We start from the raw sequence: 140,817 nt of genomic DNA on the forward strand, positions 1-140,817 counted from the left end.
GGCACCACAGCAATGAGCTGCAGCCAGAGCAGGGCTGGGGAGAGAGGCCACACATGAAACGGAGCCTGTGGGAAGCAGAACAGAGCTGCTCTTCCACCCCCGGTGCTCTCGAGGTTGAGTGAGGTGAGGCCACGGGGAAAATGATGAGATCATTTCATCTCTCATCTGAAGGAATGATTGCCAGCCCTGGAATTCCTGCCTCATCCCACCACAAGGTCGCTCCCCAAGCCAGGCCTTCCAGCTCCAGCTACCCATCCTGAGGGGGGAAATGTCTCTGAAATCCACTCAGACCTGATATATTCCTCTGGTAGTGAGACATGAGAGGAAATGCAAAGGAGAAACCATTATAAGTGAATTTATATATTTGGGAAAGATGCTGATTGTTGCTCAGTTCAGGATTTGAATTCTGAATATTATGTGAGCCCTGGATGAAGACACAGCAGTTTGTGCCCAAATCTCACTTCTCCTCTCCCCCTTTTGAGGCCACCTGGGGCACTTCACTCACCCAGAGCCCCACTGCCCTGTGAGCAGTGACAACACAGGCTTGAGCCCTTCCTGAAGGAAATGAGGTGTGGAAGAGCAGCTCTGCCTTCCTCTGGGAAGTTCCTGTCACACAGGGCTCCAGTGACTCTGCTTTGGCTACATTTAGCTCTTGCAGGTGGGAAGGAGAGGTCCCAGGAGCCCTAAAGGAGCAGCCTCCCAGGCTGCAAACACCTTCCAGGGACTGACCCCATTCCCTGGGGACCCTCCTGTGTCCAGCACAGCACCTGGGCTCCATCCCCTGGGCAGGAGGTGCCACCCCTGGGGACAGCTGTGACATCTTGAGTGGGCCAACACAAGGCAAAGCACACCTGGAGCAGAGGAAGCCTTAAAATTAGATTCTTGGGGGAAAAAAAACAAAACAAAAAAAAAAAAAGGCAAAAAACCCCACAGCATGTTCCGTCTCCAGCTGAAATGCTTTGGAAATGTGAGAGTTTCTCTAAGCCTGAGAGATGACAAAGAGCCCCAGGGAGAGGGGCTCAGTGGGAAGGAGAGAGCCCCATGGAACAGCAGGGCTTTTCCACAGCCCAGGGGTTCAGGGTGATGCCCCTGATCCCATCCCAGCACACTGTGCCCTTCCTTTCCGTGGTACCGTCCTCCTGTTGCTGCAGCCATTGAACACAGGCTGGAAATAGCTCGGTGTGGTGATTTCCTAACCGAGTTAAGGGGGCTGTGCTGGCTGTGCTGCTCAAGGGTGGCTGCTGATTAGATAAGAGCCTTGCCCCTCGCAAAACGAACACCACATTAAGGGGTTTTTCTAGGTCAGGCCGGGCTGCTCAGCACAGCTCTGGCAGAGCCCAGAGCCCGTGGCCCCAGCCCAAGCCAGACACTCATTACAGCTAATGAAGGGCTGTGCTCTCCTTCCCCCGGGGAGCCAGAGTGGAAAACAGCAGCATCTTCAAGCTGGAATAAGTGTCCTCTGCCAGAGTCCAGGGTGGACACCTCAGGGGGCTCGGACTTGCCAGGTCCTGCAGGACAGGCGGTGAGTGAAGGGTCCCTGAGCTCTCAGGGGCTCTGAATTCCCCACAGGATCAATCCGAGGTCATGGAGCTCAGTGCAGAACACAGCTCTGGAGTGTGATGGGCCCTCAGGCCAAACCCCAGTGCTGCAGATCTGCTCTGTGCCAGCCCCACACCAACCCCAGCCAAACCTTATTCCAGGAGCAGCAAACTCTGGGTCAGGTTGTTCCTCCCTGAACATCTCAGATGCATCTCCAAGGTTGCTGAGAGCCAGACCCACATCAGGAGGACCCACAGCTCTAGGTGCAGGGCTTGGTGCCCAGATCCCCTGGCATGCACACAGGAGGCTGATGGAGTTGGTGGATCATGGAATCACAGAATCATGGAATGGGTTGGGTGGGAAGGGACCTTAAAGCCCACCCAGTGCCACCCCTGCCATGGCAGGGACACCTCCCACTGTCCCAGGCTGCTCCAAGCCCCAATGTCCAGCCTGGCCTTGGGCACTGCCAGGGATCCAGGGGCAGCCCCAGCTGCTCTGGGCACCCTGTGCCAGGACCTCTCCATCCTCAAAGCCAGGAATTCCTTCCCAATATCCCATCCAGCCCTGGGCTCAGTCACAGCACCAGCAGCCCAGGCTAGACACAAAGACCCAGGCTGAGGTGCCACCGACCCCCAAGAGTTTCAGCCCTCCAGAGTCAGCCCAGAAGGACAATGGGGTGGCAGCAAGCCCTGGGGTTCCTCAGTCCCTCATGTCCTCCAGCTTAGACTGACAAAGAGTTGGAGGCAGACTGTCATTTCTGGTGTCACAGAACTCAGAACAAAGGGATTCTTGTTCCCTTGGTTCCCTAAACCTGCACCATGTCCCAAAGGAGCGGCCAAGGGAACAGCAGGGCTGGGGAGCCACGAGGAAGGACTACCACAGTCACATCCCTGGATTCACTCCTCCACCAAAGCACTTCCAGCCTGGAGGAGATGTCCCACAGGAGAGCAGCTCCATGTCACACCCCCAACACCTGCACTGCTCCAGGGCTGAATCCAGAGCCTGGTTCTGCCTGGCTGAAAGCACAGAGAGAGCTGCAGTACATTTCAGCTCTCCCTGGAGCTTCTCCTCTCCAGGTGAGCACCCCCAGCTCTCCCAGCCTGGCTCCAGCCCTTGGAGCAGCTCCATGGCCTCCTCTGGACTGGCTCCAGCAGCTCCAGGTCCCTCCTGTGCAGGGCCCCAGGGCTGGGGCAGCTCTGCAGGTGGGGTCTCACCTGAGTGGGGCAGAGGGGCAGAATCCCCCCCCAGCCACTGCCCACGCTGGGGTTCAGCCCAGGGCAGGGGGGTTTCAGGGCTGGGGCAGAGCTGCCCCCCTCACACTCAAACACCGCCCAGGAACGGAACATGAAATAAACCCCTTTTAACAAGAACTGAAAGTTTTAAAGAGTGAAATCGTGTTTTCCCTGTCAGCCTAGAGCCGGAATTGGCAGCACACGAGCACCTGCCAGGGCTGGGCTGGAGTCATTAGCAGGATCAGAGCCCTGGCAGAGCAGCAGGAGCCTGGACTCGCTGACCTAATTTGCGTCCCTTCCAGCTCTGAGAGGCCTGTGATGTATTTTTAATGAAGCACACACAATAAACTGCTAACATAATATTAGAGGCTCACTTCAAAGCTCCACCAGGCAGGGAAATCAAGGTGAAAGTTTCTGGATTCATCATTATTATGTGTCACTCATCTTCACTATGACAACCCCTGGGCACACCAGATGCTTCTTTTCCAGCCTTTGGAACATGGTTTGGAGCCCTCTCCTCCTCATTTTTTTTTTTCCAAGCAAATAAAAAATAACCTGGAAAGTAGAAATCTTGCCTAGATTCCCCTTATACACACATGCATTGTTCCAGCACCATAAAAGGTTTTGCAGGCAGCAAAATTTAGCAGCTCTGGAGAAAGCTAAGGCCGCTTTAGATCCAGTTTTTGGCCACCTGGGTGGCTTTTTGTTCTGCTCATCCCTTCTGAGCTGGAGTCTCTGAGGTTTGGGATGTCAGGGAGCAGCAAGAGCACAGCTGCTCCCTCAGGGAAGGCCAGGATTGGAATGCCATGACGGGAAAAGGCCCCTCCAGGCACAGCTTTTCCCACAGGACCTGGGTGAGGGAGCAGGACCAAGGGATGGTGGCCAGGTCCAGCCAGGAGCCCACACAGCTCCAAGGGGAAGCTGTGAAATGAGTCCATGGAGAAGGCAGGAGGGACACGGCAATGGCCAGCGCAGACCAGCACAGCCCAGTGTGGCCTGGAGGCAGCAGGCTGGACAAAACTGGAGCTCCAGGGCCCAGGGTTTGGGGGAAAAACACCAAACCAGGCTGGCCAGGACCAGGAGCAGCCAGAGTTAGAGCAGGGCTCTAACGGTGGGAGCTGCACCACCAACACAACGGGGCTGCTGAGGGTCACCTTGCTCCAACCCTCAACTCTCAGGCCACTTTTCCTCCCAAATATTTTCTCCCACAAAGCCAGGCCCAGGGTGGGGTTGCTGGGGTCTCTGTGCAGGGCCAGGGGGTGGACTGATGATCCTTGTGGGCCCCTTCCAACTCAGGATATTCCGTGATTCTACAAAACCTCCATTCCTTCTGGGATGGCTCTGCTTCCCCCAAGGAAATCATCTCTTAGGTTGTTTAAAGCTCACAAATCTGCTGGAAATAGAGAATATAATCCAAGGGAGGGAACAAATCAAAAACTGAAGGGTCCTCTGACGTTACCTAAATGTTCCTGATCCCTCCAGCTGACAAGAGCTGGCCAAGAGCAATGTCCAAAGCACGTCTCAGGTCCCACCAAACCCACAGTTTAGAACTTACCCACATGGAGCCTGGAGAAAGCTGGCATTGAACACCTCTGGTAAGCTGGAATTGTTGGAAAATTCCTAAAAGTGACACACAAATTAAAACATACAGAGAAAAGTTAAACATCCTGGGTTTTTTCCACTCCCACCCCTAATTCACAGAGGTCAGGTGTGTGTGGGAATTCATTCCCAGACTTCAAGTTGCTTCTCCTTCATCCCCACATCCCAGCAAGGTCAGCCTGGCAGCAAGGCAGGAAAAGAGCAAAGAAAAGGCATTTAGTGAAATACAGGATGTAACAGCCTGGCTCAGAAACCTCGTTAGAATTCCAGCTTTTACTGCCCAAAGCAAACGGGAACATTTAGTCCTGGAGTCTTGAAGCGAACCTGGAATTGGTGGGAGCGCCTGGCGGGGGTGAGGAGCTGCTGCTGCTCAGCCTCCCCCCACAGCTCCCGGGGCCCTCCCTGGCCAGCAGAGCCCCCAGGAGCCGCTGGGGATGGGGAGAGGGTGAAGGTGCCCGCGATGGAGCGATGGTGACCGGCTCCTGCCTTGGGGTCAGGACATGGGGATGCCACAGGGATTTGGAACGCCCTCGTAACCACCAACGCGGGCTCGGAGTAAAGATCAGGCAGGAGAACTTCCCCAGGCCGCTGCTCCAGAGGGTGTTCATACAACCGCTGGCTCTTCTTAACATTTCTGCAAGCAGCTCATAAATATTCCATGGGAGCTGCCGCTGTTGTTGTGGTTTGAATGGAAACACCGGGGAGAAAAGAGCAGCTCTGCCCTCATTTAGCAGCGTGCAGCTCAATCCGAGCCCTCAGACAGCCACTCCAGGGCCGCAGGGGGAGCGGCCGAGCCTCCTGGCCTTGTCCTGCTGCGGGAGAAGCCTGGATGTGTCTGGAGAGCCAGCCCTGCGAGGGGATTGAGGGATGCACCGTGTGCCGGTGACCCTGCAGCACCTCCCTGGCCGTGCCCCAGTGCTCAGAGGCAAACGGAGCTCCTCGGGATGGTGTCGGAGGCTCTGGGGGCACTGCCCGTGGGGGCTGCTCTGCAAGGAAGGTGCTGGGCCCCCTCTGGCAGCAGGAGAGCCCAGCACAGCCCCTGCCCAGGGCAGCAGGAGGGTCCCCAGCCTGTCAGGACACCTGGGGAAAGGTGCTGCTCTGCTCCTGCTGCCCACGCCAGGAACTCCTGCTCCTTCTCCAGAGGTGCTGGGTCAACCTGCACTGGAGGGGCTGGTGCAGAAAGCAGAGCAGGATGTCCCAGCTCGGCAGGGAGCTGCAGGAATTCCAGTTTAAACCTCAGCAACCACCACCAGCCAAGAGGTGCAGCCTCACTGCTTCAAAAACATGAGCTGCCCGCTCCAGTGGAAAAGTCCAGCACTCCGTCCCCACACCAGACTTTGCAGTTGTTCCCTTCCTCGTTGAAATTCCAGGGATAACATTTCAGACCAGCCGCAGAACAACAAATGCAAGTGGGACCCAGCCCTGACCAGACCAGCAGAGAGGAGCTGAGCAGTCAGCAAAGCACTGCCCACAGCCCCAACCCAAAACAAACCACTGCAGGAGGACCCTGACCCCAGTACATCAGTGCAGATGGACACTGACCCCAGTACATCAGTGCAGGTGGACACTGACCCCAGTACATCAGTGCAGGTGGACACTGACCCCAGTACATCAGTGCAGGTGGACACTGACCCCAGTACATCAGTGCAGGTGGACACTGACCCCAGTACATCAGTGCAGATGGACACTGACCCCAGTACATCAGTGCAGGTGGACACTGACCCCAGTACATCAGTGCAGATGGACACTGGCAGCAGAGGGGCCCTGCAGGAGGACCCTGACCCCAGTAAATCAGTGCAGATGGAGCCGCCCACCAGCGAGAGGCTGCGAAGGAGCCCAGCCCGTGAGTCATGCGAGCAGCGCCCGTGTCGCTGCCATGTGGAGTGCAGCAGGCTATCAAAAGCGATGATTTCATCCCCAAAAACGGCCCTGTTTTTGTGCTTGATGACAGCTGGGCCTTTTTGGTACCTGCTGACCTAGAACAAGTCTCCACCGGCACGGAAGGTGGGTCACTCTGAGATTTGAAGCGCCTCATCCTTCAGTGAGTGGGCAGAGTGCACGGTTATTTTCATTGTGCCTCTTTTTGCCAAGCCTCTGTTATCCCTATTTATAGATATCCTGGGATGCAATTCCAATAAGTCTCACCTGCCTCAGCAGTTCCCCCTGTGGTGTCCTACTTATGGCACAAATCAAGGGGGCTCTAATTAGAGTTTCTGGCCCAAGCCAGACTCAAATGTTTGACTTTGGATTTATAAGAAAGACTTTCACAGATTCCTTACCCTCACCATGGTCGTAGGCAGAGTTCCTGCTGTCTCCAGAGCTTCCCACCAGCAGTCATGCACCCAAGATGTGGTCCAACATCATCCCTAAAAAAAATCCTGTCTCTCCTGCCTGTTCTCTGCTCTCCTGCCCGCCCCCAGGTCTCAATGACTCCGGGTTTTTTTATCCTTTCCTGATTTTGAGAGGGAGGCAGAACAGCAGTAACTCTACTCCCTGACTGCCTAATGATGGGGAACTAATCCAGAAACACAGCTTGGAATTAAAAACCCTTCCAGCCTTTATTATTTCTATGCATCATGTTTGTTTGGAGCAAAAGTCAGCAGCTCGGATCATCTGCTCCGTGTCAGAGCAGAGATGGGGAAGCATGGCTTGCTCACAGGGTCATGGGGAATCTCTTTAGGAGCAGAGATCTCATCCCTCTGGAGTCACAGCCAGCTGGGACTTTGCCCCAGGATCATCTTTTGGGGAAAGAGGGAGCAGAGATGCCTGCCTGCAGCCCAGGTGTCTCCACAGACAGGTGAGGACAGGAGCTCCCTGACACTGCTCTCAGTGCTGCTCTCCTCATTCTTGTGGGATTTGGGGCTTTTCCTTTGGTTCCCCAAATCAAAGGAGGAGTGGGGAGACTCCAGCCTCAGATGAGCAAAAAATCCTGAGAAAAGGGTCTCCAGACCCCGAATGCAGCTAAGCAGGACTCAGGTGAGCTTCCTTAAGGAGCTGATTTCAGCTCAGGAAGCTGAGCAGGGGGAGAGCCCCAGTGCTGCTGTCGGGGGGAACAGCTCGGGAATGGGAGCTCCCTGTCCCAGGGGAAGGGCAGGAGAGGCAAAGGCAGCTCCTCCTGCATCCAGTGAAAGAGAAGTGGGGAAACAAACACATTTGAGGCAACTGTGGATTCCTCAAGTCTGAAGCCAAGAGACACCACCAGAGCAGGACAGAGGGGAGCAGGACAGGAGCCAGGGAAGGGCTGGAGCTGGGCCAGGGCAGGCTCAGGCTGCAGAGCAGGGCAAGGTTCTTCCCCCAGAGGTGCTGGCACTGCCCAGGCTCCCCAGGGAATGGACACGGCCCCGAGGATGCCAGAGCTCCAGGAGCGTTTGGACAGCGCTGCCAGGGATGCCCAGGGTGGGATTGTTGGGGGGTCTGGGCAGGGCCAGAGGGGACTCCATGATCCTTGTCCTATCCAGTTCAGCATATTCCATGATTCTGTCATTCTGCATGGAGCAAAATGCCTGGAACACTCCTGGGGACACAGCCTGCTGTGGGCAGAGGATGTGCCCCAGTTGCCTGCCCATGATCCCTCTGGCTGCTCCTGTCCTGCTCCCAGTCTCCCCCAGTCTCTCCCAGTCACTGCTGGCTGTTCCCAGCAGAGCTGACTCGGCAGCTGCAGCCATGAGCTCCAGCCCTACGGGGCACTGTCACTGCCCAGACTCAGATTGTTCAAAATTGTTCATTGTTCCAAAGGCTTGGAGGGGCTCTGGGCAGGAACAGGGAGGAATCCTCAAGGGAACAGAGAACACTTGAACTGCCTGAGCCACAGGTGCCAGAGCAGCTCAGTCCTTCTTGATCCATGGCCAGGACATCTGCTGAACCAGGCCATCACAGGGAGCATCTTCCACATTGCATTTCCCTTCTCTTGACTCCAGCTTTGATGGGAAGGATCTCGCTGATGGAAATTACATTAGAGCCACAAGATTCTTCCATGGAGTTTCCTTTCACAAAGAAAAAAAAAAAAAATCTTTCAAAACCAGTTGGATGAAATTTCTGTTCCACAAAATCTGCCCACATCAGGTGTTGTAGCTTGGCAGCAGAGATGGGGCCCCCTGGAGTGGGGGTCACCACACCTGTGTGTCAGGGACCCCATTCAGGTGGGACAAATCCCCACCTGCACAGGCCTTTGGAGCCCTCTTCCCCATCCACAGGCAGAGGAACAGCCCCATGCCTGAGCAGGAGGATGGGAAGGGGGAGGGAGGGGCAGAGGATAAACACCTTTCCATGTGACCTCGACAAGGAGGGGCACAATCATCTCATTGACAGCTTGGGTCGTCCTTCCAGATGGACCTGAAAACTTAGAAGTAGTATTTTGGTTCTGTTCCTGCATGGAACTACCAGCCAGCAATCCATGGAGACAAATTCTGGAGAATTAGGGATGAACACGGTGTGTTCCCACCACTGCTGGAGGCCTGTGGTGTTTCTGCCTCTTCAGCCCTGCCAGGGCTCTGTGTGGGGACAGTGCCAGGGGACAGTGGGTGCTGAGTGCTGCACTCTCTGCTGGTGATGGGGAGCCCATTCTCCCTCGTCCCTCCTGGCTCCTTGCTGCTGACTTTGTCTCTTTGATTTCACTGCTGGCATCAGTGACAGGAGCAGAAAACTGAGTGTGACTTGCATGGTGAGAAAGGAAGGGAGAGGAAGGATCCTGAGATGGAGAACAGCCAGTAAGGTCCTGAGCCCTGCTTGGTGAATCCCACTCAACTCAGTGACATCCGAGTGTAAAACAAGTCTGGGAATATCCGGAAGAGTTGTGCCAACCCCAGCAAAGCACAAAGCAGGAGTCAAACTCCCTTCATGTGAACTCCTTTGCTACCTCACCAACACCAGAGCTCAGCCTTTGGAAGACCAAGCTTCTATGAGAATTCCTACTGCCCACTGCATCCCCTTCTCCAATATTTGTCATTCCAATGGCCTTCTAATGGCTGTAAACACAGGAATTGGCATCTGGACAGCAGGAAATCTAGGAAATTAGCACGAGGGACTCTTCTGGGCTTGTGGCCAATGTATAGTCCTAGGAACCACTGAAAGCACAGCAGAGCCGAGCTCTAGAAAGCGGGAATGGTGTCACTGGGCTGGCAGAGTGCAGCTCCTGCTCCATTCAGGGTAAGTGACAGGAATTCCTCATCTGCTTTGCATTGTGCACAGGGAGCCAAACTCCCTGAGATCCTTCTTTAGGCAGGGCAAGCCCAGCTCCCAGCTCTGCCCTTCAGTTGCTGGGGGAAATGCCACAATGGTCTCTTCTTTCTCAATTTTTTCCTTTCCAGGCTCATCCTGCATTTTTGCCACCTGCTCTGGCTTCCTCATGCCCATGGAGCAGGAATTTGGACTACAAGAGTCACTAATTGCTGTACAAGGGAGTCACACTGAGCCTGTGACCCAAACAGGAGGTTCCATGGGAGCCTGTCGCAGCATCCAGCAAATCCTCCAGCTTTTCCATGGGCTTTGGGGTGGTGCTGACCCCGTGACCAAGCTGCTCTCTGCTCTTGAGCTTCAGAGTCCAGTGTAGGTTTGAATCCTTCAAGAGGCTCGATGACGTTTTTTGGGATGAGATAGAGAATGCAGGACCTTGGGAAATCCTTCAGTGCTGACATGATGGGACAAATCAGAGCAGGAATGTCAGGAAGTGGCTGGTGAGGTCCCAGTCAGTGCCCTGTGAGTGTGGACAAGTGCCCACCAAACTGGGCACACACAGCAGGGCTGGCAGGGCTGGCCAGCTCACCCCAGCACTGTCCCAGCACAGGCACTGATTTCCTGCTCTGTCCTTCTGGCAGGACAATGAATTTGCACCCAAACACACCTGGAGCCTCTGCAGAGGCTGGATCATGGAGCTGGGCTGGCAGGAATGGGATGTGCTGGGGTCCCAGGGCTGTTCTGCCCAGCTGGGAGAGACAGGCCTGTCCCCACCTCGGTGACATGAGGGAGGTGTTCACTCCCAGGGGTCTGTGCCACACCAGGGATGGATTTGGAGACAGATCACAAATGCAGCCCTTTGGGCACTGCCTGTCACCCACCCAGGTGGGAGCTAGCTGTGACAGAGCTGAGATCCAGCAGCACCCCAGAGTGAGGCACAGACCCTGCACCACAGCAGCCCAGGGTGGGACATCGGCCATCCAAGCATCCTCCTGCTCCTCTGCTCCTCGTGAGCCATCAGGTCTAGAACAAGGCTGGAAGGAAGCCATGTCCCTGCTGATGCCCTTCGGTCCTGTCTGGGAGTGCCTTCCTCCTCCTGGGAAGCTCAGCGCCAGTCCCAGTGCTGGGAAGCCCAAGGGCTGGTGCAGCCTGGAGCCCCCCAGCCTGACTTCCACACATAATCCTGGAATGCACATTCCCATGGGACTGGGCCACTCCCCTTCTCTGACCCCCATCCCCTGCCAGCTGTGTGTGACAGGCTGCTCCTGCCTTCAGAGACCTCCAAACCCCAACAGGAGAGAGTGGAACAGCAGAATCTCTGTGGAAAAGCAACAGAGGAAAAGCAATGAGAGGAAAAGCAGCCTCCTGAGAAGCTCCGTGCCCAACCCTTCCTAGCCTGGCCCAGGGGGTGGCTGTAGTGCCAGGAGGGCACAGCCAGCTCCACTTTATGTCCCACTGGGTCCCATGGGGTGGCACACACCCTAATGGTTTATTTTCTCAGCATCCCAAGGTCCCCCTGGAGATGAAGCCACTAGCATGGTGACTCCAGGGATGGGCACCTGAGCTGTGTTTCTGGGGAGGTCCCCCCTGTTTCCTAAATCCCAGTGCTGCTCCACTCAGGACCTACCACAGGGCCGAGCTCATCTGTGCAGAGCAGGAGAAACATGGCCCTGCCCAAATCTTGGGATTGTTCCTGACATTCCTCTACCCCAGCTCCGAGGGGCTGGGCCAGCGTTTCCTGCTCTTCTGATCATCCTGGAATCTGAATGATGCCAGGAGAAGGTGGGATACTTTGAAGGGAAGCAGGAGCATGAGCAGAGCATGTTTCACACAACCAAACCCTTTGCTGGCACCAGTTAAAGGTTGTATAACCATCCAAAAATGCCTTATTTATCACTGTGGTGTTAAATGCTCAGATCACACTCCACATCCTTTTAAATCTTCATCTTTTTAGCTGCTCCGAGTCCTTCACCCCTCGCAGATGACAACCACTTAGGAAAAAGAAATCTTTATTTTATAGGTTTTTTTTTTGTATACTTGTACACAAGTAAAATAAAATGCATATCTATATATACTGCAATCTTGTGAAGGGGAAGGCAGCATTCTTTAACAAATGCTGCCTGTAAACGTGGTGTGAAGGATGGAATGGAGATGGAAAAACTGCAAGAGTCATCAACATAGGATTAAAACAGCATCAAATCCATTACCTCTGCAAATGGAAACCTGCAACATTGTTCAGTGTGATGGCAAGTTACAAACAGATTTTAGACATTCTTTTCAGAGCATTTCTTACACTTCTTTTTTTTTTTTTCTTTTTTCCTGTAAATAAACCATGTTTCTTTACCATCTGCTGTAGCAAAAAGCTGCTTTGTGGGCAAGTGCAGTTCTGAAGACCAAAGGTATAATTCACAGGTTTCAGGACAAATAAATTATGTACATCTCAGTATTTGTCTTTTTTTGTTTTGTTTTGTGTTTGTTTGTTTTAATAAAGGCATCCAGTTAAGTTTTGTGTAACAAAGCTTTCTCAGGGCGGATGGGAGTCCTGCTTTTGTTTGCAACATTTATGGAGGTCAGCAAAAGTCGAGTATTAAAGTGTCATCAACCCAGGAAAAGAGTTAATTTTAGCAGAATAACAGTAAGCTCCACACCAAGGGGGGGATCAAAAGGCTTAGGCTGAGCTGTAACGTGGAGCTGTTCCCCTGCTGGGTGAGGCGGCACTGGGCCTTTGATCTGTTCTTTTTAGAGCAGCCCTGCCTCTTTTTGGTTGGGACTGTGGAAGGTTCAATGGGCTCTAGAAATTCGGGTCTCAACTTGGTCAAAGGAGGGTCTACAATGCTGGGGAAGGTCCCAAAGGGGGAATCGTTTATCTGCTTGTTGCTGCCATTTTTGGAAGGGTCCGTCTCCATGTACTTGGGCCTGGACATGTTCTCCTTCTCCTTGAGGTGGTTGTTGGACGAGCGGCTGCTGTGGGAGGAGGGCCCTGACTTGCCCTTAGCCTCATAAATAAAAGACTTGTCCATCTCGGGCTGGCAGCACTTGGAGGAGCCGTCGTGGGAGCCCAGCGGGGGCAGCCCCGTCGGGAGCTTCGCCAGCCTGGTTTTAGTGCTGAAAACGCTGGTGCGGATCTGGTTGAAGGAGTCCACGCAGCTGTCCAGGTCGGAGCTCTGCAGCCGCTTCAGGTCCCGCCCTGCCAGGCGAGGGGGCAGGTGGCACTCCAGCTCCGAGGAGGAGCCCTTGAACTGCTTAAACCAATTCCAGAGCGAGCGGGCCTGGCAGTCGCAGATCCACTGGTTGCCGTTGAGGCGCAGGTACTGCAGGGACACCAGGGGGGCCATGGTGTCCCCCGTCAGCACGGTCAGGTTGTTGTTGAACAGGTACAAGGTCATCACCTTGCCCAGGTCGTGGAACGCGCGCCGGTGCACCAGGCTCACCCTGTTCTGGTGCAGCAGCAGCCGGTCGAGGTTGATCAGCCCGCGGAAGACGTTCTCTGACAAGCTCTTGATTTTGTTCCCGTGCAAAAACAGGTACGTGAGGTTTGCCAGGTCGATGAAAGTGTCGTCCAGCAGGATCTGGAGGTTATTATCCTGAAGGTAGAGGTACTGCAAGGAGAACAGCCCTCGGAAAAGCCCCGTGGAGAGCTCCAGGAGCCCGCAGCGATCCAGGTGTAGGGTGTGGAGGTGCACGAGCCCCCGGAAGGTGATGGGGTTGATGGATTTCAGGTTCGTGTTGTCGCTGAGGTCCAGCTCCTCCAGTTTGGTGAGCCCGTAGAAGGCCCCGGGCTCGATGAGGCTGATGTTGTTGGAGTGGATCCACAGGATGGTCATGTTGCGGCAGGAGGTGAAGCTGGTGGCCCTCACCAGCGTTATCCGGTTGTTGTGCAGGAAGATGCGCTGGCTCTGGATGGGGATCTCCGTGGGGATGGCTGTCAGCCCCTGCTGCTGGCAGCTGATGGTGATCTTGGGTTCACTGTAGCATACGCAGGCCCCGGGGCAGGACTCCACTTCTGACGGGATGTTCAAGCAAAGCACCAAAATCAGCAGTCTGCTTCCTGAGGAATGACAGAAATAGGGTGGGAATTAGGCAGGGTCATGGAGAGCGCTTCTCTTTGCAGAGGAGCCTGAAATTCCCCCTCCGAGTCCAGCACCACCAACCACAAACAGATGCCAGGGCAGGCAGCGATTAAAATGTAGGATTGCAAATGGGACTCTGCCACTCAACTCAAGAGCTTAGGTCAGTGTACACTTGCAGAGATGGAGTCCCAGCACCTCGTCTGCCCTGCACCCTCAGGAGATGAAAGAGAGGGATCAGCGCTTTGGATTTGCACATCCAACATCAGCCCTGTTCCCAATATCTTACCTGTGAGCAAAGGGAACGAATTCTGTGGCATTTCCCTCTGCCATGGGCATGCCTGGCACAGCTCAGCCAATGGAAAAGGACCCGGGATGTACCAGGAAACTCCAAATCCCATCCCAGCAGTGCCACCAGCTCCTCACTTTGCAGGGTCACGGAACAACTCTTCCAAACAAGCAAGTGTCCCCACACTGCTCTCAAAACATACCTGTGACTTTCCACAAATAATTTTGGACTGATTTCATCTTCCTTGGAGAAATAACTGTGAGACATTCCCAGAATAACTTTCAGGTCAGACCTGCCTGGAGAAGTCTCAGGGCCAAGAGGATCCTTTCCTTCTCCTGCTCAAAATTTTAAGCCACATATTCCTTTTTCCTCTCTCCCCATATTTTTTTCCTAAGGAAGAAGAGGAAACAGCAGGATTTTCCATCGTGCTGTTGTAGGAGAAAGCCCCGTGCAAGGCTTCATTCATTCCCCACCAGTGTGCAAGGCAGGAACAGATTCCACACGGGCCAAGCATGCTGGCCAGCTCCATGGGGCTGGAAAGCCCCAGAGAGGAACATTTTTTTCCTGGTGATGCCCATCCACTTCCCCAGGAGCTTGGCTACTCTGGAATCCCAAGGAAGCATTTTGGTTCACCCAATACCCTGGCTGGGGAGCTGGGAATGAGCCGGGAGGGAGGGAGGGAGGGAGGGGATGGACACCTTCTCCAAAGGGTCCCTGAAGGTCCTGCTGAGAGACCTGAGGAGAGCCAGGCTGTTCCCTGCTCCCCTTGGGAAGGGAGGCAGTACCAGCAGTGCTTTCCCAGCAATTAGCAGCCAGTAATTAGTCTGATTCCTCCAAACAGGAGATAAAATGAATGGGCAGCAGCCTGAGCAGCGGGAGGCTCCATTTGGGAATGCCACATGTGAGCAGGGACACTGTGACTTCTTCCCAGCTGGTCACAGCACCTCTGGCCAAAGGGCACATCCTCCCCATCACTGGGAATCTCCAGCCCAGGGAAAGAGCGGCTTTGCCTCTCTCGTGGGAGGGTTTTGCTGCTGTTGTGGGAGGGTTTTTCCTTTGAAAACCTCAAAACATCGTTCCAGAATGTTGGTGCCTCATTACAAAGTAAGGTGGAAAAGCAGAGTTCAAAAAGCCAGACAGGAAAGCCCAGCAGTGCAGAATGGGATGAACTGGGGAGACTGGAGCCACATCCAGTCTCACAAATTCCCAAGGGGGAATCTGAAGGCAGTGGCTGCATCTCCCTTAGAGCCTGGCAGATGCTGTTGTGGCAAATAAAACCACATCAAACACCAATAATAACAAATTAAATCGCATGGAAACCTCACCAAATATTTACTGAAGGAATAACAATTGGAAAAGCCGAGGTGGGAAAGTCTCTTTCCTGCAAGAACGGGTGGGGATCCCAGGTTTGGGTGTCAGTCTGGTCAGAACGATTCACCATATGTGGTTAATAAATCTGAGGCCAATACAGGCAGGACACTCCCATATATCAAATTCCACAAGGGATAAAAACCCCAGCTCAGCATGCAGAGATAATTGGAGCCTGATGCTATCAGCTGCTGAGCAACCCTGCAAGGCAGAGTTTGAGTGCAGTGTTGTGACACATTTTGGCTGCCTTGTCATGTTTTGACACGTCACGTCCCATTGCATGAAGCACAGTAAAATGAGACAACTGAAACCGCCTGCTGCAGCCATGGCACAGCAAGAGCAGCCTCCTGGGAAATTAAAACAGTGCTGGCGACTCTCTGGCCATCCCTCTGCAGTGATAATGAAACCCCATGGGCAGAGAAATGGGACTTTCTGGAGCCTCTCTCGGCAGCTCCGTGATTCGGGTGGCACCGGAGCAGTGGGAGTCACCTCCTCATGCAACACCTCCCACTCCAGCAAACAGCTCGGACTGGGACACTGGGGCAGGATCCCGCTGTCCCCAGGCTGCTTCTCCCTGCCACGGCCTGGGGAAAATCCAGCCACAGCCCAGGTGCATCCCACAGCCTCAGGAATAAATGGGAAACAGCAGAAGGAATGCAAAAACCCCTTCCCCAGTGAGAGGAATCACATCATCTCTGTCCCAGCTCCAGCCAAGGGCACAATAAATCCATGTAAATCCACGTATACACGAGGAGAGAGGAGAGGACGGGAAGCAGCTGCAGAGGATGAGCCGTGAGCCCTGCCCTGTGCCGCCCATCCCGGCAGCTGAGCAGGCACAGGTGATCCCCAGGATCTCTCTTGCTGTGGGAAGCTCCCGGGCCAGGCTCCTGTCCCAGCTCCTGTGGAGTTCTGTGGCTCCAGGGGGAAGGGGCACATCCTGCTCCGCTCCAAGGCTCGAGGCTCGGCTCTCCCGTCCCGCTCCGATGCCCCCGAGGCTGCCAGCAGCGGTGAGTCAGTGGCACCGAGAGCGCTGCCAGCCAGCAGCACCGGGAAATTAATTACAGCAGGGCCAGGCTGTGCGCTTTAATTAGGGACCTGGTGTTCATGAGCTGCTCGGATTAGCTCCTTCCACCGAGACAGCTCCTGTCAATCATCCCCCAAAGCCTTTTTCCAGTGACTTTGCCGCCGTGCAGCTCAGCCGTGTCCTGCCTGATCCATGCCACAGCCCAGCCGCTGCCAGTCCCCAGGCAGGGCAGGGCCAGGGGAAGGGCAGGAGTGGATGAAGCCGTGGGAAGCTAAGGTGACCCTTTAGGCCCCAGCCAGGCTGGATGTGCCGTGACAGAGACCCCAGGGACCCTGCATGACTTCCCCTGCTCCTCCAAAATCCTTCTCCAGTGTCTGGTGTCCAAGCAGCACCTGTGCCTGGTCTCAGTGTGTCCCAGACCCCAGCGGCCACCGAGTGCATTGAGCCACCCAGACCTTGCACTGACATATTTTAATTGTTCTCCTGCAGCACTGGGTTCAGCTCTGGTCATGGGCTCCTTCCTTTTCCAGGAAAAACACCCCCTGCCCGTAGGCCAGGACAGGAGACATTCAAGGGCAGGTTGGACAGGGCTTGGGGCAACCTTGGGTGGTGTCAGGAGGTGGAATGAGATGAACTTAAAGGTCCTTCCCAACTCAAAGCATTCCAGGATTCTGTGATTCACGGCTGCCAGGGACGAGGGAGGTCAGAAGGTTCCCTGTCTGCCCATTCCCAGAACACGCCATGCTCAGCTCCCAGTGGGGAGCAGCATCTTCCCTTCACCTTCCAGATAAATCCATCCTGACTTCTGTGTCTGCACTGAGCTCCCACCAACACTGGATGCTGGATCCTCCATCTCCAGCTGGACTCCTCCACCTCAGGACCCATCCCAGTGCCCATTCCTGAGGAAAAGGCTCTTGGAACGACACCTGTCCCCTCCTCTCTTAGCGGAGAAACCATCCTTCCCTCTTTCAGAACATGATTAAAACTTAACTCGAGAGTTCCTGTCAAAAGCAAAACATGAAAGAAATTCCAGAACCTGGAACCTTCAGTCCCTCCAAGACTTTGGCTTTGAGTTTAGCATTTGTTCCTCCACAGCTTTCTTAAAAGCCAGGAAGCTCCTTCAGTGAATCTGCAGCGCGTCCCTTTTGCCATCCCCGAGTGTTCTGACTCACGGAACTGGAAGCAATTAAAGTGGGTCCATTATCTGCCTCTCCGCCGCTCCCCCGGGCCATCGCCTTGTCAGACGTGGCAATTAGAAGGAAAAGGCTCCGGGGACCTCCAGCAGATGCTTTGCAAACTTTTTTTTTCAGGAGGCCAAAGCGAGCTGCAGTGTGGTGCCGTTTGCAGAGCCTCTCCCCGCTGCTCTGCTCCCGTCTCCATTGATTTGGAGATATTCTAATGTGGCTTTCCTGCAGAGGAGGGTCAATAATCATCTGAATTCTCTCCTGCTCGGACATAAAGGGAGCACTTTACAATACAAAGCCTTTTGCTGATGCACACAGCGTTTTGCCTCTGTTTATAGTAGGGACACACTGGAGCTGCCGAATTCCCCGCTCGGAGTGGGCATCCTTTGAAATTCCACGGGCATCCTTTGAAATTCCTCTCTTGGCTGCTCCTGGTGCCTCCTGCTTTGTCCTGTGGCCAAAGGTGGGGCTGTGCCTGTGCCACGGGAAGAGGGCAGCGCTTTGATGCGTTTCAAGCGGAGGTGAATGGAGAGGTCAGTGAGGAAGGGCGATGGACTCGGTGTAGGCTGGAGGTTCCCTCACTTCTGCAGCGGAGAGGAAGGATGGAGCATGATGGTGCAACTGGAGCAGCTCCAGCTGGGAGGAGAGGATGGGGTGAAGCTTTGCCACCGTGAAACACCTGGGGCAGGCAGCAGAGTCACAGCTGCGGGGTCCCTGCCACCCTCAGGCAGCTGCAGAACAACATTTTGGGGCCAAAGCAGGTCCTGAGGCACCTCTGCATCTTGGGGGGGATTTTGGGTGTCAGACACTCCTCTTAGGTGGGACAATCAGCGAGGTCACTGGGGTGGGCAAGCTCTGGGGCTCTGAATCACTCCATGTCCAGGGGCTGGAGCTCAAGCCCCAGCTCACACCAGAACACCAGTGATGAATCCCAGTGGCCTAAAGATAGAGAGCTAATTCCCTTTGGGACATCCTTGGAGGCCTGAGGCAGCAGGAATGGTGCAAGCAGGTTTGGCACAGCTCCGTGTGAGACCTGTGCCAGCCCTACCTGGAGCTGCTGGGATGTGAGCAGCAGTAGGGGCAGCACCTCAACCCCAGCCCTGACTTGTCCCTGATCCCACATCCTCTGAGACTGCATCCAGACCCATTAACCTTGGGACTGAGGTGCTTTTCCTTGCCTTTGGCAGCACAGCCCCTCTGGAACATCCAGGCTGTGCCCTAAATGGGGTTTGAGCAGGAAAAATCCCAGCTATGGTCAGGGCTGAAAGGTCATTTCTGTAATGCATCCCGGCAGGGAGGCAGGCAGTGGATGTGCCATCTCCTCACTTCTGGTGTTCATCTTTTCCTCTTAAATCACACTCTCTTAATGTGATTTTTGGACTTAATATTGTGGGGATATTTTGAAGTGAAGAAGGTAAAAACGAGTTACATCTTGTGCAATTCTTCCACTCCATCCTCCCGAACCTCCAGGGAGTTTGAACACTGATTCTTCAGCATCGCCGGGGGCTGAGCTCCACAGCTCATTCCAGGAGCTCAGGGCAGAACAAACCTCCCCTGGGACAGCTCCATCCTTCCATTGGATGTGCCAAAACAGCTCCCACATGTGGGGCTCCCCATCCCTGCCAGTGGCTCTTCCTCACTCCCAAAATTTTGGCAGCAGCCTGGATTTAGCCTAAAAACATTTGGTCAGGGTTATGCTTTTGGTGCTTTGCCAGCATCTCCCTCAGAGCAGCAGGGAGAGGAAGGAGAAGGGGAGAGTGAACAGTTTGCATTTCAGCCCATTTGAATGAGAACTCAACAAGGAGCAGAGAAATTAAAGTTTCTTCTGTAGCCAGAGGGTTTTTATCCTGCTGAATTCCCAAGGCTTGCTGCAAGGTACAGAGGTGTGAGAGCTGCTCAGAGAAAAGGTCACCAGAACCCTTCTGAGGGGAAATATCATGGGAGTCATCAGGTCCCAGGTTAACAATAACAATTATCAATTATTACAGCCCAGGAGTGCCCTGGGAGGCCAGGGAATGGGAAAAGTCCTGATTCCAATAAAAGAAGGTGAGAAGATCTGCAGGGAGCCAGGCCATGGACATTTGGGCTGGCCTGAGGTGGGATCCAGGAGTAGACAGGGGTGGGAATGCAGCTATAAATAGTGGGAGCCTTTCCCTGGCACCTTCTCCAACCAAGCCCTGGGCAAACAGCAGCCTGAGGCAGAGCTTCCATGGAATAAAACCTTCCTTCCCCTCTTGGGGATTCCAAGTCCTAGGAGCCTGTAGGAATGCTGCTCCAGATGTTTTTGCTGTACTCCACAGCTTTTCCTCTTCACTGCTGGGGTGGGAGGGCAGAACTTGGGGTGCAGGGGCAGCTTGGACCATGGCAGAGGTGCAGATGGAATTGGGCAGAGGTTTAGGTGGAATTTTGCAGAAGTTCAGATGGAAAATTGCAAAGGATTAGATGGAGTTTTGTAGAGGTTCAGAGGGACCATGGCAGAGGTTTAGATGGAATTTTCCAGGTGTTCAGATGGAATTCTGCAGAGGTTCAGGTGGAGTTTTGCAGAGGTTCGGATGGACATCTGAGGAGATTTAGATGGACTTTGCAGAGGTTTGGATGGACTATTGCAGAGATTCAGATGGAATTTTGCACAGATTTAGATGGACAGCTGCAGAGGTTTTAACAAACTTATGCAGGGGTTCAGAAGGACTTTTACAGAAGTTCCACAGATTCTCTAGAAATTCCATTTTAGTACCTCCCTTCCCTCACAGGGAACAATAAATAAGGACTTGGCCAACCCCACACAGTTTAAAGATGGTATTTAAAATTATTTTCATGAAATCAGGAATAATCTTTGAGGTTCTTAAGCACTGAAAACATGACCTAGTTATCCCTGTTTCCTATGGATATGCACTGGAAAATCCTATGGATACACCAGTCCATTCTGCAGTGAGTGCTCCTGCCAGTGCTGTGCTCTGCCCCTCACCTGGTGGGGCTCTCCCTGCCAGGTCAATCAGCACAAGGAGAATTTTCAGCTGTTCTCATGTAATACAGAACAAATCTGCATGGTTGCCACCTGACCTCTTTCCATTTGTGGCACATCTGTAAGAGGAAAGCTCCTGACCTTTTAAACAGAGAAGATTATGAGCTTAAAGTAAAACATGGAGAATTCCTGTGGAAAAGACTCTTAGGTGGGTTTATTCCAGTCCTGGGATTGACACAGTCCAACCCTGGTCCTTTCTGTGCAGACAGTGCAGGTCTCAGATGCTGCTGGCCCATCCAAACTCCCTGTGTTCCCCTTTCCCTGCTCAGAACTGGTTTCCCCCCTGATGCAGGAGCTCCTCAGGGTGTGATCATGTCTGGAGCTGGAATAACCACGGATATGTCCAGCTCTCCTGAACACACAGCACAAAGCCTTGTCCTGGTGTCCTCTCCAGCAGTGTGACACCACAGAGCCCCAGCACGGCAGCAGCAGGCTCTGGACTCCATGGAGCACATGGGATTTGTGGGGATTTGGCTCAGAGCAGGTGAGTTTGACTTGATCTTTTGCTAGGGACCAGATTCCACAGCGACAGCGGGACGAGAGGGCAAAATCTCCTGGAGATGCACAGAGCAGGGGCTGGCTGTGCCAAAGGCAGGGACCCAAGGCTGTGGGAGCTGGATGAGAGGCAGAAAAGGCCCAGTGCCCAAAGGGAAGGTGAAAGCACGTGGCCTGGAATGTGCATGTGGAGAACTTGAGGCACTCCTGGGAAAAATGGGCACGAAAAGGGGAAGAGGACAGGCAGGAAGGCTGCAGGACAGGAGGAGATCCCTGAAAGCCTGCAGGCACTTGCTGAGCTCTACAAATCCCACTGAATTAATCTGGGAGAGCAGCTCTGAGTAGCTGCTGTGATCCTGATCCACCTCTCAGGGCTGCACTGGGCACCTGCCAGGCTAGGCCTGGCCACACCGAGCACAGGGAGCTGAGGAGGAGGAGGAGGAGGAAGGGCTCCTTCCTGGGATAACCAGATGGCTTGGAATGAATTCATCTTTAAGGCATCTTCCCACCCAAACCATTCCAGGGTTATATGAAATGTCACAGCTGCACTTTCTCCAAGTGACAGCCAACAACAGCCATGGTATTGTCACAGCTGTCACAGGATTATGGGATGGTTTGGGTGAGGAGGACCTTAAATCCCACCCAGTGCCACCCCTGCCATGGCAGGGACACCTCCCACTGTCCCAGGAGCTCCAGCCCCAGTGTCCAACCTGGCCTTGGGCACTGCCAGGGATCCAGGGGCAGCCCCAGCTGCTCTGGGCACCCTGTGCCAGGGCCTGCCCACCCTGCCAGGGAAGGATTTTTTCCCCAAATCTGTCCCTGTCCCACTGCCTTTTGCCAAGAGTCCCATGGCCAAAACCCACACCCAGCCCAGTAAAGCCAAGCCCAGCAGATCCCAAAGAATGAGACCAGAAAAGCTGTTCCTTGTTTCAGCACTGCACTGAGGGCATCCTGAGTGGTCCCAATCCTCACTCCCATCCTCTCCAGATGGGATGCATCCAGAGCACTGCACAAGCAGGATCATGTGTGATCCTGCCACCATTCCATCCCCACGCTGGGAAGAATGAAGTGACAAAATATTCACTGTGAATCACAAGCAGCTCCTCCAGAAGTTGGGATTATCTGTGCCATATCTGTGAAAAATCAGGGATAAACAGGTGTTCAAAGGAAGGAAATGCGGGTTCCTGTGATGATTTAGGTCTCCCATGGGCCACAAAGTACCTCAAGAATGCTTCAAAACCTTCTCAGGAAGAAGGAGAGATTCCTGCAGCTCCAAACCTGGCATTGGTGGCTGCTCTGTGTGTGAATGACTCAGGGAGAGGAGAGGTGAAGCTCCAGATGGAATTCACACCTGCTCCTCCCCAGCCATCTGGGACTGCACCCCCTGCCAGCTGCAAATCCCACCCCCACCGCTTCTGGAAAAGCCCCCTTGCCCAAGGCAGCATTTTCCTTTGTTTTCCTCTAAAATAACATTATCTCAGATTTTGCTCGCAGCTCAGCATCTGCATCATGTGGAGTGCAGGGATGAAGTTTAGGAGAGAGCCTGGAAGGGACAGCTGTTCCAAACATCCCCCATGGCCTCAGTTTGGCTGTGTGTGTGGATGCAGAGTGAGCAAACGGCCCCAGGCAGGACAGGAAGGGGGAGAACATTCCAACTCCAACCTTAGCCACAGCCCCATTGCCGAGAACAGCTGGAAATGACCACAGCAGAGAGCAGACACGGGAGTGGAGATCAGATTTCTCTGCCCTGCTCATACCTTGTTCCCCTTGCCAAGCCTGGAGGACCAGAGCCTTGCGGTGATCTGTGAGGTCTCCACCTGAACGTGGCCTTCAGCAGGCTCAGGACATTCCTCATCCCTCTGGGACACACGGCCCCTCCAGCCTCCAGGGCCATGCTCACCCTCTCCCTCCTTCCCCTTCTCCCTCAGCATCTCTCCCAGCTCCTGGCACACACCCCTGGCTCATCCTTTCATTCCCAGAAGAAGCTGGGACTGGTTTTTGGTGAGTGTGAGTGTGTCTCAGGTGAGTGCAGCTCACTCAGCCACTCTCCCGAGGTGAGGAGCACGACACCCACAGCTCTACAGACAAACACATTCCTCTGAAACGTGCAGCTCTGTGAAGCCAAGCTGAACAAGGACACAACAGGCTGCTCATGATACAGCTTCCTGCTTTCCTGGAAATTGGGAAGTGAGCAATGGGGAAAGGATCCTGCAGCCCAGCAGGGTCTGAGCCCCTGGTGCTGGGCTGAGCTGCCCTCACCTCACAGCCACCCTGAGATCCCACAGAATTCCACCAGGAATTCACACCACATTTCCATGCCCAAAGTCCTCAGTTCAAGGTCTCACTGCAGGCAGAGAAATGAGAACCCCCTCCTTCTTTTCATTCCAGGTGGATAAAAGCTCCTGTTCTGCCTGCAGCCTGCCCTCTTCCCTGTGTCCATCCATTTCCCCACTACAGGCCCATAGTGTCCATAACCATCTGTTCCCCAACGTGGCCTTCAATCAGTTTTAGACCTGGAGCTCCCATTCCCTGCTCCCAGATGGATGGCCGGGCACCTGGCTGGATTTAGATCCTTGTTTCCCTGCTGCCAGCCTCCCAGGCACTTGTACTTGCTCTGCATTAAAGCCCAGCCTTCAGCTTTATTTGTCAGGGCAAAATCCCAGTCAGCTGCCAACTTCACAGCCAGTCATTTATAGATGTTTTCCAGATCATTCATGGAAATAGGGAAATCCAGCAGGGTGGAAGCTGAACCCTGCAAAGCTCCTGTGCAAGCAGCTTGTTCTGCACTGATCCTCCACCAACAATCGCATTTTGAGGGCTTTAAGCTGCCTGGTTCTTAATCCATTTAATAACTGCCCATTGATTCCATAGGCAGGATATTCTCCACCACGGAAATCAAGTGCCTGACATAAATCTGAATTTATTATGATAATTCAGATCCATGAGCAGAGGCTGGGAGAACTTGTGCACATCTCATCCACCAGGACATTGGTCCAAGCCCAGGGCTTGCTGACATCAAGGTGAAGCCATCAATAAATAATTGTGACATCAATATCTTTAAAAAGGATATCAGAATTAAAAAAGAAAAAAACCAAACAACTGGGTTTAGAAAAAAAACCTGGGAAATATAGCAGTGGAAATTATTGGTATTTCATGGAATTGTGGAAAGGCTGGAAAAGCCCTTTAAGATTTCCAAGTCCAAGTGTCAACCCAGTGCCATTGAACCACATCTCCAAGTGCCACAGGCACATGTTTCTGGAGTATTCCAGGGATGGTGATTCCCTGACAGCACATTTCAGTGCTTTTCCAGGTATTTTTCTCTGTATTTCTATCTCTTTATCCTTTATCCTAGCCAGATCCTTAGCTCTGTTAGTATCTCCTCTTTCTCCACAGCACAGATCCCGAGCTGAGCAGCCTCTCCTCACTTCTGGGGCTTTCACACTTGCTGCTTCCAACTTTCCCTGGCCTTCCCTGGCCTCTGGGAATTCTCTGGTTTTCAGGTTTACAAGGAATTAGAACCAGGATCTGGTCAGCTAGTTCTGCTCCCACACACACTCCTTAGAAAGGGGCTGGAGCATCCATCCATGGGTTATTGTCCATAAACCATCCTGGTGGGTGGGCTCTCCTCCCAGCAGGGCATCCCTCTCCACAGACAAGCTGTTCAAGCAGGATCATTGCAGAGGAAAGAAAAGATTTCCTTAAATAGGAACAGTGTTTTCTCCTTTCCATGGGAGCTGTTTGTCACCGGGCCTGGGCGTTCCTGTCACCCCACCACGCCCTGGTGGCATGGCCAGCTGTCCTTCCTCCTCCACACCAAGCACACAGGGTCAGGCTGTCCCCGAGTGCAGTCCCTGGGGCTCATTTCCTAATTGAAAGAACCAAACCACCAATTTGATTGAAGACAATCACCACAGCCAGGCTCTGCGAATGTCCAGGGGGAATTGTCACCCTGCAGGTCCCTCCCTCCAGCAGAGCCCTTCCAGAGCAGCAGGGCTCACTTCCCATAAGTGCCTGTTAATATTTCATGGCACTAAGTGAATTTCTTTCCGTTTCATTTGCCATCTTTGTTTAATTCACCTCCTTCAGCATGGAATGGAGACCAAGGACCAGCTGCTGATGTGGGGGAAATATGAATCACCTTGTCAAAGGAATGAACTCAAGTGAAAAAAAGGAAGAAATTGGTCAAATGATGAATAGCAATTACAGCAGAATCACAGAAATGCCACTGGAAAGCTCAAACCTGCAGGAACAATAGCATCAGGCACCCAAATGACACCTCATGGGTAATATATTCATTTCCAAGCAGAATATCCCATCTCTTTCAGCCTGGAAAAGCCTCATCCCAGCATATTCACAGGGTTTTCTGGGGGGGATTTCTCATATAATGCAAGTCAAGGAAAAAGAAGAGTAAACCTTGTGGTGAAGAGAGAAAAAACCATTTCCTTGTGTTCTCCTGCTCTTTTTTTTCTTAGAAAAGTGAAAGCCAACTCTCTTTTCCCTGGGGAGATCATTTATGCAGCTTCTGACAAGAGCAAGGACAAGGAGCAAAAACCCTGCTGGTACCAGCGGGAACTCTCCAGACATCACTTCCCAGAATGTTCTTGGTGCCAGCCTTGGTTCCCAAACCTGCTCAGTATTCCCACCTCCCAACCCCAAAACTCCACAAAAACTGCCCAGCAAATCCCCTCCCAGCCTCATGTGGGGCATCAGGCCAGGACATCTCACAGGAAAACCAGGAATGCTTTGGAGTGAAGCTGGCAATTCCAAATGTGTGGTGCCTCTGTCTCTGCTGTCCCTTCCTTGAGGTCTTTTTCAGAGCAAACTCAGCCAATCTCCCCTCAGTTCCAGAGTCCAAATCCTACATCACTACTCATGGAAATGTTTCCTCCCTGCATGTGATGCTGCTGGTTCTGCTTCACCACCTGTGGCCTCTCCCTTCCTATTTTCCTCCTTAGCTGTTATTTGGGGTGACACCCCCCTCACACAGCCCTGCTCCTGGAAAACAGCCCAAGCCCTCGTCCCATGTGCACAGCCTGGTCAGACCCACACGGGGCAGCACCAGCTCTGGAGGAAGGCACCAGCAAATCAGGGTGACAAAGGAACCAGGGACGAATTCTGCTCTGTTTTGTGCATGTCCTGGGCTGATCCCGAAGAGTGGGGGACCAAGGGAGGGATTCTGTCCCTCTGCCCCACTCAGGTGAGACCCCCACCTGCAGAGCTGCCCCAGCCCTGGGGCCCTGCACAGGAGGGACCTGGAGCTGCTGGAGCCAGTCCAGAGGAGACCACGGAGCTGTTCCAAGGGCTGGAGCCAGGCTGGGAGAGCTGGGGGTGCTCACCTGGAGAGGAGAAGCTCCAGGGACACCTCAGAGCCCCTTCCAGGGCCTAAAGGGGCTCCAGGAGAGCTGGAGAGGGACTGGGGACAAGGGATGGAGGATCAGGACACAGGGAATGGCTCCCACTGCCAGAGGGCAGGGCTGGATGGGATATTGGGCAGGAATTGTTCCCTGGCAGGGTGGGCAGGCCCTGGCACAGGGTGCCCAGAGCAGCTGGGGCTGCCCCTGGATCCCTGGGGCACTGTTCTGTGGTTCCATGAGGGAAGCAGCAGCAGGGACCTGTCCTTGGGACAAGGGAGACTCTTGCAGTGGCAAATGTCCCCAGGAGCTGCCAGCTCCTGAACTGCAGCTGCCACTGCACCTCTCAAACTCATCCCAGTTCCCTGGGAATTTTAGGTGTGACATTCAGATGAGATTTCAGGCACTTTTCTGGCACGTGAATTCTGTTGCCACCCAGCAGCACAAGGGTGCACATTTCCATCCCCAGGTGCTGATGGAAGGGTTTTGTTTGGCCAGCTGGGCATTGGGAGGCTTCCAGAGGTGTCCAGGGGCGTGTCACCATTCCTTAACCATTCCTAAGGCACCCAGGAGCACAATGGAGGGAGATCTGTTCATTTCAGCCTTCCAAAGCCTGGCTTGAGGCAGAGCCCTGCACCTCACCCCACAGGCAGGACCACACCACGCTGCAGCATCAAACAGCTCATTCCTGACAGCTCCTGCTGGACCAGGGAATGACTTCTCACAGCATTCCATGGAGGAATCCCTGCTCCTGCCTGGCAGATCCCGACTCAGTGTTCAGTGGCTGATGTATGGAGAGGAGGGCATGTGCTGTGACAGGCCACTGGGACCACCATCACAGCCAGACTCATTAGAACTCTCATTAATGGTCTAATGAGAAGGGCAGCAAATAGCAGGTTAATTAAATCTGCCCCTCCTGAGCTGGGGAAGGTTGCAGCTTTAGTAGGGATGGATAAATGACAGGGAGGGCTGTGGCAAGAGCTGGCAGATTGTTCTAGGCTGGTAAACTGCTCCTTGTGGGGAAAATGAGCCTCCTTCCACCTCATCAGGATGGGGAAAGGCTGGAGATAAAAGAGTTGTGTGTGAGGAGCTGCCAGGAGCTGAGAGGTGATGCCTGATAATGAGAGAGGGAAGGAGGGGGACTTGGAGGGAATTTTTGCTCTGAGCTTGTATTGCCAAATGTTACTCCTTGCCTGGGGCTCCTGGAGTCGATCAGAAAGAATCCAATTGTTATTGATCCCTGTTCCAACAGCTCTTAGGGACTGATGTTCTTCCTCAACAAAAACACCAAGAAGCTCAGAGAAATGGGGACAGAAAGAGCTTTATCCACAGGTGAACTTGGAGCAGCACAGGTGGAAATGTCTTAATTGTGTGTCCAAAGAGCTGGAGGAACCTGGAGATACAGGAGGACACCGTGTGAGACAGTGAATTAACTAAGCTGAAGGAGGAGGAGCTCCAGGACTTCCAGGGTTTATCAACAAGGAGATATGCAAAGAGAGCAGAGAAAAATGTGTGACCTCTCCAGTTCAAATTTACCTCCTAACGGAGCTGTGCCATGGCAGGGAGCCCCATGTGGGATGGTTCCATAAGGACACAGCAAAGGCACACCAGGAAAAGCCCTGGCAGTTTGCAAAAAGCTGGGAAAACAGAAAAACCCAGGAAATTATGAGCAAAATAATCCCATTTTAAAGTCTGTGTCACATTGGGACACAGCAACTGGAAGTGTCCAAGGACAGGTAGGACTGGGCTTGGAGCACCCTGGGACAGTGGAAGATGTCCTTGCCATGATCTTTAGTCCCTTCCCACCCAGACCATTCTGGGATTCTGTGATTTGGCTGTCAAATCATCCCTCAGACCAGCACAGCACCAGAGGTCAGCATTATTTGGCTTCCTTTTTTGTCCCTATCCAAGGAAAAGGAAGGAAAGGATATTTGGTGCTCCCCAAAAAGGAATATTTCAGGAGAAAATGCTTGGAGAAAAGGGGACAATAAAATGTCGCGTTTCCATGGCAGAAATGTGGGCAGAGTGTGTCTGTCCCAAGTTCTGCTCTCCCCAGAGTCAGAACTTCCCTGGAATCCTTCAACTTAAACCAGCTGCACTCCAAGTGCTCTCTGAAACCACAGCAGTGAAAGACTAAATGACTTAAACCCTTTTCTAAAGGCAGGGACTTCAAACAAGAGGGAGAAGATATTCAAGGCAAATGTGGAAGTCTGAGTACTTAAAACAGCTCCTGAAGAGCAGAGACGAGGCAACAAAGCAAGCTCTGGGAAAAAAAAGAAAAAAAAAGAAAAAGAAAAGGTGTTAAGGCTTGAGAGCAGCATTAATGCACAAAATCAAAGCAATTTCTCTAAGCTGTCAAAATAATCCCTGGATGTTGGGAGGAGCAGCCCCACAATTGGAGAAGGAAGGGATCCCTCCTGCCTGGGGGGTGGGAATTCAACCACTCCTGACAATCACAATAGGAGCAAAGCCCATGGCTGAGTGGCATTTACAGGAGACTGAGAAGAAAATCTAAATGAGAAAGAGAGAATTGAAAAGCCCTGGCAAGCAGGGACACAAAAGGTTTCTGTTGAGATGCTTGTAAGCCTTGGTGCATCTGAGACGGGCAGAAATTAATAAATCAGTGGTGTAGGGCTCTGATTAAAAAACTAAACCCACATATAAAGAAGAGGTTGTCAGCTTCCAAGCACACATTTTAATCCACGTTGTGTCACCACTGATCAGATCTCACCCAGCACGAGCAACTCAGCACCAGAGTGAAATTAAAGAGAAAAAACATGAAATCAGCATTTCTGACTTATGAGCTTTTTATAAACTCCCTAAACTGAGAGGAGAAACCCTCCAGGGTAAGAGAAACAGACCAAAGTCCCTCAGTTCAACTGAGATCTGGGTTGGGGTGGAGCTCCTGGAGCTGAGGAAGGGCCTGGAGCATCTCTGGGAGAGGCTGAGGGAGCTGGGGCTGCTCAGCCTGGAGAGGAGCCCCAGCTGAGAGGGGACCTCAGCTCTGGGTGTCCCTGAGTGTCCCTGAGTGTCCCTGTGTGTCCCTGAGTGTCCCTGTGTGTCCCTGGCTGTCCCTGTGTGTCCCTGTGTGTCCCTGGCTGTCCCTGTGTGTCCCTGTGTGTCCCTGTGTGTCCCTGTGTGTCCCTGGCTGTCCCTGTGTGTCCCTGGCTGTCCCTGAGTGTCCCTGGCTGTCCCTGTGTGTCCCTGAGTGTCCCTGTGTGTCCCTGTGTGTCCCTGTGTGTCCCTGGCTGTCCCTGGGTGTCCCTGTGTGTCCCTGTATGTCCCTGTGTGTCCCTGGGTGTCCCTGTGTGTCCCTGTGTGTCCCAGTGTGTCCCTGGGTGTCCCTGGCTGTCCCTGGCTGTCCCTGTGTGTCCCTGTGTGTCCCTGAGTGTCCCTGGCTGTCCCTGAGTGTCCCTGTGTGTCCCTGTGTGTCCCTGTGTGTCCCTGTGTGTCCCTGGCTGTCCCTGAGTGTCCCTGAGTGTCCCTGAGTGTCCCTGGGTGTCCCTGGGTGTCCCTGGGTGTCCCTGGCTGTCCCTGGGTGCAGGAGGGGCAGAGCAGGCCCAGGCTCTGCTCCAGGCCCAGCAATGGCAGCAGAGCCACGGGCAGGGGCTGAGCCCAGGCCCTGCCCTGCACAGGAGGCAGAACTTGTGCCCTGGGCAGTGGGCAGCCCTGAGCAGAGCCCAGAGAGGCTGTGGGGTCTCCTCCCTGGGGATATTGCAGAGCTGTGTGCACACAATGCTGTGCCCCGTGCTCTGGGATGGCCCAGCTGGAGCAGGGAGGTGGCACCAGTGACCCTCTGAGCTCCCTGCCGGGCTGGCCCACCCTCAGATCCTGTAACTGTGATTTTGGAGATTCAGAGAATGTGTGGCACTTTAAAGAACGTTTGAATGGGCTCTGATGGAGCAGAGGATCCCACTCAGCTTTCCAGAGAGTGGGATATCAGCTGAAGGAGCACATCCCCATCTCTGTCTCTTCTGCATTTTCCTGCACACCTGAGGTGTGGAGCTGGAGCCCAGGATAAGTTTTCCATCCCTCACCCTGTCCCTGGCACTGTCTGGAATGACAGCAGGGGCAGGGAAAGGGCCACAGCTCTGCCCGAGATCATTACCAACATTTGCATGAAGGCCCAGCCTTTAAGAGGAATGGTCCGGGCTGACCTTCAGCTGCAATCCCTGCTCCGATATCCCCGGGGGAAGCACAAACAATGTGACATTTCAGAGCACGGCCTCTGCGGCCACTCGGACATTACACAGAGAGAAAACAACTTCAGACTGCGAGGAAAGTTTACATCAGCTGCAGAAACCTCGGCTGGCAGGAAACACCCAGGGCTGGTGCCAGCCCAGTCACAGTCCCTGAGCTGGTGTGGCAGCCTGGACTGGCCAAGCACAGCACAAACAAACCCAGATGCTGATGGGCTCCGTCCCTAAGCAAAAATGAAGCTGTAAATTGAGAAATTCTTGCTTATGAAGAGATCTAAACATTTCAGACCCTGTTAACAGCAGCACAGCATGGAACAGATCCCAGGAAAATGGGAAAGTGAATTAAAAGGGTGGAAAGCAAAGCCCTTGGGTGTGACTCATGATCTTTTAACAACCAAGCCCCTCTTGGACAATCAGCTGCAGCTCTGTCCCAGCAGCACAGGATGAAACTCTGCACACACACTCTCACACACTCTCAAAACTGGGAGAGAAGAACCATCCCTCAGGTGCCCTCCAAGGCACAAAAATCCTGGGAGCAGAGCTGTCAGATCCCATGTGCAGGTTAAAAATCACCAGTTTCTTGCAAAGGCAGATTCACAGTGGTAATTTTGATGCAGGAGCATTACAGCACGAGGAGAGACTCCTCCACACCCTGGTGTCCTATGAAAGTCTGTGTCTACTTGCACTTCCCAGGCAAATTCCCAAGCTTCAAGCTGTGCCTGGGCATCCCTGAGCATCTCCGTGCTTGGTGGGAGGCTCCAGGTGTTATAAATTTGTATTGTGATATTGGCTTTCGCAGATGAATATTATATATTAAATACTTTTTAGCTATGTATGTACTTTTTTCTTGCTAACAAGTCTTAAGCTTAAAAGAATTTCCTAGGTACAAGGCAAGGAAACCCCAGAGGGCAAGGACAGTGGGGCCCAAGCTGTTATCAGGAGAACATTAGAGGCCAAACTGTTATCAGCAGAAGATATGAAACCCAGCTGCCCTCAGGGGAAGGATGACGGGCCCCGGACTGTTATCTGCCCTGACCATTTGCAAAAAGAAAGGAAACCAAACTCCAGAAAAATGCTGACCAGCAAGAATAATGATGACCAGCAAAAAATATATGCTGACCAGCAGAAAATAAAACTGTGAAGAGCATGATCCAAGAAGGCAGAACCAGGGAGGGGACATGCTTGAATATGCATTAACCCCTCACAGCAAGGATGGGATAAAAGGGGTATCCCTGAGATACCAGGTGTGTTCCTGGCAAGGCGCCAGGGCACCCGGCCGTTTTAACCCTTTGCTTTATTTCTTTTGTCTCCTAATTGTCTTTTTAATTATATTAAATTCTTTTTATAATTTATTAAGTGAATCTCGTTTTTAAGACAGGGAAAGGGGGACACTCAGGCGTGGAACTCTCCAGCTCACAGCCACATCCAGGTGGATTTGAGAGGAGTGAATGGGCTGGGTCAGGAACCTTGTCAAGAAGGACTGGAAACTGAAACAGTTCTGCCATGACAAATACAACTAGAGCTTGCACAAAATGAGGCAGGAGATGAACCCGAGAGCAGGACAGAGAACAGACGGAGAAGGTTTATTTCAGGCCCTGCTCTGAGGGCTGTTCCTGTATCTGACATGACACAGCTGGGAATTAAAAACCAGAAGTGCTCTGCTGAGAAGGGCAGGGGGAAAGGGTTCCTTCCCCCACTGTGTGCTCCTGCCATCCTCTGCTCGCTCCCTCAGGATCCCTGCACTGATGGATGCATCTGGGATGGGCAGGACCAGCTGCAGAGCACCACTTCCCTCCCCTCTCCCTTCCCAATTGTCCATCGCTTGGGGTGGCCGCTGGCAGCAGCCTGGACCACGGATTCCAGCCTCTGCCTTGGCTGCCCCACCTCTGAGCCTGGTGCCAAAGCACAGGGAGGTGTCACAAATTATTTGGAGTTCATTCTTTGCTGACCCCTGGTCCACCTGGGGCACTGCTCTCAGCCCTGGGTCCAACAGCAGAAGGATTCAGAGCTGCTGGAGCCAGTCCAGAGGAGCCCAGGGAAATGCTCCCAGGATCAGGATCAGGATCAGGATCAGGATCAGGATCAGGATCAGGGATCAGAGAGCGATGGCAGCTGGGATCTGGAGACACCTGAGCTTGAGGACAGGGGAGGGGTGGAGTTCTGCCCCTCTGCCCCACTCAGGTGAGACCCCACCTGCAGAGCTGCCCCAGCCCCGGGCCCTGCACAGGAGGGACCTGGAGCTGCTGGAGCCAGTCCAGAGGAGGCCATGGAGCTGTTCCAAGGGCTGGAGCCAGGCTGGGAGAGCTGGGGGTGCTCACCTGGAGAGGAGAAGGCTCCAGAGACACCTCAGAGCCCCTTCCAGGGCCTAGGAGTTGGGGTTGATTGGGTGACCATGACTGGGTTTGGGCACCCAAGAGGGCACACCCAGTGTGGAAAAATAATACTTGAGTAAAAAGTGTCAAGCTCTGGGGAGACAGAGGTCACCGAGGGTTTGCCATCCCAAGACATTGTTTTCCTGACAGCTGGCACTCATCTCTGCTCTCCCACTGCTCCTGCAGCCTCTCCCTGTGCTGAACTCCAGCTCCTGCTCCCCTTTCCGCACCCTAAAAATGCTCAGCCTGTCGGAAACCCACACATGGCTGCAGGTACAATATCCCAGGGGAGGGATGACATTTATCACTCCCCTGATATTACAGACAAGAGGGAACTCTGAAATGCTTTTAAAGCAGGAGAATTCAGAGCAGGAGCTCCAAACATTACCTGTGGTTTCCTTGACAGAGGCTGACCCACGGGATGACTTCCCCCAGGGAGATTACAGAGCTGTCACTCACTGCCAGCGCTGAGAGGGAAATGATGGGCTCAGGCTGCTGGGGAGTGTCCTTCTTCAGGAGCCCCCCTGAGCTCAGCCCAAAGGCAGGGGATGTGAGGCACTCCCACGCTGCAGCTCTCACCACATTTCAGGGCTTGCTGCTGATCTCAGGGTACAAAGCAAATTTTTCGAGGTGCGAGCTTCTGGATTAGGGGGCTCCTCACAACTTGCTTTATAATGTTACTTTATTTTTCTGGTAAAGAAAATGAAAACATGAACTCTACCTGAACCTCAGAGAGATGGAGGGCTATGAAATACCCCAAAATGTGTTCTCTGGGAATCTCCTTTCTCTACTGCTGAGGTTTGCAGATATTTGCAAAAGGTGGATGAGGGAAGGCTCAGGGACAAGCTCTCAAATCACATCACCCTTGGAGAGAGCAACACCCCTTCCTCAGGAACAGGGCACCATTTTCTATGATTTTCTGATTTCAGGCAGGTTTCAAGCAGGGCAGTGTGGAAAGAGCAGGAGAAGGGCTCAAAACCAGAGCCTGAGCACTGAAGAGGATGGTGTGGAAGGACAGGGGATGGTGTGGGAGGAGAGGGGATGGTGTGGAAGGAGAGGGGATGGTGTGGGAGGAGAGGGGATGGTGTGGAAGGACAGGACATGGTGTGGAAGGACAGGGGATGGTGTGGAAGGACAGGGGATGGTGTGGAAGGACAGGGGATGGTGTGGAAGGACAGGGGATGGTGTGGAAGGACAGGACATGGTGTGGAAGGACAGGACATGGTGTGGAAGGACAGGGGATGGTGTGGAAGGACAGGGGATGGTGTGGAAGGACAGGGGATGGTGTGGAAGGACAGGGGATGGTGTGGAAGGACAGGACATGGTGTGGAAGGACAGGACATGGTGTGGAAGGACAGGGGATGGTGTGGAAGGACAGGGGATGGTGTGGAAGGACAGGGGATGGTGTGGAAGGACAGGGGATGGTGTGGAAGGAGAGGGGATGGTGTGGAAGGACAGGGGATGGTGTGGAAGGACAGGGGATGGTGTGGAAGGACAGGGGATGGTGTGGAAGGACAGGGGATGGTGTGGAAGGACAGGGGATGGTGTGGAAGGACAGGGGATGGTGTGGAAGGACAGGGGATGGTGTGGGAGGAGAGGGGATGGTGTGGAAGGACAGGACATGGTGTGGAAGGACAGGGGATGGTGTGGAAGGACAGGGGATGGTGTGGAAGGACAGGACATGGTGTGGAAGGACAGGGGATAGTTTGAAAAGCCAGCAGGGAAGGAGGAGAGTGCTGACAATCCTCCAGCACAGGCTGAGCTCAAGGCTTGGCCGCGGGCTCTGATTTACAGGGCTGTGCCTTCTGGAGTGCAGATGACCAATAAGTGCTTGTCGCTTTTAAGAAAGCCCTTGTGCCTTGCAATAACTCAGCGCTGATTGCCCGCATTTCCTTAAAAGAGCTCATTTAGGGTTGATTTAAGCACTCCTGGGGAGGGCAGGCAGGCGGGGGGAGGTGATTTACAGAGCTGGTGTAGCCGCAGAGGCAGCTCAGGCGTTCCTGCCTGAAATGTGGGACTGGCTGGAGAATGGGAGAGCCAGGGACTCCCCAGAAAGGGTCCTGGAGCTGATCCACAGGAAGGATAAATTTTTTTCACCCATTTCAAGGGCCAGCTGTGGTTCAAGCACGGATTTGCTGTGCCCTACAGATGCCAGAGGACGGGTGGTGTTTGTAGCTGCATTTCACGACTCAGATTTGGGGCAGGGCATCAGTTTGGGCTCCAGACTCTGGGGAACTGCTGTTCAGGAGGCAGCACCACACCCCGGGCTCCACTGAGTGCAAAGGGACTTTCAAATGACCAAATAAACGTCACGGGACAAGGAGATTGGATGTACACGTCCCCAGCTGATCCCTTTTTTTTATTTTCTTTTTGCAGTGACACCCGTGCAAGGGCTTCCAGTGAGGGGAGGAGGCTTTGACCCCCTGCTTCACAAAGCCTCCTCCCTCATCTCCTGGCTCTGCAGGGAGCTGCTCCACTCAGCACAGCAGAGGCTGGGAACGTGGGCAGGCAAAGCCCCGATGGGTTCCCCCATTCCTGAGCACTGCAGGACATTCCTGCCAAGACAGAGGTGTCTGAGAATGACAGGAAAATGATTCCCAGGACTGTCCAGCCCTTCCTTCTCAGCCACGGCCTCTACATTCCAGGATCTGCCTGGCAGGAACCTGCCATGCTCCCGGCAAGAGCAGAAAAGGAGGAATAATCCAAACTTTTAATGACACATCTCCTAGTTTGTAAGTGTGCTGCCTCTTAAAAACACTGCCTAATATTTCTGTGCTTCCCTGTCTGGAGGGGCTGGAAAACATTGAGAAGAGCAATAGTGAGGAGAAAAGGATCCCTTTAGAAATGTGCAGAATGGGGAGGTTCCTGCTGTCCTATGCTCCCCTCTCTACTCCTGCCCTCCCAAGCTGGGAGCAAGGCCGGAGAGCGTCGGATCTGTCCCCTGTGTGTCCCTGTGAGCTGTGGCACAGGCTCATGGCAGAGCTGTCCCCCATGTGTCCCTGTGAGCTGTGGCACAGGCTCACGGCAGAGCTGCCCCCCATGTGTCCCTGTGAGCTGTGGCACAGGCTCACGGCAGGGCTGTCCCCTGTGTGTGTGTCCCTGTGAGCTGTGGCACAGGCTCACGGCAGAGCTGTCCCCTGTGTGTGTGTCCCTGTGAGCTGTGGCACAGGCTCACGGCAGAGCTGTCCCCTGTGTGTGTGTCCCTGTGAGCTGTGGCACAGGCTCACGGCAGAGCTGTCCCCTGTGTGTGTGTCCCTGTGAGCTGTGGCACAGGCTCACGGCAGAGCTGTCCCCTGTGTGTGTGTCCCTGTGAGCTGTGGCACAGGCTCACGGCAGAGCTGTCCCCTGTGTGTGTGTCCCTGTGAGCTGTGGCACAGGCTCACGGCAGGGCTGTCCCCTGTGTGTGTGTCCCAGTGAGCTGTGGCACAGGCTCACAGCCTCTCCTGCTCATTGCTGCCCACCCTGGAGCTCTGGGGGCTGGAGCTGCCGGAGCAGGGCCTGGTTTCCATAGCAAACCTTTGCCGAGGGACAGGCTCAGCCCCTTCAGCAGAGCGGAGAAGAAAAGCCTTTATTCCCCCACAAGCATGAAGGGCACCGGGAGCTCCAGTGGCTCGTGTGCTTTAGAGTCCATGAGCTTCCTCACAGCAGGGAGGGCCTGTGAGCCAGGGCCTGCTGGCAGCTTTTCTCTCCAGCTCAAGGCGGGCCTTGAAGCCTTTGTGGCTCCGAGCTGAGGTTTGCTCCCGGTTTATGGATTTGTTGTTCTCCTGAAGGAGCCCAGGCTGTGCCCAAGGGAGGATGGGCTGCTCCTGCCCACCAAGCACAGAGAGAAGCCTGCCCAGAGCAGAAGGCTCTGGAGGCACCAGCACCTCCTGGCAGCTGTGGGAGCACTCAGGGCAGGTGGAGGTGGCCGAAAGCGCCGAGTCCTGTGGGAGGCAGGGAAATACAAGGTGCAGAGCCGTGGGATGAAGGCCCTGGAAAACCCCAGGGAGAGGTTGGACGTGTCCAGGGCCACTAAAGGGAAGAGCCCCTGGATGAGGGCTGGTGGGACACTCCTGTTCTGGCTCTGCTCTGTCCCACCCCGCTCCCTAGGACCACACTGTGCTCCCCTGGCACTGCAGGGCCACTGCCACCCCACAGCACCTCTGCTGCCTGTGGCAGCACAAGGACACAGCCCTGGCACAGCTGGCTTGGCTCTGGCTGGGTGGAAAACGGGAGAGGACACTTCCCACATCCACCTCCTAGAGCACCACCCAGCTGATGTGGGGCTGCTGAGCTGTGGCTCTGTGTGTGACTCCAAAGGGCTCAGCTGTCTCATCTCTCCACACTGCCATCAGGATCAGAAACTGCTTCCAGAGCCACAGCCCTGCTCCCAGCAGCTCCAGTTTTCCACAAGGATTGGGCTGCAGAGGGCTGGGAGGAGACCCTTGTTCAGCTGACAGAGGAGAGGGAGAGAGATCCAAGGCCACAAAGGGTTACAGAACCCTTAATGGGAATTATTTCTCTCTCCCCTGTGGCTGGGGATCCCCAGCTCACTTGGCCCAGGCTGTGCCAGGCAGGCCCTGCCATGTCCCCTGCGAGGCTTTGGGGACTGGGAAGGGCTGGAGGGTGGTGGGGACATCTCTGCCTGCACAGGGGCTGGTTCCACACTCCCAGGGGCACACAGGAATCCATCCTCTCCTGAACTGGTCCTTGGCAGTCCCCCAGGAGCACAGGGATCACCCAGCCAGCCCTGCCCCAGGCAGATGTGACAGTCCTGTCCCCTGGGCAGGACCTGAGGGCTATGTCCGTGTCTTCCTGTGGGGTTCCTGAGCAGAGCAGGCACAGCAGCCTCCACTCCTCCTCCAGAGGCAGATCTGCATTTGCAGTGGACATTAAATCCACAGCAATGATAAAAAAGAAAAACTGTGCTGCAGCCATAAAGCTCCTTCCCTCAAGCAGAGCCCTGGGAGTGCCTGGGGTGGCAGGGACACTCTCCAGGCCAGGAGAGACAGGAGGGGACAAGGGTGACCTCGGAGAGGTCCCACCTTTCTTACAGCTACCCAAGGGCAGGACAAGCATCCAGTTCTTCCCCTGCTGGATTCCTGTGCAGGAATGCACCAGAACACTGGGAATGTGCTGGCAGGAATTCCCTCGGCCCCAGCTACCCGGGGGCTTTTCCCCGGCTCTGGAATTGCTGGGCACGGCTGGGGCCGGGCGCTCTGCAGGCAGAGGGAACACTCCATTTCCCAGCTGGATGATGGACACAGGCTCTCCCTGCTCCCTGCCCCATCAATTTCCCTTCCTGTGGGAGGTGGGAACAGCCCATCCTGCAGCCCAGCCCTGGTGCAGAAGGAGAATTCCAAAGTCGTTTCCAAATGGTTGGTTAAAGAAAGGCAGTGAAGGAGGGAAGATGCTCTTTTATGTATTAATTACACATTAACTAATTTGCTCTAGAGCTACACCGGGAGCATATGAAGAATTACTGCATTAATTAGGGAGTAAATGACCCTGAACTCATCCCTGACAGGCTCCCAGCCCTGGCAGCTTTTTGTTACCAGCCTGGAAAAGCCCCAGATTTCACTGCAGAGCAGAACAAGGAGCGAGCACACACTCAGCACTTCAGCATTCCCCTGCCAGAGCACAGGGAACTTGTCTGTCCCCCTGGGATCAGCCAGAGCCCTTCCCAGCATCTCACACCTTTGATTTTGGGACCAAGAGATTTTTCCTCCAGCTGAAGATCTCCAGCAGCACCACATCAGAGCAATGACCAGGGGCAGATTTCACTCCTGCACGGCTCATCCCCTGCCAGAGCCCTAGCAGCCTGTGCGTTCTTAATTGACAGAATTAGGAAGCTTATTTGAAGAATACTTGAGTCCTCAGAGTCTAATTTCCTGCTGTATAAATAATACATCAGCAACAGCAGGCTCCGGGAAAACCAAATAAATAAATAAATAAATAAAAATAAAGAACCAAAGGAGCCCAGATGAGTATTCCAGCTTCCATCACACTGTGAGAAATCCTTTACAGAGGCTTTTCACAATAGCCCCCAACTGCATTGTACCATTTCTCGCCTTGTCTGCTGGAACCAAGGGGATGGGAACTGAAAATTATTCTTGGGGGCCTCTCTCTGCAGGCGTGATCACACCTTGTGATGAGCACAGCCAGTGCTGGGCTGGCCAAAATAAACATTCCGGCCTCCCAGGGCCCAGCCTGCCGCTCCACATCCAGGGAAACCTCCACCAGCATTCCCAGGAGACCCCTCAGCCCTGCTGCCATGGCACAAGGGCTCATGACAAAAAAGCCACCGTGGATTTTCCAGCCAGTGCCAGCTCCCAGTGCTCCCAGTTCAGCCAGAGAATCCCAGACTGCTTTCAGTGGGAAGGGACCTTAAAGCTCATCTCATTTCACCTCCCTGCCCTGGGCAAGGACACCTGCCACTATCCCAGGCTGCTCCAAGCCCTGTCCAACCCGGCCTTAGACACCTTCAGGGATGGGCCATTCCCACCCAAGGCAGCCCCAGGGATGGAACAGCCCCAGGAGCTCCTGGAACAAGAGCTTGTGCTATTGAATCCATATTCCTGGGCAAGGAGGGATGAGAACTGCACAGGCACCTGGAATTTGGGCACACTGCAACTTTTTAGGGCTGAGTTTGAAGCTGCCGACTGCCTCAGCAGGCCCAGCTCCAGCCCCAGGGTGACAGGACAGTCTGGGTTACTGGGTTGGAAAGGGCCACTCTGGTGTCCCTGGAGCACTCCATGTGCCATCATCATCCCCTGCTCCCATGATCCATCCCAGGACCTGCACCCCTGCCCAGCAAAGCTGCACTCAGCAGCTGCCACCCAGATTTACCTGGAATTACTCAGCCCTGGGTCTGAGATCTGATTTCATTCTTGCTTCAGCTCCACACTGCTCTGCAGACACCACTGAGAGATCCAGGGAACCAGAAAAATCATGGAATCATGGAATTGTTGGGTTGGAAGGGACCTTAAAGCTCATCCCATCCCAGCCCTGCCGTGGCAGGGACACCTTCCACTGTCCCAGGCTGCTCCAAGCCCAAATGTCCTTGGGCACTGCCAGGGATCCAGGGACAGCCCCAGCTGCTCTGGGCACCCTGTGCCAGGGCCTGCCCACCCTGCCAGGGAACAATTCCTTTTTAACATCTGATCTGAATCTCTCCTATTTAAATTCAAAACCATTTCTCCCCTTTCCTGTCCCTGCAAAAGCAGCTCCATGTCCCATAGCCCGAGAAGTACAACAGCCCAGTGAAAGGCAGAAGGAAATGAGCAGGGGAGCTCCAGGAGTTCATGGGAAGTGTTTCTGCAGCACAAATATTTGTATTCCTCTGCTGTGGGATTTACAAGCACACACTTGACTCCAGCAGGGAGAGCCTGCAAACACAGGCAAGGTTTCTGTGTACTCACCACTTGCTCCTGCCTTTCTCCCTCCCTCTGGCTTCTCCCTCATGTTATCTCCATTTTTTCCTGTGCCTGACCCAGGGAATTGTGGTTTCTGGGAAGAAAAAGTTGTCACTGGGTGCCCTCACCAGAGGCAAAGCAGCCCCTGAGACTGGGAGCACACGGGTTCCTGAGTGACCACTCAGACTGTCCCTTTCCTTCCTGGATTCATGGAATCACAGGGTCATTAAGGTTGGAGAAGCCCTCTAAGACCACTGAGTCCAACTGTCAGCTCAACTGCCAAGGCCACCACTGCCCCAGTGCCACATCCCCAGGGCTGTTCAATCCCTCCAGGGATGGGGATCCACCCCTGCCCTGGGCAGCTGTGCCAGGGCTGGACAGCTCTTTCTATGAATGTTCTCTGATATCCAGCCTGAGCCTCCCCTGGTCCAGCCTGAGGCCGTTCCCTCTGCTCCTGTCCCTGTTCCCTGGGAGCAGAGCCCGACCCTCCCCGGCTGTCCCCTCCTGGCAGGGAGTTGTGCAGAGCCAGAAGGGCCCCCTGAGCCTCCTTTTCTCCAGGCTGAGCCCCTTTCCCAGCTCCCTCAGCCGCTCCTGGGGCTCCAGCCCCTTCCCCAGCTCCGTTCCCTGCCCTGGACACGCTGCAGCCCCTCCAGGGCTCTCTTGTCAGGAGGGTCCCAGAGCTGCCCCAGCACTGGAGGTGCCCCAGCAGGGCCAGCACAGGGATGTGGAGGGACATTCCCAGCCCTCAGGTCCCGTTCAGGGACTGGGTGGGACACAGGGATAGTGCCAGACACCCTGAACTGGCGATTCCCCAGCCTGAAGCAGTGTGGGGACAGCCCTGGGCTGCCCTGCTGCAGACACCTCCATCTCCACAGGAATCTCCCTCACAGGATCCCTCCTGCTCGGGAAGACCTCCAGGATCATCGAGTCCAGCCTTGGACCAAACACCTTCAGCTCCCTCTCCTTCAGCAGCCCCACAGCTTCCAGGAGTTCCCGTTGTTGCCACCCGGCAGAGTGGAGGGGCAGGGCTGTGGGACACGGAGCTGCTCCTGTCCCCAGCTCTGCCTCATCTCCACCTGGGAGCGCTGAAATGTGGAGCAAAGGCACAGACAAAGGGCCCTGTTAGAGCCAGCACTGCCCATAAATAATTCATGGGAGAGAAGTGGGGAGTCTCCAGGGAGGCCAGCGCAGGGATCTGTGAATCTGGATGAGTTTGCAGTGCTTTAATTATGCAAATTGACAAATGTCTCTACACTGAGAAATTCTGCTAGCCCTGCAAAAGAGCAAGAGCTGGAAAATAGCAAGAATTTCCCAAGGCCGGGTGCCCAGCCAGCTGCCAGTCACAGCTGGCAGGGGGAGCATCTCGCAGGCCCCTGTGGAGCTGGCTCTGCTCCTTGGAAGGGTGGCCAGGAGCATCCCCCATGCAGGACCAGGGGGCAGAGCCCCGGCAGCTCCAGCTGCTCTGCACGGCCACGGCCTCAGACCCTCTCTGGCTCCAGCACCTTTGTTCCCCACCAGCCCAGGGAGAAGGGATGAACACCCAGATCAGGGTTGCTGTGGGATCACAGGTTATGGAGTCATAGAGTCACAGAATGATGGAATCTCCTGAGCTGGAATGGACCCACAGAATCATCCAGTCCCATTCCTGACCCTGCCCAGACCCCCCAACATCCCACCCTGGGCACCCCTGGAGCTCTGGCAGCCTCGGGGCCGTGCCCATTCCCTGGGGAGCCTGGGCAGTGCCAGCACCTCTGGGGGAAGAACCTTGCCCTGCTCTGCAGCCTGAGCCTGCCCTGGCCCAGCCCCAGCCCTTCCCTGGCTGCTGGCCCTGTCCCCTCAGGAGGAGCTGCAGCCCCTGGTGAGGTCTGAGCTCAGCCTCCTCTGCTCCAGCTGAACATTCCAAGTGCCCCTGGAGTGCCCCAGGCTGGCCCTGAGCCCCACACCAGTGGAGCCCAGCACCCAAAGGATGGAGAACCTGCAGGTGATGCTTTCCTTCCCAGGCACATCCAGGCATGATCCACTACGGCTCGGAGAAGCAAAGCCTTTGCCTGTGGAATACTTTTGGAAAGCTGAGCCTGCCTTGGCACCTCGATGTGCCAGGCAGAAATAGGGCAGGGGAAGCTGAATCCAGGGCACCAGGGGCTGGCATGGCCCCAGCAGCAGCAGGCAGCCCACGAGGGACCTGTGGGAATCTGCTCATTTGGGTGTCCCCAGGGACCCAGACAGTTCCTCCTCCCTCCTGTGCCCAACACCATCTGCCACCAGAGTGGATTCATTAGTTGCCTTAATTAGGTGCCTCATCCAGCCCCGTTAGGATCAAACCAAGGATTGGGCAGAGAGCAGGAGATGGGCACAGGGAATCCTGGCATATCGTGGGCTCTGGGTCATGAGGAGGAGGACAGACCCAAGGGCAGGGACACTGCTGTCCCCTCCCCATGCTCAGGGACACAGCATCCCTCTTTCCTCTCTGCAAAAACCCTTCCCCAGATCGTCCTGATACCCCCACTCCATTACCAGATGATGGTTTCATTTCTGAAAACTGACTTTTCCTCCATTTGGAGGGAAAATATTTGATTTTCTCTCAAAATATGCAGTCCTCTGTTACCCAAAGCCAGACACTTTCACTGAAAAATTAACACTGCCTCTGAATTATTTTGGGGCTTGTCTCTTTGGAAGAAAGTGGGAAAAGGAAGGAAGGGAAGTGTATCATTGAAAAAAAATGGGGAAATGTCAATGCAAACAATATTTCATGCAAAAATGCCCGCTTTGATTGAAAATCCATTTTCTTGCAAAATAAATTTTTCATGAAAACCCTGTCAGTGCCAGCTCCAAAAAGGGACAACCTGGAGTGGAGACAAGTCACCTTGTTCCTCTACTGCTGATTTATGCCAGGCTGGGAGCAGGAGCTGGTGGCAGCTGCCTTGGCCTGTCACATGCTGAAAAAGTGGTTGAACCTCCCAATGCCAAGGCTCTGGATTTTGTTCAGGTTCTTCCCAGCGCCTTGGCATTGCATTGCTGGCTGCACTGAGCCCTCCTGGAGCAGCTCATCCTCTTCCCTCACTCTTTGGGGTGCTGTTGGTGGGGCAGGACGAGGGCATTGGGATGAAAGGTCTGTTCAGGGTGATCTGCTCTGGACTGGTGGGACACAGCCCTGCTGCCCCTCACGGTGCTCACTGTCCCTCAGAGGGCTCTGAGAGACATGGAAAAGGCGGCATCCCAAAATTATTGTGCTGCACATGGCTGCAGAGCGACTCCTCTGAGCTTGGTCCCGCTCCCATCTCTGTGGGGATGGAAAAAGCTGCTCCTGCCGTGCCCTCAGGGCTGCAGCAGCAGCGTGTGACACATCCCAGCTCTGGAAATGCTCACTCCCAGCAGGATGGGGCACTTCAGGGCACTGGGGATGCTCTGGGATCTGCTCTGTGATGGGGACAGGGTGCTGGCAGCTGGAATAAGCTGGAATCTCCATTTCCCAGACACTCTACCCTGAGGGGTTCTCCAGCAGTGAAGATCCATCGCTCCCTGCAGGCTGGACCCCCAGCAGCAGTCACCAGCTCACGGGATGGAGTTTGGGAGGAGTTTGGGAGGAGTTTTGGAGGAGTTTTGGAGGAGCAGGATCTGCTGACTGCACTGCCTCTCCCACAGGAGCTCCAGCCAGGCAGAGCCAGGAGGGAGCACAAACATCCTGTCCAGCCGTGGTCACTGGGGCTGCTGTCCCACAGAGAACAGGGAATGAGGATCCTGGGGCACTGCTGGGGCACCCGAGTGCTGGTGACAGTTCTGGGCCTCTCAGTTCAAGAGCCCTGGAGGGGCTGCAGCATGTCCAGGGCAGGGAACGGAGCTGGGGAAGGGGCTGGAGCCCCAGGAGCGGCTGAGGGAGCTGGGAAAGGGGCTCAGCCTGGAGAAAAGGAGGCTCAGGGGGCCCTTCTGGCTCTGCACAACTCCCTGCCAGGAGGGGACAGCCGGGGAGGGTCGGGCTCTGCTCCCAGGGAACAGGGACAGGAGCAGAGGGAACGGCCTCAGGCTGGGCCAGGGGAGCCTCAGGGTGGATTTTGGGAAAGTTTCTTCATGGAAGGGGCAGTTGGGCAGTGAAAGGAGCTGCCCAGGGAGCTTTGCAGTGCCCATCCCTGGAGGTGCCCAAGGAATGCCTGGACGTGGCACTCAGTGCTCTGGGCTGGGAACAAGGTGGGGATTGGGCACAGGTTGGACTCAGTGGTCTGGGAGGGATTTTTCAGCCTCAGTGATGCTGGGATTGTCACCAAGAACTTCATGAGAAAAGTGCTCTGGCCACAGCCTCTCCCTGGTGACCTGGGCTGCCATGCCCTGGTTATTCCCTGCACCCCCAGATGTACCACGGGAGCTGGACATTGGTTATCCCCTGACCCAGCAAAGGTTCGGATATCACAGCGTGCCACCAGCCCTGGGACAGACTGCAGGAGCCTTGACTGGATCAGGGCAATTCCTGGATGAATTTTTGGGACTGTCTTCAGGTCTCTGCACTGCCATTCATCCTCCACAGCCATCAGCTCTGGGAATGCCCCAGCTCCAGCCACCCTTCCTGCTGCCCTAGGGCAGGGAGCTGGGAGCTCCCCTGTGCCAGCAAGACACAGCCCGGTGTCCCCAAGAGCACGAAGGGATCAGAGCTTCTCCCCAGGGTCTGTCCAGCCCCAGACTTGCCACAAGAGTGGAGAGACTCAGCATGGTCCTACTGCAGAGCCAGCAGGGCCTCTGCAGGACAGGGCTGCTGCTTTCCCTGAGAGAGGCTCCTGACCCACTGGATCAGCTCCACGGAACCACAGATCCATGGAATGGTTTGGGTGGGAAGGGACCTTAGAGCCCACCCAGTGCCACCCCTGCCATGGCAGGGACACCTCCCACTGTCCCAGGCTGCTCCAAGCCCCAATGTCCAGCCTGGCCTTGGGCACTGCCAGGGATCCAGGGGCAGCCCCAGCTGCTCTGGGCACCCTGTGCCAGGGCCTGCCCACCCTGCCAGGGAACAATTCCTGCCCAATATCCCATCCAAATCTCCTCCATCCCAGTTCCAGCCATTCCCTGTGTCCCCTCACTCCGTGCCCCTGTCAGAAGTCAGTGGTCACATTTCCTAGGGCTGCTGAAGCTGCAGTGGCAGCTCTGGCTCCTGTGTGTGTTCCCTGCTCCTGCTCCCCAGGGAGAGCACACAGGGAGCTGTGCCAGCCCCTGGGTGAGCACAGCCTCGCTCTGCAGCCCTGCCTGGGCAGCTCAGGGGCACAGACAGGAGGAGGCCCTGTTATTTTCTGCCTCAGCACTGGAGACAGACAGCAGCGCCTGAAAACAGCATCCTCTCATCAATCATTTATTGGATTTATGCAGCTTCACTTAGGAACCTGATTTATATTTCCTCTCAATTTACTGTGTTTGAATTGTTTGCAAATAGGCACGTGAATCATCGACTGGAGAGGGAAAAAAAAGCTATTTTCAAGCTTCATTTAGGCCTTTCCAAGCATTAATTTTTAGTTGCAAAGGCTATTTTTTGCTAAATTGGTTTTTAGATCTTGTCTTCCTTGTGCTGGCTTATAAATTTAGTGCTGCTGGAGCAAAAATGAGCAGAATTGGGTATTTTTCAGCCTTCTGAGGCAGGTGCAAGGGCCCAGCCTTGTGCTGGGTTGAGCTGTGGGACAAGAGGAGAGAATTTGTCAGAAGAAGCCACCTCATCCCCAGCACAATTCAGCACCAAAGCTTCAGGGCAAGCCCTGTGCACACTCCCTTGTGTTTCCTTGGTATCAGGGTTGGATCTTTCCTTCAAGAAGACTACAAATCCTTCAGCTGCACTCCAAGGATGCCTTTGCTCCTGGAGCATCACCTCAGAATGCAGCAGGAGAAAAGCCTCCAGCTCAGCTGTTTTAAAGGTGAACTCGTTCCACAGCCACAGCCTCCAGCAGCTTTAGTGGGTGGCTGGTGGCTGATGTTTTATTTAAACACAAAGCCATGAGATTCCAGCTCAGTTAAACAAATCCTTTGCTGGGAAAATATGCACATATTTTTGACACAAATCTGTCCGTGGCTCCATTAATTCTCCACCAAAGTGCTTTACCTGCTGGAGCAGATGATAATTCAGCAATGTAAACAGAGCCTTTTAATTTCATTTTGGGATCATGAAGGGAAACAAACTGATTAACAAAAGCAGGGTAAACAATGGTTCTGCCTCCCCCTGTTAGGATTAATATTCGCCTGGAGTTGATGCTGCTCTCCCAGGAGCCGTGCGATGCCGTGCCCTGCTCAGGGCCCAGCACACCCAAGGACAAGGGACAGGGCCAGCAGGGCTGTCTGGACACAGGGACAGTGCCTTCTCCACACTGGGATCCACCAGCACAGAGGAGTGCATCCCCTTGGCCTCTGTCCCTGCTGCCAGGGCTGCCCCACCACCCACTGGGCCAGGTCATGGAATCATCACAGAATCCCAGACTGGTTTTGGTGGGAAGGACCTCAGAGCCCACCCAGTGCCACCCCTGCCATGGCAGGGACACCTCCCACTGTCCCAGGCTGCTCCAAGCCCCAGTGTCCAGCCTGGCCTTGGGCACTGCCAGGGATCCAGGGGCAGCCCCAGCTGCTCTGGGCACCCTGTGCCAGGGCCTGCCCACCCTGCCAGGGAACAATTCCTGCCCAATATCCCATCCAGCCCTGCTCCTTGTCAGAGTGAATCCCTCCCCCCTTGTCCTGGCACTCCAGGCCCTTTACATCGTCTCTCTCCATCTCCCTTGTCATCTCCTGCAGGCACTGGACTTCCCTGCACTCCCAGTGCAAACACTGCCAGGGAGGGACTCTCAGGTGGGACATGGAAGTCCAGGGTGGGATTTTGGGGTGTGCAGGGCCAGGGGCAGGGCTGGATGATCCTGGTGGGGCCCTTCCAGCTCAGGAGATTCCATGTTTATGTGATTTATTCGGCAGGGGAGCCTTCAGGTAGCCCAGAAGGGTTTTGTTGAGGAGCAAGGGGAAGGGATAAGTCTCTGCCCACAGAGGTTTTGATCCTGACAGCAGCGTGGGGTGGCAGCCCCAGCCCCAGCCCTGGCTCATCCAGGAGAGCTGCAGGGAGTGCCCCAGCTCCTCTCCAGGTGTCAGGAATGCCACTGGGGTCAGTGTAAGCACGGGGGAGGGACAAAGTGTTATCCCAGCTAGAGCCCAGAGCTCTTGTTCCTGACACCTCATCCCACGCTGCAAACCCAGCATCCAGGGAAGAGCTGGGAACCCCAGGGATGGGCTGGGGACAGGGGACATCACAGCTGCTCCTTCTCCACAACAGCTGAGCAGGATAAAACAGTGCAAGATGTGGCTCCTGGCTGGACAACAGCTCCATTCCATCCAGCTGGGATCTGATCCATGCTGAGATGCAGGCAGGGAGGCAGATGGAGAAGGGAAGGGGCTGCAGGACAAGGACAGAGCTGTTCAAGCCACAGGCTGAATTAAATCTTGCTCTTGTTCGTGCTGCGGCTGCCAGAGGAGGGAAACCCAGAAGGCAGCAAAGTTTTGGTGCTTCAAACAAAGGTTTTTCTTGCTTGATTTTGGTGCTGCTGTTTTAGTCTTTGCTTAGGAGAATGCCAGGCGAGGCAGGACGGAGCAGGGGAGCATGTCCTAACACACCTGTGACCCCAGAGCTGTGGCAGAGCTGGGCTGGAGAGCAGACACTGACACCAGGAGTGCCGTGCCCATGAGGAAGGGATCCCTTGGGAAGCCCCAAAGGAAATGTTTGTGGGTGTGCACAAGGAGAAGAGGAAGAGAAGCCAGCTGGACTCATAAGAGGTGCTCACAGGGACCAGGGAGGTGAAGGGAAGGCAGAGCACTCACACCTGGCTTTGCTGGGCCTGGGCTAAAGGAGGGGATGTCCAGACTAAGCTCTCACTGAGACAGCTTACACAGATATCCTGAACCTTTGCATGCAAATAATAGATTCCCCCTGGCTGAGGCAGAGTGGTTACCTCATCCTGGGCACTCCAAGCTGCTGGAGATGTCAAGTCAGAAACTGGGAGACACTAGCAGGACATCCCAATGCTCCAGGGGCTGGAGTCCCTCTGCTCTGGAGCCAGGCTGGGAGAGCTGGGGGTGCTCACCTGGAGAGGAGAAGGCTCCAGGGACACCTCAGAGCCCCTTCCAGGGCCTAAAGGGGCTCCAGGAGAGCTGGAGAGGGACTGGGGACAAGGGATGGAGGGACAGGACACAGGGAATGGCTCCCACTGCCAGAGGGCAGGGCTGGATGGGATATTGGGCAGGAATTGTTCCCTGGCAGGGTGGGCAGGCCCTGGCACAGGGTGCCCAGAGCAGCTGGGGCTGCCCCTGGATCCCTGGCAGTGCCCAAGGCCAGGCTGGACAGGGCTGGGAGCAGCCTGGGACAGTGGGAGGTGTCCCTGCCATGGCAGGGTGGGCTTTAAGGTCTTTCCCACCCAAAACATTCCATGATTCCACTGTCTTTCTGCTCAAACTGTGGCAAGTCCAGGTCAGGGGGACACCTCCCACTCTGCTGGAGGACTTGAGGACAGGAATGGAAGGGAATTCACAGGGAGTGGTGGAGTACAGAGCTCCTAGGCACCACCAGAGCATTCCAGGAAACCATGGAAAATTAGGGCTCCAGGAAGGTAATTCAGGAATTGTGTAGGAGCAAAGTACCCACCTGTGTGCTCGTTTGTTACAACTTAATTTGCATTCCAAGGTTGTCATAAATATTAAATAAACAATGATTTCAGAAATGCTCTTATTGCAAGTTATTTGTGAAGGGGTGAAAAGGTTTGTGTGGAAAGGGAAGGAGGAGAAAAATGAGCTCAAATGAGTGGGGACACCAGGGCCTGGTGTAGTGTAAGAGCTGCAAAGTGCTGCAAAACCTTCCTCCCACTGCAGTGCAACTGCCTCCTGCAAGAACAGGCAAACGGGCAGAAAATCAGCACTTGAGGGTCTCATTTCCTTATCCAAGAGATTCCTTCTCAAATCCACTGGAGAGCATTTTCTCAGCAGGCCCTCAGCTGCTCCAGGGGCAGGATGCCAATGTAAGGAAGCTCCAGTTGTAGTAGAATAAAAAGCTCCTGAGATGGTGTCTGGGGTTGGTGTGGATGTGATTCCAGAGGCACCAGGACATCTCTGGATCCTGCACATGAGCTCTGTGGTTCTCCCTGCCAAGGGCACATGTGAGAAGTCACAGAACATGGAATCATGGAATGGTTTGGGTGGGAAGGGACATTAAATCCCATCCAGTGCCACCCCTGCCATGGCAGGGACACCTCCCACTGTCCCAGGCTGCTCCAAGCCCCAATGTCCAGCCTGGCCTTGGGCACTGCCAGGGATCCAGGGGCAGCCCCAGCTGCTCTGGGCACCCTGTGCCAGGGCCTGCCCACCCTGCCAGGGAACAATTCCTGCCCAATATCCCATCCAGCCCTGCCCTCTGGCAGTGGGAGCCATTCCCTGTGTCCTGTCCCTCCATCCCTTGTCCCCAGTCCCTCTCCAGCTCTCCTGGAGCCCCTTTAAGCACTGAACAATCTCAGAGTTAAGGCTGGAAAAGACCTCCAAGGCTGTGGAGCTCAGCACAGATCTCATTAACCAGACACTGCCCAGGCCACCACTGCACACTGTCCTTCCACCCCCACACCCACACATGCAGGGATGGTGACTGCACCCCTCCCCTGCTTCATTCCCCCAACACATTCTGTGCTGTGGAACATCCCTCTGGCCAGCGTGGGGCAGCTCTCCTGGCCACATTCCATCCCAGCTCACTGCCAGAGCCTGGCATCCTGAGAACTCCTGGCTTTGGAGTGAGCACAGCTTGGCACCAAGCACGACCTCTGTGTGTTCTCAATGTTATCCTCACACCAAACCCCAAACACTGCCCTGCACCAGCTCCAGGAAGGACGGGATCCTATCCCAGGCCAAAGCAGGACAGCAGGACAGCAGGACAGCAGGACAGCAGGACAGTGGTGACAGCAGGACAGCAGGACAGCAGGACAGCAGTGACAGCATCTTGCTGAAGGTGCTGAGTGGCCCAGCCAGAGGGACTCTGACCCCAGCACACACAGAGAGGGGATGAAAAGCTGGGACAGATTTGCCATCACCCTGCATTTGTGGACTGGTGAGATCAGGTGTCCTGAGCACAGAAATGTCCTCAGGAGGTGACAGCCAGGCCCTGGCTCAGAGTGAACTTGGGGAAGGGGAGCTCTCATCCCACTCCCAGCAAAACTTTCAGACAAGAGAGCAGAGCACAGAGAACTGGCAAAGTCAGAAATGTTATTTGGGAGCTTCCATTTCAATAATTCTGAGTGTTTCAGAACACCTGCAATGATTTAGGATATTTATGTTAGCCATGTGATCCATGTGACTGTCACAGAGCAGCTGGGGCTGCCCCTGGATCCCTGGCAGTGCCCAAGGCCAGGCTGGATGGGGCTGGAGCAGCCTGGGACAGTGGGAGGTGTCGCTGCCCACGGCAGGGGTGAACTGGAAGAGATTTAAGGTCCCTTCCCACCCAAACCATCCCACAATTCTGTGATACTCATTTCACCAATCAGCTGCAGGGTCTGCGTGTCTCTGGAGACCAAGCAGGGAGCACCAACGTGCTGTGGATTTTCACACTCACACACAATAAACCAATCAGAAATCCACCATCTGTGGGTGCTTTTTGGTAATTTTAGAAAACCATTAAAGAAAAAAAAAAAAGACAGACGAGAGCCAGGACGAAATCTGCAGCTTCTAAAAGTTAAATCCCTGTTTCTGCAGCACCCAAGCAGCTCAGAATCTGGGTCTTGGCTGCTCCTGTGAAGCCTTTTAAAATTCTTTTTTTGTACAAACACTGGAATATCGAAGCAGTACAAAGATCATGGGGCTTTCATCCTGCTCTGGCACAGCAGAGGCTCCACGTGGGTCCGAGCAGGTGAGGCAGGGCAGAGCGTGACAGCCCTGCCCTGGCACAGGCAAAGGGAACAGGCAGAGCTTTGGGGAGTTCCAGGTTTGGGATTATTCACATGCACCACCCACTCCACGGCCACAGCAGATCCCACAAAGCCACTCTGCCTTTCCTCTCTTCAAACTCACTCTGTCCTTTGGCTCCCACAGCATCCTGGGACAAAGCCCTCCACAAGTGATGTGTGGTGAGGTTCCAGCCTCACCTGTTCCCTGAGAGCCACCAGGGTTAGAAATGGGACCAATTCCTCAGTGCCTCCCTGCCCTGCCCTGGACACCTCTGGCAAAAAGGTCTCCAAAAGTGTAAAACCTCTCTGTGGGTCCTTCCCCACCCCAGCCCTCTGATCACCCTGGCTGCCCTTCTCAGCAGCTTTTCCTTTACTCCAGCATCTTTTCCGAGACAGGACAATGAGAAATCCATAGATTATTCAAACCATGGACGTAGCATAAGGCTTATTATATCCATATTTAAAACCCTTCTCTCTTAGTGGCATAAAATCTTTGCACATTCAAAACAAATTGATTCCTTGTTAGCATTAAAAAGTGATCTTGGCTTGCAAGGCACAACGTGGCTGTAAAATTCCTGTGCACATGGGCTGACATTTCCAAAGGGAGCAGGATAAAATTAGCCTCGTGCTCCAGCCAAAGGGAACAGGGAAGGGTTTGCTGAAGAATTTCAATGCTTGAGGTGCCCAAGTCCCAGTAAGTTCAGCTTGGAAACTCTGATTGGATATAAAATCATGGAATGGTTTGGGTGGGAAGGGACATTAAATCCCATCCAGTGCCACCCCTGCCATGGCAGGGACACCTCCCACTGTCCCAGGCTGCTCCAAGCCCCAGTGTCCAGCCTGGCCTTGGGCACTGCCAGGGATCCAGGGGCAGCCCCAGCTGCTCTGGGCACCCTGTGCCAGGGAACAATTCCTGCCCAATATCCCATCCAGCCCTGCCCTCTGGCAGTGGGAGCCATTCCCTGTGTCCTGTCCCTCCATCCCTTGTCCCCAGTCCCTCTCCAGCTCTCCTGGAGCTCCTTTGGGCACTGGAAGGGGCTCTGAGGTGTCCCTGGAGCCTTCTCTTATCCAGGCTGAGTAATCCCAATATCTCAGCATTTCCTCATAGGAAAAGTGCTTCAGCCCTCTAATCATCTCTGTGATGATTGATGATGATCAATCTTTGTGACCTGTAAGGTCAAATCACAGCCCCTGGATCTCTCCCAGTGCATCAGAACTGGACACTGAGGCCCAGCAAATGTGTCTGCATCGTTCCTACAGCCAGGCTTTCCCTTTCACTTCATGTCTTTCTGTATGGATGAGCTTTTTTAAGCCTAACCTTAAGAAATCAACTTCAGAAGAAGAACAAGTCTCCATAGGAAAGCTGGGAAGCTGCTACAAAACTAATTAAAGGAAGAAGCACAAAACAACCACTTCAGCAGTACCAGCCTCTAAGAGGAGCAGAAAATGAGGGAAAGAAAATGCAGCCTTGCAACATGAAAAGAAATAAAACTAATTTAAATTTTAAAAACTTTTATATATTTATTTATTTTATTTTTTCCCCCCAGATGCTTTGTGCTTACCCTGGTTTCTCTGCACACAACAGCCCTGGGCCACAGCTCAGCCGCTGTGACACACCCAGAGGATTCTGTGCAAAGCTGGATTTTGCAGCTGATGTGGATCACTGGATCCCTCAGCAAGGTGTGTGCCTTCAGGGAGAGCGTTCCTCCTCTGGGCATGCACTCATGGAATCTGCTTGGAAAAGCCCCCTAAGAGCACCAGCTCCAAGCATTCTGAGCCCTGCAGGGATGGGGCCGGGGCACTGTCCTGCAGCTCCGCTGTGCCAGGGCGAGCAGGGGACGCAGTGACAGCAGCCTGTCCCTGCAGCAGCATTCCTGCCTGCAGTCACTGCACAGCCTAGCAGAGAATTGCTTCTCTGACCTCCTCAAAAGCAGACACAACTAAACTCCCTGGGTTTAATTCTCTTGCACAACTGGTTCAGGAGGGAAATGCCAACTCTGTCTTCTGACCCAGCTGCCCCAGACCCACCCCCACCTTGTCCCAGCAGCCACCTCCTGCTCCTCAAAGACAGATTTTAGCTCCAGCTGCTGAAACCAAGCCCTTCCTGACCAAAGGAGCTCTCTGCAATCCGGTGTCTCAGTGCTTGAGCCACTCTAAAGTCCTGCAGCTCCTAGATGGAATCTGAGCTGGGGCAGCTGTGGCCACAGTGAGATGGGACCCAGAGCTCTGGGCAAGAGAGATCCTGGCCCACACAGCCCCTGCCTCTGCACTGTGAGCTGTGAGCTGCTCCTGTAGTGTGGAATCAGAATCACAGAATCATGGGATTCCAGCCCATTTGGGTTGGAAAAGAGCTCCAGGGTCACTGAGTCCAATCTGGGGCTGATCCCACCTTGTCCCCAGCCCAGAGCACTGAGTGCCACATCCAGGACACCTCCAGGGATGGGGACTCCAAACCTCCCTGGGCAGCCCCTGCCAAGGCCTGACCCTCCTTTCCATTGGGAATTTCCTCCTGATGTCCACCCTGAGGCTCCCCTGGCCCAGCCTGAGGCCGTTCCCTCTGCTCCTGTCCCTGTTCCCTGGGAGCAGAGCCCGACCCTCCCCGGCTGTCCCCTCCTGGCAGGGAGTTGTGGAGTTCCCAGCAGGGATCCCAGGGACCTCCTCCAGCTCCCAGTGCCACATTCCTGGGGTCACTGGGCTCCCCTGACTTCATCCAGGGAAACTCAGAGACCCAAACCAGCAGCAGAACCCAGTATGACCCAGTGAAACCCAGTACACCCAGTATGACCCAGCAGAACCCTGCACAACCCCGTATAACCCAGTAAAACCCAGCACAGCCCTGCATAACCCAGAACAATCCCATATGACCCAGTATGGCCCAGCACGACCCAGTATGACCCAGTACAAGCCACCAGCACTTCCCAGAGCAGTGCCCGCGGCAGAGCCACGTGTGCAGGTCCTGCAGCACCGTTCACCCTGCAGAGGGTGGCCCAGGTGTCCCAGCCCCTCAGGGGACAGCAGCAGCTGGGGGTGCCAGGGCAGTCCCTGGGGTCCCACTGCAGCTCTGCTCTCTGCCAAACACAGCCTGGCTGGGCTCAGAAGTGTTCCCAGGCACTTCCAGCGTGAGCCTCACACTCAGGAACTGCAGGGAGATGGGAAAGGTCGAGCATTAAGAGCCCTTGATGTGATTCTTTGCTGAAGCACTCTGGAAGCTGGGAACTCAGCCTGCTGTTTACAGAGGGGGCTTTCCTGGGACAGGGCCTGGAGCTGACAGTGGAAGAGGATGGAGTCATTACCCCCCCTCCACTTTGTGTAGGAGAGCTCCCCCTGCCCAAACCCCATGGAAACACCTGAAATGGATATTGCAGAACCTGTGTGGGAGGGCATTCCTGTGGGAAATGTGGCCAAGCATGGGAAAGGAGGGAAGCAAGCAGTGCCTGCTTGGAGGTTTGTGCAGACGTGAGTGTCACTGGCTGTGTCCCCTAGAGCCCCTGGATGAGGGAGATGTGATGTGACCATCTCCATCATCAGGAGATGTGGAGTCCCTGAAGCTGAGGGAGCTCTCCTTGCTGCTGGGGACAGATCATCCACGGAGAGAAACAGGGAACAGGGAAAGTGGAGCTCAGAGTCACCAAGGACACAGACATCAAACAGCTCAGCATGGCTGGACACAGGACCAGGCACCCTTGGGTGGACCACAGGTCTGTGGCTGTTGTCCCTCCTGGGATGGAGGTTTTGTAGGATTTGAGGCCATTCTGACTAAAATCAGACTGTCCTGTCCTGCTGCCAGAGCTGTGTGTCCTTTCAGACACGAGCAAAGCCCCCAGCTCTGCACCCTCCCTGCAGACAGAGATCCACAGCCCAGCCCAGCTGCTGGGGCACAGGGACAGCAGGAGGAGAGCTCAGGGATTCAGGGCTGTCCTGGAAGCCCCAGGGAAAGCCTTCCAATGTGTAAAGTGTGTCCCAGGCAGTGCTGGCAGCCTCAGGAAAGTGTCCTGGGCCAAAGAAGAGGGGCTGGCTCCTATTGCCAAGGGATCACCGCCCCAGCAAGCCTGGGCTGCACAAGCAGTTCCCTGCTTTGGCCATGGTCCCCACCTCTCTGGGGTGGGCAAAGGCCCTGGAATGTCTTCTCTCTCCAGCTGAGCTGGCATTTCTGGCTTCTCCAGGGGAATGACATTTCCCTCTCTTCACCTGGGAAGCCTCAGGATGCAGCTCCCTCCAGCTGCCACAAACAGGCCAGGATCCAGCTGCTGGCTTGGGGTGCAGGGGTGGGGATGGAGCTCAGCCCTGCCTCTGCTGCCCTGCACTGGATGCTCCTGAATGAGCCTTGAGCCACGATTCAGCTTCACAGAGAGGGGAATTAAGTGAAATAAAACTTCATTTTCTGTGTCCAAACACAGCAGATCCAGCTCTTCCTGCTCCACACACCCATCAATCTGGCATGGTATGTCCAAAACCAGCAACTCCTCAGAAGAAGTGCAGCTTCCAGCCAATGTCAGCTCAAGCCACAGTGTTGGGAATGAACTCCAAGATTAATCCCACCTGGGTGGCCTTCTGCAAGTCCAGAAGGGAAATGGCCCACACTGCACCAAAAGGAAGACAGGATTAGAATATTGCTCCAGTGGAAACCTGTCCCAAAGGAGTTCAGAGAAAGGCACAAGACTGAGACCGGTTGTGAAGAAGAGCCTAAAATGATGTCAAGAGCCAGGACAAGTGGTGTGAAGTAAAGACACCTGATCTGTCTGTCCCCTGAAGAAAAGATAAAAGGTGACCTGATAACAGCCCTTGAGCACTTCTAGGGCAGGAAACCAGTGGACACTCAAAGGCTCTTTAATCCAGCAGAAGATGGCAAAGCAAGGCCCAGGTTCCAGCCAGGGAATTCAGTTCAGGGAAAGTCACAGTGATCAGCTACTGCAACAAAGGCTGGGGGGAGCAGCAGCTGCTCCATCAGCTGGTGCCTTTCAAGCCATTGTCCAAATTCCAGCTGCATTCCTGCACCCAATCCCTGCAGCTGAGCCCCATCCCTGGCCCTGCTCCTGAGCCATATCGATGGCAACCAGGCAGCCCTGCCCTCCCAGACAGCGTTTGCTGATGCACAGCCCTGGCACAGAGGCAGGGGAGGCTCTGCTCCTGCCTTTGTAAGAGTTTTCCCATTCTCCCATAGCACAGAATCACAGGATGCTTTGGGTGGGAAGGGACCTTACAGCCCATCCAGTGCCACCCCTGCCATGGCAGGGACACCTCCCACTGTCCCAGGTGCTCCAAGCCCCAATGTCCAGCCTGGCCTTGGGCACTGCCAGGGATCCAGGGGCAGCCCCAGCTGCTCTGGGCACCCTGTGCCAGGGCCTGCCCACCCTGCCAGGGAACAATTCCTTCCCCATACCTGATCCAACCCTGCCCTCTGACAGTTCAAATCCATTGTCCCTGGTCCTGTTGCTCCACAGGGACACTCCACTGCCGACCCCCTGCTCCATCCCTCTTCCAGCAGAGCCCCTCAGGAGTGAGGAGAGGCTGCAGCAGTCAGGCCCAGGCTGCAGCCAGTACCTGCAGCTCCCCCATCTGAGGTCCCTGCTTTGGGTCTTCAGGGGATGTCACAGCCCTATTTCTATTCCAGCCAGTGCCTGGCACCCCAAAACTGCCCCCTTCAAGATGGGACTCCCAACATTCACAATCCCTCTTATTCCTAAACACAATGGTGGGACAGGCAGCAAAACCCAGCCCTGCTCACAGCTCCTGGAGTGATGGCACATGGGCCCTGCTCAGCCTCCACGCCTTCTCCACTCACAGCTTTCCAGGATTTTGCTGAATTCCAGAGCAGCCAGTTCGAGAGTGACCCGGGGGTGTCAAATGAGCCCTGCACCCCCTGCAAGCACGCAGAGCACCAGGGGCCATGGCCATTTGTCACCTCCTGTTGTGCTGGGTTCTGCAGCCTCTCCCGGGGCTCCATCCCCATGGATGGTGCTGATGTGACACTTTCACCTCCAGATGTGACACTGTCACCTCCAGATGTGACACTTTCACCTCCAGATGTGACACTGTCAGCTCCAGATGTGACACTGTCAGCTCCCTGCCACCTGCGGGGCCACGGCCAGGTGCTAATGAAGGTGTTAATGAGAGCCCCCTGGGCAGGCTCTGCTCCCTGTGCCAGAGCCTCCAAACTCATCCCGAGACAAAGGCAGCCTGAGAATCCGCTCCAGATGTTTTGGAAATCTCCACCTTGCCCGGTCTCTTCGTTTTGCAATTCCAGTCGCAAGGCTGGAGCCAGAGGAGGGGTTTTTGGCAGGGCCTTTACAAGGGGACACACCGAGGGATCACATCTCTTGTGGCAGAGCTCCCCAAACACACACCTCAACACAATTTGCTTCATTTTCTTGATTTCCTGAACATCAATTCCAAAATGGATCCCGTGGCTGTGTTTTTATTGGTGCAAAGCCTGCTTGGGAAGCGCAGAGAGAGAGATGCTCCCACGTTTGCAACACAGCCGAGATCACATTTCCATGGGAAAACTTCAGAGTTATTTTTGTTCTTCCTTGGGAAATCTGGAGCAGGGAGAAGAGGGGCTAACACTGGAATCTCCCAAAGAATACAAATGCTGGGTTTTGGGTGTCTTTCCTGAACAGTAACCCCATTTTCTTAGCAGGATTAATTCCTGATAATCCTGGAGTCGAGTTTGCCCTGGGCTCAGCTCTTTGCTCAGCCCTTGTTCCCGAGTTTGGCAGGGTCAGAGAGGTGGTGCCATGAGGTGTCCCTGCAGTAGGACGGGTCCCTGGGAGCCAGAGCTCTTTTTCTCCTCTCATCCCACGTGTGCCAGAGCTGCTGCCCAGGGAAGGGCCCGTTCCTGCAGGGAGGAGCTCACACCTGGGCTCCAGCCCCACTCAGCTGCAGACTTTGTGCTTCTCTCCCACTGAATGCCTGGGAGGAGGCTCCAGTCCCAGGACCAAAGGAGCAGTGCCCAGCAGTGCCAATGACAGCCCCATTTGTATCCCCAGGGCAGCTCCCTATTGCAAGGACACGGCTCTGCCCTCCCACCCCTGGAATCACTCAGGGAATTTGGGTCGGGGCTTCAGCAGTGGCTTCCCCAGAGGAGCTCAAAGCTCTGCTGCAGGAAATGTCCCCTGAGACCTTGTGCCACCAGCCACATTTGCCATGGAGCAGCTCCTGCTCCACAGCTCCTGGGACACAGCTGCCTCGGGCCCAGCACACCCCAGCTCTCCCCCCATTCCTGCCCCCCAGGGTAGGAGCTGGCACCAGCATCACCTTTCCTGCCCCAGCCCAGGGGGATGTCTCCATCAGGAGAAGTTCATCACCTTCACCTGAGCACAGCCAAGTGACAGGGCAGGTAAAAACACACCTGGGGCTGAGGAACCACCCTGGCTCCTGCTGGGCGAGCAGGGAAAGGCCAGCCTGCGGTTCTCTCCATGGCCAGGGCTCTGCAGGATTCAGGGCACCAAGGTCCAGGACTGGCCGTGGCCAGCTCAGATTCCCAGTGTGGGGGGCTCCAGGACACAACCAGAGAGATCTCTGTGCCTGGAGAGGGAAGGTGAATTCACAGCTCAGCAGAACACAGCAGCATCCAACTGACTGGAGCACATCTTCTGTTTGTCAAAATAAAATGTAGATGCTTAATAATTAATCAGCTCATATGCAAAATAGGTATCATAGCAGAAGGGGGGAGGGGAGAACGCATTGTTCCTTTAGAATAAATATTTAACATGATACAGAACAGCATGAATTTTTAAAGACAAGTTTTTGTAACTGCTGAGGCTCTGTTAAAGAAACAGAATATCTTCAAGTAGCAGTGCCAACTTCTCGAGTGGGCACAGCCATTTCCACAGAGGGACTGCAGAAAAGGAGGAGGAGGATGAGGAGGAGGAGGAAGGACAGGAGAGCCTGGGACCCAGGAATAGCAGATTTTCAATCCCCCTCCTCCTACAGCCACAACAAAGCAGCTCTGAAAGTGCATCTCCAGCTGGAGGGGGCGGCTGGATGGGAAAGGGCTCAGCCTGCCCTGATGGGTCTGTGAAGAAATCCAAGGAATTCCTGCTGATTTCAGGCTTTTCAGGATTTCAGTGAGAGCAAAGGCTCCGGGAGCAGAGATGCTCCAGCCATTTCTGCTTTCTGGGATGTGGGGAAGGTTTGTGCTCTACCCTGTGTGCAGCACAGTCCCTGGGACCCTGTCTACACCCACCCTTGCTCTCACCTTTCCCTCTCCCCACCCCTTCCAGTGCCTCTGCACCATCAGCTGCTCCAGGCCCTGCCTGCAGCATTGGGAATGAGTCAGAAAGGGATTTATCCCGCAGGGAATGCAGCCTGCTCGAGCCCAGCTCAGTCCCCACAGCTCTCCAGCACTCCCAGTACCAAACCCAGCAGAGCCTTGGCCAGCCCTGGGCTGCTCCAGGCTCACCCAGCAGCTCCCACTGGGATTCTGCTGAGGTATCCAGCAGCTGCTGGGATCCCCAGCCCCCAGAGGAATTCCAAGTATCCCTGCCTGCTGGATGCCCCCAGGGCCCTGTTCCACAGGTGGTTCCAGCCACCCCCAGCTCTGCTCTCCTGCCTGGGCACCTCCCCAGCCAGGGCAGCCCCTGGGCCACCCCTCTGGGCTGGGGGACAATGGGGCACAGCACCACGGGGCAGGGGGAGGACAGAGATCACCCATCCATCCCCACCCTCCCGAGGGCTCCGAGCTGCTCAGAGTGAAGGAAGTGAAAGAAGAACCAGCCTGCCCCTCCAGCCCCCTGCCTGTCCCAGCAGCCGAGGGACACGGGGCATCTCCACAGGCTGGAGCACCGGGAGGTGACACTGCCTGAAGGGACACCTGGGGGCAGGTCCCAGGGGCAGAGGGAGCCCAGGAACTGCACCAGCAGGGAAGGCACGAGCAGGGAGGGACAGGAAGGACAAACTGCCCCCGGTGGGGGCAGGAGCACGGAGAGGGGCTGGGCATGGACACGGCCCTGCAGGAAGGGCACGGAGTTGGGTGTGTTGAGCTTTGGGAAATCTCCCCTTCTTTGGGAAGTCTCCCATTCGCTGCCAGAAGCCCAAGGGCTTTGGATCCCACTCCCAGCTTCCTCCCAGCACATGTTTGGCACTCTGGGCAGTGTGGGGTAGTGGCAGGATTGTCCCTTCCCTGCTGCTGAGGTGGGGTTAAAGCAGTGCCACTGGTGAGTGCTCCCACAGCCATCCCTGCTCCCAGAGACTCCAGGATGTCCCCCCCAGGAGACAGGCCACAGGAAAGCTATTACACTGTGCTTGATATATACCTCCCATAAATCCAGGGCCCATAAATTAGGGCAACCTTCTGCTTTTAGAGCTGTCTGAGTCTGCAAAGACATCCCAAAGTCAGGCACATCCTCGCTGGAGACATGGGAACTCTGTGCTCACTTCCCTTGGGAGCACAGCCCTGGGACAAGGGACAAACACACCCCAACCCAGGGGGCAGAGGAGCTGTGCTGGTGGCTCAGGGCCTGGGGAAACCCCCCATTTCTGTCCCCAGAGAGGACCAGGGCTGGTGTCTGAGCTATTCCTGGTGTCCCCAGGGCCTGTCACCCCTTGGGATGCAGCTCCTCTGTCCCTGCGCCCCTGGCTTGGTCTCACTGAGTGCACAGGACAAGCTCTGAGTCCTCACTGACCTCTCAGAGGTCAAGGAAAGAGCCATGAAAAGGATGCAGCACTTCCCTGCTCCCCTCTGGGAGCCCCTCACCCTACAATGACTGTGGCAGGAGCAGAGGCAGCGCTGGGCCAGCACAGCCCCTCTCCTCCCCCACCAGAGCTGAGAGGTCACCGTGGCCTTGTGCCATGTCCAAGCTCAGGATCCAGCCCCAGGCTGACCCTCACTGCACCAAGGGTGTCTGGGCTGCCTCTGCCCTGTCCCATCCTGCCCTCCACCCCACATCCCAAACACCATCCCAGGCTGTGCTGGGAGCTCCAGGGATGAGAGCAGCGCAAATGGAAACAGACCCAAACTGGGATTTACCCTCCTGGATCCAGCTCCAGGCTGATGGCAGGAATAACAACCCTGACTACAGCCCCAGGGGAACAGGACCCACAAGTCCCCCACTGCCCTGAGGCAGCTGAAACCCCTCATGGAGTTACAGCCATTCAACTTCCACCTCATTCCTTCCCACTCTTCTCTTGCTTCTCCTTGGGAATTTGTCCTGCACAAGCAATTAGTCCTAGAATAATGGATTTTGGGTTGGAAGGGACCTTAAAGGTTCCAACCACCCTGCCAGGGACAGGGACACCTTCTACTATCCCAGGCTGCAGGAGCAGGGAGGTGACAGCCAGGAGAGTGAGGACATACCGTGATCCAGCTTTCAGCCCTGATAAAATTGTGCTTTCCCAGTGCCAGGATCACAAAGTGGCTCTGAGCACAGGAGAGCACAGCCAGGGCACGAGGGAGCAGATCCCCACCACCATGGGCTGCCAGAAGCTCACAGGGTCCAAGGCAGTCCTGCCCAGATCCCTGTGGGATCGACCCCTTCACATTCCCAGGCTGTGAGGAAGTGGCACCAGGGGTGCAGGGGACAGTCCCCAGACCTGGAGCACCCCAGTGTGAACCACAGCATGGCCCAGCCTGGCCCTGGAGCTGGCACCCAGCCTGGCAGCATTTCCCACACACCAACATTCAAAGCTGGAATTAATTAGGATCGGCTTCCCAACAGAAAACACCCCCAAACCCAGCCTGCTCCTCTGCTCCAGGATGAGGAATCCAATAAAGTCATCCAGGTGACTTCGGGCGGGGCACCATTATTCTGCCCCAATTTGAGCTGTCAGCCCCTTGTAAAACATGACATATGGCCCTGAAAATTCATCTTGGGCACCAAACTGGATTTATTCTGCTGTAAAAAAGAAAGAGACAGTGAACAGGGCCCAGGGTCCTCCACACCACTGCAAACACACCCGCACTGATCTCAGCAAACAATTTATTTGATTCCCCACCGCCGCCATCCGTCTCTGCTCCATCCATTGCCTGACCAGACTGGCAGCAGAAGATGAGTTTTAAAGGTCACCACTTAATGATGTTAAGGAGCCATCCTCCCTCCCAGATAAAATACAGATCAATCTGTAATATTTCTGACAGGACTCTGCTCATGGAGAAGATACAGGAGGGATTCTGTTCTCCTTTATGTTTCCTATGAACTCAAAGCCTTTGCTGACACCAGGCTGGGGTCAGGCCCAGCTGGAAGTGGCACATTCTGGGTGCAGGGAGCAGGCAGGAAGGGGTTGGAGCTGGGATTGCTCTGCAGCATAAAGTGCTGTTAAATCTTTGCATAATTTAATGTATAAACCTTTGGCTCTTGCCTGTCCTGTCACCTGTGGGGAATCAGACCAGTTGGAGCAGCTCTGGACCCACTCTTCCCCTCGATTTCCATGCTTTGGGTGCCCAGAAGGAGCTCACACCCAGCTCAGAGGTGCTGCTGCTGCAGCTGCTCTGTGCTCAGCAGCCCTGGAGCACCACATCCCACATGGCTTTGGGATGTCTGGGATGCTGAGCAGGCTCAGGGACAGGGGCACCTCCCTCTGAGTGTGGCATCCCAGTGACTTCCCGTCACCGTCACCGAGACAGGGCTGGGCTCCAAAATGTCCCCAGTGAGGCTCCCTGGGGACCACTTTGGCCAGACCTTCCTAAACCTTTGCTGAGCCATTTCTGGCTGCTCCCAAAGCACAGCAGCCACCAAGGGTTTGTGTGACAGCTCTGGCTCCCTGTGCCAATCCCTGCTCTGGGGAGACCCAGCAGCATCCCAGCCCCATCCCAAGGGATGCCCAGGGCAGCCCTGGCACCTCGGCTCTCCTGGCTCTGAGCAGGCTCCTGAGCCCTCTCTCTGGAGAGCCTCGCACACCCTGTCCAGCCAGGCTCCCAGGCAGACGTTCCCCACTCCTCAGCAGCCTGATAAAAAGGGAAATACTCTGAATCCACAGCCCTCAAACTGAAGCAAACGTCTCCATTCGGTATTGCACTGAAGAGGATTTAATTTGCTTTTGGCTGTGCAGCCTCTGCCTGAGGATGGGGTTTATAATTTATTCAGCAGCCAGAGCATTTCCGAGTCTGTCAGAAGTTCCTTGCAAAGAAAGCCACGGGGAGGGTGGGGGGTGGTGTGCAGCGGAATTTTATTTATATTTTAATTTTTTTTAAACAAAGCAAGCAGGGTCAGCTCTGAATTTCTAAAGCGTCTGTGAGGTGTGCAGACTTTTAAAGCTCCCCTGAGAGAGCACTCACATCTTTTCTTCCATCCTGGCTTGTTCTGCTCTGCAAAGTCAATCCCTGAAACTTTGTTTTGCAAACAAACCAACACAAACCTGCCTGCCTTACTCACCGAGCAGCCAGGCTCCAGCCCACCGCGGTTCCTTTAGCAAAAACAAAGAGCAAATTAACACCCCAGACCTCTCTTTACTCTCAAACAATTCCACAGGAAAACAATTTAGCTTTTACTAATCGAGGCCAGGAGTTTAAAGCAGCCTGGGCTGTGCACAGCAAACAAAAGCGGGATGGTTTTTGTGTCTTTTCCCTCGGGCTGGGTTTCAGAGCAGCTCCCAGAGGCTGATGCTGCTCCAGCTGAGGCTGCAGGCTGCTGTACCTTGGAGAGGGCTGGGAAGATGCTGAGCCCCAGAGACCACTGGGGATGCCCCAGGGAGGGTGGGATGTGTGCACAGCCTCCTGAACCCTCTGCCCTCCGTGCCCTTGGCTCCCAGAACTTCCAGAGCCGCCCCGGTGATGCAGCCCAACCTCCAAGCTCCACCTTCCTCCTGCCCCTGCAGAGGCAAAAACGAGAGAGAGCATTTTGAGGATGCCTTAATTCAGGGATACCCCAAAAGGGATTTCCCAGGAGTACCTGGCAGGGCCATGGAATCCTCAGTGCAGCCTGGGACCTGTTTGGGATGCAGCTGAGCTCAGTTTAAACCCTCAGTCACTGTCAGGGGCTCCTTGTTTAACCCATGGGCAGTGACTGGGGCAGGGGGGATCCTGTCCCTCTGCCCCACTCAGGTGAGACCCCACCTGCAGAGCTGCCCCAGCCCTGGGCCCTGCACAGGAGGGACCTGGAGCTGCTGGAGCCAGTCCAGAGGAGGCCATGGAGCTGCTCCAAGGGCTGGAGCCAGGCTGGGAGAGCTGGGGGTGCTCACCTGGAGAGGAGAAGCTCCAGGGACACCTCAGAGCCCCTTCCAGGGCCTAAAGGGGCTCCAGGAGAGCTGGAGAGGGACTGGGGACAAGGGATGGAGGGACAGGACACAGGGAATGGCTCCCACTGCCAGAGGGCAGGGAGAGATAGTGAAAGGAATGAGATGTCTTTAAAACAAATTGTGGGCCTGCTGGTAGATAAAGCCAGATACTGAGAGGTGAAAGAAGCAATGGGGGGAACTACAAATTCCATAAGAATTCCACTAATTGACTCAGACTGTTGCTCACCCAAGGCCGTGCTGAATCCCTGGATTTAGGGAAAAAGAAGAGAGACACAAAGAAAAAGAAGGAGGGGGATGCACATTAAAAGGGGATCTGTATTAGGCAGTTTGGGAAGTCTGTATCTTACAGGTACCTCAGCTAATGGGGAAAGAGAGAGGGAAATTGGGATAAAAAGGAGGCTGCATCCTCTAGCAATGTGAGAGACCCCAGGGGAAATGCCCCATGGCCTCCTGTCCCTTTATTTGAATAAAGTTACAGGGCTCCTCTGTCTCCTTTTTGGACATGAACCTCTGGCATCATGGATTAACTTTCCTGACAATGGGATATTGGGCAGGAATTGTTCCCTGGCAGGGTGGGCAGGCCCTGGCACAGGGTGCCCAGAGCAGCTGGGGCTGCCCCTGGATCCCTGGCAGTGCCCAAGGCCAGGCTGGACATTGGGGCTTGGAGCAGCCTGGGACAGTGGGAGGTGAACCTGCCATGGCTGGGGTGGCACTGGATGGGCTGTAAGGTCCACCCCAATCCAAATGAGTCCATGATTTTGTGATTTTATGATTTTACAAGCAGATGGAATTCCTGCCCAGTGTCCTACAGACCCAATCCCTATGGAAAGGGTGAGGGGTGTGGAGCAGCCCGAGGCTGCAGCACAGCAACACCTCCAGGGCAGTGACAAAGGGCTCTGTGATTTGGGAACGAGCAGGAGCTGCAATTCCTGTCTGTTTTACCTCTGAACAACCTCCAGGGACACAGTCCTGACTTGAGCCCCCCAGTCTGCTGGAAGAAAGGCTCCAGCTGACCTGAGAGCCCGGCACTGGCTGCAGCTGTGCACAGAGCTGGCCAGGGACTGCCCCAGCCCCTGCTCCCCCAGGGCAGTCCCGGGGCTCTGTGGGGACAGCTGCAGCCAGGAGTGCGATTTGAAAAGGGAAAAAGACTCCCAGGTAACTCCATGACCCAAAACCTGCAAACCCACAAATCCATGGGGTGTCCCCCTGCCGGCCTCAGAGCTGCCAGGCCCTCAGCAGCATTCCTGCAGCTGGGGAACTCGGAATGTTTCCACAAGGGCAATCTGTAACTCAGGCAGGAAAGGGTCCTGTGCAGGTGAGACAGGGACAGACCCCACTGCCACACCGGGGGAGGGAGAGGGGGAGCACAAAACAAGCAATCATGGAATCACAGGGGCTGAAAAGCCATTAGACCATCACTCCCCTGTGTCCCCAAGTGCCACATCCACAGGGATGGGGATGGGGACTCCACCCCTGTCCTGGGCAGCTGTGCCAGGGCTTGATTTCCTCTTCTTCAGGTGTTCCCTCAGATCCCACTGCCCGCATCTCAGACCCCAAATAATGAGGAGTAAGCAGCAGTTCTGGTTGCTGAAGTTCCTGGGTCCCAGCACAGGCATTGAGCATCCTCCCCCTCCTGAGGGACCCCTCTGCACCCCCTGGCTGGGAAAGCAGCTCAGGGGCCAGCATGAGGGCCAGGGCAGGGCTGGCACTCCCAAATCAAGAAAGGGGATTGCACACTGCAGCCTGTCCTGGGAGCACACAGCACTCGGGGCTGGCACGGGGGAGCTGCCTGGGAATGGGAAGAAGGGAAAAGTCAGGGTTGGGCTGGTTGGGAATGGGGACAGTGACATGAGGCTGCAGCCCCTGTCCCCAGGAAGGGCTGTCCCTGCTGATGGTGCTCCCATTCCCAAGCTGCTCCATCCTGCAGCCCTGCTCCATTCTCCTCAGAAAAGCAGGATGCCGAGCACAGGATGTGAGGAGGGAAAAGTGCTCACGCCATGGCCCAGGGAGCAGAACAGGAGATCCAGGCAGACATGGAAGAGCTGCATTTCCCAGCAATATCCCAACTCTGGAGCAGTGTGAATAGAAAAGAAATAAAGGCCTTAAATATGACAGATTAATGGGCTAGAGCTGAAATATGAGATTAGAAATTTCAGAATATGCCTGCATATTCCAGGTGCTCTTTAAATTTGTACAATCCAGTTACTCTATTATGTGCAATTTAATTGCCTAAGAAATCCATATCACTCCGTGCTCTCAGCAGCCGGAGCAGGGGCTCCTTATTTCTGCAATCTTTATTCAGGTTGGTTTTAAAGATTGAAATGTGAGCTCTCCTGGGTGCATGGAGTTTACTAAATCAAGTGCCAGCCTTAGGCAGGAGCACAAAAGGACGTGTCCAGCAGCAGAGGGAGGCAGGGTCTGCATGGCCAGGCTGCCCATCAGCCCCTGGGGTTAACAAAATCCATGGAATCACCCAATCATGGAATGGTTTAAGTTGGAGAGACCTTGCAGCTCATCCAGTGCCACACCAGCCATGGCAGGGACACCTCCCACTGTCCCAGGCTGCTCCAAGCCCCAATGTCCAGCCTGGCCTTGGGCACTGCCAGGGATCCAGGGACAGCCCCAGCTGCTCTGGGCACCCTGTGCCAGGGCCTGCCCACCCTGCCAGGGAACAATTCCTGCCCAATATCCCATCCAGCCCTGCCCTCTGGCACTGGGAAGCCATTCCCTGTGTCCTGTCCCTCCATCCCTTGTCCCCAGTCCCTCTCCAGCTCTCCTGGAGCCCCTTTAGGCCCTGGAAGGGGCTCTGAGGTGTCCCTGGAGCCTTCTCCTCTCCAGGTGAGCACCCCCAGCTCTCCCAGCCTGGCTCCAGCCCTCAGAGCATCTCATGGCCCAAACCCTGAACCCAAAATGAGAGGGTTTGGCACAGCTTGGGCAGCAGAGCAGGGCTGGCACAGCAGCAGGACCCTGGACACAGGAGGGTGCAGGGGCTTCTGCTGCCAGGCTTTGGGGGATGCTGAGCAGACACTGGGGGGGCAGAGCCAGACCCCACAGACCCCAGGGCAGGGCCAGAACCACCCACCCCCTTCACCTCTGTCCCTGTGAGCAGAGGGCTCAGAGCCACTGCACTCACAGACTCCCTGACACTCGCTGCAAGCTCTGGCAGCTCTTTCTGAGAAAATCCCAGCTCCTGTGCCTGATCTGCCAGGATGGGAGGATCAGGGCTGATCCCAGACTGGGCAGGGAGCCCATGGGGATGGGCAGGAGCCTCTCAGCAGGGGCTGAATGCATTGACCGTGAGCCATGTCCAGGGACAACAACCACCCTGGAATCACCCACAGCCACCCTTCTCTGGGGCTCACCATGGCTGCCTGGACTGGGGACAAGGGATGGAGGGACAGGACACAGGGAATGGCTCCCACTGCCAGAGGACAGGGCTGGATGGGATATTGGGCAGGAATTGTTCCCTGGCAGGGTGGGCAGGCCCTGGCACAGGGTGCCCAGAGCAGCTGGGGCTGTCCCTGGATCCCTGGCAGTGCCCAAGGCCAGGCTGGACATTGGGGCTTGGAGCAGCCTGGGACAGTGGGAGGTGTCCCTGCCATGGCAGGGGTGGCACTGGGTGACATTTAAAAGTCCCTTCTGACCCAAACTCTTCTGTGGTTCCATGAGTGAAGCAGCAGCAGGGACCTGTCCTTGGATATCCCTGAAAATGTCCAAGGCCAGGCTGGGCAGGGTTGAACACTCTCCCTTCCTGTCCCTGCCCATGGTATCCTGTGGCTCTGGGGGATATCAGGCCCTGAACAGCAATCCCTGAGCTGGAAATGTCACCTGCAGGTGACAAATCCACTCAGGCCCCTCTTGGAGGCACTGGGCAGAGCCAGGCCCTGTGCAGAGAGATCTCTGTGAATAATCCGCTCTCAGACACTCAGCCTTGCAGAGGCAGAGCAACCAGCTGAGGGATATTTAAGGTTGCTCCTGAGCACTTAATATAGTTTATATTTACAGCTTAATGGCTTTTCGGCATCGCTAACTTCCACTCCAGCAAAAAGACTTCTACTGTATTGCCTCGGCTTAAGTGCTAACGACATCTTCACATTAATAAATATTTTAAAACAGTGGAACTCTAAACCCCTCTGGCACTGAGCCAGCATCCACTCAGACATTTACACATGAGGGAAAATAGAGGGAAATCCCCTTCTGGATCCTCAGGTGCTGCAGCAGAGCACCCCTGCCCGGGGAGCTGCCTTCTTCCCTCTCCTCATCCCAAAGCATGGCCTCAGGGATCCCTGGCTCCTGCAGCTCCTGCTCCCAGCTCTGTATCCCCGTGCCAGACTGCCACAGATGCTCCCAGGCTCTGCTGGCACTTCCCTTCCCAGAGGTTTCCTGGGGTTCCCTCCCAGATGATGGGGCCAAGCCCTCTGCTCTGTCCCCCACTGCTCCTCAAGATTCCCCTTCCCTCCCCTACACCCACTCATCCCTTTTTGTCTCAGCCCTGGTTGCTGGGAATGGCAGGAAGAGCCTTCTGTGTGTGCTCCCACACCTCACAGACACCCCAAAGCTTCCATGGACACCCCAAGCCTCCACGTACACCCCAAACATCAAACCCCAAAGGTCCCATATGCCCCCAAAGCCCCCACATCCACCCCAAAACCTCCACGCTCACCCCAAACCTCCACTCACACCTCAAAGCCCCCACACAGACCCCAAACCTCCACACAGACCCCAAAGTGTCCATGTATACCCCAAAGCTGGACACACACCCCAAAGCTGGACACACACCCCAAAGCTCCAGTTCCTCCCAAAGCCCCAGAAGGCAGAGCCATGGAGCCTTCTCCTGGCTGCTGCTGCTGCCTGCAGTGCCAGGGCCTGAGGTGAGGGATCCTCAGACTGTCCCCAAGCTCTGAGATACCCCCAAAATCCAAACAGAGCCACGGAGAAGGGCAAATGTCCAGCCAGGCTGAGCGGAGCCCTCAGCCAGGAGCTCAGCAATTCCCAGGAGATCCCTTGACCTGCGGTTCTCCCCCAGGAATGGAGCTGCCATGGGGCAGGACAAGAACGGGAAGAGCTCCTGGCACACAGAAGGCTCTGCTGCTCCATGGAATCCTCCTCCTGCTGAAATCAGCATGCTCTGCTCCTCCAGAGCTCCTGGATCATCCACCCTCTCCCAGAGCCAGGTCCTGAGGCCCACGGAGCAGGGCAGTGCTGGGGAGCTCCCCCTCTCCTTGCTGGAAACGCCGGATTCCTGCCCAGCTCCTCAGCCCGTGCTAACCACACCAGCCTTCCCAAAGCCAGAGCTCTTGCTGGAAACCCCCCTCGGATCAGCCCTGGGGATCCCTCTGGCAAGGGAAGGGCTTGGGAAGCGATGGGATGGGGCTTTTGTGTCCCTTCAAGGGGGACAATGGCACCAGAGCCTCACCAACAAGCAAACCCACGGCTGAGAGCAGCAAACACATCAAGCACATGCTGGGTCACTCCGCTTTGGATTCTCGGGATGGCTTCCTACAGGAGAGGGAAAAACCCCACCCCACCTGGCTGTGCAGGATCCAGCTCCATAGCAATGCTTGGATTGTACAGGAAATTTTACAAAGCTCAGCTGAAGGAGAGCCTTGCCTTGTACAGGGAGAGATAAAAATCCTCCGTGCTCACAAATGAATGTTCACATCTGCTGTGCACAGCATTATCTCGTTCAAAGAGGGGAGAAAAGAAAGAAAGAAAGGGGAAGGGGGAAAAAAAAACAACAAAGTGAATGGAACTTAGGATGCTTTTCATTTCCCAACAATGTGCAGCAAACTGTGATTCCTATTCATTAAGAGAGAAGATTGACATTCATTAGAGGGAGCATTAAATTCCTCATTCTTCTTCTCCCCTCAAAATTAATCCACAGAGGGTCGTACCCAGTCCTTTCGATATTGAATTTCTAGGAACTAGAGTGGGTTTTTTTTTTCCAAATAAGACAGGCAATTACAAGAGGATACACTTCTCCCTGGAATGGGAAAACAGGCAGTGCCATCTGAACCCTCTGCTGCTTCCCTTTCCAGCTGCAGCTCCACATGTGCACCAGCAGCTCACATTTGCTCTTGAAGGAATTTGGGAAGCAACAGCTCTGCCCCAGTGCTCAGAATCACAGAATTCCAGACTGGTTTGGGTTGGGAAGGACCTGAAAGCCCATCCAGTGCCACCCCTGCCATGGCAGGGACACCTCCCACTGTCCCAGGCTGCTCCAAGCCCCAATGTCCAGCCTGGCCTTGGGCACTGCCAGGGATCCAGGGGCAGCCCCAGCTGCTCTGGGCACCCTGTGCCAGGGCCTGCCCTGAGTAAAGAATAAATCAGGCCTTGGCCATTCCCACCCATCAACACAGCTTAAATGTGCTCCTTAGAATGGTTTACTTGAAAAGGGATAAATTTTTCTCTCTTCTCTGGTATGATGTTCTTCTGTCAGGCATTAAAAGCTGCCCTGGTTCTCACTGTTTCCTACAGATAGGCCCAGGGAAATCCTACAGATGTCACAGGCCTTGCTCAGTGAGGGCTGGGCAGGGAATGTTCCACACCAGCCTCTGCTGAGAGCTGCAAATGCTCCAGTCCCCACCTGCATTTGGGGCCATTCCCCAAGGTGCAAATGCTCCTACCCTTGCAGAGCCTGCCTGGCCCTGGGCTGTCCCTGCTCTGTCCCCTGGAGCCTCACCCAGTGTCCCTGAGCAGCACCGCCCCTGGCCTGGCACCCATCCCTGCCCTGCTCCCACCTTCCCATCCCCAGGGCTGGGACAAAGCCTGGGATGCTCTCCCAGCCCAGCAGCCACAGGGCTCAGCTGGTGCTGACAGCACCAAGGGTCAAGCCCGGGATGGGCCCTTCACTTCCGAGCTGGGCGCAATGATCCTTGTGGATCCCTTCCAGCTCAGAATATTCCATCATCTGGCAGATCCAAGGGCTCTGGAAGTTGCTTATGAACTGTGAGAGCGGCAGCTTTCCCATGTGGATCCTGCCCTGCTCCCTTTCTTTCACTGCCTTGCTCCCCCCACCTCTCACTGCTCCCCATCCCTGTCCTGCATCCCTCTCCAGCACTCCCAGCCCTTCTGCCAGGGACTGCTGAGTTTATTGGTTATTAATCAAGGAGATTTGGATACACCTCATGATGGATTTGTAATTGCTCTAATCTGACTGTACAGAACTGCAGCACACAGAGCACAGCTCCAACCTGCTCCTAATTAGCAGCCAAAAACCAGGAGCACAGCAGATCTGGGGATCCACGGGGCTTCATGTTCCTCCCAGAGCCTCTGGAGGTGTGAGTGCAATCCCAAACAGCTCAGGCTGCTCGGAAGGGCACCTCCAAGGCATCTGCTATTGCTTCCAAACCCTTTTTTACTCTCTACTGCTTCCCAAAACCCCTCTGGGAGCTGGGAACTGAATCTGTTCTGTTGGAACCCACCACGTGGACATCCTGCCTTGCTCATTTGGGGCTGCCTTGTGAAGGCACCTGCTCTGGTTTTCCAGGTCCTGTTGGCCCAGAGCTGCCCATGCTGCTCCTGGAGGAGAGCCTTGGCCTGTCCCTGGAGAGCTCCTGCCCTGCTGACCCCAAGCATTTGTCCCACAAAGACACAGACCTGAAGTGGCAGCCGAAGAGGACTCAGCACCAGGGCCACCCACCCCAAGCTGCTCACGGGGCTCTCCAGGTGTGCTCTGCCTGCCCAAAGCCACAGCTGGAGCTGGCACAGCCCGTGGGGAATCACAGAACCCACAGCTGGAGCTGGCACAGCCCGTGGGGAATCACAGAACCCACAGCTGGAGCTGGCACAGCCCGTGGGGAATCACAGAACCGTCTGGGTTGGAAAAAACCTCTGAGATTGTTGAGTCCGACCCTTAACCCAGCAGGGTTAATGCCACTAACCCATGTCCCAGTGCCACATCCACACATCTTTCTGAGCTTTTCCAGGGATGGGGATCCACCCCTGCCCTGGGCAGCTGTGCCAGGGCCTGACCACCCTTCCCATGAAGGAATTTTCCCAAAATCCAGCCTGAGCCTCCCCTGGCCCAGCCTGAGGCCGTTCCCTCTGCTCCTGTCCCTGTTCCCTGGGAGCAGAGCCCGACCCTCCCCGGCTGTCCCCTCCTGGCAGGGAGTTGTGCAGAGCCAGAAGGGCCCCCTGAGCCTCCTTTTCTCCAGGCTGAGCCCCTTTCCCAGCTCCCTCAGCTTCTCCTCAATGGAATCATGGAATTAATTCCATGAGAACGGTGGAAATGCTGTGGAGATCAGTACATCCACCCTGGCAGGAGCTGCCAAAAGCCACAGAGCTGATGTGGCAGCACCTTCAGGAGGGTTGATAAAGTCTTTGGTTATTCCAGTGCTGAAATTCCTTTCTCCCACAATCAGTCCTGCCCCCACTGCAATCCCCCCCTTTTGTTTGTCCCACAGGTGCCTCCCAGGAAACCCAACTCTTCACCTCAGTCTGGGCTGAGCTGGGATGGTCCCACCAGCTCTGCCAGCTGGGATTCCCTTCCTTTCTCTGAGCAAACTGGGAGCTCCCTCGTGCCCAGCAGCACCCTCTGGGTCCACCCCTGGAGCACGGCACTGGCTCCTAAGCCTCTCTCAGCAGAAGATGTGCCACTGCTGACAGCTCCCCCAGCCACGGGAACACAAGGGACACAACCCTCCCTCTGTCACTCAGGAGCTGGCTCCAGTCACCAGAATGTCCCTCCCATCCCATCCCATCCCATCCCATCCCATCCCATCCCATCCCATCCCATCCCATCCCATCCCATCCCATCCCATCCCATCCCATCCCATCCCATCCCATCCCTGTGGACAGCAGGGCAGGGCAGCTCCTGGTGCTCCTGGTGCTCCCTGGAGGAGCCAGCTCCATGCTGGTGCTCATTCACCCCCCCAGTCCCAGGAGCAGGCAATCCCAGCTTGGTGCCCCCAGTGACATTTCCCGGGAAAAGAACAGCACAGTAAATGCAAAGGTTAAATTTGCATATTCCCTGTGCTGCTCCAAAGAGCCAGGCACACATCACACATCCAGGAGGAACTGCTGCCAGCCTGGGGCACAGGAGCACCAACAGCCTGTGCCAGCAGTGCTCAGGGACCTGTTCAGGTGGCACCAGGCACCTTCCTGGGCAAGTGGGAAAGGGGAAACGGCCTCAAGCTGCACACAAAGGGAGGTTCAGGCTGGAAATTAGGGAAAAATTCTTCACTAAAAGAGTGGTCAGGCCCTGGAATAGGCTGGAGTCACCATCCCATCACCATCAAAAAATGACCAGACGTGGCACTTCACAGTATGGTTTGGTGGCCATGGTTGGTTTGGGTGGTCAGAGGTTGGATTTGATGAGTTCTTTTCCAGCCCTAATGATTCCATGATTCTGTGACTCTCCACAGGAGCCTTTGGTTCTGGGAGGGAGCAAAGCCAAGGAGCAGAGGCAGGGGAGGTGACACGGCTGTGGCCCTGCCTCTGCAGAACAGCCCAGGGCAGGGAGGAGGAAACCACCTTCACCTCCCTGTCCCTGTGAGGGAGAGCGTGGCTGCACCCTGGGCTGGGGACGGAGCCACCTCCACATTTCCTAACACAACATCCTCTTCCAACAGCGTCCTTGGCACTGCAGCACTCCAGGGTGTCCAGGCAGGGCACAAAACCTGCCCAGCAGAGCTCCAAAGGCCCCAGGCTCAGCACAGTGCTCCCACTCCACACCTCATGGGGTGTTCCACATCCAAGGGAACGATCCAGGAGAGAATCACCCAGCAGGGAAGGGTGGGAAGGGCTGGCTCTGGCTAAGCAAGGAGGGACAGGACTCAGGCTCAGCCTAAAGCTCCCAAAGCACAGGCAGAGCCCCTGGGGCAGCTCACATGGGGGAGGTGCAGAGGGTCCCCTCAAGGTGGGCACAGGACCCCCCAGCTCAGCACCAGTCACAGAACCCCAGGGTCACTGAGGTTGAAAAAGACCTCCAGGTTCATGGAGTCTATCCTTCAATCCTTTGGCACCACTAAACTGTTAAAAGAGCATTCCAGATCCATCATTTCCTATCATCTTCTGCTTCCCAAGCCTTGGCTGCTCCTCCAGGTGTTTGTGTGATACTCTGAGGGATCCCCATTCTTGGTCTCACCCTCCTTGGAAGCTCCTCTGGAACACAAACAGAGGTGGCAATGCTTGAGAGGGAGCAGAGGATGCCCCTGAGCCCAGAACTGTCACCTGAGGAGAGCACAGGGTCCCCAGAGGGGCAGAGGGCACCAGCTGCTGCTTTTGCAGGAGGAGCTGCTCTGCTGGGCACTGGTGGTGGCCACTCCCTGCATTCCCACAGGGAGCAGGGCTCTCTCCAAGCCTCGGCTCTCCTGCAGCCCTGCCAGAGATCTCCTGAATCTCCTGCAGGCTGGATCTCCTGAAAACACAAACACGTGGCCCTTGCTGCACCTGCCATGGACTTGGAGCCCAGGAGGCGTCTCCTGCCCCTGGAACACTCTCCTGTGCCATTTGTCACCACCCTGTCTCCTGCACACTGTCCCCCTGTTCCATCTCCATTTGCAGCTGCAGCCCTTCGAGCCCTGGCTGTGCCAAACTCTCGGTGTGTCCTCAGCATTTTGGGTCTTTCAGGAGAGAAGGGGCTAAGGAAACTGTAATTCCCCAAGGGAGGAGGCAGTGATTTACATCTACACCTTCCATTTCCTCCTCAGCCAGGTGTTATCCCCCTGCCCACATCATCCCAGAGATGTCGGAGAGGAGAAAAGGAGAAGGAGAAGGAGAAGGAGAAGGAGAAGGAGAAGGAGAAGGAGAAGGAGAAGGAGAAGGAGAAGGAGAAGGAGAAGGAGAAGGAGAAGGAGAAGGAGAAGGAGAAGGAGAAGGAGAAGGAGAAGGAGAAGAAGGAGAAGGAGAAACTTTCACCAGCTCCAGCCCCATGGGCTCACACACTGCCCATGCAGTGCTGACCACAGCCCAGATGCCTGCCAGAGACTGTCCTTACCCTGTGTTCAACACAAACATTTTGCTTTATTGTTTTTGATCCATGTCCCTGATTTCATGTCCCTCCTGGGTGACAACCAGCTGTGTCCCCTTCCCCTTCGTGAGCTGTGTGCCCATCCCACACTGATTCTCACCCCTGTCCCACGACAGATCAAGGGCAGCCCCAAGTGCAGCTGTCCCCATGCTCTGTCAGCTCCCCAGGTGTGCAGTGTTACACACACAGCCCCAGGTGTGCAGTGTTACACACACAGCCCCAGGTGTGCAGTGTTACACACACAGCCCCAGGTGTGAGCAGTGTTACACACACAGCCCCAGGTGTGTGCAGTGTTACACACACAGCCCCAGGTGTGCACACAGTGTTACACACACAGCCCCAGGTGTGTGCAGTGTTACACACACAGCCCCAGGTGTGCAGTGTTACACACACAGCCCCAGGTGTGCAGTGTTACACACACAGCCCCAGGTGTGTGCAGTGTTACACACACAGCCCCAGGTGTGCAGTGTTACACACACAGCCCCAGGTGTGAGCAGTGTTACACACACAGCCCCAGGTGTGCACAGTGTTACACACACAGCCCCAGGTGTGCACACAGTGTTACACACACAGCCCCAGGTGTGCACAGTGTTACACACACAGCCCCAGGTGTGCACAGTGTTACACACACAGCCCCAGGTGTGCACACAGTGTTACACACACAGCCCCAGGTGTGCACAGTGTTACACACACAGCCCCAGGTGTGAGCAGTGTTACACACACAGCCCCAGGTGTGCAGTGTTACACACACAGCCCCAGGTGTGCACAGTGTTACACACACAGCCCCAGGTGTGCACACAGTGTTACACACACAGCCCCAGGTGTGCACAGTGTTACACACACAGCCCCAGGTGTGCACACAGTGTTACACACACAGCCCCAGGTGTGAGCAGTGTTACACACACAGCCCCAGGTGTGCACACAGTGTTACACACACAGCCCCAGGTGTGCACAGTGTTACACACACAGCCCCAGGTGTGCACAGTGTTACACACACAGCCCCAGGTGTGCACACAGTGTTACACACACAGCCCCAGGTGTGTGCAGTGTTACACACACAGCCCCAGGTGTGCACAGTGTTACACACACAGCCCCAGGTGTGAGCACAGTGTTACACACACAGCCCCAGGTGTGCACAGTGTTACACACACAGCCCCAGGTGTGAGCACAGTGTTACACACACAGCCCCAGGTGTGCAGTGTTACACACACAGCCCCAGGTGTGCACAGTGTTACACACACAGCCCCAGGTGTGAGCAGTGTTACACACACAGCCCCAGGTGTGCACAGTGTTACACACACAGCCCCAGGTGTGCACAGTGTTACACACACAGCCCCAGGTGTGCAGTGTTACACACACAGCCCCAGGTGTGCAGTGTTACACACACAGCCCCAGGTGTGCAGTGTTACACACACAGCCCCAGGTGTGAGCACAGTGTTACACACACAGCCCCAGGTGTGCACAGTGTTACACACACAGCCCCAGGTGTGAGCAGTGTTACACACACAGCCCCAGGTGTGCACAGTGTTACACACACAGCCCCAGGTGTGCACAGTGTTACACACACAGCCCCAGGTGTGAGCAGTGTTACACACACAGCCCCAGGTGTGCACAGTGTTACACACACAGCCCCAGGTGTGCACAGTGTTACACACACAGCCCCAGGTGTGCACAGTGTTACACACACAGCCCCAGGTGTGAGCAGTGTTACACACACAGCCCCAGGTGTGCAGTGTTACACACACAGCCCCAGGTGTGAGCAGTGTTACACACACAGCCCCAGGTGTGCACACAGTGTTACACACACAGCCCCAGGTGTGCAGTGTTACACACACAGCCCCAGGTGTGCAGTGTTACACACACAGCCCCAGGTGTGCACAGTGTTACACACACAGCCCCAGGTGTGCACAGTGTTACACACACAGCCCCAGGTGTGCACACAGTGTTACACACACAGCCCCAGGTGTGCAGTGTTACACACACAGCCCCAGGTGTGCACACAGTGCCCCACAGCCGGGCCCGTTCCCCGCGGTGATTTTGGCCCCACAATCCTGCCCCACCCTGGGTCCCTCCCGCTCCCCCCAGGCCGGGCTTGTGCCCATCCCCTGCTCCTTGCCGGGCCCCGGGGCTCAGGGGGGGGCTCTGCTCGGGCAGGGACCCCGGAGCTGGCTCGGGGCTCTTTCCCTGGAGCTGTGCGGGTGCCCTGTCAAACCCTGCTCGCTCCTTTCCCTCTCTGACTCACCTGTGCCACTAAAGCCCCGTCTCCATCATCACTTCCCACCTCTCCCCATGCCGAGTGTCGGGCTGGATCCTTTAATTGACGGATCTCTCTGGACTGGCGAGCGCAGCAAACACCAGCCCTGTGAGCAGGGAGGGCTCCCGGGGCTCTTCCAGCTGCAGCCCCTGGTTGGGAGCGGCTGGCTCGGTTCCTGCAGGGCCACAGGTCACCCCAGCTCCTCCCCTGGGGACACTCAGCCCCAGCAGGGCCGTGGGGACAGGCAGGGGCACCCGGACCCTGGGACAGCACCTCCCCTCCCGGCAGAAAGGCTGGGATAAGCTCGCAGGGATTTATCAGGAGGGCCCCGTGCTCTGTCACACACAGGGGAGGCTGCTGGCCCTGTGACACTCACACTCACTAAATCATTGTCTGACAGCACAGCCCCACTGCACACACGGCCACCACATCCCACAGAACACACCCCAACACCCCAACACCCCACAGAGCTGTCAGGGGTGTCCCCAGCAGCGCTCCCACACCGAGCCTTACCAGCAGCACTCGGGGCACAAATGGCATGGCAAGGGAGTGCTGCTCACATGGGCCACAGTGAGGCCTCAGTTTTAGGAGGAGAGGAGCAAGTTAAACACTCAGAGACCCAGATGAAACCAACAGAGCCCCAACACCTCCAGGGACTCTGTCCCAGCTGCAGCAAGAGGAAGGAGGAGAACTCACAGCACCCAGGAGCTGCCTCCTAAAGCTGGGAGGGGACAGGGCTGGAGCAGGCACAGGCTGAGCTCGGGGGTTCTCGTGACTATAGAAACAGGATCTGGACTATATACATTACAAAAACATATATAAAAACAGAATCCTGGAATGATCTGGATTGGGAGGGACCTTAAAACTCATCCAGTGCCACCCCTGCCATGGGCAGGACACCTTCCCCTGTCCCTCCCAGCTGTCTCTCCATCCAAAGCACTCTGCACGTGCCTCAGGTTAAGCTTTCTCAGGCTCTCAGTAAATCCAAGGTCCCTCAGAAATGACCAAAACCAGTGTTCTGAAGCAGACTCTGTCCCTGCAGCCCAGCTGGCCACCCCAAAGCTCAGGATTAATTGTAAGCCTTGAGAAACTCCAGGAAAGCCAAAAACAAACACAGCAAAAGCAAAGCATTTCCCACTGAAAAACCATGGCCAAGGGAAGGCTCTCCTGGGCTGGCTCCCTGCAGGCAGCTCGAGGTCATTTATTGTGCCACTGGTACAAATGTCTCTGTTTGGCTGTGCTGCTCCCCTGAGCTCCCTTCCAGCCTGGGAGAGAAGGGGACAGGGACTGGGCACGATTCCAGGCCAGCAGCACCCCCAGCCCCTCACAGAGCCCCTTCCCAGGGCTTTGGGACCACACACTGCACCCAGCAGAGGATGCAGCCTCAGGAAAAAAGGAATAGTGCTGGAATAGTGGGAATGATGTTTAAACAATCACTGTCCGATTTCCACACCCCACATTGCCCCCAGTGCCTCAGCACCAAAATTTGTGTCATGGTAGAAACTAGATCTTGGTAAAAACCTGAGAGAAAATGGTTCCTCGGCCTTGTGGGTGACACCAAACCCAAGGATGTCACCTTGGAGGTCACATGAAGATGAAGTGCAGCCCCTCAGCCAGGCTCTGCCTCCAAGCCCAGCTGAAGTCTCCTCTCACTTCACCCCCTGATGTCAGAAATTGAGGTTCAAACCTGAACCATCAAGGCCTGCAGGGGCTGAGCCTGCTCCTCCTGCCGTGCCCAGGAGGGCTGGGGGACAGAATCCCTTTGCTTCCCACCCAGAAGGGCTAAAACCCATTTTGTGGCCTGAAATGGACCCAGCCAAGTGGGGATTCAGCAGCTCTGCACACAGCTGTGTAAATGTGGGGGAGCAGGGGTTGTGTTTGGGGCTGGAATTCTCCAAGCAGGCCTGAGTTCAAACCATGTCTGTCAGACAAAGGCAAGCCCCAATTGGTTCTGCCCTTACCTGAGATAAAGGTGAGTGGGGACAGAATTAAACAAATAATTAAGTGCAGCCAGCAGGAAGCTGGGCCAGGGCAGGCTCAGGCTGCAGAGCAGGGCAAGGTTCTTCCCCCAGAGGTGCTGGCACTGCCCAGGCTCCCCAGGGAATGGGCACGGCCCCGAGGCTGCCAGAGCTCCAGGGATGCCCAGGGTGGGATGTTGGGGGCTCTGGGCAGGGCAGGGCTGGGACTGGATGATCCTGTGAGTCCCTTCCAGCCCAGGATATTCTGTGATTCCATGAAACACATGGCAGCAGTGCACCAAGGCAACCAGGCTTCATGGTGGCAATGTCCCCACAGAGGTCCCAGCCCTGCAGGTGACAGGAGAGCCAGAGGAGCCGTCTCAGCTGAACTTTCAGGCAGAAGCTGCCAAATCTCTTTCAGCCCTGGGACACTGAAGGCTCCTCCAGCCCCCAGGGGCCATTTCCAAAGCAGCTCCTGGCCGAGTCACCCCACAGCTGGATGTGCCCATGTTCAGGGCTGCAGGGAAAAATTTCCTCACCGGTGCAGGGCAGCAGCAGAAAATGCCACACTCCTGCTACCACAGGGTGCTCTACTCCTGACAGCAAAAGGGGCCTGGAAAAACAAGAGAGGAAGGAAACCTGTTGGAAACTGCTGCTTCCTGCTGAGCTGGACAGGGAGACAGAGCCAGAGAGCCTCACTTCACCCAGAAATAGCTCCCAAGTGCCTCCAGGCAGGGCAGGGATGTTCTGGGCAGCACAGGGAGCAGAGCTGAGCACCAAACACCAGCCTGCAGCACTCTCCACCCGACAGGACAGGATGCTGTCAAACTGTGGGATCCTGTGATAGGAAGGTTCCTGGCAGAGGGGCTGCTCTCTGAAGGGAAAGGCACAGACAGCCCTCTAGTGTAAAGCCAATGCTAACCGTGTTTGCACGGCCACAGAGAGCATTGATCAGGGCCAGACCCATGAGGATGTGTGCTTGGAAGGAACCTGGGCACAGGGAAAGGGATTTGCTGCCACCAGAGCTCCCACTGCTCCTGAAAACATGTCAGTGCCACAGGGATGTGCAATCCCAGAATCCCAGACTGGTTTGGAAGGGACCTTAAATCCCATCCAGTGCCACCCCTGCCATGGCAGGGACACCTCCCACTGTCCCAGGCTGCTCCAAGCCCCAGTGTCCAGCCTGGCCTTGGGCACTGCCAGGGATCCAGGGGCAGCCCCAGCTGCTCTGGGCACCCTGTGCCAGGGCCTGCCCACCCTGCCAGGGAAGGATCTTTCCTGATATCCAATCTAAACTCACTCTCTGTCATCTTGAAGCCATTCCCTGTGTTCTGTCTCTCCAGATCTTTGCAGTGCAAGTTCTACAGGTCCTGCTGGCTTCCAGGTGACCATTTCTCTCTGCAGAGACAAATACCACATTCCCAAACTCTGGACTTTGTCTCAGGTTTTCCAAGGACCCTCTGGACAGGGAAGGGTGTGGAATCCTCCCAGCCTTACCCCAGCACCCCACAGGGCTTCTGAGAGCCCAGCTTGCCCAGCAGCTCATGGCACATCCCTGACAAAGCCCCCATGGGAGCAGGGAAAGCTGAATTTGGGGGTTCCAAAGATATTTTCCTTTCCTCTCCCTCCCCTGTGCTGAAGAGCCAGGCTGAGTTCCCAGCTCCTGCTGCACATGGCTGTGTTGTGCCAGAGAATCTTGTCCGTGGCTCCCACCATCACTCACAGCCTTAAGAAAGAGGCACAATTAAAATCAGTATTTAAAGTCATCAAACAAGCAGAGGCAAATCTGAGCAGCCCCACAATTCACTGTGACATAACAACCCAGGGTGCAGGGCTGAGCGCTGAGCCCCAGCGCCGAGAGCACAGTTCTGCCCACACTCTTCAAAATTTAATGAAAACACACCACTTTTAAACACTTCCCCAAATCCAGCTCGCAAAATCTGTCACTTTGATGTGAATGGTCCCAGTCTCAGACTAATCAGTCACTTTTACTTCTTCTTTAGTAGCTAAAGACGCAAATGAACTCCCAGCAAACCGCACAGCTCCGGGAGGAGAATTTAGCAGCCAGATGGTTCTTGCAAAAGATTGGTTTTTAACAAAAAAATAAAAGTGAACCCGTTTCTCCCATAATGAGATGACACATCACAAGCCACTGCAAAGTGTGATATTAGAGCATCACTCTGCTACAGCAATGCCCCTTCCTAAAGCACCATGTAAATCAGAATTATCACTAATAACAGATCAATTAGTGCAAGGCACTGTAATTATCCCGTGCACTCAGGGAAGAAAGGGGAGCATCATACTGGGATTGCAAACATCCCTTTGTTTCCAGAGAAAGGTGCAGCACAGGGAGAGAAAACAAAGCACAAAATGCAGGAAAGGCACCAGGATTCCCAGAGCCAGGGGAGGGAATGTGTCCAGCTCCCATGGGATGGAAGAAGCTGGGATGGGCTGGAAACTCCCATCCAGGCAGTGAATCTCTCTCTACTGCTGTATCCATTTGCTTTCTCTGAATTGTTCCACATGCCCATGTTCCATGTGTGGAATTGCAGCTGGGGATGGGGATCAGAGCACAGCTGAGAACAAAGACTCTCCAGACCTCCATGGATCAAGGACAGAAGTGCTGGACAAGGACATTTCTGTGAGCTCCAGCAAAACGAGCACCATGGGGTGAAAGGGTTTGGATCCTCCCAGGATGCAGATCCTGGAAGGAAGAAGGAGCCAATGTCCAGTGCTCATCCTTGGCTGTCTGGGCTGGAACTGGGGCAGCAGCACAGGGAGCCAATCCCATTCCACAGGTAATTTGGAGATCTGCAGGGTGAGAACCCTGCACTCCTTCAGATGTTTCTGACCCACTGCTAAATAAGTCCTCAGCACCATAAAGAGAGAAATCATGTGCTGGGTACCCAAATGTCAGAGGTGAGTGAGTGAGTGAGTGAGTGAGTGAGTGAGGACAGGATTAAGAAGTCATATTGTCATGAATGGGACAGGAAGTGCAGAAGTTCTGCTCCTGGGGCTCCAGCCCCTTCCCCAGCTCCGTTCCCTGCCCTGGACACGCTGCAGCCCCTCCAGGGCTCTCTTGTCAGGAGGGTCCCAGAGCTGCCCCAGCACTGGAGGTGCCCCAGCAGGGCCAGCACAGGGGACGGGCCCTGCCCTGCTCCTGCTGCCCCCCAGGGCTGGGACAGCCAAGGATGACCAGAGATGACTTGAAGCCTATGGGATGTCATAGAACCAGAGAACCATAGAGTCCCAGAATGGTTTGAGTGGGAAGGGACCTTTCAGCTCATCCCAATCCACCCCTGCCATGGCAGGGACACCTCCCACTGTCCCAGGCTGCTCCAAGCCCCAATGTCCAGCCTGGCCTTGGGCACTGCCAGGGATCCAGGGGCAGCCACAGCTGCTCTGGGCACCCTGTGCCAGGGCCTGCCCACCCTGCCAGGGAACAATTCCTTCCTAATATCTGTCCTAGTATGTCCTAGAGGGTCAGGCAGAGGGAATTATGATGGTTGGGCTTGGCAAAGAGAAGGTGAAGGGAGATTTAATTCCAGTCTCCACCTACTCCAAGGCAGCTGAAAGAATGGCAGAGCCAAATACACCTGTGTGTGACCAGGTGACACAGCAAGGAGCCACAGCCAAGAACTACAGCTTGGGAGGTTCAGTTCAGAAACCAGGAAATTCTTTTTGATCAGCTCTAGTTCTGGGAAAGGCAGCAAGGCTCCATAATTGGAGTTCTCCAAAACTTGGACAGAGAAATCCACAGCAGACTTGACCTGAGGTGCAATAACCCTGTTCTGGACCCTCTCACCAGCAGCTCCAGGATTCTGGGATTTGTCCAGGTTTGTTGTCCTCAGAGAGGTCCCTGCCCCTGCAGGGTGTCAGGAAAGGCTTCCAGCACAGGGTGCATCTGAGGACTACAGAGCTCCAGGGGAGCTCTATTTAATTACCATTGATGTGGGACACCAGGCTGGGGCGGCTGGAACCAGTCCACATCAAACTGGCCAGGGGCTTTGTCCCCAGCCAGCAAAGCAAACACAGGCACAGGACAATGTCTGCAAGGGTCTGCTGCCACCCTGAGTGTCCCTGCTGCTGCCCTGAGTGTCCCTGCTGCCGCCCTGGGTGTCCCTGCTGCCACCCTGAGTGTCCCTGCTGCCGCCCTGAGTGTCCCTGCTGCCATTCTGGGTGTCCCTGCTGCCACCCTGAGTGTCCCTGTCATGACGCCTGGCTGTCACCCCTGCTTTTACCCCCTCTTTGATACCTCTCCAGCACCTGCTCTGACCTCACAGGGAGCCAGCACCATGTTCACCATCGCTCCTGCCCCAGCCCTGTGCCAGGGACAGAACCAGGCACCCCCACCTCCCCAAAGGGACATGGGCCACCCACGGTGCTGACCCAGCCAGGTGACAAAGGGCTTGGGCTGCCTCAGCCAGACAGGCCACAGGGCTGTGGAGGAGGACAGGGTATCTCCATCCTGCAAAGACATCCATCCTTGGGAAGACATCCATCCTTGGGAAGACATCCATGCTGGACAGGACAAGGCCCTGAGCAACCAGACCTGCCTTCAAAATCAGCTGTGCTTTGAGCAAGAGGTTCTTTAGATACCTCCAGAGGTACTCCAGGTGTATCCAGGTGATTCCTCCAAAATATTCCATGATTTCATGAAAGAAAATATTCTGAGCCTGGCCTTGCCTGACCCATGCAGACAGGACCCAACACTTGAGAGTCATCAGGGTGACGCCTCAAACTGCTGAGCCCTCCTGAAACTGAACTAAAAATCCCAGCATTGGAGTATTGGTGTTTTCTTGTTTCCAGTCTCCTGGATGCTTTGCATGTGCTTGTGGAGTGTTTCTGCTTTCCTTGACAACCAGGGAGGATTCCAAATAAAACTCAAGTGTTTTTCTAATCCTCTGGTTCCAGGAGAGGGACAATAAATGCTGTAAAATCTGCTGGTGCTGTTGATGAGCTGCAGTGTGAAGGCTGGGAGGAAGGTGGGCCAGCCCAGAGACACAAACCTGCTGTGGATGCAGCAACATCCCTCAGGAGATCATCAGTCTTGTCACCTGACAGTGTGGCACTGCTAAAGAGGTGATCAGTGACTGCTCAGACCTCCACATTTCAGCTCTGGGCTGAATTTTAACATACCTTGGGTCTCTTGGGACATAACTCAGCATCACTCTCTGAGGACAGTGCTGGAAAAGCTGAGACTTCATCACAGAAAGGCTCATTGATCTGGTCAAGGATACAAAGAAGGCAGAAGCAGGGCCAGGACCAGACTCCAGAGGCCTTCTAGGAGTGCTCCAAAAGCAGAGCAAGCACAGTCAGCCTGTGCACACCACAAGATGCGCTCTGCCCACACGGCAGCCCAAGGGAAACACCCGTGTCACCTGGTGCCACTGCCCTGAGCCCACACACCCCACAAGGGGTAACTCCAGAGCCCCGTGCCCGTGTGTCCCAGCAGACTCAGCCAGACTCAGCTCAGGCTGAGGTGAGTTTGCATGTTTGAGCAAACTCTGCACGAATTCCTTCGGCATCTCTGCGCAAGCACGGCAGGATCCACCCTCAGCCTCTTTTAGCTGATTAAGACTTTTCAGTACAATTGTCCCCTTTTCCCTCAGCCTCAGGAAACCTCCAGGAGTTGCAACCACAGCAGGAAAGGGGAGGAGAAGCTGGGCTTTGTGTCTCACCAGCCTCACTCCTCCCTCCCACACTGCTGCGTGTCTGTGATGGAGAAGCCCTGACACCCTGCTACTCCCAAATCCCAGACGGATCCATCTGGCCTCGGGACACAGCACAGAGCTTTCCACATGGCCAGGAGGGACAAGCCCTCCCAGGAACTCCCAGCCCTCGCAGCCCCCACGCTGAGATGCTGCCTCTCACAGCCCCTCTGTGCAATGGTGCAGGATACTCCTGCTCCACTGGGGCTGTGCCTCCTGCATAAAGAGAAAACCTCTTTAGGGACATCAAAGAGGCGCCTGGCACTCGGAGATTCGTCTTAATGAAGGTGACAGCAGCAGAGAGCGTTGCAAATGCAAGGGGAAGAGGACACACACCTGATTAGAGGGGCTCCCTTCTGGTCCCTGCAGGGTGAATCCCAGCTCCAGGGATGGGCTCTGAGCACGGCGGGGCTGAGCCGCCAAGGGCAGCTCAGAGCAGAGATTAGAGCTCAGCTCTGTGCAATCTTCCTTGTCCTGCTTTGTGTGGAGGCTCTGGCTCAGGCGATTTTCCTTCTCCTTCTGCGTGGCTCAGAAGGAAGGGAGGGGAAGGGAAGGAGACCCAGCCCTTCCCAGGGCAGGCCCCGGTGCCCTCAGTCAGCAGAGCTGCTCCTGCAGGGGTGCAGCAGCCTCGGAGCATCCTTCCCTTTCCTGCCCCCAGCTCACAGGCTCCTCGCTGATTCCAAAAAATGTGGAAAATTCGCATCTGTGCTGCTGGATTTTGTGGATTTTGGTTATTTCTTTGGAAAAGGTTCAATGGGCAAAGTCGTTGTTGGGGTCAGAAGATTGCACAGCACAGGGCCTGCGTCAGCAGGCACAGACTGGCTCGGGGAGTTTGGGATCTCAGCTGTGCATCCCCCTGGCCCCTGCCAGCTTCCAGCTCCACAGGATGAGCAGATGGAGCAGCAACCACACTCCTGCCCTTTTATTGCAGGCCCCTGCAGCAGGGCAGGGAGCAGGGCAGAGCAGAGAGAGCTGTGTAACAAACTGTCCCCTTGCTCCTTCCCACCAGTGACTCCCTCTCCTTCCCACTTCTTTATGGACACAGCAGCTCCCAGGAGGTTTTCCCAAGCCAAGCCCAGAGCTCCTGAGCTCGGGATAGAGGGAATTAATGAGGGGCCCGGCTGGTTCAGCACGTGCTGCCCACAGCCCTCCGCACTTTCTCAATGCTTCTCATTAACTCCTCTTCTGGCCCAGCTTTGTCTGGAGAACATCCCAGATCCAGCAGGGAACAGCGACGTCTGCACCAGTTCAACGCCCAGGCACCGAGTGGTGCAACAGCACCTCCACCTTTTTGCCCGAAAATTCCTCTTTAAGCACATTCCTCTTTAGAAAACCTCTCCAAACACAGCCTTTGATGGATGGGCCCATGGAATAATGGTCTGAGGTCTGTGCCTCCTGCTGGGAAAGGGGGGACAAAGCCCAGAAAATGCAGCGGCGCCTTGATAAAACATTTACATTATAAAGACAGGAAATACAGAATAATGCAATGAATGGTGTTTTCTCTCAAGAGATAAAAAAAGAGCTGCTCTCACATCGGTGGTGCTGATGTAGTTTCTCATATTACAGGGGTTTGTATTCGGGTTAAAAAAAAAAAATAAGCATAGAAAGCCCTTTTTCCCTAAAAATGAATTGTGTTAATAAGGCAGCAAGTGCTGAGAACAGGGAAAGCTCTGCCTGTCCAACTGCCTCTGGTGGCTATTTCTGGCTTACAAGGCACTTGAAGCATCCTGGCAGCCCACAGTGGGAAATGTAGTCCAGATCCAGCAGGATGGACACTCAGCTAAACAGAATCCCCCAGGTTCATAAGGACTTCCCAGCCAAACCTGCCAGCAAGCCAGGCTCCCCAGCCTCTCACAGGAGCAATTCATAAACTGCAGCAGAAAAGCAAATAATTCAACCCCAAACTCCTCCAAGCCTTGTTCTATAAATAAAGCCGTTGTAACACAGTTTTTATATTTCATTATCCCGTGTTGTTGCAGCCGATGCTGGCGGCAGCCGGGGATGTCAGTGCGTGGGGAGAGCAGCGCTGCAGCGGGGATGGGAGCACGGGGGATCGGGGGGTCCGCACCACACCCAGCTCCTGCCCGCTGCTGTGCCAGCAGAGCCAGCCCCGGGGCTGGCAGAGCCCCCGGCACAGCCTGGCACCGGGGGCTGGGCACGGGCACGGAGCCGCCGGGCTCGGATCCACGGCACCCCCTGCCCCGGGCAATGGGGGCTCGGATAGCGGGATCCCCTCAGGGCCAGGGAGAAGCTGGCCCCCGAGCCTGCTCCCAAGGTGTTCCCCAAACAGGAATAAATTGGCCATTTCACGTTTCAGATCGACACAAAGCCTCTCAAGGAGGCGGTGTGCTGTGTGGATCACAGCTTGGATGTGTCCTTTGATCGTCACAAATAAATCAGCCGGAGTGCCCTCCAAAATAGAAAGGAAAAGAGAATTATATCTGTGTCGCCGACGGGAACGGGAAGCGAGCTGGAGACAGCACAGCCGGGAGCAGAGCCCGAGCAGCCGAAGGCTCCGCATGCCCAAATCTCGCCTGCCCAGCACCTGGCCCGCCCTGGAGCTCCCACGATGGATCCCTCCAGTTAAAAACTGCAATCCATGGGCTGGGTTCCCAGCAAACACACCTGGGTGGCACACGCTTCTCGAGCGGGCTGAGCCCGCAGCCTGGCAGCGAGCGTCCCTCCCGAGCTGGGGCCGCATCCCGGTACCCCCGGTACCCCCGGTACCCCCGGAGCCCCCGAGAGCCGCCGCAGCCCCTGGTCCCTGTGCCAGCCCTGCCCCAGCTGGCACACCGGGGCAGGGAAGCAAAGATTATCGCCGAAATCCATGGAAAAGGGCTGCTTAAGGCAGAGCTCCGGCTGTGCCAGGCTGCAAGCTCTGTGCCTCTGCCCCGGCGCAGCGAGCGAGGTGAAAGGGGGTACAGCCCCTGTAACCCAGCCCTTCCCAACCTCTGGCTCCCGGACACGAACGGGGGGACCCTTAGGGAGGGCTATGCGGGGAGCCCCCACCGCAGCCCGGGACCCGCTGTCCCTGCGGGTCTCCTGAAGCCTCCGCGAACTTCCCCGCCCGGAGGCACCGTGAGCGGGACGGGCTCGGGGTGCGGGGCCGGAGCTCCTCCAGCGGCCGGGCTGCGAGCGGGGAAAGCCGGGCTGCCCCATCCCCTCTCCTCGTCCGGCGGGATGCGGGATGCTTCCCCCGGAGGCACCAACTTCGCCCGGTCACCCCAAGGCCGAGCTGAGCCAAGCCGAGGCTGGGCGGCGGCTGGAGGGGGCTCAGCCCGCTGCTACCCCTCCATCCCGCTGCTCCTTTTCCATCCCTCTGTCCTCCTTCCATCCCCCTGCTCCCTTTCCATCCCTCTGTCCTCCTTCCATCCCGCTGCCGAGCTCCGCGCTGGAGCCGAGCCGTGCCCGGTGCTCGCTCCCCCTCCGGCCTCGCCTCCGCTCCGCTCCCGCAGCCGCGGCGCTCCCGCTCCCCCCGCGCCCTCCCCGCCGCCTCTCCCGGCCCCAGCGCCCGCTCCCGGCCCGGCCTCCGGCCTCTCTTCCCCTCGTGGCACCTTGGCCGCTCCCGAAGACGCAACGGGGGAAGGAAAAGTTGCAGCGAGGGAAGTTCCCGGCGCGGTGCGAAGTTGGGGCCGCGGCCGCCGTGCCCTGCTCGGGGGAGCCGCGGCGGCGGAGGGGGAGCGAGGAGCGCCTACCTTCAGCTATCGCCCTCTTCATCTTAGGGGTCGGAGAAGGCACGTCTGGAGGCGCAAAGTGGAGTGGCAGCGGTACAATCCTTGGGAAAGCGGGGCAGATCCCGGTGCCAAACTTCAGCCCGAGCGGGGAGCGGCTGCGCGCGGGGAGGGGGGGGCGCTCCCGGTGCCGGCGCCCTCGCTCATCGGGGGAATGAGCAGCCCCTGAGCTAGAGTCAGCATCCAGGCGAGGCTCCCCCTCCCTGCCTCGCCTCGTCTCGCCTCGCCTCGCCTGCCTCGCCTGCCTCCTCCTCCCTCCGCCCGCCCGCCCGCCGCACGCACGGGGCCGGGGCTGCGGCGGATCCCGCGGCGGGGAGCGGAGCCGGCTGCGCTGGACCCCGGGAGCGAGCGGCGAGCGAGCGGGGATGGAGAGGCGATGAATGTTTTATGGGATCATGTGGTTTGACGTGAGAGGAATCAGCCTAGATCGGATTTACTGGCTGGAGGAGTGAGCGGGAGGACGGGGGAGCCGGGCACGGGCTGGCGGGGGGAGGAGGGGCCGCTCCGACGGCGGCGGCTCCGCGGCGGAGCCCCCGCGGTGCGCGGCCGCGGCCCGGGCAGGGCTACGCGGGGCCGGAGCCTCATTCCTGGAGGAGAGGTGCCACCTAAAGGAAGCGGCGGAGAGGGACGCCCGGGCAGCGCCGAGCAGCGGGCCCGCTCTCTCCTCCCCACCTCCCGCAGCAGCCGCGCCCGCACCGCGAGGCCAAGGCTCGGAGCCCCTCGGGAGGCACGGGAGACATCGGCGGGTGTTTTCCCCTGCTCTGGATCTGCGCACCGGAGAGGCGCCGAGAGACATCCGAACCTGCGGTGCCTCCTCTTCCTCACTAGATCCGGCTGCTGCGGGTGCGGAGGTGCTGCTTTCCCGAGGGAAGGATGTCAGACAGCCCTTTGAGTACAGCCCGAAGGAGAACTCTTCCCTGTGGCTGAGCCTTCTCGCCATCCCTGCCCCTTGGGATCAATCTCTCTCCCGCGGGCAGGAAGAACAGCAGCTTGCCTCAGTTTACCCAAAGAGCACGAGGGTTACACTGTAGCTGAAGCAGGGTGAAGCTGGGTTTCCATCCTGCTGAGCCCTCCAGCCGCCTCCCCTGTCTTGGAGGGACAAGGGCTCCTGCACAGGCAGATCCCATCTGCAGCCATCCCGTCTGGGAAGCAGAAAGGTGGATTTTTATTAAGTGAACTCATTTGCTCAGTGGGGAAAGGAGGAGGGAAGGAAAACTGAACATCCACAATATGGGGAGGTGGCAGCTCTGTCCCTGCTAGTCAGAGGTTCAGCTGCCACCAGGTCCATGGACAATGTGTGGATATGTCTGTATCCATGTGAAACCCCACTCTGAACTCTGCATACAGTCCTGGTGCCCCCAGCATATGGGACATGGAACTCTGGGAGCAGGTCTGGAGGAGGTCATGAAGTTGCTCAGGAGACTGGAGCCACTCCCCTATGGAGACAGGCTGGGAATTGGGATTGTTCAGCCTGGAGAAGAGAAGGTTGTATGGAGACTTCACAACACCTTCCAGGGTCTGAAGGGGCTACAAGGAAGCCAGGGAGGGACTTTTCATCAAGAACTGGAGTGCCAGGACACAGGGAATGGCTCCCACTGCCAGAGGACAGGGATGGATGGGATATTGGGCAGGAATTGTTCCTTGGCAGGGTGGGCAGGCCCTGGCACAGGGTGCCCAGAGCAGCTGGGGCTGCCCCTGGATCCCTGGCAGTGCCCAAGGCCAGGCTGGACATTGGGGCTTGGAGCAGCCTGGGACAGTGGGAGGTGTCCCTGCCATGGCAGGGGTGGCACTGGATGAACTGTAGGGTCCCTTCCAACCCAAACCATTCTGGCATCCCACAATGTGCCTGTGTACACCAGCTGTAGAAATGCTACTGAGCCTTCATTCCTCACGTATGGTTTGTCAGCCCAACAGTGGCCATCTCTTCCAGCTTGCCCTCAGGGCTGGTGTCACAGCCATGTCTCGGCAACACCTGCCCAGTTTCCACCTTTCCGTGCAGGCATCACTGCAAGCTGAGCCAGGGTTCAGTTTCTCCTGTGTGCAATATCCCTCTCACCACACCCACAGGCCTCACACTGAGCCCACAATCATCTGTGGGAAAAAAAACTGAACCAAAGGCACCCAACTGGACACTTGGGGCAGATGAAGGTGATTTATTCACTGTGGGCTTTATTTGGGCCAGCAGCCTCAGCTGGCCTAAGGTCCTGGGCTCAGGATCACAGGATGGGTTGGGTTAGAAGGGACCTTAAAGCTCATCTGGTTCCAATCCCACTGCCCTGGACAAGGTGCCACTTCATTAGGTCCTTGAAACCTCACCTGAAAACGATCCAGGAGAACTGTCCAGACACCCTGGAACTGTGCAGATGTGAAGTTCTGTACAGCCTAGAGCCTGCAGCCATTTCCTCCAGCCCCCTGGAGAGGGCAGGTGGCACCTGAGGAGGGCAGGGGGCTCACTCTGGCCACTCTCTTTCTGTGCCTCCAGAATGCAAGAGTGCAGAGGTGGTTTCCTAATCCTCTTCCTTCCCACACCTCCAGCCCAGCTCAGGCATCCCCTGACCTTCCCTACCCCCTCTGCCTTGCCTGTTCCCTTCGGAGGGGGTTTGCTCTGGGTGACTCCCAGCTGTATCCTGCCTATCCTGGATTGTCCAGGAGCTCTGTATGCACTTGATGAACAGGAGAGCACTTAATGAACGTGCTGCCAGAGGAGCACTGTGCCCACAGGTCACAGCTGGGCCACAGCTGGGCCACTTGGGTCACTTGGGTCACTCTTGGGTGCTTGGGCCAGTCCATGGCAGGTCTGCTCTGAAGGAACAGAAGGCTTTTCTGGGGATGCCAGGATAGGTGAGGTCTGGGAAGAGACAAGGAACATTCCTGTGCAATCTGCTGTAGCACACTTTGTTGTTGGTTTATGGACATCTGGAAGGGAGGATGATCCCACCCTGGCCCTGCTATTCCTGCAGCCCAGCTAGCACCGCTCCTCCCTCCTGAACACACCTTCCAGCACTCCTGTTTCAGCAGTGCCCTTTGACTCCACCATCCCGAGTGGTGCGGCAGGAGAGAGAGGTCACCGACGTGCAGGGCATCCAAACAGCTGCAGAAGAAAGGACCCTGGAGCTGGAATTTCCTGGGAGAGGGCTGGAAGGTGAGCAGGAGCACTGAAGGAGTTAATTGAAGCTCTAGTCACAAGCCCGAAAATTCCAGGTTGTAGCAGGGAGGCAGCGGCTGTTTGGCTGACATTTCTGAAAGGTTAATCTGGAAACGGAGAGAGCACATCTGTACAGGGCTGGGGCTGACTCCTGCCGCAGATTCCTGCACCTCCTTGGGCTGTTTGAGCAGTTGTTACACAGAGGTCACCGTGGGGCAGCGTGGGGCTGTGACCCTGGCGTGCAGTGATGCTCCTCGGTGTCCTCGGGCCAGCTCTGCCTCCAGGCCCCTGTGACAGGGCACAGGGAACTGGCTCTGCTCTGTGCCTCCTGCTGGACATCTGTGCTTCCCAGCTCCATGTGGCAACGGGGTGTCCAGCAAGAGCTGGGTGAAGGAGGGGTCTTCCAAGCTGGAGATCTCCCGGGGGAGCCGGGTGCTCAGAGTTGTGGTGGGAGTAACTCTGGAGGGGAGCCAGAGCTCCTCGGGATGAAGACACCTTGCTTTGACTGGATAATTACATGTTCATCTCTACCTAATGCTTAACCACACCGGGATCAATTCTCTTCCTTCACATTGGGAAGTGTTGTTTGCAAAGTGCCTCCCTGCTCTCTTCCACCTGGGGATGTGAGCACAGGGGCCCCAAAGGATTTGGAGCCCATTCCTGGGCCTGTGGGCACTGAAAAGAGAGGTGGATGTGGGGAAATAGAGAGGGCACATGAAATGGAATTCATTGCCCTTTGCTGAGCTCACATCCACCTCTTTCTTTTTTAATAGAGCCTAAAGGAATTGACTCCTGAATCCCAATATTGAATAGAGTGTATCTTGTTCTGGTCTATTGAAGGCTTTTCACCTTTCTCCCCCATGGCCTTGTGGCTGCACCTGTCCTGTGTCTGATGTGGCTGGGAGCACCTGAAAACATCTCTGAGAGGAGCAAGGAGGCAGAAAAAGGGCACCAAAAGACCAGGTTTTCTGCTCTTCCTAGTGGAACGGCGATAAGATGCTCTTTTAAGGTCCCTTCCAACCCAGAGTATCCTGGGACTCTGTGTTGTGTCTCTGCCAAGTTCTGGCAGGAGATGTGGGCACACAGTGCAGTCTGGGCAATCAGCAGCTGATGGAATGTCACCTGCTCCAGGGATAACCATCCCTCTGTAAGAGCCACCCTTCAGAGACACCAGGAGATCTTTCCAAAGCAGCCTCCACCTGCTCTGAGGCCAGGCGTGGGCACACCATGGGGCAGACTCCCAAATACAGAACAGAAAGTGTTCCCCAGAGCCACCATCACTGCACTATTGACAAGGTTTATGTTTGACACCTTCTACCTGTTGACTTTCGTGAATGCACCGAGACCATGGCTCTTTTCTGGACATTTCCAGCAGCTGGAACACGGCCCCTGCAGACTGGGAGGCTCTGGGAGGCTCCACATCAGCAGGGCTCTTCAGCCAGGGGAGCACACGAGAAAGATCTGTGCTGACAGGACTTATCCAGGCACCCAGAGTAGCTCCTGATCCATTTTCAGGACTTGAACTAATGCACTCCAGTGGGCAGAGAAGTTCTGTGCTGGCACAGTGACTCTTCCAGCAGAACAGAGTACCAATACTGAATCATCCTACCCACAAACCAAATATTTATAATATAAAACAGATACCTTACACATAACTATATTAGCAGTTGATGTGAAGTTGTGGCAGGTGGGACCTGGTTCTGGGATTGTTCTCCAGAACACCTCAGCTCCCACAGCAAGTGCACCACAGAGAGAAGGAGTCCAGGTGTCCACAGGAGGAATTTCCTGGGGAAGAGGAGGGGCAGGCACTGAGCTCTGCTCTGCAGTGGGCAGAGACAGCAGCCAGGGAAGGGCTGGAGCTGGGCCAGGGCAGGCTCAGGCTGCAGAGCAGGGCAAGGTTCTTCCCCCAGAGGTGCTGGCACTGCCCAGGCTCCCCAGGGAATGGGCACGGCCCCGAGGCTGCCAGAGCTCCAGGAGCGTTTGGACAGCGCTGCCAGGGATGCCCAGGGTGGGATGTTGGGGGCTCTGGGCAGGGCCTGGGGTTGAGCTGGATGATCCTGTGGGTCCCTTCCAGCTCACACAAGGGGTGTGCCAGGTCTGGTTTCTCCCCTGAAGTTGTGCAGTTGTGCCCTGGGTACCAGAGCACCTCAGCCAGCACCTGGCAGGGCCAGCCCAGTGACCAGAGGACAGAGGCACGGCTGGCCAGCCCTGGATTCTGTGCAGGGACACAGGACATGGCAGGCTGGCTGACCCTGGGCCCTGCAGTGAGCTCTGCCTGGCTCCAGCCCCAGCAGGCAGGGCACTCCATCTCTGCTGTCTGCTGAGCTCATTACAGACCTCGTTAGCTCAGGGAAAGGCACTGAGTGTCTGTGGTGTTCATGGGCTGCTTTGCTCCTCTTGCCATGAAAAACTGCACCAGAGCCTGGCTGGGCAGAGCAGGGAAAGAAAAGCTCCCTCTCTGTCAGTGCATCCACCCCTGCCCTGCCAGCGATCCCCCGGCTGCTGCCTCTCCCAGGAGTGAATGATGGCCCTGGAGCTCCTGCTCCGTGATTTCACTCACATTTCAGGCCGCTCCTGCCTGAGCAATGGGGTCGGCGTGGACGAGTTGTTCCTGTAAATCATCCCAGCACCGCTCCAGCCTGACACATCAATCCCCTCTGTAAAAGGTTCCCACCTGGTCCTGGCGGTGCTGCTGAGATTGGGATGTGCCAGGAATCCTTCAGAAGGCTGTGCAGGAAGGGTTGCAGATTTTTTCAGGCATCTCTTGCAGAAAGCTGCTCCCTTTCCAGCCTTGGGGAGACTCACCTGGCTGAAGGCTGGCACTGGGCTTGGAGCTGCCTTGAGCTCACCCTGCACTGACTGTGGAGCAGCTGGGAACAGGCAGAGAATGGTTTGGGGGACACCTCCCACTGCCCCAGGTTGCTCCAAGCCCCAATGTCCAGCCTGGCCTTGGGCACTGCCAGGGATCCAGGGGCAGCCCCAGCTGCTCTGGGCACCCTGTGCCAGGGCCTGCCCACCCTGCCAGGGAACAATTCCTGCCCAATATCCCATCCAGCCCTGCCCTCTGGCAGTGGGAAGCCATTCCCTGTGTCCTGTCCCTCCATCCCTTGTCCCCAGTCCCTCTCCAGCTCTCCTGGAGCTCCTTTAGGCCCTGGAAGGGGCTCTGAGGTGTCCCTGGAGCTTCTCCTCTCCAGGTGAGCACCCCCAGCTCTCCCAGCCTGGCTCCAGAGCAGAGAGAACAGGAAGGAGGGAGAGGTGGGATAAAGCTGTTTTTAAGATTTATTTTATTCTCATTGTCCTGCTCTGATTTTTTATAATAAATTCAGTCAATATTCCCAGATTCAGGCTGTTGTGTCTGTGATGGTGACCAGGGAGGGATCTCTCCCAGTGTTTACCTCTCCCTTTATTTTCTCTCCCCTTTCCAGCTGCAGAGGGACCTGATAAAGCAGCTTTGGTGGGCACCCAACACCCAGCTGGGCCCAACCCACCCCAGAGATTCTGCACATGCAGGGGGAGCCAAGGGGAGGGGGAGAATTGCAGCAAAATCTGACTGAAGACCTGACAGTAAAAGCTGCTCCTCCACGGAGCTGGGCCAGGGGAGCCCTGTGCATTCCATGGGTGTTGGAGGCTGGGCTGAACTGGGAATGCTGAGTGTCCCCCAGGCCATCCCAGGGACCTGGGCCCAGCACAGCCATGGCCTCTCCACTTCTGCAGCAGCTGCTCTCATCCCCACCCGAATGCCAAACCTCCAGGACACACAGGATCCAGACCCAGCAGCTTCTCGGCGTGAGAAGCCCTGGCAGCACCCTGCAGTGCCAGCTGGTGAGAACATCCTGCACAGTCTGGGGGTCCCTGCAGCACCAGCAGTGTGCTGGACACAGTGCAAGGAGTGCAAAGAGTCCTGGGAGCAGCAGCTGAAGAATGGCTGCTCCAGCCCAGTGGATGCCTGAAGACTTTTGTTTTTTATGTATTTTTCATGTATTAGTGACTTTGTAGACCACTGATAAGTGGTTATATAGCTCCTGATAATTCTCCTATCCTTTCTCTTAGATTTCAGAGTAAGAAGATAACCTTCTAACACATTCCTGAAAAACTGTTTAGACTTATTTCCAAGTGGAAGACCGACAAGAAGAACATTCCATTTTCCTCATCAGAATTTGAGAAGACACAATGAGAAGTGGGGCAAAGAAACCCTGGACCAGCTCCAGTGGGGCAGCACCTGGGGGAAAAACTCCCTTACCAACTGCTCTTCTAATTGGACAACACTTGTTAGATATGCTAATTTGTTAAATCTATAAAAATTGTAAAAATCCAATACTAGGTGTGCCCATTACTACTGGGACACCTGGAAGCTTCCAAATAAAGATCTGTTTTTTATTTTACTGTTTTGTCACTGTTACAAGAGTTTCCTCTTCCTCAGCACAGCCACAGCAGTGGGATCCAGCTGGGGTCACCTTCCAGGTCCTGTCAGTGCTCTGGGCTCGGGGTTCCAGGAGCTCTGCTGTTCCCAGGGGCAGCACATGCTGGGGTGGGCTGCAATCCGTGTGGAATCCGCTGTTATCTGAGGCCTCAGTTTTGTGCTTTCCTCCAATCCAAGGATGTCTCTACTGGGGTGGAGCCTGGGATCGCTGCCCACACTTCCCCTGCCTTCACTGGGAGATGGCTTCTCCTCCTCACTTTGTTTGTTTGTTTGTTTTCCATTTCCTTGTGTATTTTTGTAAGTCTGACTCCTCCTCTCCCGAGGCCCCTGGCTGTCCTGGCAGCTGCAGGGACTTGCAGGAAAGCTGCTGGAGAGCACTGGCAGAAAATGAACATGGAATTTGTGACCGGGAGCGGCCGCCCTCACAGCCCCATCCCGAGCATCACTGAGATCTCACAGAGGAATGAGAGCATGGCAGCACCACCTGACCGGTCACAACAGCTCTGATTTCAGATCTGCAGTGCTCCCAGCAGAGTTAGCAAATGAGTTGCAGACCGGGAACTATCTGCAAATAGTTTCCAATAATGAATTGAGGTGCGAAAGCTGCAATCTGCTCTGAGACAATCTGTAAACAGAGGGAAGGAAAATTCACCAAAATAAATTATTCATTTTGGATTACTCCTCTAGCTCATGTCTTAACTTGAAAATCTCCAGGGCCTGCAGAGATTCCTTGTGTACCTTGAGCAGAGCTGTGTTGGGGCAGGCACAGGGATGAGACACATCAGGGTGTCCCATCAACACCTGGCCAGCTCTTCTCCCCCCACTGTTGGGGATTTGCCACCGAACATGGACCAGCTCCATGGCTTGTCCAGGGGAACCGAAGGTAATTCTATTCCAGGCCAAAAATTGGACTCTTCCCCCTTCGCTGTTGCCATCAACAAAGAGGAAAAGGAGCCACCCTGGAGCAGGAAGCAAAGCAGAGGTGGGATGGGGGATGGGGGATGGGGGATGGGGGATGGGGGATGGGGGATGGGGGATGGGGGATGGGGGATGGGGGATGGGGGATGGGGGATGGGGGATGGGGGATGGGGGAAGGAGAGGACACGGGCATAGGGGAGCAGGGCAGGCTGGAGGCAAATCACAGCTTCAAGCTGGACCAGCCCATATGGGACACACTGATGTGCCCACCAGAGTGACCGTCCTGGGTGAGGGCACTGCAGGGGCTGGGTGAGGTGTGATGCACCAGGAACTGTGCCCAGCCACCCTTTGAAACCTCCCAAACTGCCTGAGGAGGAGGAATTGGCCCTGAGGAAGAAGGAGATCCCCCAAGAACAGCCTGAGCATCCCTGGGGGCACAACGGGAGGAGCCCCCCTGGCCCCAGGCTGTCCCTGGGGGTGTGAGGGACTCGGTGTCCCAGCCCCTGCACAGCTCCCTGATCAATCTGGGACTGGCAGGGCACTTGGCAGGGCTTGCTCCTGGAGAAACTCGCTAAGAGCAGAAAACCTACACATGGAAAAAAGAAACATATGGAGCTGGAGGAAGGTGCAAGATGGGAAGCAGGGGTAGAGCAGGGATTTCTTGTTCAGTTATCTGCAAAGATTGGCTTGAGCTGCTCCTGGGTCCTCCTAGGCAGGATCTCCAGCAGAGACAAGCCAGGTATAAGCACCTTTGTCATTCTGCCCCATGGATCTACAGGTGCCAGTCTGACTCGTCAGTTTTTAGCCCTTTTAGTCAGTCCCAAGTCTTCAGCCTCACCATGGAAAGCAGCAGAGTGGAACTGGAGCACACTGAGGCATTTCACATAGAGGTGTGAGGTGACATTGTCTTCTTTGGTTAGAATTAAACGAGTAAATACAATTCTAGTGTGTGTTTTCCTGAAAATGTAATGCATGGGACTGCAGGGAAGGGCAAAATTCAGAGCAAAATTCTCCAGTACTGACCGTGCCAGACTGGGCAGAAGATTGGAGAACCAAAGTATTCCTCACACTCCAAGGAGGTTTTAGACTAAACCTGACCCCAGACATCACCTGGAGAGGATCTGTGGCAACCTGGACTTTTTCAAACCTTCTTTTCTGCCCTGAAACTTCCTCTACATTCAGGAGAGTGCAGTAATACTCGAACAGCTCAGATCTGGTGGATTTGTCTTTGATCCAGACTGGCAATTATTGTCCCAAACTCCCATGATCCCAGCAAATGCCAGGGTTTGGCCTTTTGGAGCTGCTGGTGTTAGAGCCCAGCTAACCCTGCTCACTAACCACTGAATTACTGGGGCATTATTGCTGCTCTGGACCACAGAGGTTTTCCAGGGGATGTGCTGGAACTTCCAAGGCTTTACAAGAACTATTTCAGCTTTAAGAAACAACCTCAAGGAAATGTTGTCAGCACTGTTCAACCAGCTCTTAATGAAGGCTTTAGAGACATCCTTGTTGAAGCCATGGCTTTTCTCTGCTAGAAAAGAGCAGGGGGACAATTGGGCACCCAATTCCACAGGGGAAGTGGCAAATGAAAGTCATGGAACTGAGTATTTTGGAAAAAAAATACTGAGTACAGTGGGAAGGAGGTGTGGTTTTGGCAGCAGCCTGAGCCCAGAAGAGCTCCTGGGATAAGGCCACCTCCCAAACCCTCCTGGCCTGGTGGCCCCTCCATCGTCCACCCTTGCACAGAGCAGTGCAGGCACTGAAGTGGCAGCTGAGAACTGCTCCTGCAGTGTCCCCAGGAAAAGCAAAGTGCCCATGTAGCTTCCTAAAGCAAGTGGTTTTCAGGAAAAGACAGAAGGCTGCAGGAAAACAGAATGCAGCTCTGTGGGAAGGCTGCATGGAAATCAGCTCCTCTCACTGAAAACTTGACTCGCTGCAGAGCAGCTGCTGGTTCAGAGCCCTGGCAGCAGCACCGAGAGCTGGGAATCCAACGCTGTGGTTGCCATGTCCTGCAGGACCAGCACTCCTGAGGCTGTGCTGGCCAGGCCTCCAGGAGGGGCTCAGGACACCCAGGCCGTGCTGCTCCTGCAGGGTGAATGTTGTGTGTGGAGCTGAGGTGCCACCAGGAGTGCTGGAGGATGCTGTGAGAATGGCACACAAAGCACATCTCCACCAAACCCTTCCACATTCCTGGACTGGAGGAACCTCCATGAGGCTCCTGCTTGTCCTGGGGCTGCTGTTTGTGCCACCTCTTGGCTAAGGATGTAAAACGGGCAGCACAAGGATGCGGGTTTGGGGGGTTTTGTGTTGCAGAGACCTCAAAGAAGAGCACCTGAGGATTGCCCCCGGTGCAGGCTGAGGAGCTCGGGGAGCTGGTGCAGTGTTACAGATGTGCCTGGGTGGGAGCTGGAGACGTTTCTGGCACTGCAGGCGCTGCTTGGACTGGAGCTGATGGGGCTGTGCTGCCACCTCTCTGAGCAGTGTCCCTGTCAGTGGGACCCCAAAGCCACCAGAGGCTGCTGGCTCAGGTGTGAGCGTGGGTTTGACCCGTGCTCCAAACCTGCAGGGCCAGCGCTGCCCATTCCTGCACAACGACATTATCTTCTATTTCCTGGCTGTCTGCAATTAGCCTCCCGCAGCAGATGAATAATTTGTTCTTGTTGATTCGACAGAGACACTTGGAAAGGGGACAAACAGCGCGTTCCGCCTCACCCGGCAGTTGCAGGCACGAAGGGAGGAAAACACGGACACGGCGCTAATTCCCAGCAGCAATCCCGTACATTCAGTGGCGCTGGCACAAGGCAGGCGACAAACACAACAAACACAACAATCGGAGGAGCCTCGGAAGTGCTGCCACAGGCACCGAGCGTGGCTGGAGACAGCGGGCAGGGAGGGCAAGGGCAGCCCCTGGGCCGGGCTGCTGGGAGCCGGGGGGTGCCAGCCCATGGCCCCACAACCCCCGTGGGAGAGCTGCTTTCTCGCCGTCACAAAACCAAAGCCATTTTCAGAAGAAGAACAGATTTTGGTTGGGAGGTGAGGGAAGCGGAGGGCCAAGAATAGAAGGGAACAGTGGGCGGAATTCTGACTCCCTGCTGCATTCAAAGTAAAGTACAGGACAAGTTTCAAGGAAGCAGAGGGGCAGCCCTCGGGGGAGCTGGCAGGGACAGAGGAGCCTGGCAGGGGCTGGGAGGGCAGCGGTGCAGGGACAGCACAGAGCAAAGAGCAAAGGGCACAGAGCACAGAGCAAAGAGCAAAGGGCACAGAGCAAAGGGCACAGAGCAAAGGGCACAGAGCAAAGAGCACAGAGCAAAGGGCACAGAGCAAAGAGCAAAGGGCACAGAGCAAAGGGCACAGAGCAAAGGGCAAAGAGCAAAGGGCACAGAGCAAAGAGCACAGAGCAAAGAGCAAAGAGCACAGAGCACAGAGCACAGAGCACAGAGCAAAGGGCAAAGAGCAAAGAGCAAAGGGCACAGAGCAAAGGGCACAGAGCAAAGGGCAAAGAGCAAAGGGCACAGAGCAAAGAGCACAGAGCAAAGAGCAAAGGGCACAGAGCAAAGAGCAAAGGGCACAGAGCAAAGAGCAAAGAGCAAAGGGCACAGAGCACAGAGCAAAGAGCACAGAGCAAAGAGCAAAGAGCACAGAGCACAGAGCAAAGGGCAAAGAGCAAAGAGCACAGAGCAAAGAGCAAAGGGCACAGAGCAAAGGGCACAGAGCAAAGAGCAAAGGGCACAGAGCAAAGGGCACAGAGCACAGAGCAAAGAGCAAAGAGCACAGAGCAAAGAGCACAGAGCACAGAGCAAAGAGCACAGAGCAAAGAGCACAGAGCAAAGAGCACAGAGCAAAGAGCACAGAGCAAAGAGCAAAGAGCACAGAGCACAGAGCAAAGAGCACAGAGCAAAGGGCACAGAGCAAAGAGCAAAGAGCACAGAGCACAGAGCAAAGAGCACAGAGCACAGAACACAGAGCACAGAGCACAGAGCAAAGGGCACAGAGCAAAGAGCACAGAGCACAGAACACAGAGCACAGAGCACAGAGCAAAGAGCAAAGAGCACAGAGCAAAGAGCACAGAGCAAAGAGCAAAGAGCAAAGAGCACAGAGCAAAGAGCACAGAGCACAGAGCACAGAGCAAAGAGCAAAGAGCAAAGAGCACAGAGCAAAGAGCACAGAGCAAAGAGCAAAGAGCAAAGGGCAAAGGGCAAAGAGCACAGAGCAAAGAGCAAAGAGCACAGAGCAAAGAGCAAAGAGCACAGAGCAAAGGGCACAGAGCAAGGGGCACAGAGCACAGAGCAAAGAGCACAGAGCAAAGGGCACAGAGCAAAGGGCACAGAGCAAGGGGCACAGAGCACAGAGCAAAGGGCACAGAGCAAAGAGCAAAGGGCACAGAGCACAGAGCACAGAGCAAAGAGCACAGAGCAAAGAGCACAGAGCAAAGAGCACAGAGCAAAGAGCAAAGAGCACAGAGCACAGAGCAAAGGGCAAAGAGCACAGAGCAAAGAGCAAAGAGCACAGAGCAAAGAGCAAAGAGCACAGAGCAAAGAGCACAGAGCAAAGAGCAAAAAGCACAGAGCAAAGAGCACAGAGCACAGAGCAAAGGGCAAAGAGCACAGAGCAAAGAGCAAAGAGCACAGAGCAAAGAGCAAAGAGCACAGAGCAAAGAGCACAGAGCAAAGAGCAAAGAGCACAGAGCAAAGAGCACAGAGCAAAGAGCAAAGAGCACAGAGCAAAGAGCACAGAGCACAGAGCACAGAGCACAGAGCACAGAGCAAAGAGCACAGAGCAAAGGGCACAGAGCACAGAGCAAAGAGCAAAAAGCACAGAGCAAAGAGCACAGAGCAAAGAGCACAGAGCACAGAGCAAAGAGCAAAGGGCACAGAGCAAAGAGCACAGAGCACAGAGCAAAGAGCAAAAAGCACAGAGCAAAGAGCACAGAGCAAAGAGCAAAGAGCACAGAGCAAAGAGCAAAGAGCACAGAGCAAAGAGCAAAAAGCACAGAGCAAAGAGCACAGAGCAAAGAGCACAGAGCAAAGGGCAAAGAGCAAAGAGCACAGAGCACAGAGCAAAGAGCAAAGAGCACAGAGCAAAGAGCAAAGAGCAAAGAGCAAAGGGCACAGAGCACAGAGCACAGAGCACAGAGCAAAGAGCACAGAGCAAAGAGCACAGAGCACAGAGCAAAGAGCAAAGAGCACAGAGCACAGAGCAAAGAGCACAGAGCAAAGAGCACAGAGCAAAGAGCAAAGGGCACAGAGCAAAGAGCACAGAGCACAGAGCAAAGAGCAAAAAGCACAGAGCAAAGAGCACAGAGCAAAGAGCACAGAGCAAAGGGCACAGAGCAAAGAGCAAAGAGCACAGAGCACAGAGCAAAGAGCAAAAAGCACAGAGCAAAGAGCACAGAGCAAAGAGCACAGAGCAAAGAGCAAAGAGCACAGAGCAAAGAGCACAGAGCAAAGGGCAAAGAGCAAAGAGCACAGAGCAAAGAGCACAGAGCAAAGAGCACAGAGCAAAGAGCACAGAGCAAAGAGCAAAGAGCACAGAGCAAAGAGCAAAAAGCACAGAGCAAAGAGCACAGAGCAAAGAGCACAGAGCAAAGAGCACAGAGCACAGAGCACAGAGCAAAGAGCACAGAGCAAAGAGCAAAGGGCACAGAGCACAGAGCAAAGAGCACAGAGCACAGAGCAAAGAGCAAAGAGCACAGAGCAAAGAGCACAGAGCAAAGAGCAAAAAGCACATTGCAGTGTCTCCAGCAGGGCCAGAGGCAGCAGCACAGCCCCTCAGGGGATGGCACGGGAGACAGGGATGGCACGGGAGACAGGGATGGCAAAGGAGACAGGGATGGCAAAGGAGACAGGGATGGCACGGGAGACAGGGATTTGACAGCAGGAGATGATGGTGGGGGCAGCGCTGAAGTGGATTTTTAGAGCGACAGCGCTGAGCATGAAATGGAGAGCAATCACCCAGGTCACGGAGCGCTGGGCGCTGCCCAAACACGGAATTTTGGGGTGTCGGTGGCTGTGAGCGCAGACCCGGCCGGCCCGACGCCATCTGTGCGGCCACGGCAGGAACTGCACAGGACAGGCCGGGAATGCGGGATGGGGGAGGCAGAACGGGAACTGCACAGGACAGGCCGGGAATGTGGGATGGGGGAGGCAGGAATTGCACAGGACAGGCCGGGAATGTGGGATGGGGGAGGCAGGAACTGCACAGGACAGGCCGGGAATGTGGGATGGGGGAGGCAGGAATTGCACAGGACAGGCCGGGAATTCGGGATGGGGGAGGCAGGAATTGCACAGGACAGGCCGGGAATGCGGGATGGGGGAGGCAGGAATTGCACAGGACGGGCCGGGAATGTGGGATGGGGGAGGCAGGAATTGCACAGGACGGGCCGGGAATGTGGGATGGGGGAGGCAGAACGGGAACTGCACAGGACAGGCCGGGAATGTGGGATGGGGGAGGCAGGAATTGCACAGTACGGGCCGGGAATGTGGGATGGGGGAGGCAGGAATTGCACAGGACGGGCCGGGAATGTGGGATGGGGGAGGCAGGAATTGCACAGGACGGGCCGGGAATGTGGGATGGGGGAGGCAGAACGGGAACTGCACAGGACAGGCCGGGAATGTGGGATGGGGGAGGCAGGAACTGCACAGGACAGGCCGGGAATTCGGGATGGGGGAGGCAGGAACTGCACAGGACAGGCCGGGAATGTGGGAATGACAGGCTGAGGAGAGGGCATCACTTTGTGCTCCGCTGTCACCTCTGTCCCCTCCAAGGGCAGCGCTGGCAGGGCTTGGCACAGTGCTGCTGCCATGGGCTCTGTGAGTTGATCCATGAGATTCTGGGAACATCAGACAAAGCCAGCACAAGGCTGAGACTGCTGCAGGTGCCAGGCAAGACAGCCCTGGGCATTTCCATGCTGCAGGAACTGCAATTTTGGCTTCTTTTCTCCATTAGAGATTCCTGCAGGGCTGGAGGCTTTGCCCAGAGTCTGCTGGAAGTGAGAACATTGGCTTTATTCGCAGAATCCCAGAATCCCTGAGGCTGGAAAAGCCCTCCAAGGTCATTGATTCCAACCTGTTCCTGATCCCCACCGTGTCACCAGCCCAGAGCACTGAGTGCCACTTCCAGGGCTTCCTTGGGCACCTCCAGGGATGGGGACTCCAAAGCTCCCTGGGCAGCCCCTGCCAAGGCCTGAGCGCCCTTTCCATGGGGAAATTCCTCCTGATGTCCAGCCTGACATTTTGGTGAGCACAGCAGCTCTGGGGTTATTTGCAGATGTGCTGGAGGCAGAGACAGTGTGGAAGATGTGCTGCTACCCTGGGCATCCCTGGGACGATGCACAGGGCTGAAAGGGACTTTTCCTGTAGAGTGGGGCCATGGTGCTGAGGCCCAGCTCCATCTCTGCATCAGGAGTGATGCTCAGGGAGTAGGGCAGGAACAGGGCAGGAGTGAAGGAGACAATGGCTGGCAGCCCCTGCAGATGAACCCCCCCTCCACCCCATGCCTTTCTCACCTTTCACAGTCCTGCCACTTCTATTTTCCCCTGGGCTGCAGTGCCAAGGACAGGGAGCCAAGGACAACCATTACACCATGAAGGAGCCTGGCTGAGGCTCAACCCCCCAAGCCTCAGCTCCTCACCTGCAATTACCTCAGAATGGGCAGAGGGCAGGAAAATGGGACTAAGCAGGAGCCCAGGTGTGTGTGTGTGTCTGGTTGGTCCCACCTGTGACTGTCTGAGTTCCCAGCAGAGCAGCAAGAGGAGGCCCCTGGCAACTCCTCCATCTCCTGCTCTTGCAGGGACCATGCTCAGCTGTGCTCCAGCAGAGCCTTGTGGAGAGGGGCTGTGCTCTGGAAAACCGCAGGCTGGGAAGCTCTTGCACCACTGCCTGGGTGTGACAGGACTTTTGGTGTCTGGGGCTGCTCTTCCTGCAGCTCCAGAGGGTCTGTGAATCACATGAACAACTCAACCCTAAAGGAACAGAGAAGCCACCTCTGAAGGGCACTTTCCTGTGTGCATGTGCCAAAGTGCTCTGAAATACATAAAACATTCTCAGAGTGGGGAAGATCACTGTGAGCTTTACCAAAACTGACTTGAGAAGCTATTTCAAAGGATTGCAATGGAGCTTGCAAATATCTGGCCATGTTTGCTGTTCCCTGGCAGGAGTGGGTGGTGGGTGCCTTCTGCAGTGCTCCCAAGCAGCTGCTGGGAGTAGCTGAGCTCTGCAAAGCACACTGGTGCAGTGTGCCTGGGATGGCAGCAGTGTGTGTGCCACTGGGAAGGGAAGATGGGCTCCAGGAGCACAGGGAAGTTTTTATGTCAGGCTGAGCATGCCCCCAGCCCTTCAGCTCACGGTGGAAGCACTCCTTCCCCTTTCACTTGGATGGAATATCTGATGCTCGTGGCTAGGCTGGCCCCCACATCAGGACGGTGATGCGCTGGAAAATGGGAAACCAGGAGGGAACCTCACTTAACCTCCAGTTTCAGGATCTTGTGCCTGTGCCCTGGGGCTGTTCCCCTTCCCAGGGAGGTGGGAACCAAGGGGGTTTCCCTGTTGAACCAGGGCCGAGCTGAGCACCTCTGAAGGAGGGGTGGGGTTGGGGAAGCTCCCAAAGCTGCTGACAGCTCTTGGTGTCCCCTGTGCTCTGGGGGTTTCCCTGGCAGCCTGGTCCAGGTGTCCTGACTGCAGCAGGTCCTGAAGTGGGCTCTGATCACTCAGAATGATCACTCTGATCATTCTCCCCATCATTCAGGATTTTGGAGAGCCCCGCAGCACGTCCAGAACATCTCCCAGTGCGTTCCCTGCCCCAAATGGGTGGTGAGCAGCCTGCCAGCCTCACAGCTCCTGGCAAACACAAGCTCCCCACTCACTCCTGATAACAACAGCCTGAAGAAAAAAGGAAACAAAATGGATTTTCCCCCTTCCTTTTTCAGGAATTCTGGCAAGATGTCAAAATGCTCCACTGCCACTCAGAGTGAAGAGCGTTGCCCAGCTCTTCCCCGTGCTCGTCTGCCAGGCCTGGAGCGATTGCAGAGCTTATTTTCGGCAGCTGAAGCGGCAGCAGGAGCGGGAGGGGAAGGCTGGGCTATCAGTCACCGGGAGATGCTGCTCACTCCCACGGAGGTGTTTACAGGAGGGGCGTGAGTGTGAGCTGCAGCCAGCTGCCATTAGCATTGCAGATCGGGCACTTGTTAGCACAGTGCTTCGCCCCTGCTTTACAATTTGCTAATAATAAAGCATTTGTTCCCGGCAAACAAACGCCCAGATTTATGTCTTGCTCACAAAGGACTCCAATAGATATATTGATACCTTGTGAAGCTGCAGCGAGGAGAGGGATTGAAGAGCTGCTGTTTACTTGACTCCATCCAGCTCCTCTATTGATGACTGGGAGGCATTTATTTCACCGAGGATAGAGCACTCAGAAGTACGAACTCTCTGTTGCCAATAGTGCCATATTTAGGGTTATTATATCACCATAAAACAGCTTTATGGGGCCATGAATAGCGGGGCACGTCGATAGCAGTACTGCCTGGCGGGGCTGGCAGAGCCCAGCAAACAGGGAAGAACAGATTTCGGGGGAGAAGGAGGTACGGGAAGAGTTGTTATCCTGCTGCTGAGCCCAGTGAGGAGAGAGGGTGTGCAGATCTGTGCTGGCACTGGGGACTCTCTCCCAGCACATGCAGCCGGTGCAGGGATGCCGCTGCTCTGGGAATGGCTGGGAATGTGCCAGGCACCAAAAGATAAGGGCAGGAGCTCCAGTTCCCCTCCTCAGCTGTGGCTGCAGGGTCACGGTGAGGGCTGCAGGGTCAGGCCAGGCCAGCACGGATGGGAGCTGGCACAGCTCCGTCCCCTGATCTCCAGTGTGACAAATGGCACCTCGTCCTGGGATCGTTCTCCAGAACTCAGCTCCCAGGGGCAGCACAGCACGGAGAGAAGGAGCTCAGGTGTCCACAGGAGAAATTTCCTGGGGAAGAAGGACAGCTCCGATCTCAGCCCTGAGACAGGAACAGCAGCCAGGGAAGGGCTGGAGCTGGGCCAGGGCAGGCTCAGGCTGCAGAGCAGGGCAAGGTTCTTCCCCCAGAGGTGCTGGCACTGCCCAGGCTCCCCAGGGAATGGGCACGGCCCCGAGGCTGCCAGAGCTCCAGGGATGCCCAGGGTGGGATGTTGGGGGGTCTGGGCAGGGCCTGGGGTTGAGCTGGATGATCCTGTGGGTCCCTTCCAGCTCAGGATATTCCATGATCCTGTGATTCTTCTATGGGAGGAGTTCCAGCCCCCAGGAAGGACAGACAAGCCCTGCTGGGATCCCCCTGGATGGGCTGTATCTCCCACAGCTAAAACCTTCCACAGCCCGAGCAGCCCCGTGGGTCGGGGCTGTCTCTTCTCACCCCATCCCGGTGTTCAACTGCTGCATCCACCCCAGGTGAGCCCTCATTCCCGGTGATCCATCAAACCTGGAGTGAGCCCTGTGGATACAGGGGGAAGCACAGCCCTGGAACCACTCCAGAACAGGCTCTCCCTGTCAGCTCCTATCCTCTCTTACATTTTAGCTGCTAAATAATGCACTAATGGAAAAGGAAACCTTAGCCAGGGCAGTCAGATTAAGATGCAGAGCAACCACAGCTTTTAGCTTTCGTTTTCTGGCTCCAAATGCTGCATTTCTTAGCTTTATTTCTACTCTTTTTGTTGCTGGTGGGGTTTTTTTGCAAGGGCTTTACAAGAAGACGAGACAGATTTTGACTGCAGCACTTGAACTTTAGTTATCAACGTTCTCCTTGCAACAAATTTTGGTTTCGACAGGAAGCTGTTGGATCTAAAAAATCACAAACGTAGAAGAGACTGAGACATGCCTTCAGCCTTTTGAGAAGACTGTTAAGCTCTAACTCTTGGATTGTATTTCAGCCTATCTTTCTGTTCACTGCTGTATTCACCTTCGAGAGGGAGTGGCCTTTCTCTTTACAACCTGAGGGTTTTATTCTGACTATTAAATTAGTAATTAGCACCTCATTTAGCTGGGGTCTCCAGTGCCCGGACAGTATTGATTTGTCAGAGATGGAAAGATGGAACCTCTTTCACCGCGGTTTTGGGCACAGCCTCAAGGGGGCTTCTCTGCTATTTAAAGGTGCATTTCCTGTGCAGAGGGCCGGCAGGATGGGACAGAGGGTCCAGGAGGGATTGGCACTGCAGCTGTCTCATCCCTGCACTGCTCTGCCCAGATCCCACCTGGCAAAGTGCCCCTGGGCAGGACACAGGAGCTGGAGGTTCCCGAAGGCTCCCGAGGACACCCCATTCCCAGCAAGGCACAGTCATCCACATCCTGTTCTTCCAATCCCCACAGACAGAGCATTCTCCGAACCCTTGGGATGTAAAAAACCTTTCCTGCAAGGCTGTGCTGCCTAAGGGGGACTCCAGGCTCGGGGCTCACCTCAGCTGGGCCAGCAGTTGCCAAAGTCACCTGTGTGTTTTAACAAGAGCTTGTGATTTCTCTGGAGAGTTCTCAGCTGGGTCTGGAGAGAGAAATGAGTGTAGGAACTTGGCCAAGGAAAGCCAGCGGCAGTGGTGGAGTCCCAATGCCTGGAAATAGTGAAAGAATGACAAGTGGCAATAGGGAACATGGTGTAGTGACCGTGGTGGGATTCAGTCGAAGGTTGGACTTGATCTTGGAGGCCTTTTCCTTTTTAACATCCAAGTTAATGACTCCATGGATGCAGGGAAGGAACCTCACTGATATTTTGTGTGTCATATTCGCTCTTTCACCCGAAGTTTAAACCAGAGCATAACTCAGCACCACCCCAAAGCTGAGTCCAATCCCAAGCATTCAGCAAATGTTTCATTTGAAGCAGCCATTGATGAACCAATAAAGCATCACTGAGGAATCCTGGCAAACCCAGAGGAAGAGATGCCAGAGACCAAGGCAGAAGCAGGAGGTCACAGAGCCCCACGTGAGCATCTGCAAACCAGCACGGGAGAGTTCCTGGCCCAGTGACCAGGGAATGGGCACGGCCCCGAGGCTGCCAGAGCTCCAGGAGCGTTTGGACAGCGCTGCCAGGGATGCCCAGGGTGGGGTTGTTGGGGGCTCTGGGCAGGGCCAGGGCTGGGCTGGATGATCCTGGTGGGTCCCTTGAGCTCAGGATCTTCTATGATTCTGTGAATTCTTTTCAGAGTCAGGTTACAGAGTCACACAATCACAGAATGTCCTCCCTGGACAGGATCATCCAGCCCCACCCACCCCTGCCCAGAGCCCCCAACATCCCACCCTGGGCATCCCTGGCAGCGCTGTCCAAACGCTCCTGGAGCTCTGGCAGCCTCGGGGCCGTGCCCATTCCCTGGGGAGCCTGGGCAGTGCCAGCACCTCTGGGGGAAGAACCCAAAGGTACCTGGGATGCACCTGGAGTCCAAACCCACGGGAGGGGTCCAAGGGCGTGGAAACACTGGAGGCTCAGCAGGAGGCTCTGCTGGAGTTTAAATGCAGGAAGGAGAGCGCTCTGAGCTGCCAGGGCTGCCCAGCCTGGCAGGAGCAGCACATCAGCCTGCACAGCTGTGCAGGGGATTAGCAGCTCAGAGAGGCTTTGCCTACAGCTGTGCAGCACAAGGGCAAACATATGTAAAGAAAAAGCCTTTACAAATAATCTTAATCTAATCTGGGGCTGCAGACTCTCCACACCCACAATCACACATCACAGCAGGCAAGCAAAGTGTGTTCCAGGCCTCTGTGCTGGTCACAGGCTGGGTTGGGGGTTGTCCAGTGCCACAGCCACAGGAACTGGCCATTGTCACACTGAGCACCTGCCTTTCACCTGCACATCACCCACCCCTGGCACTGCCCAAGAGCAGCTTAGTGAGGATCCATACAGCACAAATTTACAAGATGCCATCTTGAGATAAAGCCTGGAGACATTTAAGGGATTAAGGGACTTAATTTATCTGCAACAGCCGATGATCTTTCCATGGCAGAGCAGTTCCCTTGGTCCAGTGGAGTGCAAGGGGGTGAGAAACTGCTCTGAGCTCTCCGGGTTTGTGGGTTTTACAGAATTTTACAGAATCACAGACTGGTTTGGGTTGGAAGGAACCTTAAAGCCCATCCAGTGCCACCCCTGCCATGGCAGGGACACCTCCCACTGTCCCAGGCTGCTCCAAGCCCCAGTGTCCAACCTGGTCTTGGACGTTTCCAGGGATCCAGGGGCTGCTCTGTGCCAGGGTCTCATAACCCTTCTGGCATCAGAGGATTCCACAGCTCCCAGCAGGGGAAGGTCTCTGCTCCCCCCACTGCCTGAAGGCTTCTATCACACCTGGATCTATAAATGTGTTATAACAATACCTGCTGCTATTTCTGTCATCAGCAGTGGGTCAGATAGCTGGATTTCCCATTCTGCCCCTCAGGGATGCCTTGTGAGCCTGGATTCCCAGCTGGCTTTTCCCTGCTGGGCTCCCCCACTTTGCCTGGTCTCAGCCCTGCTAAGTCTGACCAGCTGTGACATCCTGAGCAGGAGGAGAGGAGGGATCAGCTGGCTCTGGGAATAAACAGCCCATGGGAGGTCACCCAGAGCACACAGCAGGAACAGGGTTTGGGGCAGTTTGAGGCACTGGAGTCAAGGGATGTCACCTGCAGCTCACCTAAAACTTTTGGGGGAGGTTGGTGTGTAGAGCAAGGATTTAAACCCTGGGGAGCTGACCATCAGATGGCCTAAAGGCAGAGAGCAAGGTACACAGAGCCCCTGGCTTTGGGGCCCTTGGACAGGAGCAGGAAGAGTCCAAGCCAGGGAACGCTGCAGTGGCCACCAGTGTGGCAGCAGCCTCAGGGGAGACAAAGAGTTCCATTGTCCCACCCCAAACCCCTTGTGAAGGGCAGCCCAGGTGTTCTGGTTGGGTTTGAGTCCCTGGGGGTTCTCTCTTGGTGTGCTTCTACTGGTCCCTGACCCTGAACTCCACCCTCAAAGGTGGGGACCCTTGGGAGTTCTGTCCCTCAAAAACCCCTGCTGTGCCTCTGTTCGGGGCTCTCTGTTCTGGACCTGGGTTTGTTCCCATGCTGAAGAAATGGTTTCATGAACAGGAGCCCGTCTTGTTGGTGTTCCATGCTGGTCCCCAGAATCCTGCTGCTTCCCTGGACGAGATCCTGACTGCAACACACCAGTGTTGTTTGTCAGAGACAGGACAGGCCTGGCAGCCCAGGGGACACCTGGCAGGGCTGAGAGCAATGGTCAGTCTGGAGTGGACACGAGGAGCTCTGGGGTGTGTCCTCTGCTGGGCTGTGCTGCTCTCCTGGGGGACCTCAACCCCTCCTCCTGGTGCTGCCAGCGCTGGAAGGCTTTTCCCTGGCACTGGGTTGAGCTGGGGCTGTCCTGGGGTGGTCACTGGGCAATCCAGGGCAGGAAAGCACTGATTTCACCACCCCAGGTGCCTCTCAGGTGTTCACAAAGTTGTGGGCAGACTGTGCCACTGGGAACTCACTGAAAATCCACAAAATGACAGAAAAACTCCTAATTTTTGTGTTTCAAGCTAATTAAGCCAGTATTAATTGAACCAAATTTGCAAGCACAGGTCCCCATCTCCTGTCATTGGGGGGCTGCAGGGATGCAAGAAGGAGAAGGAAGTTCCCTGGGAAGAGGAGGGGCTGAGAAGCAGCCAGGATGGGCTCCAAGGAGGAAGCTTTTACGGTCTGGCCTTGGCATCCCAGATGGACTCAGGACCTCCCCAGGCTCCCACAGAAGCTGCTCCCCAGCTGGTGCGTGGTGCTCACAGGCTGCTCGTTTCCTGCTCAGGGCCCTGGCTGCTGCCATCAGCAGAGTCAACAGGAGTCCTACAAATTGTTCAAACAGCTTGGAGTTAAATTTGTGGGTATTTGTGGCTACTGGGAAGTGGCTTTATCTTTAGCAGGAAGCTTTATCAGGAGCAGGGGAAGAAGGAGGGAAAGAGGGCAGAAGGAAAAAAAATCTGTAAAATTCAAGGACATTTGGAAAAATTTCTGAAAAATATCTGATTATTAATCAAAAATTTTAATCAGAAATGAGGACTTTTTAAAAAAATAATTTTTGAACTCTTAGGTTGCCTGGGCTTTCACAAGAGAAACAGAAAACCTTGGTATTCTGGGTAAGTAGGAAAGAAAAACTGGATTTATCCATCAAAATCTGCATATCTTCTTTCTCTGTGCAAGCACCTAAAGGTAGGTTCTAAAAGTGATCCTGTTAATCCTGCTCAGAGGGAAATATGCCAGAAAATGCCAGACTTGACAAACAACAGTTCTGTAAGGAGAATCCCATAATGTCCTAAATTGTGAGGGACCACCAGGATCACCCAGTCCCACCCCTGCCCTGCCCAGACCCCCCAACATCCCACCCTGGGCATCCCTGGCAGCGCTGTCCAAACGCTCCTGGAGCTCTGGCAGCCTCGGGGCCGTGCCCATTCCCTGGGGAGCCTGGGCAGTGCCAGCACCTCTGGGGGAAGAACCTTGCCCTGCTCTGCAGCCTGAGCCTGCCCTGGCCCAGCTCCAGCCCTTCCCTGGCTGCTGTTCCTGTCCCAGGGCTGAGATCGGAGCCTCGGGAGGAGCTGTGCCTGCTTGGGAACAGCTGTCAGTGAATATGGGGACATGGCCTGATGTGCAATCCAGGCTGTGGGGGCAGAGGTGGAATGAACCCTACTGGGAAGAGCTGTGGGGTGTCTGGAGAGGATGAGCCAGGCCGAGCTCAGTGGAACAAAGTGGTTGATGCTTAACCCCCTTAAGGACAAGAGGAAGGTCCCAGGGGCACTGGAGGCAGAGCAGTGGGACACTGGTAGTGGCTGAGGGCTCGTGGCAGACACGGCCATGCCAAGAGCAGAGATGGGGTTTGGAGGCCACGCAGTTGCCAGGCTGAGTTGGGTGTTGGTCATGGACCTAGAAAGAGAAGGAGGCTGGAGGTTCTCTGGCTTGGTCACCTACAAGGTGACATTCACATCGAATGAATCCACATCAAATTGCTGATGAAAACCCAGGCTTTAAAGCCAAGGCATATTTTCCCAAATAAATCCCTCAGATGTCTCTGGCATTGGCCTTTTCCTCCTGGATGGTGTCAGTATGTTGGGTGCTCACAGATGTTTTCCTAGAATCCCAGAATCCCTGAGGCTGGAAAAACCTGCCCAACCCATCAAGTCCAAGCTGTGCCCGATCCCCACCTTGTCCCCAGCCCAGAGCCCTGAGTGCCACCTCCAGTCCTTCCTTGGACCCCTCCAGGGATGGGGACCTCCCTGGACAGCTCCTGCCAAATTCTTACTGCCCTTTCCATGGAGGAATTCCTCATGTCCAACCTGAGCCTCCCCTGAGGCCGTTCCCTCTGCTCCTGTCCCTGTTCCCTGGGAGCAGAGCCCGACCCTCCCCGGCTGTCCCCTCCTGGCAGGGAGTTGTGCAGAGCCAGAAGGGCCCCCTGAGCCTCCTTTTCTCCAGGCTGAGCCCCTTTCCCAGCTCCCTCAGCCGCTCCTGGGGCTCCAGCCCCTTCCCCAGCTCCCTCAGCTGTTCCTGGGGCTCCAGACCCTGTTTTGTAATGTGGAGTTTGAGGAAATCCAGGCCCAGCCCAGGATCTGGGGCTGAACTTTCCTCAGCCGAGCTCTGGCTTCACTACATGAGTTATGTCCTGGTGGCTCTGCAGCTTTGCAGTGACACAAACCAGGAGTGTTTGGCCCATTCAGATCAATTCCTGGAGGGTTTTCATGGGAAATCTGGTCCTTGAAAGAAAATCTTTGTAAATACACCTGCCTGGGGTAGGTGAGCACTGCTGTCAGCGCTCTGGGGAATGAAGCAGTTAAGGACATTGAAAATAAATATCAATATATTAAATAAATAGTAAAATATCAAGGAGAGTAATTTGCTCATTTGTTTTATCAGTCCTTGCTGGAAGAATGCAGCTCTAGGTAGCGCATGATGGTGCCATGAGAAGATTTAAATGTCACATCTTTTTTTCCCTAATTCACACCAGGCAAAGGCAGCTGCCCGTTACAAGTCCCTGCTAAAGAAGGACACAGGTAAGAGTGGCCACCCAGAGCCCTGCTTAACATGCCCAGCCTTCCCTGGGTATTCATCACAAAGCCAGCCCTGCCTGCTGCAGGCTCCTCCAGCCCACTGCTGCTCTGCTGCTCCTTTGGGACCCCCCACACAACGCAGAGCTCTGCTGGAGGAGGGAACACACGGGCACTCCGAGCACTTGTGCGTTTGTCACAAGCAGTGCTGGGGGCACGAGGGGCAATCAATGCGGTGTGTCTGCACTGGGGAATCAGGAGGGAGGAGCATCCCATGGGCCCAACTACTGCATCACCCAGTGCCCCGTGCCTGCAGTGCTCAGTGCCCGCAGTGCCCCGTGCCTGCAGTGCCCCGTGCCTGCAGTGCCCAGTGCCTGCAGTGCCCTGTGCCTGCAGTGCCCCGTGCCTGCAGTGCCTGCAGTGCCCCGTGCCTGCAGTGCCCAGTGCCTGCAGTGCCCAGTGCCTGCAGTGCCCAGTGCCTGCAGTGCCCAGTGCCTGCAGTGCCCAGTGCCTGCAGTGCCCAGTGCCTGCAGTGCCCAGTGCCTGCAGTGCCCAGTGCCTGCAGTGCCCGGTGCCTGCAGTGCCCAGTGCCTGCAGTGCCCTGTGCCTGCAGTGCCCTGTGCCTGCAGTGCCTGCAGTGCCCAGTGCCTGCAGTGCCCAGTGCCTGCAGTGCCCAGTGCCTGCAGTGCCTGCAGTGCCTGCAGTGCCCAGTGCCTGCAGTGCCCAGTGCCTGCAGTGCCTGCAGTGCCCAGTGCCTGCAGTGCCCAGTGCCTGCAGTGCCCAGTGCCTGCAGTGCCCAGTGCCTGCAGTGCCCAGTGCCTGCAGTGCCCAGTGCCTGCAGTGCCCAGTGCCTGCAGTGCCCTGTGCCTGCAGTGCCCTGTGCCTGCAGTGCCCAGTGCCTGCAGTGCCCAGTGCCTGCAGTGCCCAGTGCCTGCAGTGCCCAGTGCCTGCAGTGCCTGCAGTGCCCAGTGCCTGCAGTGCCCAGTGCCTGCAGTGCCCAGTGCCTGCAGTGCCCAGTGCCTGCAGTGCCCTGTGCCTGCAGTGCCCCGTGCCTGCAGTGCCTGCAGTGCCCAGTGCCTGCAGTGCCTGCAGTGCCCCGTGCCTGCAGTGCCTGCAGTGCCCAGTGCCTGCAGTGCCCCGTGCCTGCAGTGCCTGCAGTGCCTGCAGTGCCCAGTGCCTGCAGTGCCCAGTGCCTGCAGTGCCCAGTGCCTGCAGTGCCCAGTGCCTGCAGTGCCCAGTGCCTGCAGTGCCCTGTGCCTGCAGTGCCCCGTGCCTGCAGTGCCTGCAGTGCCCAGTGCCTGCAGTGCCTGCAGTGCCCCGTGCCTGCAGTGCCTGCAGTGCCCAGTGCCTGCAGTGCCCCGTGCCTGCAGTGCCTGCAGTGCCTGCAGTGCCCCGTGCCTGCAGTGCCCAGTGCCTGCAGTGCCTGCAGTGCCCAGTGCCTGCAGTGCCCCGTGCCTGCAGTGCCTGCAGTGCCCCGTGCCTGCAGTGCCTGCAGTGCCCAGTGCCTGCAGGCTGAATGGGGCATTGAGAAGGACGTGGTACCCTTTTGCTCTAAGCATAACGAGACCTCTCCCAGGATTTTGAACAGCCAGGTGGGGCGGAGGGAGGTTGGGTGTGCAGGGAAAGCAGGATCAAGAGCTGAGTGTCACAAAATCACAGAATCATGGAATGGTTTGGGTTGGAAGGGACTTTAAATCCCACCCAGTGCCACCCCTGCCATGGCAGGGACACCTCCCACTGTCCCAGGCTGCTCCAAGCCCCAGTGTCCAGCCTGGCCTTGGGCACTGCCAGGGATCCAGGGGCAGCCCCAGCTGCTCTGGGCACCCTGTGCCAGGGCCTGCCCACCCTGCTCATCACCCTGCCATGGCTCCAGCAGCTCCTCTTCTCTCTGCCACCCTGTAAGCTCCTTGTATCCTTCACCTGTCCGATCTCCATCCTTCAGGTCACCACGGTCATATTTGCCCCTGGATTGCCTGGACACTCATTGATTCCTACAGGAGCTGGAATGGAAAATTTCCCTTGTCCTGGCAGGCTGCAGAACTGGCAAGGCAGGCCCAAGGTCTGTGTGGTGTGTAGAAATTCTACACATGTCTGTTTATTCCTCTCTATGTAGCCAGGCTGGGAGCGCTGGGGGTGTTCTGGGAGACCCCAGAGCCCCCTCCAGTAGCTAAAGGCTGCAGAGCTGAGGAAGGACCTGAAGCATCTCAGTGCCCAGGAAAGGTTGGGGCTTCTCAGCCTGGAGAGGAGCCCCAGCTGAGAGGGGACCTCAGCTCTGGGTGTCCCTGTGTGTCCCTGTGTGTCCCTGTGTGTCCCTGTGTGTCCCTGGCTGTCCCTGGCTGTCCCTGTGTGTCCCTGTGTGTCCCTGGCTGTCCCTGGCTGTCCCTGGCTGTCCCTGTGTGTCCCTGTGTGTCCCTGTGTGTCCCTGTGTGTCCCTGGCTGTCCCTGGCTGTCCCTGTGTGTCCCTGTGTGTCCCTGTGTGTCCCTGGCTGTCCCTGTGTGTCCCTGTGTGTCCCTGTGTGTCCCTGTGTGTCCCTGGCTGTCCCTGGCTGTCCCTGTGTGTCCCTGGCTGTCCCTGGGTGCAGGAGGGGCAGAGCAGGCCCAGGCTCTGCTCCAGGCCCAGCAATGGCAGCAGAGCCACGGGCAGGGGCTGAGCCCAGGCCCTGCCCTGCACAGGAGGCAGAACTTGTGCCCTGGGCAGTGGGCAGCCCTGAGCAGAGCCCAGAGAGGCTGTGGGGTCTCCTCCCTGGGGATATTGCAGAGCTGTGTGCACACAATGCTGTGCCCCGTGCTCTGGGATGGCCCTGCTGGAGCAGGGAGGTGGCACCAGTGACCCTCTGAGCTCCCTGCCGGGCTGGCCCACCCTGGGATGTTCACCCACAGTGGCTGAAGCTGTGAAGTGGCTGCTCTGTCTGCTCTGGTGTCTGCTGGATCCTACATGGGACCATTCCCCACACACCCAAATACTTCCAGCAGTGCACCAAGCATTGCCCCCCTGCCCCTTCCAAGCAGGAATTGTGTCTCCTGGGGATGACAGCAGGGGAGAAGCCAAGGGGGTGTTTCCTGTAAATCCAGCTCCTTCTCTTGGAGCAGCAGAGAAGACAGCCATGTGTCATTGTCTGCACCCCTGGGATGGAGCCTGAAGGTGGGAAAATGTTCTGTGGGCAGAAGTCCCACAGTGTATTTTTTCCAGCAGAAAACACCAACAACTGCAGCTCTGCTGACTCCTGACACTGTCAGTTCTTGCCTGCTTTGAGGCCTCTGTCTGATTTCATCGCTGGGGAGATTCCCTGGCAGTGCCCCCTGTGTCCTGATGTGACCCTGAGCAGGAGCCACCACAGCTGGGAAATCACCTGGCACCCACCAGTATGAGCATGGCCTGATCAGCTCCAGAGGAACCCAGACTGCTTTTCAGCACCCAGAGCCTGATGCCACCGGGACACTGATGCCCATGGTTATGTCAGCAGGCACTTCTGGAAGAGGTGCAACTGTGCCAGCAGCCAGTCTGGAGGGGCTGCAGGGACCTGTCAAGGTGGCCAGGGCCCTCTGTGCCCTGGAGAGGGTGGGGGATGTTCCCCTCCTCTTGCCAGGCTTGTGGGGTGCAGATAATTCTGAGTCGGCAAGGGAGACAAAGTCCTGCTCCCAATGCTCCTTTTACCCCCTGGGGCCTCACTGGGACACCCTGCAGCTGGAGTGCCCTGTCTCCATCCCCAGCAAGGACTGGGATGAGCAGATAAACCCCAGGTGAGCTCTTAGGGAAGTTATCCCCATCGGGTCTCAGGGCCACCTTGCACTGAAGGAAACGCCCTGTGCAGTGGCAGGATTGGGCACAGAGCTGCCTGGGATCTCCCTGAGCCCGAGTGGAGGGCTGAGAGCTGTGCTCCCTGATCTCATCAGCCCCCTCAGGCCCTACTGTGACACCCTGTGCACATGGAATGTCCTGGCTCCATCCCCAGGAAGGCCTGAGATGGGCAGGGAGCCAGGACAGGCTGGGGAGCTCCCCCTGCCCACCCCAGCTCAGCTCAGGCTGCCATCCTGACTCCTCTCACAGCGCTGATTCCAGCAAAAGCTGCAGCTTTTGTCCACGGAGGAGCTGGGGTTGGCTCAGCTGGGCAGAGCGTGGTGCTGATAACCCACAGTGAGTTCCATCCCCACATGGGCCATTTGCAGTTGGACTCCATGGTCCTTTGGGTCCCTTCTGACTCAGAACATTCAATGAGTCTGTGAAAATCATCTCAAACTTCCCCCTCCAAACACATATTCCCTTTCCAAGCTCCCCAAGTGCCCGATGTGTGCCTGGTTTGAGGCTGCTCCCACACTGACTGGGACATGCTGGGAGCCAGCTGCCGGACCAGGATCGCTCCCAGGCTCAGCGCTGCCAGACGGTCACGGCTGAACATTTCATCAAGCACTGGCATCCTGTGCCCAGCCAGAGCTCCTGACAGCACTCGAGGAGATGGAAATGTAACATTTGAATGAATGGCCCTTTAATTACGCCGTGGCTGCCCTGCTCTTTCTGTGCCCGCTGCAGAAAGCCCAGGGAATGTTAATGGAGCAGCTCCCAGCCCGCACCTGCTGCTGGCTGCCTGCACTGAGCACCAATTAAACAATTAAGGCAAAGGAGGTGACTCCTGGTCTGCAGCCCCAGTGACTTTCCTTCCAGGACTGGGGACACCCTCAGAGCACCTGTCCTTGGTGGAAATCCAGTTCAAGCTCCTGAATCCGTGCAAAAACCCAGCAGGGGAGGCAGTGTCTCAATCAAGCAAAAGCAGCATTTGAACTGCACAATGAGCCCGGCTCTTCCAGGGATTTCATCCAAGCACAGGCTTGGCCTGACCTTTTCTTCCTTTTTTTGGGGGGGCAGTGGGGGAGCTCATTCTGCTCGGAGAGCATCGGAGCGGAATATAAAAGCTTTAAAAAAACTCCTGAAGCCAAATGTTTCTACTTACAAATTACTCCTTTGTAATCCTCAGCTGGGAAGCAAATTCTCTGTGCCCTGGCCAGCTGAGCTGTCCCTGGGAGCCATGGAGGGGACATGGCACACAGCTCTCCTTGCCAGGCTGGCAGGGGGTGATGCTGCAGCTCTGCTCCTTCAGGAGAACACCAGCACCTAAAGGGGCTCCAGGAGAGCTGGAGAGGGACTGGGGACAAGGGATGGAGGGACAGGACACAGGGAATGGCTCCCACTGCCAGAGGGCGGGGATGGATGGGATATTGGGCAGGAATTGTTCCCTGGCAGGGTGGGCAGGCCCTGGCACAGGGTGCCCAGAGCAGCTGGGGCTGCCCCTGGATCCCTGGCAGTGCCCAAGGCCAGGCTGGACATTGGGGCTTGGAGCAGCCTGGGACAGTGGGAGGTGTCCCTGCCGTGGCAGGGGTGGAAGGAGATGGGTTTTAATGTCCCTTCCAACCCAACCCATTCCATGATTCCAAAAATATGGGAGAGGCTGTGTAAATCCAGGATTTATCTCATCACTATTTAGTGGAGGAAGGAAACGGAGATAAAGCACCAGCCAGGGTTTGTCACAAGACTTGGAGAGTTTGCTATTGTCCTTTTAGCCAAATGAAAAGATGAAAAGGAGCCAAGACCTTCGATATGGATTTGTTAATTGAGGCAGAGGGTCCCCAGCAGCCAGCCCGGAGCTGCATGAGCAGGATGGGAGGCAGGGATGGATTCCTGGAGGGGTCAGGCTCTTTGCCTCTTGTGAGGACAAGTCAGAGCATTTTGTATCAGCCCTTGGCACAGGGGTCAGGGAGATCCCCAGCAGCTCAGGGCTGTCCCAGACCCAGGCACTGATGCCCAAGCCTGCCACTAAAAGTGGGATGTCCCTCAGTGCAGGTGACCCCAAGTCCTAATGGGGATAGCTTCCCTAAGGGCTCACCAGGAATTTATCTGCCCTCTGCTCCAGGCAAATAAGAACAGAAATAGGGAAGGTGGAAGGTGGAGCCCTGGGTGGAGAGGTCTGGCTGCTCCTCCAGTCCTGCCACACCTGAGCACAGCACTGTGCCACCACATCTCAGCCCCTTATCCCAGCTCCAGGGCTCTTTCTCTGCTGTCCAGCCTAAAGCCAAATGCAGCTGGTTGAGCCCCTGCTTCTCTGACCTTCCTGCTGAGGTCCAGGGAGCCTTTCCAAACCCACCTGCATCTTTGGTCCTGGCCAATGAGGAAACTTCTCTTTTCTCCTCTCTCTTCTCTCTTCTCTCTTTTCTGTCTTCTCTCTTCTCCCTTCCCCTCTCCCTTTTCTTCCCCCTATGGACAGTCCTGGGGACTGTGGAAAGAAAAACAAAACATCTACCTGAGAGATGCCTGTACATTACTGAAAATTTCTTTGTTTAATCCCAGGGAGAAGCAGGCTCAGGGAGAGAATCTTTGCTGTGCAGCTGCATTCAGCCTGAGAGAAGAGGAATCGGGGGATACAGCCCCGTGTGTCCAAAAATTGTATGATATTTGTCATGCAAATAGGGAAAACAACTTAAAACCTTCACAAGTGTGAAAGCCAGGAGCAGTGGTCTAGAAAACATCTCCTGCTGGGATCCGGAATTCACTCACAGTCACCTGTGGCCTTCCAAAGTAGGGGTGCTGTTAGAAATGCTGGGGTGTTGCTCAAAGAGCAGGGAGCAGGATCTCATCCCTCGGGAAGGGAAGGAAATCCTGCAGCCAGTCTGCTTGGCCTGAGGGATTGTCCCTTTTAGGGGGCATTGGATTTCCTCTCAGCTCCTCTGAAGTTTCTTTGCCTTCTGCACAGCTGCTCCTTCTCTCCTGAGCTATTCATGGAATCGTGAAGTCCTGGAACAGTTTGGGTGGGATGGGGCCTTGAAGCCCATCCAGTGCCCCCTCTACCCTGGGCAGGGACACCTTCCACTGTCCCACGCTGCTCCAAGCCCCATCCAGAACAGCTGAGGGTGGCAAATGCCCAGCTTAGTTGTCATCATAGAATAATAGAAATATTTTGGTTGTCAGGGGCCTCTGGATGTCTCTCCTTCCCTCTCCTGCTCTCAGCGGGGTGAACTGTAAACCTGGACCAAGCTTCTCAGTTTTGGTTTAGAAAATGTCCAGGCATTGAGATTTTCCCCACCTCTCTAGTCCTGAAACTGAAGAATATTTCCCTGGAAATTTTCCCAGTTGCAGATCATGTCCATTCTCTGTTAAACCTCATATGCAGCTCTGAGAAGAGTTTGGCTCCATCCTCTCCACAGCTCCTTTTAGGTGACTGTTTTTAGAGCATTTGTATTTCATCCAAGCCACTCTAGTTTGAATCCTGCCCTTCATTCAAGCTGGGCATTCCTCACAGGGCTCAGCCTCCCAATGCCGTCCTGTAAACCAGGAATTAAAATTGAGAACAGGATCAGTCTCAGGCCAGCCCTGTCTGAACAGCCCTCCTGCTTGGACAGAGCTTTGGAGGAGCTCTCTGGGAACAGCCTTCACCTGCTCGCACCCTCATCCTCTCCAGAAATCTGGATCTGTTTCCCTGCTTTGCTCGGGAACATCCTCTTTTGCTGTGTTAACAGCCTTAAAGTCAAGAGATTTCACATCTATTGCTTCTCTTTATCCCCTGGGCCAGTTATTGTCAAAAAAAAATACTCTGATTTGTGATGATTTGTCTCTGACAAATCCCAGCTGGTTCTTTTCCATCACCCAGAGATCTCACGTGTGCTCTAAGCTGCAGCTTGGCACTGCTTCTGTGCCTGGTTCCAGCTCTGGGCTGAGGCAGTGACACTTTGCCCCCTCCTGCTGCCCCAGCTGCTCTCCCCAGTCCTGCCACTGGCCCAGGGGCTCTGCAAGGTGAGCTTTGCTCAGAGCTGGCAGCAGCTGGCTCAGGTTCTCCAGGCCCTGGCACCTCCACGTCCTGCTCCAGGGGGAGTCTGAGCAGGCTGTGCTTCCAGTTCCTCCTTCAGCCCCTCCTCTGGACCTGGCTGTGGCAGGAGGCTCCCTGCAGCTCTTGGGGGTCTTCTCTGAGCTCTTTCACCTTCCAGAGAAGTGGCAGAGTGGTCTGACAGTGCCAGTATCTGCCTGCTGAGCACCCTAAATATGTCCTGCTCTGTCCCACAGACAGAGGTGGGTTTGGATTCCTGACTTGATCTCCCCTCTGGTACCGAGAGTTGTTCTCCTGGGAACCCCTCTCCAAGTCCAGAGTCCTGGGAGTCTTTGGCAATGGAAAGGAGGCATTGACTGAGCCTCTTCTGCTTCCCTGTCACTCCATGGCCTGTCCCATTCCATTGGTTATCCCTGCCCTTTTCATGGTCATGCCTGGCACCCCCTGGAGTCTTCAGTTCAAGGTGAGCTTCGGCTTTCCCAACAGCTCACCTGGATCCTGGGACAATGCTTCTGTGTCCAACCTTTCCTCCTCCTCTGAGTGTCCTCCTGTGCTGGAGCTCAGGCAGGAGTTCCCTCTTTACCCAAACTGAACTTCTGACTTTCCTGAAAGCTGGAAGGGATCATTCTCCTGGAACACCTGCCAGGCTTCCTGAGCTCCTTTACCCTTCAGAGCTCCCACATGGGATCCCAGTTCCCCCAAAAGCCAGAGGTGCTTCCCAGACCTTCCCTGTCCTGTGGTCACTGCCTCAGGGACATCTCCAGAACATCCAAGGTTCCTGGGAAGCTCCAGACCTCCTGTGCCACAGCTCAGGGGAGCAGAGCTGTGTCCACCCTACACAGGAGAGAGCCTGAACTGAGCAGCACCAGCTGCCTCCTCCTGCTCCTCAGGCTTTGTTCAGGGCTGGCTGAAACCTCCCCTCACTGGCTCTGGTCTGTTTTTTGGGCACAGAGGTTCTGCAGCACTTTGCTAACCCAGTCCAGCAGAGCAAGGCTATTGTTCCCATGCTGCCTGAAGCCACCAAGTGCCACCATTGTCCAGGCTCAGCCAGTCTTCATCCACAAGTCCTTCTAACCCCATCTCCTGCTGTCCCACCTCCTTTTCCTCACAGACCTCTTTTTTCTCTTTAGTGCTCCCCAAAGGCCAGGTCACTCCTGTGTTCCTCCTTCCTGCAAGTGGCTCTGTGTGCCCTCAGCTCCCTCCCGTGCCAAATCAGGCTCTCAGCTGGCATCTGCCTCCCCCTGGCTGCCACCAACACCCCCAGCCCAGGAGGGGCAGCAGCAGCCACAGCCCACTGGTGCAAACCTTTGTAGGGAGGAGCCCTCCACTAATGAGGGAACAGCCAACAGAGGCACTGAGCTGGAGAAACCTCTGATGGTACTGGGAGGAAACAAGTGACAAAACAGATTTGATAAAAAAACAAAGCTGAGACAGCAGATGGATAAATAGAGATAAAAAGAGTGGTAGATGGACAGAGAGACAGATAAATCTATCAGCCAGTTCACTCATTGAACAACTGCATGGGACATGTGGGAGAGGAGGGAGAAGCACCAAAACCCCCTTAACTAAATAAATAAAAGAATGAAAAATGACTGACCAAAAAACTGCAGATGGCAACAATAACAACAGAAATAACAACAATTTTAATAAAGCTGCTGGCCCCAAAACAATCTCAAAAATATGCCCTAGCTAAATAACACACACAAATTGTTTGTCCTTGCCCTGTGCCAGTGCAGCCCTGTGGTGTCTCCTCCGTTTCCACACCTAAAGATCAGCCAGCATTGCAGGGAATGCTGAATTTAGGATCAGGAATAGGGAGGGGTCACACAGGTCTGTGATGTGCAAGGTGAAATGCCAGGATGGAGATGCAAATCAGCCCTATCAGGTCAAAATCTGGTGCACTGAATCCTGATTTTTTTTATCCCAGCTGAGACTTACCCAGCAAACTGTGTGGGACAGGCAGCTCTTGCCCCACAGACTGGGATCACCAGGGACTCAGAGTGGCTGTGCTGGACAAGGTCCCTCATCATTTTCTTGATCAGCTGGAAAATCAGAATGTGGAAAGAAAGTTTTTTGTCCCTCCAGTAAATTAATTTATTCCTTGAACAGAATTATTTTCTGTATAATAAATCCTGGGATAACAAATGAGGATGGAGGGTAATGAGGAGAAGCTGAGGGAGCTGGGAAAGGGGCTCAGCCTGGAGAAAAGGAGGCTCAGGGGGCCCTTCTGGCTCTGCACAACTCCCTGCCAGGAGGGGACAGCCGGGGAGGGTCGGGCTCTGCTCCCAGGGAACAGGGACAGGAGCAGAGGGAACGGCCTCAGGCTGGGCCAGGGGAGCCTCAGGGTGGATTTTGGGAAAATTTCTGCATGGAAAGGGTGGTCAGGCCCTGGCACAGCTGCCCAGGGCAGGGTGGATCCCCATCCCTGGAAGTGTGGATATGGCACTGGGGACCATGGCTCTGGTGGCTTTGGTGGAACCTGGCAGTGCTGGGTTAATGGTTGGGCTCAAAGATCTTAGAGGGCTTTTCCAACCTTAATTATTCTCTGACTCTGTGTTCATACATAATCAGATTTATGTTGTGGATGGATGTATTTCTGTATTACATACACGGGTCCCTCCAGAGCCTCTTGGACTGTGAACTGAGTTGTGCTATAAATTGCCAAGTTTCTTATGCTCAGCACTGATGCAAAAAACCTTTACCTGTCCCTTCATCTCACAGTGAGGAGCTCTGCCTGCTCCCTGCCCTGCTGGGCCCAGGCTCCAGCCCTGCACACACCTGGTTTAGGTGTCTGTCAGTGGGGAGGGGCTGCCCACGACTCATCCCCAGCCAAAAGAAGCAAGGTTTAGGGGATTTATAACTCCTGCTTTTCCAGCCAGGAGTCCCAAACCCAAGTGCTGAGCTCTGGAGAGCTGCCCGCCTGGCAGAGGGCTGGCAGGAGCCTTGGAATGCAGCCAGGCTGATGTCAGGGCTTTCTTCTCCCAGGGGGACGTGCTGCCGTGTAGGAATCTGCATTATCCATTCTGACAGCATGGCAAAGCAAAAGAGGAATAAAACTGACTTTAATCCATCAAAGCACCATCAAACCCTGGCTGTGCAGTTTGTCAGGGATACAAAACAGGAAACAAATATGTGCACAAATGTTGACATTTACCAAAGATCCTTTTCTTTAAGGTCTCTGCTCTGGGGACTGCGGAGAGGTCCTGGAGCTGATCCAGGCTGGGATGAGTCAGAGCTTCTCCCGCATGGCTGCAGAGTCCTGGGCTGGACAGGAGCCCTGAAACCTGGCTGGACACCCCTGTTAATCCTGGGGAAAGCCAGAATCTCCAGGGACATCCACAGCCTCTCTGCTCTCCCAGGCCCACTTGTTTGTGGAGTACAAACAAAGAGAATTGGACACTGGGAGGGGTCAGCGCTCACACATTCATTGCTGAAGGATGTTGAGACTTGAGGGAATCCCAGGATGATTTGAGTAGGACGGGACCATCCATGGCAGGGACACCTTCGGCTGTCCCAGGCTGCTCCAAGCCCCATCCAGCCTGGCCTTGGGCACTTCCAGCTGCTCTGGGCACCATGTTCATCTCATTTTCCTCAGCTTTCAGAAAAAAAAATCATTTCTCCTGTGGAGCTTCTGAGCACATCTGTCTGACGGGGACTGAAGGAGAAGCACAGGACTGAACCCCATCCCTTGGGGTGGTGCACTTGGAAAGAGATCAGACCTGGACACGACAGTGACATAAGGACAAAGAGGAGGACAGTTGTGGAGCCAGTCCTGCTCTGCTCCTTTGGGGAAATAGAGGGGTCCCAGCAGCATTACTGGCAAGGTGAGGAAGTGAACTCTCAGTGGAAAAAGGGCAAAGGACAAGTGAGAATTTGGTGTTATTTGCTGGGAAAATGTTTGAATCTGCTGGAATTCATCCAACTTTGGGTATTGCCCCATCCCTGGAAGTGTCCAAGGCCAGGCTGGATGGAGCACCCTGGGACGGTGGAAGGTGTCCTTGCCCATGGCAGGGGTGGGACTGGATGAGCTTTAAGGTCCCTTCCAACCCAAACCATTCCATGGTGTGGGATTGTTTGGGTGTTCCCAAGCATTACCCAGTCCTACATCACAGCCAAAGCCAGCAGATGTTGGCTTTGCCATCACAGGCAGAGAATTCACTTCCCTCTCTGCAAGGACACCTGTGGCAGCAGCAGCCAGGTGGGACCAGGCACGTGGGACAGGCAGCTCCTCCTGATGTCCCCATGAGAGCCTCAAGCCCTGCTCAGCCTGTGGGTGCAGGAATGCTCTGACCCATCCCATGGTGGGAAGTTCTATCCTGGGATTTGCTGAGGAGCAGAATCTCCCTGTGCCACAAGCAGGATCACCAAACCCAGAGGTGAAGCATTTGCAGGTGAAGGGGTTCATTAATTTCCAAGTCCTCAGTGTTCTCAGGAGCATCCCCATCCCCATCCCCATCCCCATCCGCATCCCCATCCCCATCCCTATCCCATCCCCATCCCCATCCCCATCCCCATCCCTATCCCATCCCCATCCCCATCCCCATCCCATCCCCATCCCCATCCCATCCCATCCCATCCCCATCCCCAGCCTCAGCCCTCCTTTCCCAGCTGGAAAAGGTTGCCCAGGGCTGGCAGCTCTGGTGATTAAACCCTCAGAGAGCTGTTCTTCTCTCACAGCCCCAGCTGCAAGAGTGAGGGGATTACACGGGACACTTGGTCCTGAATGAAAATCATATCCGAGCCAAGCTTGTGACTGCAGAGAAAAGCTGGAAATGCAATTCCTAACATCAAAAAAAAAAAAAAAAAAATAGAAGGCAAATAAACAGCACCTGAATTTATTAATTTTTAAAATCTCATTATTTTTGGACAGCATAATGTTGTTGGAGACCCGAGTCAAGTGTTTGGGCAGCGGGAGTTGATGAGGGAGCTCTGCATTCACTGTGAGCAGGGAAAGAGCAGCACAGGGCTCCTCTCAAAGCCACTGGTGCTGTCTCTGTTCCCTGGCCATGTTCCTGGAGTGGGGCTGGGAATGTTCCCTGTTCAGGTGATGGTCCTCATGAAGAGGAGGTAGAAGGAGGTGGATCAAGAAGTGTGGCACGCCCACGCTCTCATCTCAGCATCCCCGTGCTGAGAAGTTAACTCGGTACCAGTGTGGCAATCCCTGAGCCAGTCCTGTCATTGGGATGTCCTCCCACGAGGACACTGGCCCAGAGCTTGACAGCTCCAGGGTTCTCCTGCTCTGGGTGAAGTGAAAAATGGAAAAATGGAATTGTTGGCCCTTAGCTTGGCTGTGCTGGTCCCACCTGCCCCTCTGGGTGCACCTCGTGGGTCAGGAAGGGCTGGCAAAGCTGGGCAGCCCCAGCCTGGCACATCTTGGCAGGACAGAGCATGGCAGGACACAAGGACACAGGTGGGATCCCCCTCCTGTCCCTCCCCTGTCCCCAGGGCTGCTGCCAGCTCTGTTTGTCACCAGCATTGTGGAAAAGCCCCCGAGCAGCCCAAGGAACAGCTGTGCAGACAAAATTCCACCTCTGGAAATGCAGAATAGCAGGAGCCTCCCCTCACTCACCTCATCCATAGCACCCTTGGGAACTCCTGGGCCTCCAATGTCCCCATGGGAGGACGTGCCAATGACTGGGATGGCTCCAGGATTCACACGCTGACAGAAAACCAAATTATTCTGCACCTCCATGTCCTGGGTGAAGCTCCTGCCCTGGTTTGAAGAGGAAGATGAGGGCTCTTTCCAGCAGGAGTTGCTGACGGGTGGGATTTTGTTGGAGGGGATTATTCAGGACACAAGACACTTGCTTTTATCAGGCAGCTTTTTAAATATGCCAGAGAGAGGGGAAAGGTCTTCAGGGAGGGGTGAAAATGAGCTGGAGGATGAGGAGCATGGGTTTAAAATGAGCATAATTTGACCAGCAAGCCAAGATTGATTTAGGCTGGATTGGGCTTGGAGCAACCTGGTCTCTTGAGAGGTGTCTCTGCCCAGGGCAGGGAAGGGGAGCTAGATGGGCTTTAAGGGCCTTTCCAACCCAAACCAGCCTATAATTCCGTGATTTATGGGAAATTTCTGATGTAGCCAGGAGAAGGCAGATCCCTGCCCACCACTGCTGCACGGGGCAGGAACATGGGCTGACAGCTCCCTGCTCACACCCATCACAGCCTCAGGCTGTGCCTGCAGGGAAACCCAAGGGTCCCACAGCACCTGCAGTGCCAGGGCAGCTCCTGTGCATAACCCTGTGTGAAAACATCAGCTGTGCTGTGAGCTGAGCTGGCAGGCTGGGATAACAGCTGAGAGTGTGTGTGTGTGTGTGTGTGTGTGTGTGTGTGCAGTGTGTGTGCAGTGTGTGTGCAGTGTGTGTGTGTGTGTGTGTGTGTGTGTGCAGTGTGTGTGTGCAGTGTGTGTGTGTGTGTGTGCAGTGTGTGTGTGTGTGTGTGTGTGTGAGTGTGTGTGTGTGTGTGCAGTGTGTGTGTGCAGTGTGTGTGTGTGTGTGTGTCTGTGTGTGTGTGTGCAGTGTGTGTGTGTGTGTGTGTGTGTGTGTCTGTGTGTGTGTGCAGTGTGTGTGTGTGTGTGTGTGCAGTGTGTGTGTGTGTGTGTGTGTGAGTGTGTGTGTGTGTGTGTGTGTGTGCAGTGTGTGTGTGTGTGTGTGTCTGTGTGTGTGTGTGCAGTGTGTGTGTGTGTGTGTGTGTGTGTCTGTGTGTGTGTGCAGTGTGTGTGTGTGTGTGTGTGTGAGTGTGTGTGTGTGTGTGTGTGTGTGCAGTGTGTGTGTGTGTGTGTGTCTGTGTGTGTGTGTGCAGTGTGTGTGTGTGTGTGTGTGCAGTGTGTGTGTGTGTGTGTGTGAGTGTGTGTGTGTGTGTGTGTGTGTGTGTGTGTGAGTGTCTGTGTGTGTGTGCAGTGTGTGTGTGTGTGTGTGTGTGTGTGTGTGTGTGTGTGTGTGTGTGCAGTGTGTGTGTGTGTGTGTGTGTGTGTGTGTGCAGTGTGTGTGTGTGTGTGCAGTGTGTGTGCAGTGTGTGTGTGTGTGTGTGTGTGTGTGTGTCTGTGTGTGTGTGCAGTGTGTGTGTGTGTGTCTGTGTGTGTGTGTGCAGTGTGTGTGTGTGTGTGTGAGTGTGTGTGTGTGTGTGCAGTGTGTGTGTGTGTGTGTCTGTGTGTGTGTGTGTGCAGTGTGTGTGTGTGTGTCTGTGTGTGTGTGTGCAGTGTGTGTGTGTGTGTGTGTGTGTGTGTGTGCAGTGTGTGTGTGTGTGTGTGTGTGTGTCTGTGTGTGTGTGCAGTGTGTGTGTGTGTGTGTGTGCAGTGTGTGTGTGTGTGTGTGTGTGCAGTGTGTGTGCAGTGTGTGTGTGTGTGTGCAGTGTGTGTGTGTGCAGTGTGTGTGTGTGCACTGTGTGTGTGTGTGTGTGCACTGTGTGTGTGTGTGTGTGCAGTGTGTGTGTGTGTGTGTGTGTGTGCACTCTGTGTGTGTGTGTGTGTGTGCAGTGTGTGTGTGTGTGTGTGTGCAGTGTGTGTGTGTGTGTGTGTGCAGTGTGTGTGTGCAGTGTGTGTGTGTGTGTGTGCAGTGTGTGTGTGCAGTGTGTGTGTGCAGTGTGTGTGTGCAGTGTGTGTGTGTGTGTGTGCAGTGTGTGTGTGCAGTGTGTGTGTGCAGTGTGTGTGTGTGCAGTGTGTGTGTGTGTGCAGTGTGTGTGTGCAGTGTGTGTGTGCAGTGTGTGTGTGCAGTGTGTGTGTGTGTGTGTGTGCAGTGTGTGTGTGTGTGTGCAGTGTGTGTGTGCAGTGTGTGTGTGTGTGTGTGTGCAGTGTGTGTGTGTGTGTGTGTGTGCAGTGTGTGTGTGTGTGTGTGTGTGCGTGTGTGTGTGTGTGCAGTGTGTGTGTGTGTGTGTGTGTGTGCAGTGTGTGTGTGTGTGTGTCTGTGTGTGTGTGTGCAGTGTGTGTGTGTGTGTGTGTGTGTGAGTGTGTGTGTGTGTGTGTGCAGTGTGTGTGTGTGTGTGTGTGTGTGAGTGTGTGTGTGTGTGTGCAGTGTGTGTGCAGTGTGTGTGTGCACTGTGTGTGTGCACTGTGTGTGTGTGTGTGCACTGTGTGTGTGTGTGTGTGTGTGCACTGTGTGTGTGTGTGTGCACTGTGTGTGTGTGTGTGTGTGTGCAGTGTGTGTGCACTGTGTGTGTGCAGTGTGTGTGTGTGTGTGCAGTGTGTGTGCAGTGTGTGTGTGCACTGTGTGTGTGTGTGTGTGTGCACTGTGTGTGTGTGTGTGTGTGCAGTGTGTGTGTGTGTGTGTGTGTGTGTGCAGTGTGTGTGTGCAGTGTGTGTGCAGTGTGTGTGTGTGTGTGTGCACTGTGTGTGTGTGTGTGTGTGTGCAGTGTGTGTGTGTGTGTGCAGTGTGTGTGTGTGTGTGCAGTGTGTGTGTGTGTGTGTGTGTGCAGTGTGTGTGCAGTGTGTGTGTGTGTGCAGTGTGTGTGTGTGTGTGTGTGTGTGCAGTGTGTGTGCACTGTGTGTGTGCACTGTGTGTGTGTGTGTGCAGTGTGTGTGCAGTGTGTGTGTGTGTGCAGTGTGTGTGCAGTGTGTGTGTGTGTGTGTGTGCAGTGTGTGTGTGTGTCCCTGACGGTGTGTGTGGCAGTGCTGCCCAACAAACACATCTTTTGTCACTCCCAGGAGGAAGCCAAAGGCCTTTGCTGACCTGGGCTGTCGGGGCTGGCCCTGGCCTGAGCTGCTTCCTGCAGGTGCTGGCAACAGCCCAGAGCAATCCATGAGCTGCTGCTTCTAAACTTTATCCAGGAGTTTAGGAAGAGGGACCATAAAAGAATAACTTTGGGGTGTCCCAAAGGGAGACAAAAGAAACCCCACCCTGAACATCAGATTCCTCCCAGCAAAGGGCTGAGGACCCCTGTGTGAGTCCCCCACCTCACTGTGTCTGGCCTCATCTCTGACTCCCCCACCCCTCTGTGACTGCCTCAGGGACCTGGGCTCTCCAGGCCAGGTCTGAGTCCCCAGAGCCCCACAGGGACATTGTGGGGGTGATCACAGCACCAGAGGAGAGGACACACACGGGGAGTTTTTGTGTGACATTTTTCATTGCTCCCCTAAATAAGGGGTTCTGTATCACTTACATGACCTCAACTCTTAGACTGACAAATACTAAGTGGACTTTGCTTCATGTGGTGCTTTCCCTTTCTCCCATGATGAACTTCAGTCAAGAGTAGCTTGGAGGAGGCAGGCACACCCTGAGCCCTGAGAAATGGTGGATTTTCCCTTGGGTCTGTTTTTCCCTGCCAGGACCCAGCCCTGCTACCTCCCAGGCTGTTCTGGGTGCTGCATGTCCAGCTTCCCCCCTGGAATACGCCATACCTGTGATGTTTGACATTCCCATTCCCACTGTATCAGCAATTCCCAGCATCCTGTCAGTGGCTGATGAGGCAGAACTGCCGGAATAGCCCCAGCCTGAGCGGGCTCTGCTGGGACAGTGGCTCTGATCCACACCTGCTGATGGAGCCTGGCAGCTCGCAAGGGCTTTCAGAGCCTTCGGGATAGGTTTTAACCGGTGCCGGGATTTAACTTGTCTCTGTCATTTCAGACTTCCACATCTGGAAGTGAGCTGGTCTGGACTAGACAGGAAACCCTTTGCCATGAGTCCAGAGCATCCAGTCCTGTGCTGGGAGGCATCAGCCACCAGGAGTGTGACTGGTGGGCTCAGCCTGCCCCAGGATTCCCCTCCCTCCCAGGAACTCCCGTGCCTCTCCCTGGACTTGGCAGCAGCTTCCACCAGCTCAGCTCAGCACGATTTACCAGTTGGGAAAACTCCCTGGGCACAGCCCTTGCCCCTTCCCCACTGGAACCCCAGCAGGAGCTGGGAACAGGCTCAGCCCAAGTGTTTTGCAGCTCTCCGTGCTCCAGCCCAACTCCTGCCTGTGCCTTCCTGCCTTTCCTGGGATTAACTGGCTCGGAGCGAGTGCTCTGTGTCCTGGGCTGGGGCTGGCAAGGGAAGGGAAGGTGCGGGAAGGGAAGGTGCGGGAAGGGAAGGTGCGGGAAGGTGCGGGAAGGTGCGAGAAGGTGCGGGAAGGGAAGGTGCGGGAAGGGAAGGTGCGGGAAGGTGCGGGAAGGTGCGGGAAGGTGCGGGAAGGTGCGGGAAGGTGCGGGAAGGTGCGGGAAGGTGCGGGAAGGGAAGGGAAGGGAAGGGAAGGGAAGGGAAGGGAAGGGAAGGGAAGGGAAGGGAAGGGAAGGTGCGGGAAGGTGCGGGAAGGTGCGGGAAGGTGCGGGAAGGGAAGGGAAGGGAAGGGAAGGGAAGGGAAGGGAAGGGAAGGGAAGGGAAGGGAAGGGAAGGGAAGGGAAGGGAAGGGAAGGGAAGGGAAGGGAAGGGAAGGGAAGGGAAGGGAAGGGAAGGGAAGGGAAGGGAAGGGACTGGCTCAGGACCACAAGGTCATGGATGAAGGTCTGTTTTCATTGAAACATCCTGAGGCTGCTGATTGTGGAGCATGGAAAGGCTGGTGTGTGCAGGGCGGGCTCAGGGCTGGGTGTGTGAACTCCCAGGGCTTCCTTCTGAGATCGCTTGGAAACACTTTCCAGTAGGAATCCCAGCTCCACCAAAACTCCCACTGGTTCATGCCAATATTTTCACCCTCTTTGCCCTTCCCAGAGCTGGGCAGTGCTCCCAGCACAGCTTCTCCTGCTCAGTGCTGGGAGGGGAGGGAGGCAGAGTATCCCTGCAGTGGGACCAGGATTTGGCCTCTAGTGGAGGATGCCTAGAGATGTCCAGGCCACCTAGACCCCTGGTTTTTGGCAGAGGAGAAGTCTGCCTGCTGCAATTCCCAGGAAATTCTCCCCCAAGAGATTGTTCCCCTGCCCTGGGGCCAGGCTGGGTTTGGTGGGACAGTGGGATAGCCTGGCAAAGCCTTGCCCAGGGGCTTAAATCCTCCTGAGGTTCTGTGGTGGGTTTAGCTCTGGCTAAAATCACCAGGGCACTTACTCATTTCTTGCTGTGAAGCATCAGAATAAAACCTCCAGAACACCTTTCCTTCCCCTGCCCAACTTTTTCCTTTCCCAAATGACTATGTAGAGACAAAACCTGGAATGTTAAAGCAGTACCAACTATACAATAATATTTCCATCAGTCTATGTAAGGAGAGGAGTTTTCTCTTGCCATGCCATGGAGACTTCTCCACAAGAAACAGTTTTCTCATGGCTTTTCATTTCCACAAATAGCAGCTGCCCAGGCAAAAAGTTCTGCATCATGAAGTTCCTCCCATTTTCACAGCCCTCCTAGAGGTGTGTCCATGGGCCATGAACTCAAGGGGTATTATTTTAAGAATGAGTTGTTCAAAGGCAAAGGTTCTCTTCATCTGTCTCTGTGATCATCTCTGGGAACAGAAACTTTCTTCTTTCCCTGGGGCAAAGAATCTTCCTCACTCTCATCTCTCTCTCTGTTCAAGCTTCTCATGGGATCACAGCTACTCCAGCATCTGCTTAGCTTCATCAGTGAATGCCTCTGCTCAGACCTACAGCTTGAATACTTCATCCCCCCACACTCTCTCATGAATTAAAGGAGATATTTCAGTGTATCATTGTCCATCTCCATGGCCCTACCAAAAAATTTTCAGCCCCATTAGAGCATCTCCTCATCCCTCTTCCATTTGAGGCTTGACTCCTTCCTTTACTGACCTTGGTGTTTTCGCATTGTCTTCCTATGTGTTGCTATCACCCTGAAATTACAGCCTTCTGATTGTGTGGAGTATTATATTTTCCTATTATTTATCCTTTTGATTGTTTATAATGTTGCTAGTTTCTTTGTTCATTTTTCTTTTTTTTCTTTTTGTTAAACCAAAAAGGGTGAGATGTCACCCTGAAAACTCAGCTTCTGAGCTTGCTGACATGGTTTTCTAAGGACTTTCCCAGGACAGTAACTATAAACATAGATATGTGTACATTCTTTCTGTTCCACGTCTTGTGATGGGCACCTCTCATGGCCAGTGCAGTGAGAAAGTGTTATCCTGACCATCCAATCCCTGGCTGTGTGCAGAAGCCTATAAATCCTGGGAGGAAAAATGAACTTTCTCTTCCTTTCACCACACCTCGACCTGTGTCCGTGTGATCTATTCATCTTCAGCCGTGACATGTTGTCACTCCTTTTCTCTCCCTTGAGAGAGGATCAAGGTCTGCAGGTCTCATCTGTGTAGTGAAAGGATAAAATTGTGGTTAAATCTTGCCCAGGCCTCAGCAGTCTCGGTGTTGGATTTCCAGTGTTGGATTTCAGGCCGTGCTGGTGCCTCCCTCAGCCCAGCAGCTGCTGGGAGGGGCAGGTGGTCTTGGCTTGGCCTGGAGCAGTCAGTGCAGGCCAGGGCAGGTTTAGTGTCGGCGAGAACTCAGGAGCCATGGCTCAGCCCAGCCTGGGGCACCACAGCCTCCATCCCCACCTGGGAGCTGCTGGGGTCCGGCCTGGCCTCCCCCAGGTCACACAGGTCACACAGGTCACACAGACAGCACAGGTCACACAGGTCACACAGGTCACACAGGTCACACAGACAGCACAGGTCACACAGGTCACACAGGTCACACAGGTCACACAGGTCACACAGGTCACACAGACAGCACAGACAGCACAGACAGCACAGGTCACACAGGTCACACAGGTCACACAGACAGCACAGACAGCACAGGTCACACAGGTCACACAGGTCACACAGGTCACACAGACAGCACAGGTCACACAGGTCACACAGGTCACACAGGTCACACAGACAGCACAGGTCACACAGGTCACACAGGTCACACAGGTCACACAGGTCACACAGGTCACACAGGTCACACAGACAGCACAGGTCACACAGGTCACACAGGTCACACAGACAGCACAGACAGCACAGACAGCACAGGTCACACAGGTCACACAGACAGCACAGGTCACACAGACAGCACAGACAGCACAGGTCACACAGGTCACACAGACAGCACAGGTCACACAGGTCACACAGGTCACACAGGTCACACAGGCAGCACAGGCAGCACAGGCAGTACAGGCCGTGGGGGAGCAGGGCTATCCCCACTAAAGCTCTGTTACCTTTCAAGGCTGGAAACAAAAGAGAGAGAGTTCCCAGGTTTATGTTTTTTAAAAGGTGGAATTCATAGAGGTGGATCTGATTTCTAATGGTGCAAAATGTTGACAGTTCTCACAACAACCAGATGTTGGCATGTTTCAGCCACAGAGGCAGCTCCCAGCAGCTTCTCTCAAAGAAAACACTTCTGTGTGTGGTTTCTTACCCCTTTCCCAAATATCAATTAATGTAAACCCACCACAGGGTCTGAGTTTCACTTCTTCCCACCACAGCGATCCACAAGCATAAACCCATGAGGATGAGGCATCAAGCCATTATTTCACATCCATCACCTCCCCAGGCACCAAACACCTTCCCCCCTGCCCCCAGGCCTTGGCAGCTCAGAGCTCTGCTTGCACCCACATCCCCACACATAACTGGAACCCCTCCCCTGCTGCAGAGTTTGGGCCTTGTCTCACCATCCTCCAGCATTCTGCTGTGTCTGTTTGTCCTGCCAGCACCCACCTCCCCAGACCTGGCTCTGTCCTCACTGTGACTCAGACCTGGCTGTGCTCTGACACCCACTGGCACCATTCCATGGGCTCTCCAAGGGAAAGGCAGTGCTTGGACCCATCAGGAATGACCTGCTCCTCGTGTCCCAGGCAAGAGGATGATGAAGAGGATGATGATTCATGTGGAAGTCCCCAGTGGCTCACGGTGGATTGTCTGTACGAGGTAAAATAAATTGGCCAGGAGACAGACTCCTGTTTTATGCCTTTATTAGGACTCAGCCTTGGGGTGTGGGCTCGAGGGGTCGCTTGCACCACCACTGTTCCCACACTGGCAGCTCTTGCACCACTGCTGTTCCCACACTGGCAGCTCTTGCACCACTGCTGTTCCCACACTGGCAGCTCTTGCACCACTGCTGTTCCCACACTGGCAGCTCTTGCACCACTGCTGTTCCCACACTGGCAGCTCTTGCACCACCACTGTTCCCACACTGGCAGCTCTTGCACCACTGCTGTTCCCACACTGGCAGCTCCAAGGAGAAGCCACAATTCAGCTTTGCAGCACACCCTGCAGAGCTGGGGCTTCCACCCTCATAACAGCAACAAGGAGGCCTGTCATTCTGGCTCATTGTCTAGGGGGGTCGGTCCTTTCCAGTCCTCTTGAGGTCATGGTGATGCATCAAGATGGTTTCTGAGCAGGCTCAGGTGATGCAGGAAGACGATCCTTCATCATAGCTTGCTAGAATATGTTTCTTTGTCCTTGTATTCCTCTGTTAGCTCGTTGTTTTGGTGTCCTGCATGCCTTACTTTGCATATTACTTGGTTGCACAGCTCCCTGGGAGTTGCTTTGTTACATCGTGGCACAGCCCCCATGGGAGCAGCTTTGTTCCATAGTAACAGGGAAGCAAGGGAAAGGGGTAGAGGTATGTCCTATAAGAACTCTTGAAACACTTCAACAACTGGTAAGTAATTAACATTACTAACAACTATCGGAGTAAACAAGGGGTACAACAAACAAGGACAAGAACATTAACTGTACCTAACTAAACACAGTATTGTCATTACAGGAGGGAGCTGAGCCATTTGAGGTGGGGACATGGGACAGCACATGTTCTCCCACAGGTCCTGAGTCAGGAACTCGGGGATTGGCAGAATGGGAGCAGGAAAGTTTCCTTCAGCACAGAGAAGTTATTAATAATCCAGATGGGGGATTTTGTGCTGTGTCAGGTGGTTGAAAAGGACCATGGGCAGGAGAAGGAATTGGCAAAGTGCTGGGTGAGGCTCCCTGTTTGACAGGACTGGAACCTGTCCCCAGCACAGAGGGTGCTGCCAGTCTGGCACATGTGGAAAGGTGAAGGCTGGGAATTGTCACTGCAGCCACCCAAACACAGAGAGCAGGACTGAGCAGTGCTCATGAAGCCACAGCTTTTGGAGGGACAGGTTTGTGCATCCTGTTCCCCACCAGGAACACCTGGGTGTCAGAGCAGGTGGACAAAAGGAGGGACCTGTCAGTGCCAGTCCCCTGTGGCACAGCCTGAGAGGGAACCTTGTCCCTGCTCTCCTGGGCACCCTCCACCACAAGAGCACCTGGGCTTTTCTGGCTCAACACCTGCACATCAGCCCCACACCCTTCCCAGGTGCCCTGAACCCCTGCCCACCAGCAGCTCATCCCTCCTGAACCTGACTTGGCTTTCCAAGGCACTAACAATGAGGAAATCCCATTTCCCAGTGTGGCCTTCTGCCTGTGCAGTTTTGTCAAGTAAGAAAGAAAAAATAGAAGTTTTCTGGGCTGGGGAACTGAGCAGGTGTAAAACTGGTCTGAGTTCATTGTCCCAGTGTGCCCCAAGTCCTGGTGTCACCAGTGAACAGATGCCACCAGCCTGGAACAGGCAGGTGGGGATGCCTCCCAAGGCAGGTGGCACCATCCCTGCTGGGCTGGGCCTTGGCCAGGGAGGATCTGGAGCCACTGGAATTGCTCTGCTGGACACCGGGGAAGCTTCTGGCAGCTTGTCACAGCAGCCACCCCTGTGAACCCTCTGGTCCCAAAAGCTGGCCATGCAAACCCAAAACACCCTTTCAGAAACCCCACATTGCTCACCAATCTGCCAGCTAGGAATTATTTATTATTATTATTATTATTATTATTATCATTATCATTATCATTATCATTATTATTATTATCATCATCATCATCATTATCATTATATCATTATCATTATCATTATTGTTATCTTCACTTTTCCTTATCAATTCCTACCTTTCCTTGCTGCACTTCATGCCAGTAACCATGAATTGTTCCCTGTCTCCATTCTGTCCATGTGACATTTATATTTTAACAATTCCTTTGCCTTACCACTAAACCAGTTCAGACTTTCAGGCAAAATCATCTTTCTTTGGGGTGAAATTCTGACCTAATCATCCCTCATGAAAGAACTTCATGTCTCCATTCACTTTTTTTTAAATTCTAACTTCCCTCCAAATTAATTCCAGTGCTCATTTTGCCCAGCTTTGGGAAATGAGTCTGTTTAAAGCACGGTGTGAGCGTGTTATAGCCATGAATTGGTGGGGACTGCTCTCTCTTTGCCTGTATTAAAGATAATCAGGTCATGATCATAGCTCCCTAGGCAACCACTAACTTCCAGCACGGTGATTAATTAATCTTTATCCATCATAACGAGGTCCAAAATAAATTACCCCGTATTGGGTGCAGTACCTTTGCTGTTAGATAATGACCCTCTCTAATGTGCAGTAACGCTAACGAGGTTTGACTCCTGCCTCGGCAGGGCTGGGATTTCTCTCTCTGTGCCTCACATGGGAGCTGTAACTGCTCCTCCTCCTGTCGCAGCTGCCTGGAGGAAATTCCATTCCCAGTAGGAGGAGGAAGGGAAGAAGGCAGACACCTTTCCCAGACACTGGGCACTTCAGAGGGGTCCTGTGTATCTTTGATATACTGGGCGGGCCAAGGTGGGATCCCAGACCTGGCTGGTTCTTCCCAGAGCTTTGCCTGGATTTTCCAAGTCTCTGGTCTATATTTTGCTGCCACTGATGGCCAGGAGAGAGATGCCATCCAGTGTGGGGAATGCTGATGTTTTCATTGCTGAGGAAAGGAGTAAGAGAGCTGCTGGCAGAGGGTGAGGATCCAGACAACTCCAAGAGGAACTGGAAAAGGTTGCCAAGGGAAGCTGGGGCTGCCCCTGGACCCCTGGAGGTGTCCAAGGCCAGATTGGACATTGGGGCTTGGAGCACCTGGGTTAGTGGGAGGTGTCCCTGGCCATGGCAAGGGTGGGGCTGGATGGGCTTTCAGGTCCCTTCCCAGCCAAACCATTCCATGGTTCCATGAGTCTGTGATTCTGTGAAGAGCAGACAGTCTGGCTTGATAAATCAGAATTCTCTTGGCTGCTTTAATCCTTCCCATGCCCTCTCTAGTGTTTCTGCTTCCCACAGACTTCTCCTGATGGATTAACTGGGATCTGAAGGTACAAAGAAGACCATGTCACATCCCAGAGTGGGACTTGTGGGGGTCCCAGCACTAAAAGTCTTGGCATGTTTATTCCCAGGGCAATGAGCACAGTCAGTCTCTGGGAAAAAACTGGGAAATCCTTAGAGAAGAAAGGTGCTGCTGATCTCCTCTGTACCTGCAGGGACCTGTGCATTGTCCTTAGGGGAGACAAGGGCCTGGTCCTTATAAGGGGATTGTCTTCATTGTTTTTCTTTCTTCACATTCTTCAGGAAGGAAAGCAATGCCGTGGAGCCTGGGATGACCTTGAACTCCAGGTGCTTGGGTATATTGCAATAATAATCTGCTTTTCTGGGGCCTGGGATCACCATGTGTGTCTCAGGTCAGGGCATGAACCATTGACATGGGAGTTATGAATCAATGGGGGACAATCTAAGGTGTCTTCCTGAAGGCTCTTCCTTCTCCTTGGACTTCTTCCTCCCCTGGAAGTAAGCTCTGGAGAGGCTACAGGAAAAAAATGTTTTGCAATCATTACTCAGAGCAGGGTTGAGAGCTCAGGCTGCCTCTTGGCCTCAGGGGAGAGAAATCCACTGCTTTCCTTTCCCCTCTGGTTTTCCATCCTCAAGGAGATTCATGCACCAAAGATGTCAGCCCAGCCTGTGACATTCCAAGGGACCATGGGCAGGGATGCTCACACAGCCTGAATTTCGGGGAGAACCATCCACCTGTCCTGGCAGCCAGGCTGGGGTGGGCATGGCAGGAGCAAGAACCTGGAGGAGGTTTTTGTCTGTCTGGGGCTGCTCTGGAAGAAAGTGGAAGGACTTGGTTCAAAGGTTGTGGATTGCAGCTCTCTGGGAGCTCAGGGGTGGGAATTCCAGGAGTTCCCAGTCCCAGGTAATTTTATCAGGTGGCCATGCATCTCCCAGCATTTCCTATGGCTCTCTGCCCTTTTCCAGTTCTTTCCCCCTCCTCTTTCCTGTCCCATTCTGTCCTACCTTCTCTTCTCTGTCCTCCCTCTCTGCCACAGCCCTGGCACGCTTCCCAAACTCCCTTGGCTGCTGAAATCCTTCCCATGCCCTCTCCATGCCTTTGCTTCCCACACACTTCTGATGGATTAACTGGGATCTGAGCACCACTGGGTACAGAGAAGACACTGTCACATCCCAGAGTGGCACTTGTGGAATTCTCCTTGCAATGAGAACCAGGGAGAACCAATATCAGCTTTAATGAGGAATTTGGGGAGGGGGGAAGGGAATCTGGAGCCTATCAAGCCTTCCTTGTAACAGCATCCCTTACTCACTTTTCTTTAGCTACAGAAACCCTTAACAGAGCAAGGCCCCTTGTCTGAAGGCTCTGTGACGTTGTTACAGAAAGCAATAACTGTGCTTTTGGGGCAGGGGGAATAAATCAATGCACTGATACCAGGCTGAGGTACTGCCACTGCTGGAATTTGATTCTGCTTTCTATGAGGCAAAACAAGGCTCAAATCACGTTAACATGGCCCAAAAGAGCCACAAAGCTGAAAATCTGTCTCTGGTGAGAGATCAAATGCAAGTCAGTGTTGGAGGA

The 140,817-nt window shown here is 55.1% G+C and overlaps 1 protein-coding gene across 2 annotated transcripts; it reads right to left on the reverse strand.

Annotated features, from left to right (window-relative positions):
* Positions 1-11,835: 11,835 nt before the first annotated feature.
* Positions 11,836-89,233, reverse strand: RTN4R (reticulon 4 receptor). Of its 2 annotated transcripts, none has more exons than XM_088065239.1 (2): positions 88,978-89,233; positions 11,836-13,590 (listed from the first exon to the last, which is right to left on the reverse strand). In XM_088065239.1, the coding sequence occupies exons 1-2, from the start codon at positions 88,997-88,999 to the stop codon at positions 12,164-12,166; spliced, it is 1,449 nt and encodes a 482-aa protein (XP_087921365.1). In that variant the 5' UTR covers positions 89,000-89,233; the 3' UTR covers positions 11,836-12,163. The 2 variants fall into 2 exon arrangements, with proteins under 2 accessions (XP_087921365.1, XP_087921364.1); XM_088065238.1 differs by lacking the exon at positions 88,978-89,233 and adding an exon at positions 14,101-14,215.
* Between the last annotated feature and the right edge of the window lie 51,584 nt (positions 89,234-140,817).

The sequence above is a fragment of the Pseudopodoces humilis genome, chromosome 20 (genome assembly GCF_049639895.1).
Source record: "Pseudopodoces humilis isolate 2021_Gansu_Grassland_sample_001 chromosome 20, ASM4963989v1, whole genome shotgun sequence".
Lineage (NCBI taxonomy): Eukaryota > Metazoa > Chordata > Aves > Passeriformes > Paridae > Pseudopodoces > Pseudopodoces humilis.

What these genes read in the sequence shown, in the direction of transcription:
- RTN4R (XM_088065238.1), bottom strand. Translation starts at nt 14,137, where the DNA reads ATGAAATCAGTCCAAAATTATTTGTGGAAAGTCACAG. An exon ending in TTATTTGTGGAAAGTCACAG is followed by an intron (nt 13,591 to 14,100) that starts GTATGTTTTGAG and finishes GTCATTCCTCAG; the next exon opens with GAAGCAGACTGCTGATTTTG.